At 44.4% G+C, this 127861-nt stretch overlaps 3 protein-coding genes across 3 annotated transcripts; all 3 read left to right on the top strand.

The window, feature by feature from the left end:
• Window positions 1–16083: 16083 nt before the first annotated feature.
• OXSR1 (oxidative stress responsive kinase 1) lies at window positions 16084–92142 on the top strand. Its single transcript, XM_080675663.1, has 18 exons — window positions 16084–16524; window positions 31943–32055; window positions 38540–38648; window positions 49041–49182; window positions 57065–57120; window positions 64716–64825; window positions 65598–65699; window positions 69000–69133; window positions 72488–72536; window positions 73173–73238; window positions 76473–76595; window positions 79421–79453; window positions 82138–82284; window positions 83651–83715; window positions 85996–86048; window positions 87833–87901; window positions 88714–88778; window positions 89439–92142. The coding sequence occupies exons 1-18, from the start codon at window positions 16455–16457 to the stop codon at window positions 89511–89513; spliced, it is 1581 nt and encodes a 526-aa protein (XP_080531789.1). The 5' UTR covers window positions 16084–16454; the 3' UTR covers window positions 89514–92142.
• Window positions 92143–97475: 5333 nt separating this feature from the next.
• Window positions 97476–105612, top strand: SLC22A13 (solute carrier family 22 member 13; the record flags this gene model as incomplete). The annotated part of the gene is made up of 10 exons (XM_080672672.1): window positions 97476–97853; window positions 100441–100544; window positions 102015–102169; window positions 102388–102556; window positions 102792–102912; window positions 102994–103088; window positions 103301–103515; window positions 103691–103799; window positions 104552–104767; window positions 105013–105612. The coding sequence occupies 10 exons, from the start codon at window positions 97476–97478 to the stop codon at window positions 105104–105106; spliced, it is 1656 nt and encodes a 551-aa protein (XP_080528798.1). The 3' UTR covers window positions 105107–105612.
• SLC22A14 (solute carrier family 22 member 14) lies at window positions 105593–120601 on the top strand. The gene is made up of 11 exons (XM_080672671.1): window positions 105593–105612; window positions 111244–111756; window positions 112429–112532; window positions 112740–112894; window positions 113178–113346; window positions 114153–114273; window positions 114541–114638; window positions 114915–115129; window positions 117553–117661; window positions 118259–118462; window positions 120227–120601. The coding sequence occupies exons 2-11, from the start codon at window positions 111244–111246 to the stop codon at window positions 120402–120404; spliced, it is 1866 nt and encodes a 621-aa protein (XP_080528797.1). The 5' UTR covers window positions 105593–105612; the 3' UTR covers window positions 120405–120601.
• The last annotated feature ends 7260 nt before the right edge of the window (window positions 120602–127861 follow it).

Genomic DNA, 127861 nt, shown 5'->3' with positions numbered 1-127861 from the left:
GTGCTTGGGTTCTTTCCACGCTTTGGCTATTGTAAATAATGCTGCGATGAACATGGAGGTGCAGATACCTCTTTGACGTAGTGTTTCCATTCCTTGGGATGTACACCCACACGAGGAACTGCTGGATCACGTGGTAGTTCTATTTGTAATTTTTTGAGGAGCCTCCATGCTGTTTTCCATAGTGGCTGTATCAGTTTACAAGCCCCCTAACAGTGCACAGGTTTGCCCTGTTTTCCACATCCTGGCCAGAATTTAGCTACCATCTTGTTTTTAAAAAAGAGTAATTTTTATTATAAAAATGATCATTGATAACATATTTATGCAATAGAAAAGTCTATGTGTTTTATTTTTTTTAAATATATTTTATTGATTTTTTACAGAGAGGAAGGAAGAGGGATAGAGAGTTAGAAACATCGATCAGCTGCCTCTTGCACACCCCTTACTGGGGATGTGCCCGCAACCAAGTTACGTGCCCTTGACCGGAATCGAACCTGGGACCTTTCAGTCCACAGGCCAACGCTCTATCCACTGAGCCAAACCGGTTTTGGCAAAGTCTATGTGTTTTAAACCACCATTTCTTTTTGTTATGTTTTTTGAGGGCCAGTGTTTTATTGGTCCAGGTCAAAAGCAGAATCTATACTAATAAAAGAGTAATATGCTAATTAGACCGGGTCGACTGGACATCTTCTGGACATCCAACTTTCTTCGGGACAGTTAGGGGGCGACCAGGCCAGCAAGGGGGCAGTTAGGGGGCAGCCAGGCCAGCAATCAGAGGCAGTTAGGGGCAATCAGGCAGGCAGGCAGGCAGGCAGGCAGGTGAGTAGTTAGGAGCCAGCGGTCCTGCATTGCAAGAGGGATGTGGCCTAAACTGGCGGTCGGATCCCCGGAGGGGTCCCGGATTGGAGAGGGTGCAGGCCAGGCTGAGGGGAACCCCCCACCCCCGTGCACGAATTTCGTTGCACCGGGCCTCTAGTATAAACATAAACTAAGCAGAGCTCTGCCCTCAAGGAACTTAAAGCCCAGTTGGAAAATAAAGGAACAAACGCAGAAATCCGAATACCTCAGGAATCAGACAACACAGCCCTCCACAGCAGGTGCGCTGGCTTGCACCAAAGGCAGGGTGTCCTATACTGTAAGTCCTGTAGACAGGCCCCTGTGGGCCAGAGGTCCTGAATGGCCTCTGAAGGCAGGTAGCCTGGAGGTGGGCTCTGAACTGTGGCAGAATTGGTAGAGTAGGGACTACGAGACAAAGAAGGAGACTCAAGCAGTAAAGGGATAAGTTAGACCGATAGGGAAAGCGAGGGGCACATCTGAGGGCTGGGAGACTGGCAGGACGGGACCCTCCAGGAAAGCAGGCTGCCAGCGGGTCCGGGTGTCTGGGCACGGAAGGACTGGTAAAACCAGGCTGCGGAGAAGGTTAGTTTAGTGAGGATGTGCAGATAGGTTAGGGAAGTCGATAAGCACCGTGATAATTTCTGCTTCAGGCAACTGCATAAACAAGACGGAGAAATGAAGTGACTGCTGGCTGGCTGGAGGAACTCTGGGATCCCGAAATTTCTCCTTTTCTCAGATCCGACTTCACCAGGCCCATTGCAGGCCCACCCCCGCCTCCCCACCTAAACACTCACGCATCAGTTCAACCTGCAGTTACCTCCCGCTGGGGTCCTGAAGTTGGGCCAAGTCCAAGAACCCAGGAGGTGAGTGTTATGTGGTCTTCGCTATGTTAGGCTCTTCTGATGGAGCATCCGGCTGTGAAAGAAAGTGTTTTCAGAATATCAGCCTCATTCACCTCAAGAGTTACCTTCTTCCAGAGCAGCACTGTGCAGCAGAAATGTGAGCCACATAGGTATTTATTCAATTTTATTGTTTTAATCCTCATCTGAGGATATTATTCCATTGATTTTTTTAGAGAGAGTGGAAAGGAGGGGGACACGCAGGGATGGAGCCTGCAACCGAGGTACATGCCCTTGACTGAAATTGAACCCGGGACCCTTCAGTCTGATGACCGACACTCTATCCACTGTGTCAAACTGGCCTCTCGATTCCAATAATTACAGGCTGTTGTTGTTCCTTGTGATTAAGGCCCTAGGGCCATACATATTTTTAAAGTTTGTAGTAGCCATGTTGAAAAAGTAAAAACACGGGACTCTTTCCCCCTCCCCACGTGGGAGTCTGTGCTGTGAGATTCTTTCCCCTTCCCCACGTGGGATTCTGTACTTGCTCTTCAATAAATCCCCCCTTTGCTATTCCAAAAAAAAAAAAAAAGAAAAAAGAAAAGAAAAGAAAAGAAAAGAAAGAAGTAAGAAACAGGTGAAATTATTTTTAGTATATTTTATTTATCCCAATGTATCTAAAGTGCAATTTCAACATGTAATCTATATAAAAACAATTGATGAGATTTTAGGTTTTTTCATATTACGTCTTCAAAATTCAGAGTGTGTTTTACACTTACAGCACATCTCAATTTAGGCTCGTATTCAATAGCTACAGGTGCCTAGTGGCTCCTGCGTGGGGCTATGAAAGTACAGGAGCTTGTTACTCAAAGTGTGGTCCCTGGACCAGTAGGATTGACCTCACCTGCTGGAATAAAGACTCGCAGGCCCCACTTCAGACCTAATTAATCAGATTCTGCACTCTAATAGGATTCCCAGGTGATTCATAGATACAGAAAGGTTGAATAGCTCTGCCCCATACATTTGGTAAGACAGATATAGGGTATGGCTATGACTTGGAGCTATTGGGGGCTCTGTTCCAGACCACCAGGATAAAGTGACTATTTCAATAAAGCAAGTCATAATCTTTTTGAGCATCTTCCCTCAACACCTGTGAAGCACAATGAAGAGAAGTTCAATAAAACGAGGAGGTATGCCTGTACATGGGGTTTTGGCTACCAAACATCAACATTTCTCCTCCTTATCCATGTTCCATGCCAGGATTTCCCTCAGCCCTGCTCCAGACTCAGATCTAAATAAGCAGCACCTGCCTTGATGCTGAACACTATGATTGGTTCAGGCATGACATGTGACCCAATCTCAGTTAAGGAGACCCTTGAAATCTGTTGATAGATTCCATTGTGCTTAAATGAGAAAGGCTGTTTAAGGTCAGGACCCACCTTGGAGTATTATGGGAAAGCCTGTCAGTATGTGAAACTTGTGACTGGAGGAAAACACAGATTCTGATGACCTCATTTGAGTCCCTGCTTCAAGCCTTCAGCTTGACTTTCCAGACATGTGAACCAGTAAGTTCCCTTTTGTTTAAACTAGTTTGGGTTGTGCCCTGTGGGCATGGCTCAGTGGTAGATTGTAGACCAATGAACCTGGAGGTTGTGGTTTGATTTCAGGTCAGATCAGAGCACCTGATTGGGAGCTCCACCCCTAATAGGGGGCATGCAGAAGGCAGCCAGTCAGTGATTCTCCCTCATCATTGATGTTTCTATCTCGTCTCCCTCTCTGAAAAACAACAACTACAACAACAAAAAACAAAGCTATTTTCAGTTGTAAGCGAGTGGACCGCCATACTACTCCTGTATCCAAAGTCACTGCCTCACTGTATCTCCTTCAGCGTTCTCCCTATGCTCCCCAGGAGAACACAGTAGATCAGTTAGCACAGACTTCCTTTACAGATGAATGTACACATGACCAGCCATAAGTGGTTAACTGTCAGTAGTGAAGGCACAGTCTCCAGTGGGCAGCGCTCTGCTGTTCTATTTAAGGTACAGATCTAACTTGACTAGTGGGCAATGGCTAATAGGATGGCCAACTGGTTAAGAATTTGGAAAGAGCCCTGGCCAGTTTGGCTCAGTGGGTGGAGCGTTAGCCTGCGGACTGGGGGATCTTGGGTTCGATTCCAGCGGGGGGGGGCGGGCGGGGGCATGTACCTGAGTTGTGGGCTAGATCCCCCCCCAGTAGGGGGCGTGCCAGAGGTGGCTGATCGATGATTCTGTCTCATCATTGATGTTTCTGTCTCTCTCTCCCTTTCTCTCTGAAGTCAATGGAAATGTATTTTAGAAAAAAATAAGAATTTGGAAAGAAAAGGATTAGATGATTAGTGACAAGGAGGTCTAGCGGAATGATGGCCTTCTTGCAATACATAGAGTATAAACATGTTCTTGTCCCACATAATACTCATCCAAGGGCATCTGTTGTAGATGAGATGCTCAACAATCAGGAGACCAGGTGACCCAACCTGTGGACATCGAATGGTCTCTTCCTCAGGTACTCTGGTGCTTGGTCAATAGACCCATGATGACAGGTAAGGAACTTATGTGTGGGCTCAACAACATAGAGTTGCCCTCATCAAGTGGATCTGGCTACTGCCACCATTTTCTTTGTGGGAGGAGGTTTAACTACAAAATAAAAATTCTTGATAGATATAAGTCAATTCGGGTTGTCTATTTCTTCTTAAATAGCTTTGATAATTTGTGTTTCAAGAAATCTGTCCATTTCATCTAAGTTGTTAAATTTATTGGCATTAAGTTGTTCATAATGTTCTCATATTATCCTTTCAATATCTGTAAAAACTGTAAGTCACCTCTCTCACTCCTGATATTGGTAATTTATGTCTTCTCTCCTTTTTTTTTTTTTTTTTTTTTTTTTCTATGTGGGATGGTTGATCTTGAGCCTACAGGGAGCAAGCTGGCTCCAGACTTCTCCAAGTCCACATTTCTTTGCTTCCAATTTTTACGTGTCCAAAGACAGGGAACCACAGACACGTCTTTGTAGGAGGGTTCTCCTTTTTTCATAATGGGTCAAACTGTAGAGATTTTTCTCAAAGAATCAGTTCTTGGTTTCATTGAGTTTCTCTATTGTTTTTTGTTTACTATTTTATTGATTTTCACTCTGGTAATTATTATTTCTTCTGTTTATGTAGAGTTCAAATTACGTTTGTTCTATTTCTTTTTTTTTAATTTATATTTTTATTGATTTCAGAGAGGAAGGGAGAGGGAAAGAGAGATAGAAATATCAATAATGAAAAAGAATAATTGATTGGCTGCCTCCTGCATGTCCCACACTGGGGATTGAGCCTGAAACCCGAGCATGTGCTCTGACCAGGAATCGAACCATGACCTCCTGGTTCATAGGTCGATGCTCAATCACTGGGCTATGCCGGCTGGGCCTTTTTTTCTATTTCTTAAGATGGAAGCTGAGGTTATTGACTTGCGACTGTTCTAAAGGGCTGGCTGTAACTGGACGCATTATATGCCCGCCCTATAGTTTAACACACAAGAAAGGCTGGGGCAGGGATGCACGTTTACTCACCCAACACTCAGAGATGCAAAGACAATGTAGCTTGTTTTCTATAACCTAATCTTTCCCATGAGCCCCCACTCTGTTGAGTGGGACGGGGAGATTTAGGCTTGCCAGTAAACAATATATTAGATTCTTTTGGTTCAAACAGCATCTTTGGGGTAACTTGGTCTCTCTTAAGTAAATGCTACTTCTCAGATCTCTTCCCCTTTCATATTTTCTTTTTTTAATTTTTTTCTTTATTGATTAAGGTATTACATATGTGTCCTTATCCCCCCATTGACCCCCATCCCATTCCTGTCCATGCCCCCCCACACCCCTACCCCCCCAGTGTCTGCGTCCATTGGTTAGGCCCATATGCATGCATACAAATCCTTTGGTTGATCTCTCCCCCTTACCCCCACCCTCCCCTTCCTTTCCTCTGAGGTTTGAACATCTGCTCAATGCTTTTCTGTCTCTGGATCCGTTTTTGTTCATCAGTTTATGTTGTTCATTATATTCCATAAATGAGTGAGATCATGTGATATTTATCTTTCTCTGACTTATTTCGCTTAGCATAATGCTCTCCAGCACCATCCAAGCTATTGCAAATGGTAGGAGTTCCTTCCTTTTTACAGCAGCATAGTATTCCATTGTGTAGCTGTACCACAGTTTTTTAATCCATTCATCTGCTGATGGGCACTTAGGCTGTTTCCAAATCTTAGCTATGGTGAACTGTGCTGCTATGAACATAGGGATGCATATATCCTTTCTGATTCGTGTTTCTAGTTTCTTGGGATATATTCCTAGAAGTGGGATCACTGGGTCAAATGGGAGTTCCATTTTTAGTCTTTTGAGGAAATTCCATACTGTTCTCCACAATGGCTGCACCAGTCTGCATTCCCACCAGCAGTGCACAAGGGTTCCTTTTTCTCTGCATCCTCACCAGCACTTGTCATTTGTTGATCTGTTGATAATAGCCATTCTGACAGGTGTGAGATGGTACCTCACTGTCGTTTTGATTTGCATCTCTCAGAGGATTAGGGACTTTGAGCATGTTTTCATATGTCTCTTGGCCTTCCTTATGTCCTCTTTCGAAAAGTATCTATTTAGGTCCGTTGCCCATTTTTTGATTGGGTTATCTTTCTTTTGTTAAGTTGTATGAGTTCCCTGTAAATGTTGGAGATTAAACCCTTATCGGAGATAACATTGGCAAATATGTTCTCCCATGCAGTGGGCTTTCTTGTTGTTTTGTTGATGGTTTCTTTTGCTGTGCAGAAGCTCTTTATTTTGATGTAGTCCCACTTGTTTCTCTTTAGTTTCCATTGCCCTAGGAGCTGTATCGGTGAAGAAATTGCTTCGGCATATGTCTGAGATTTTGCTGCCTGTGGATTCCTCTAATATTTTTATGGTTTCCCATCTGACGTTTAAGTCCTTTATCCATTTTGAGTTTATTTTTGTGTATGGTGTAAGTTGGTGGTCTAGTTTCATTTTTTTGCATGTGTCTGTCCAATTTTCCCAACACCATTTATTGAAGAGACTGTCTTGACTCCATTGTATGCTCTTGCCTTCTTTGTCAATTATTTTTTTTAATATATTTTATTGATTTTTTATAGAGGGGAAGGGAAAGGGATAGAGAGTTAGAAACATTGATGAGAGAGAAACATCGATCAGCTGCCTCCTGCACACCTCCTACTGGGATGTGCCCACAACCAAGGTACATGCCCTCAACCAGAATCAAACCTGGGAACTTTCAGTCTGTAGGCCGATGCTCTATCCACTGAGCCAAACCAGTTAGGGCCTTTGTCAAATATTAATTGAGCATAGTGGTTTGGGTCGATTTCTGAGTTCTTTATTCTATTCCATTGGTCTATATCCCCTTTCATCTTTTCAAGATGGTGTCTGGGAGTGAGGCACCCAGGAGAGGAGAGGCTCACATATGACTTTGTGGTAGAAGGGAAGGACCCCTGTGAGCAGGTCCTTGAAATGCCTGGCCTGATTTCTGAGTTCTTATAATTACCTGTTGAGAAGCAAGGCCCTCATTTGGCCTTTGGAGTGTAATACCAGCACCCAGAGCTGAAGTCTATCGTCCTAACCATTTGCCACCAAGTCCTACTTCTGCAGCCTTTTCATTCCAGCTCTCTGTACAAGCCTTGTCAATACCGCCTCATGCCTTCATGGGGCACGTGGAAGCTTTCATTCTCCTGCAGACCAAGTATAGGCTGTTAGGGAATGGACGTGGAATCCTGGTGTTCATGGGCCTACTCTGCCCTCCATCATTTCTACATTATTGTTCCTACAGTAACAATAACGTAGAAATGATGTAAAGCCAAGTGCAAGTCTTCTCCGAGCGACTTTCAACCTCCCCCAGGTCATCCCCGGGGAAGCAGTCAACAAGCTCTGACGTCCTTTGGTTCTTCATAGCTTCCATATCTGTCTTGGATTTTCTATAGCTTTCCCCCGCCAAGATTTGGATGGGTTGGGAAGATGGATAAGAAAGATGGATAGGCACTCCAAATTTGTTTCCTTCCTACCTGCCTCCTTCCAAATTTGCTATCCTTTGGGCCTCGTTAACACATTGTGCACACCATATGCATGCATGTTAACAGGTGAGATTACCCTCCTGCACACTCAGAAAACAAAGGTTTTGTCCCCAGCTGCAACATAATCTGTACAGCTTTACTTTCTGAAGGCCGACTCAGTGCTTGTGCAATAGGCAGTTAGTTCCTCGTTTCCTGCTTTCAGGCTGTGTCCCAGGCCTAGTGGATGCATGAGGAGACCCATTATAGGACTCTTCTTTAGTAGCTACCACAAAGATGCCACATCTTTCAAATTATTTTCCTCTCTGGGATTTGAGTGGGTTAAATTCTTGGGCAGGCCATTCTGTAGGATTCTTTTATGTGATTCTATGAAAGGAGTTAATGTGGACTTTATTGTCCTCGTGTCCAACGAGATGCTCTGTGGGAGGATGGCATGGGAAGATGAGGGGTGTTGTGGGTTAGCATTTACCCAAAGACAAAGTTACTTCCAGAAGACTGAGCCAGAAGCATGTGATAATAGTAGAATAACACCTTCTCTGTCTGCTGGGTGGGGTGGCCACAGCGTAGACTGCTGTCAGGTCACAGAGAGCCCTCCCTCCGCTATACACCAGGGAAGTAACACCAATTCTGGAGCCCGGCCCCTGTGGAAAATAGTCTCCCCTTAGACAGACTGCTCACAGCTGTGCACGTGGAGAATCGTTCACAAATGTCTGTGCACTACATTTCATAGGGCATTTGATTGTCCTCATTTCTTGGTTCTGAAATGTCCAACTCAGCGCCCAGGCAGTCAAGGGCCTCTCTGATTTTGGTAGACCTGAAACCCAAATTCACTTGATCACGTTGGGTGCTAATGGCAAACAAGGCTTCACAATCCGCTGAGAATCAAAGAGAACGCCTTCATTTCCTTAATCAGCTTTTGCAGTAAGAAATTCGGCAGTGCTGCGAGCAGCAGTGAGTCAGCAGTGGTCTGATGTGAACCGCATCATGCAGGTGGTGGCTGAAACCTGCTTTTCCTGAATAAAAAGACCTGAGTCAGACACATGGCAAGCACTGCTGCTTAACCTCCATTCCCATAATGCTTTAGGAATGCTCTGTTCCACCAACTAATAAATAACAGCCGTCACTTACTGAACACTTACCACAAGCCAGGTACTGTGCTAAGCATTTCCAGGAATTTCTGGAGGCAAGTTTCTCCCTCTCCCTCTCTCTCTCTCTCTTTAAATTGATTTGAGACAAAGGGAGGGAGAGTAATAATGTGAGAGAGAAACATTGATTGGTTGCCTCCCACATGAACCCGAGCAGGGATCAAACCCGTGACCTGGGTATGTGCCCCGACTGGGAATCGAACCTGCTACCTTTTGGTGCATGGGACGACACTCCAACCAACTGAGCCACCTGGCCAGGGCATCTTTTTTTTTTTTTTTTTTTTTTGAGGCAAGTTTCTTAACCTTTCTGAGTTTGTTTCCTCATCTGTAAAACTGGCATAAAAACCTCACAAGCCCACTTTACTGACTACATGAGGATTTTTTTTTGTGTGTGTGTGTGTGTGTGTTAATCCTCACCGGAAGATAGTTTTTCAATGGAATTTTTGGGGAGAGTGGAAGGGAGGGGGGTGGGAGAGAGAGAGAGGAAAGAGAGAGATATATTGATGAGAGACACATGGATTGGCTGCCTCCTACACGCACCCCAACTGGGGCCGGGGAACGAGTCTGAAACCCAGGTATATGCCCTTGACCAGGAATCGAACCCCGAGACCCTTGAGTAAGTGGTCCGACACTCTGACCACTGAGCACCACCGGCCAAGTGCTACATGAGGTATTTATATTAGCACATTGCCTGGCCCACTATAGGCACTTATATCTGCTGTGAAGATTTTATTGGGCTTTTAATCTGAATTTACATTATGAAACTAGGTATTAAATTTCATGCTGTCCCAATTGATTCAGTTCAGAGTGAGTTAAGAGAGTGAGGGATACCAAGTTATCAGAAGATAAAGATGAATATTTAGTTCCTGAGCGTACTAGTGACATAGCTGTTGTCTTTGAGTGTTTTTATGAATTACACCCATGCTTCAGAGACTCTGATACTCCTAAGGTTGAGAATTAAATGGTGTATACATTTTTGCAAATTTTCCTAAAAAGTAGAGAAATGCAGCGCCTCATAAATTTTTGACCATCATCATGCTGGCAAGGTTTATGGTGGGCAGAAAAATACCAACCCCCAAACTCCACAAAAATCCTTTACTCCCTTTCTAGTGATAGGGTATACCCCCGGCCTCACGGTGACCCACGGCCTGATTTGAAATGCAGAATATTCACAGACAGAGAAGACGGTGGGTACACAGCAGCACAGGCTACAGGCCCAGAAATGAGGCGGTAAGTGTACATGACTTCCCTCAGGGCTGGAACAATCTCAGAAAAAGCATTCAAAGGAGGGGGAGGGGCGGGTGACCCATCAGCTGGGCCCGGCAGAGCCAGTAAGACCTGGCTGGACAGGTGGAGCAGAAGAGACGAGGCATTCCTGGAAGGAGGAAGGGCCTGAACAGGGGAGGCACAGTGAAAGCAGGTGGAAGAGAGGGTTGAAGTCCCCTCAGTTTGAAAGAAGGGAAGTAAAAACCTCATTTATTGCCTGAGATAGCAGAAACCAAAATCTAAATTATCAAATACACTTTAACAGAGCACATAAACATATATGAATAGTTGAGCACTTAAGTACCCATCACCAGGTTAAAAACTGGAATATTCCCTGAATCTTGTAAGTCTTCCTATGTCCTAACCTAGTTGCATCCCTCTCCTTTCCCCTAGAGCTAACTGCCAAACTAAATTTCTGTGTTTCCTTGCTCTTCTTACGTTTTTAAAACAGAAAGTTCAATTGTGACTACTTCTGACCTTTTTGTGAATGTGATCATACTGTATGCATTCTGTTACTTTGGTTCGATTAGCGTTGTTTTGAGGTTGAGCTGAGTTATTTTATCTAATTGCAGTAAATACATTTCCCCTGTTGTTTAGTTTCCATGGTATGAATATTTTTACATCGTGTTTGGGTGATTTCCTTTGTTTAGCTATCACTGCACATGCTGATATAGGCATTCTTGTATCTATTACTTGGAATATATGAAGAAGAGTTTGTTTAGGGTATATATGAAGGAGTGGGAGTGCCGGGCTATAGGGGAAGCACAGGTCCTGTTTTCTAGGTAATCCCAACATGTTTTCCAAAGAGGTTGCATCAGTTGACATTCCAACTAGCAGAGGACCACAGTTTTTGTTGTTCTTCATCTTGGCCAACACTTAGTATTCTCTGGCTTTTGCATTTTGCTCTATCTGGTGAGAGTAAAATGGTATTGCATTTTAGTTTGAATTTGCATTTCCTTGATTATTAATGCAGCTGGAGTTTATGTTTATGGGCCCCCCCAATTTTTTTAATATATTTTATTGATTTTTTACAGAGAGGAAGGGAGAGGGATAGAGAGCTAGAAACACTGATGAGAGAGAAACATCAATCAGCTGCCCCTGTACCATGAAAAGGTACATGCCCCTGACCAGAATCGAACCCAGGACCCTTCAGTCCGCAGGCCGACACTCTATCCACTGAGCCAAACCGGCTAGGGCCCCAAAATATTTTAATATATTTTATTTTTTACAGAGAGGAAGGGAGAGGGAGAGGGATAGTTAGAAACATCGATGAGAAAGAAACATTGATCAGCTGCCTCATGCACACCTCCTTCTGGGGATGTGCCCGCAACCAAGGTACATGCCCTTGACCGGAATCGAAGGACCTTTCAGTCTGCAGGCTGACGCTCTATCCACTGAGCCAAACCGGTTAGGACCCCCAAGGGCCCCCAAAATATTTTTATGGAATTGATCTTATTGAATTGCTTTAAGGAATTCACATTGTTAGTGTTATACAGTATTGAAATACTTTCTCCTTATATTTCAAACAATACACATAAAGCAAATCTGTACTACAATTTCATGGGTCTCCCAGACCTGTTTTACAAATTTATATATATGTATGTTATAGACAAACTAGAGGCCCGGTGCATGAAAGTTGTGCACGGGGTAGGGTCCGTAGGTGATCAGGGCCGATCGGGGCCCTCCTTTGTTCCGCGCCACCCCCTGGTGGTCAGCACACATCATAGTGAGTGATCAAACTTCTGGCCGAACTCCTGAGAGGGACACTTTGCATATTAACCTTTTATATATATAGATATTTGTGTCTCCCACAAATTCAAGTATTGAAATTCTAACCCTCATCCCCCAGTGTGATATTGGTAGAGGGGGCCATGGGAGGTAATTAGGTCATAAGGGTGGAGCCCTCATGAATGGGATTAGTGCTCTTACCTGCAGAAACACAGAGCCTACTCCAGCCCTCTGCCATATGAGAATACAATGAGAAAACAATTGTCTACAAACCAGATCTGCCAGCAGCTAGATATTTAGACTTCCCAGACTCCAGAACTGTGAGAGAAAAAAATGCTCGTGGTTTAAGCAACCCAGTCTATGGTAATTTGTTATGATAGCCAAAATAATGCAGAAAATCTAATTTATCTACAACTGGCTTGTTTACCTTAATTGCTTGCTCATTTAGCTTGAGCTCATCAAGTTGGCCTGGTGCCAGTCTGGGTGAACCTGAAGCTACTCTCTGGTTCAAAACAGCTTGATGCTGAGACTCTATTTTCTGCACTTTCCTACAATAACCTGTGCACCCACCTGTTTCTTATAGGCTCTGAGCATCTGTCACTTTGGACTTTCATTTCCTGGGCCTCAGATATCAGCTTTTCACCAAGCCCCCAGATCCTAACTTGTTCACATCTCCTCTACTTTCACACTCCATCTATTTAATCATCTGTGCCTGGCACAGGGCAGGCAGCACACCTACGTGAGGCATGGGTGTTGTCCCGCTCATAACAAGAGAAGAGATTACACTCCATGTGGCCTGTGATAAGGGATAGATGAGGGGAACAGATTCTAGCAGACTATAGTGGTTCTGGCACTGACACGGAACTGCTGAGAAAATCAGCTTATGACAGAGACATAAAATTTTGCTTTTCTTTATATTCAGGTTTCTCATAGGGTGCACATTAATTTCTAGACTTCAAAACTTCCATTGAGCCGAAACCGGTTTGGCTCAGTGGATAGAGCGTCGGCCTGGGGACTGAAGGGTCCCAGGTTCGATTCCGGTCAAGGGCATGTATCTTGGTTGCGGGCACATCCCCAGTAGGGGGTATGCAGGAGGCAGCTGATCGATGTTTCTCTCTCATCGATGTTTCTAACTCTCTATCCCTCTCCCTTCCTCTCTGTAAAAAATCAATAAAATATATTTAAAAACAAACAAACAAAAAAAAACTTCCATTGACAGAGCCTATAAGACTTGAATGATTACAGCTGTAATTACCACGTCAAGGCATCACTAGGCTTGAAATCAGTCCATTTCCCCACCGCCCCCCCCCCCCCCAACCCTGCCAGGTGCCAAAAGCAAAGCACAACACAGAGAAGTTGTTTAAAGGCAACAAAGAAAGGGAAGCATGACTGTAGTTTCTCCTGGTTTACACATTGTAGTAGATGCTGTCTATGCTGCTCATATCCTTTGGGCCTCCTATTCGGAAGTTTGCTTTCAGAGAGTTCTGGTAGTGAGGAGGGCTGCCTGTGGCTCTGGCCTAAGTGCCTTCTCTGACTTTGGGAGTGTGCTTTCCCCAGCTGGGAGCTGGGCAGAGGTGCAGGAGCATTAACACGAGTTGGTGGGCAAGTGCCTCAGCTTCCTTGCCTGTTAGTGGGGCAATTCTGATGTGTGTTCGGTTTCTCAGACAGTTCACAGCAGCACGGAGCCCACACGGTAAGCCCTCACTAATGTGCCCTTTAAGGACATCCCTTCCTCTCCTGTCTCACTCCTTCAGAGTGCCTCTTGGAGTCATCTCTTAAATCAACCATTGGTATCGCAATCCTGGTTCAGAGCCTGATTTTGGGAGGAACCCGAACTAAGACAAGGACTCCTTTGAAAATGTTCGGGAAAAACAAGGTTCCTCTCCCAAGGAAAATAAACCTACTTTAAAAAAACTTAGATAAGATTTGGTGGTGTTTGTTTTTTTAAATTCTCACCCGAGGATATTTTTTCATTGCTTTTAGATAGAGTGGAAGCGGGGGGGGGGGGGGGATTGGAGGGTGGAGAGGGGAGAGAGAGCGAGAGAGCGAGAGCGAGAGCGAGAGCGAGAGAGAGAGAGAGAGAGAGAGAGAGGTCAATGTGAGAGAGACCCATAGATTGGTTGCCTTCCACACGTGCCCCTACTGCGCCTGCAACCAAAGTATGTGCCCTTTGACCGGGTATCAAACCTGTGACCCTTTGGTGCATGGGCTGATGCTCTAACCACTGGGCAACTGGTCAGGGCAGGATTTGGGGGTATTTTATTATTAGGGCCAGGGTTCCAGAATCACCCTAACTTCTCTTTCCCCCCTTTCCCAAAAGATTACTGAGGGAGCCATATACAAGGATCAGCAGCCTAACAAGAATGAGATTACTAATAATTTTGAAGTGTCTAAAACCCCTTTGCACCCTGTTTAAAATTCTCTTTGTGTGGCTGGCTCCTTCTGTTTTTCTCCAAACTTTAAATAGCCAAATCTTTTAAACTTAAATTTCTTCTAATGCCACTTCTTCAAAATAGACTCGTCCAGGCCGTGGTATTTTGTGGAAGAGCCACACTTCTGGTGGGTGGGGGGGCACATTGCCGTCTCCGTTGTTGCATGCATGTGGCTCGCGAGCCGCAGCTTGCCGACCGCTGCCCAAACACATGACCGTAGAAAAGGTGTCAGTAGCAATGGCTGACACCTCTTTCTACAGCAAGGTTTCTGCTATGCTTTCAGACTTGGCAACTTGGGCGCCTTCGCTGTGACTGGAACCTTCTATCCTCTCCATTTCCACCTGTTGAAAGCATGTCATTTTTGCAGGGTCTGGTACAAACGCCACCACCTCCATAACACGTTCTCCAATGAAACCAGCCAATCAGAAACCGGCTACCAGCTCCCTTCCCACAGTTCCTAGCGATGGCTTCGGTTTCCGGTCAGCGACCTGCCGGCCACCGTAGAGCGCAGCCCCAGGGCCTTGGGAAGGTCTTCCTTAAAGACTACAGTTGGTCTGAAAGATGTTCAGCTAAGAACAGTTTTGCCCCTAGCCCAAATCATGTTGATACCTTTTAAAAATAGGTTTTTATTGACTTCAGAGAGGGGGAGAGAGAAACATCAATGATGAGAAATCATTGATGGGCTGCGTCCAGCACGCCCCACACGGGATCCAGCCCGCAACCCGGACATGTGTCCTGGCCAGAATCGAACCCTGACCTCCTGGTTCATAGGTCCACGCACAACCACTGAGCCACGCCAGCTCGGCAGTTACCTTCTTATTCATGTTACCAAGCGCGTTTAATTTTCACCTTGTTAATTTCCCCAATGGGCGGTCAACCTGAGAAAAAAAGTTCCGTGAGGTCACACCAAAGGCAAAGCCCTTGGAAAACGGGCCAAATCTCACTTGTTTCATGGCCCAGGATGCGTAAGCGGGCGGGGGGGGGGAAGACCCCCAACTTTCAGGAGCCCCCAAGTCAGATGCTCTTTTGAATTCCAAACCCAAAGTTGAGAATGGAGAGAACTCGCTCCCGGCCCAATAAGGTGGCCGAGAGAACTGCGACGGGTTAACGCGGAGAGGACTTCCTCCTGGAAAAAAGTGTCGTCATGGGACAAGCTTCCAGTTCCACTCCGTACGTGGCCCAGGCCTTTATCCCAGTTGGCGGTTTTCCAGAGCCCAAGGCTACCCCACCCTGCTGCTCCCTCGGGCTTCTCCACACCCAGCGGAGCCGTTTGCACGTCTCGAGGGTGTGACGGTTACGCCGTGACGTCGCTCGGAGACTGGCCGCGAGCTGAGTACGTACTAGCGATCTCGAGGGACTGGAGCCCCGGCGCAGGGAATCGCGCCGAGAGCATGGGGGCGGGACTAACATATGACTGATGTCCATACACGTCTATCACCTTTCTGATTCCTTCTCAAACAAACCAATGAATGCAACAACGGAGACGGCAACGTGCCCCCCGCCGCCAGAAGTGGCCCCGCCCCTCCCCTTGGACACCTTTGGTCGCCATGCTTAGTGTGGCTACCTCGTCTGTGCTACTTTAGGGCCTTCTCCGGCTCTCCGATGTCCTCGCTGTACTCCTCCCTAAGCATCCCTTCCTTTTCACTGTCAACTTCCATCTTCTCAGGCTTCTTGCTTGCTCGCTGCTAATTCAGCCACACTTGATATGGCGGAAGGGGGCGTGGCAGAGGCGGGGCGTGACCGGCGCGGTGACGTCAGCGCGCTGCGTGTCGGCAGGTGAAGGGAAAGTTTGGCCCGTGCGTGGGGCCGGGGTGGAGGGCGGGACAGAGGGGCCGGGCCCAGGCGAAGCTCCAGTTGCTGCTGCAGCGGAGGCCCAGGCCGGGACTTGGACCGGACCGGGGCGTGCCGGACGCAGAGGAGCAGGAGGCGATATCCGCCGGAGCTTCGAGCCCCAGCCGCTCCGCTGCGGGGTGACCCCGCACCCAGGCGCCCTTCGGACCTGGTTCTCGAGGAGATTGGTGGGGTCGCGGCGGCAGCGGTTGGGGGTGGGGAGAGGCGAGGCGAGGAAAGGAGAGAGGTCAGCGAGTTTGAGGGAGGATCGAGAGCTGAGCTGCCGTCATGTCCGAGGAGTCGAGCGCCCTGCCCTGGTCCATCAACAGGGACGATTACGAGCTGCAGGAGGTGATCGGTGAGAGCTGGCGCCACTGAGTGGGGAGGCATCGCTCTGGGCAGCGGGTGACACGCGGGATCGTGGTGACACGCGGGATCGTGGAGACCCGCGGGGTCCTGGGGACTAGCGGGAGCTCGGGAGCGCAGGACTCACAGATATGAATGGGCACGCGTGGGGCCCCTGGGTTTGTAGGGCGCGTGGGTGAGGCTCCGGGTGTGTGCAGCGCGGGAGGGGATATTGAGTGACGCGCCTGTGGGGCGGGGTTGGGTGGGTTTGAGGGGCTCAGGGAAGACTTACGTAGTGATAGATGTTTGAACCTGAGCGACAGATGTCTCTTGGAGAGAAAGAAAAGTGCAGGCTTTTCAAGGCTGTACAAAGAAATGGGATATTGGAGTCGAGACACAGCCACCTCTTTGGGGGATTGTGGGATAGGGTGCTTTAGTTCATTCCCGCATGGGAGGAAATGTCCACGAAATGCCAGGCGTTGCTGGGGTGGAGCTGGGTGGGGGATCCTCTCTCGCTGAAGCTGCAGGTACCGTTCTGAGCAACGTGGACACAACTTCCTACTGCTTGGGACTGACTTTCTATTCCGGGAGGTAGACATGAAATAAGTAGACAAATGAAAACAATTACAGGTTTTGGCAAGTGCTAGGAAATAAGATGTTCTGATAAGGAATACCCCGGAGACCTCCTTAGGGTGATTGCAAGGAAAAAAAAAATCTTTTCTGAGGCATTGAAGCTGAGCACTGAAGGATGAGACGGAAGCTGAAGAGCCTAGGGAAGGTTTTCCCTCCTGAGGGAGGAGAAAACGCAAAGGTTCTGAGGAGGGGACCAGCTTGATGTGTTTGAGGAGCTGAAGGGCAGAAAGAAAGGTAAGGGAGAGGCGGGATCTTAGGGACCTTCTCAGCCTTGGTAAGGATTTTGGAATTTTAAGTGTTATTTGGAGAGCTTCAGGCAGGGCCATGACATCCAGTGGGTCTGGCTGTTGTGTGTGGAGTGGATTTGAAAGGGGTCCAGGAATACCAGTTGGCAGAGCACAAAACTTGCAGGGAGATTGTAATTCGCCGAGAGGCACGTGTGATGGGGGGGAGGAGAGGGACTGGGGATGATGAGGGAAGTATTTGTCGGAAAACAATAATCCAGTGACTTTAGAAATCGAAAAGGGGTGGGTGTCCTTAAGCAGAAACTCAGTCCAGCCAACCCGAGCAGACCCCTGTTACTGAAGGAAGGAGGTTGTCTCCTTTGCTAGATCAGCACCCTGTCCTAAAATTAGTTTTATAACAGAGACTGGCTGAACACTCACTAGCTGTCACGGGGGTGTGAGTGTTTATTGTAGTGTATCTGCGTTTTAGAGAAACGTCGTCATATTTCTTTTTTTCACTTGCCTCTTGTTTCAGAACAAATCTGGGCTAAGTTTTGTCTGAAAGACATCCCGTTTTTCCCCTTCAGCCCCTTCATGGGCCTGTGTTCTCGTTACGTGCCGTGTCTTGACGTGTACTGGTTGGTTCTAAGGACAGCTAGCTTGCTAGGTCTCTGTCTTGAGAGATTGCACTGGGCCCCTCAGAGTTTCATACGGAAGAAATGGACTAAGGGGGAGATTCCAAAGTAGTGTCTGAAAACTAAGAAAAGCATCCCTATGATCGTTTTAGAAGAGGAGTTTTTGCTTTCCTTTTGGGTGTACATCTTTTTAGGGTGAAGAGGATGCTTGTGGTCATTCTTCATGCCTTTGCTATTAAGGTGGCATCAGAGTAGAAATTGGGAGACCAATAGGGTGTCGGTGAGTGGAGAAAGGGGAGTCTCAGTTCTCTGCGATAGGGTTACTCTTGATCTCATTCTCAGAGTGGTCCGTGGATAAAAGGTTAAGAATGCCATTGTTAAGATTTGACCACCTTATTTTTTAAAATAACTTTACTGAGGTATAATTTAGTACCATAAAATTCAGCCATTTTTAAGTATAAAATTCAGTGATTTTTAGTAAATTTACTGTGTTGTGTACCAATCAGCATAATCCAGTTGTAGAATATTTTCATCACCTCATTGAGATCCCTTGCCGGTTACAGTTAATCCCTGTTCCCACTCCTAGCCCCAGGCAACCACAAATCTACTTTCTGTCTCTATAGATTGGCCTTTTTTGGACATTTCATATAAATGGGATCATATAACATGTGGTCTTTTGTGTTTGGCTTCTTTCATTTAGCATAGTATTTTTCATTTTTAAAAGCAATTTTATGGAGGTATAAGTTCTATCTATACCATAAAATCCACCAGTTTTAACTGTATTGTTCTATAGGTTTTTAGTAAATTTACAGAGTTGTTCAGTCATCACTACAATCCAATTTTAGAACATTTTCATCATTCCAAAAAGATGCCTCATGTCCATTTGTAGTCACTCCCTGTCCCCCCCCCACCCCCCTGCCTGCTTCAGGCAACCACAAATCTACTTTCTGTCTCTCCATATTTGCCTTTTCTGGATTTCCATATAAAAATAATCATATAATATGTGATTCTTTGTATTTGGTTTTTTTAATTTGACATAATGTTTTTTTGAGGTTCATTCATGTTGTAGCCTGTAGTATATATTATGTCCCTCCCCACCCCCCCACCCCCTTACCACTTGCTGGACATTGGGCTTCTGTTTTTTGGCTGTGAGCATTCACATCAGATCTTCATGTGAACATATTTCATTCTTCTTGAGTGGAATTGCTAGATCAGAAGGTAAAGTGACTGTACCATTTTACATTCCCATTAGTGATGTATGAAGGTTCATATTTCTCTATACCCTTGCCAGCATTTGTTTGTCATTTTGATTGTAGCCATTCTAATGGGTGTGAAGTGGAATCTCATTGTGTTTTTTTGCATTTCCCTGATGACTAATGATGTTGAGCATCTTTTCATGTGCTTGTTTATTAGCTTTCCATATACCTTCTTTGCTGAAATATCTATTCAAATCTTTTGTCTTTTCGGGTTGTGCTTTGGGTTATGTTCTTACTAGAGGCCCGGTGCATGAAATTCGTGCACGGGTTGGGGGGTGTCCCTCAGCCCAGCTTGTACCCTCTCCAATCTGGGACCCCTCAAGGGATGTCCGACTGCCCACCGGGATAGGGCCTAAACGGGCAGTCAGACAGCCCTCTCACAATCCAGGACTGCTGGCTCCCAATGCTCGCCTGCCTGCCTTCCTGATTGCCCCTAACCGCTTCTGCCTGCCAGCCTGATCACCCCCTAACCACTCCCCTGCCAGCCTGATTGATGCCTAACTGCTCCCCTGCCAGCCTGTTTTCCCCTAACTGCCCTCCCCTGCAGGCCTGGTCACCGCTAACTGCCCTCCCCTGCAGGCCTGGTCACCCGTAACTATCCTTCCCTGCAGGCCTCGTCCCCCCCAACTGCTCTCCCCTGCAGGCCTGGGTCCCTCCCAACTACCTTTCCCTGCAGGCCTGGTCGCCCCCAACTTCCCTCCTCTTCCGGCTTGGTCACCCCTAACTTCCCTCCCCTGCAGGCTTGATCGCCCCCAACTGCCCTCCCTTGCAGGCCTGGTACCTCCTAACTGCCCTCCCCTGCTGGCCATCTTGTGGTGGCCATCTTGTGTCCACATGGGAGCAGGATCTTTGACCACATGGGGACAGCCATCTTGTGTGTTGGAGTGATGGTCAATCTGCATATTACTCTTTTATTAGATAAGATAGAGGCCTGGTGCACGGTGGGGGGGGGCCAGCTGGTTTGCCCTGAAGGGTGTCCCGGATCAGGGTGGGGGTTCCTTTGGGGCGTGGGGCGGCCTGGGCGAGGGGCCTGTGTTGGTTTGCAGGCCGGCCACGCCCCCTAACGACCCAAGCAGAGGCCCTGGTATCTGGGGTTTATTTATCTTCTACAATTGAAACTTTGTAGCCTGGAGTGGAGCCAAGCCTTCTACTTGCTTCGTGGTGGCAGCCATTTCTGTTGGGATTTATGTATCTTCTATCATTGAAACTTTGTAGCCTTAAGTGGAGGCCTGGGCCGGCCAGGGTATGCGGAAAGCTTTGCTTCCTCCATTGTCAGGGAAACCCAAGCCTCCCTCCTGCTCTCTGTGGCCTTAGCCATCTTGGTTGGGTTTATTTGCATATTCGCTCCTGATTGGCTGGTGGGTGTGGCTTGTGGGCGTAGCTTGTGGGTGTAGCGGAGTGATGGTTAATTTGCATATTACTCTTTTATTAGATAGGATTGAGCTATAGGGGTTTGTCTGTGTATTCATTCTGGATTTGAGTACTTCGTAACCTGATACATGATTTAAAATATTTTCTCCCAGTCTGTAGCTTGTTTTTTCAGTTTCTTAATGGTGTCTTTTAAAATACAAAAGTTGCCCAGCCAGTGTTGTTCAGTGGATGAGAGGATGGATGAACCTGGAGGTCATGGTTCAATTCCTGGTTAGGTCACATGCCTGGGTTTCAGGTTCGGTACCCAATCGATGTTTCTCTCTTACATCGATGTTTTTCTCTCTCTCTCCAATCAATAAAAACATTTAAAAAATACAAAAGTTTTGAATTTTGATACAAGTTTAATTTATCACTTCTTTCTTTTCTTGATTGTGCTTTTTTGGTGTTGTAGCTAAGAAATCTTTACTAATCCAAAATCAAAACATAAAAAAAAAAAAAAATAACAAAAAAAAAGCAGAAACCCGATGTTCATCAAGTGGTGTCTGAAAAAAGAAAGGGAATATAATATATGCAACTGATTACAACATGAATGAACCTCAAAAAAACATTATGCCAAATAAACCAAACACAAAGAATCACATATTATATGATTGAGGCCTCTGATACATTTGGGTTAATTTTTCTGAATGGTGTGAGGTAAGGTGAATCATTTTGTTTTACAGATGAAAACACTGAGACATAGACAGGCAAAATGACTTGTGTGGAGTCATAGAGCGAATCGGTGGCTCAAGCAGTACTGGTGTCCAGCTATCCTTTTCCTATGTCAGGGTCCTTGTTCCTGCATCTGTATTTGATTAGTTTTTGGATATAAACTGGAAGGTGATGGTCAGAGTTTGACAGATTAAAGGAATATCCTTACGATGAAAACATCTGGCAGGAGCAGATATTTTGTTGATAACCCTTTCGGATGTAGTAGGATTTGTTCTCTTTTGTGTATACTATTTTTATAATGTTCTCCCTCTCATTAGTAAGTTCCTGCCACTCCACTCCTCATACACTCTCACCTATCTTCCCAACAGAGAGGGGAAAAAAGGTTTTCCTCCAACTACAGCCTAGTACTGGTACAGTAGCAAGGCTCAAAAAAGCAGTGTATTCTTATTCTAATGTTTCTTCTGTACTGAACTGTTTGGAATTCAGGATTTTGTAATAAGCTGTGATCTTCAAAATAAATTCTTCGATTTCTTCAGATTGCACTCAAGTTATTTTCGGGAAACAAATGTTTGGAGTCCAGAAAAGATAAAGCTTGGGGAGGGGGAGGTTAATTTGAATTTTTTGTTTTCAAGGGATTGTATTATAAGGAAGTTAGAGCAGGTAGGGTTCCTAGGCCTGGCTGGTGATCAGGGCCAATCGGGGGCCTTCTGGCTGCCGGCCAGGGCCTCCCTTCATTCCACACCACCCCCTGGTGGTCAGCGCACATCATAGCGAGCAATAGAGCTCCCGGTTGAACTCCCATGGGGACACTTTGCATATTAGCCTTTTATATATATATATAGACGATATAATGATGTCTTTCTTACCAAAAGCACATTATATTTATTTGAACTGTAATTTTTTTTTTCATGTGTGCTGCTTAGTACTATAATATTTGTGGGGTTAATATTTCCTAATATTTCTGTTTTGTTCTCCCTTTTCTGGCAAAATTCTATAGAGAAAAGAAAATTTCTTAATTCACACAAAATAAAAACATACAGATTCAGAAGTCAAAGGACTTCCTTTTAAAGAATTTTATTATCTTAAACGTTTTTTGATAAGATTTGAATTTCTTTAAGTATACTTTACTTGTAACAAATATTAGTATTGTTCTCACTATAAATCATTCATCTTTTCAGTTTTTGAGCTCCTTTCTAACCCCTATTATTGTGTTAGAATTCTGACCAGGTGCTCAGTAGCCACACATTTTGATGTCTAACGTGGTGATTTTCAAATGCAGATTTCAGGATCCCACTCTAGCCCCCTGCATGCGTGTGAAAGCCATTTGCTCTGTCTACAGTGATGCTTAAGCAGTGGTTAGTGTATTTTCTTCCCATGATTGGAAGACTTAATTGATGGCAACATTTTTTAATAAGGCCAGCTTTGGGCCCACAACCTCATAGGCTTGTATCAAACAGGGATTGCACTTGGCTGCATGTAATGGAAAATAAATAATAGTAGCTTAATAAAATACTTCCCCCCCATTATATAACAAGAAAACTGGATTGGCAGCCTAGGTGCCATCCGACACCCAGGCTCCCAGTTTTCACTCCACTACACTTAGCACATGACTCTCATTCTCGAGATAATTGTCCCACCTGTATAGCCTCGTGCCTGTGTTCGGCTGGAAGAATATGGCAAAAGGACAAAGGCACGTGACAACTTAGTTGGCACCCTTTCCTAGGACTTTCTTTCCTAGAAGCTTTACTCAGTGGCTTCCGTTTCTTTTATTGGCCAAAACTGTGTCATTGGGCCATTTGCAAGGGGGGCTGGGAAATGAAGCTTTTCAGCTGGGCACATTATTACTTCAAACAAATTTAGGTGAAAGTTTTGTTGTTTAAAAATAAGGGGAGCCCTAACCGGTTTGGCTCAGTGGATAGACCGTCGGCCTGTGGACTGGAGGGTCCCGGGTTCGATTCCGGTCAAGGGCATGTACCTTGATTGCGGGCACATCCCCAGTAGGGGGTGTGCAGGAGGCAGCTGATCAATGTTTCTCTCTCATCGATGTTTCTAACTCTCTCTCCCTCTCCCTTCCTCTCTGTAAAAATTAATAAAATTATTTAAAAAAAATAAGGGGAAATTGTTTGGTGGATAGGCAACTAAAAACGTGGGCCTCAGTTTTTTGAAAAAATTGAAATAGTTAAATAAGACATTTCAAGTCAATAATTTAACCTGACACATAGTATTCAGTTAATAAATGTTAGCTTTAACCTAAAGGGGCAGCTGCCTACCAGTTAAGAGCATGGTGCTGAAACATCATGTAGTTCTGGTTTCTAGGCCCTACCCTGCCTCTTACTCATTTATGACCCAAGCCTTACACTTGCTTACATTGCTCTGTAAGATCAATAATACCTAACTCGTGAGATTATTGTGAGGATTAGACGTAAAACCAGCACAGGTGAAGAGGGTGCTCAGCATAGTCCTTGGCACAATGAGCGAGTGTTCAGTAAACGTTAATACTCAGGGTAATCCTGAGGAAATGCCCATAGCACTGGGCTGCTTTTGTGTTTGTTCTGTCCCAAGCAGGGAATTACTTTTTTCTTGGAAACATATGCCACTACTTGATTGATTCATTTGTTCAACAAATATTGAACGTATGTGTCAGGCACTGTTCTGGATGCTAGAGAGAAGCAGTAAAACAGAGAGAAATCCCTGCTTTTTTTGGAGTTTATAATCTAGTGGCGAAGGACAAAAATAAAGCAGGGAAAGGGGTGGGGGGCTGCCAGGGATAGAGGTGGGTTTTAAATAGATCAGGATAACTTGGGCTGCTAGGTGGAGAAGGGTGTTGTAAGGGTTTAAGGGTGGAAGGAGAGGTTATCCAGGGGAGAGACGCAGTCGTAGAGGGGGTGAGAAGCCGTCAGATGCTGGATATGACATATTTCAAAATTAGAGATGTGTGGTTGGATGAGATGTGAGAAGATTTGAAGATTTTTGGCTGGAGCAGCTGGAAGGATGAGTTACCATCTATTGAGATAGGAGATCACCGGAGTGAACAGGAGAGAAAGGGATGATTCATTGCAAAACCATCCGGCTGATTGAATACTTACTCAAAGCATATGGCAGTGTGTCTTTATTTCCATCTCTGTATGGAGAGAATAGCATGCCTTTTATGATGACTGTTCCTACAGCTGTTTCTCCAGTTCTAGGAGCTTTAATTTTCAACATGACTCTGACAAGAGGCCTTATTTAGAAAAGGGTTTACAAAATTGTAAATTCCCGGATGTTCCATGGTTCAGGTGACAATGCTTTAGTCATCTTTCATAACGAACAGTCTAAGCTAGCTCTTTAGTAAATATAAAACCTTACTTAAAAAAAAAATACTTAAGTCCTAGCCCAGTGGTCGGCAAACTCATTAGTCAACAGAGCCAAATATCAACAGTACAAAGATTGAAATTTCTTTTGAGAGCCGAAAACCAACTACTGCACATGGGCCACTAAGTTTCAATCGCACTGTACGTGCGCGCCCGCACGTGGTATTTTGTGGAAGAGCCACACTCAAGGGGCCAAAGAGCCGCATGTGGCTTGCAAGCCGCAGTTTGCCGACCACTGCCCTAGCCGGTTTGACTCAGTGGATAGAGCGTCGGCCTGGGGACTGAAGGGTCCCGGGTTTGATTCTGGTCAAGGGCACATGCCCGGGTTGTGGGCTCGATTCCCAGTGGGGGACGTGCAGGAGGCAGCCGATCAGTGATTCTCTCTCATTGTGGATGTTTCTATCTCTCCCTCCCTTTCCCTTCCTCTCTGAAATCAATAAAAATATATTTTAAAAAATACTTAAAAACAGAATCTTTAGAATGTGTATCTGCTATAGTGATGGCTGGTTAAAATTTTGGGAGAAAATATCTTCAAATGATTTGGTTCATTTGATAGGAATAATATCCTTTTTTTTACTTTCTCATTTTAAAAAAAATATATTTTTATTGATTCCAGAGAGGAGGGGAGAGGGAGAGATAGAAACATCAATGATGAAAGAGAATCATTGATCGGCTGCCTTCCGCACACACCGCTACTGGGGATCGAGACTCCACCCCCGGCACGTGCCTTTGACTGGAATCGAACCCAGGACCCTTCAGTCCACAGGCTGACGCTCTATCCACTGAGCCAAACCGGCTAGGGCTTTAATTTCTCTTTTAAATACCTGGGTGTACTAAAGTGGAGAGAGACTCTGAGAGATTTTTAGTCCCCATCATGCTTTTGGGCATCTCCTTTTCTGTCTAAAGAGATGAAGTTACCCAGTTTGAAGGATTTCGGGAGAAAGGTCATTCATATTTTTGTGCATTAATCCATTATGTTGTACAATGTATGCTAATCCTGTAGTTAACTAACTATAGAGGACGGAAGAGTGTAAGAAGTGGGGATGTAGGGAAATGGTGCATTGAGATGCACAACAGTGTAAAACAGTGAAAGCTTGAATTAGGATGTTTTATTAGAAATTGTTTTATACTTGCCATTATATAATCTTCACATCAGGCTGATGCTTATTAGAAGGCATTGGTGCAGTAGCTTTCACACCTTGACTAAACCATTTTTAAGAGATAGATTTTCTTTTACTATGTGCCGTGCATACTGATGTGTTCTATTTGGTTCTATTTACTCTAAGAAAAATGATGGTGGAAACCAGTAAATTGATTTGTAGTTTGAAAAATTCCACATGAAGGGACCTGCTTTAAAGAAGAGATGAAATGTTTTCAAAATTTCTATCTCTAATCCTGTTTGGTGCAGCCACTGTGGAAAGCAGTGTGGAGTTATTAAAAAAAATTAAAAATGGAACTGCCTATGACCCAGCGATTCCACTTCTGGGAATGTATCCGAAGAAGCCTAAAACATTAATTCGAAAGAATATATGCATCCCTATGTTCATTGCAACGTTATTTACAATAGCCAAGATCTGGAAGCAGCCCAAGTGCCCATCAGCAGATGAGTGGATAAAAAAGCTGTGGCACATTTACATAATACGGACACCAGTATATTCACGTAGTTGTGCACACATCATCACTCTAATTCCAGAACATGTTCATAGCTCCAGAAAGAAACTCCACACCCATTAGCACTCCTCATTCCGCTTTTCCTCTGACCCTGGCAACCACCAACCTATTCTTCATGTCTGTTAGGTTTACTATTTCAAGAGTGTTACATAAATGGCGTTATAAAATATGTAACTTTTTGAGATTGGCTTTTTTTCCCCACTCAACATAATGCCCTTGACATTCCTTCAAGTAATTGTGCATTTCAGTGGTTTATTTTCATTGCTGAGTAGTATTTCTCCGTATGGATTTACCTGCATTTGTTTAACCATTCATCTGTTGAAGGTTTTTGGGTAGTTTACAGCTTTTGGCTATAAATAAAGCTGCTATGAACATTCATAAATAAGTTTCTGTGTCAACATATGTTTTTATTTCTCTGGGATAAATACCCAACATACAAATGCTGAGTTATACAAGGCCATTGTTAGTTTTAAAAGAAATGGTGAAAGAGTTTACCAGAGTGTCTGTACCAGTTTTTCTGTTTCATCAGCAGTGTCTGAGTGACCCAGTTTCACCATATCCTCACCAGCATTTGTTGTTCTCATTAATTTTTTTTCCAGCCATTCTGATAGGTTATCTCATGTCCATTGAATTGCTTTTGCACCTTTGGCAAAATCAGTGGGACATATTGATGTGAATCTGTTCCGGGTTTTCTATTCTGCTGTGTGTGTGTGTGTGTATATTGTGTGTGTGTGTGTTGTGTGTGTCTATTGTGGTGTGTGTGTGTTGTGTGTGTCTACTGTCTGTGTGTGTGTGTGTATTGTGTGTTGTGTGTGTGTGTGTATGTGTGTGTAGGTGTGTGTAGTCCTCTGCCAATACTGCATGGTCTTGATTACTATTAAATATGAGTCTTGAAATTGGGTAGTATAAACTTTGTTCACATTTTTCACCATTGTGTTGGCTATTCTAGAGTCTTCCTTTTTATATACATATTAGAATAAGCTTTTCTATGTGTACAAAATACATTGCTAGGATTTTGATAGAATAGCATTAAACCTATATGCAGTTAATATGGGAGTATTGACATACTTATTGTGTTGAGTTTTTTAAATTCATGAACACTGTATGTCTCCTCAATTATTTAGTCCTTCTTTACACTATTTAATTGGAATTTTGTAATACCAGGCATATTTTTCTGTTCAGTTTTTTTGGACTTGTACCTAAATATTCAGTTTTTGGGGATTAATTGTTAATGTTATTATATTTTAAAATTTTGGTTTCCACTTGTTTGTTGTTAGTTTATAGAAGTGGAATTGGTTTTTGTGTGTTGATCTTATGTCTTGCAACCTTACTAAACTCTCTTTTTAGTTCTAAGTGCTTTTCTTGTAGATTCCTTGGAATTTTCTTTATAGATAATCATGTCATGTACAAATAGGGATAGTTTTATTTCTTCTTTTCTGGCTGTCTTATTTTTATTTCTTGATTTATTGTGGTGGCTAGGACTTCCATTACTATCTTTCCTAATAATAGAGAAACATGTAAATTGACTGTACCTCTGCTATGCCCACAGCCAATGAGAGTGAGTATGCAAATTAACCCAATAAAGATGGCAGTTAATTTGCATACATACCTGGGTCCTGGGAACCTCCTCGGCACCCAGGTCACTCCCAGCCGCCATCCCACGGAGGCTTTAAGCTTGGGGGATGGGGGTACCCGCTTCCCAAGCCTACAGCCTGGGGCGGAGGCTGTAGGCTTGGCAAGTGGCCGAGCCTGGAATCAGAGCGAAGGGGAAAAAATCAATGGAAACATATCCTCAGGTGAGGATAAAAAGAAAAATAAAGAAATGTCATACCTTATGAAAGGCACATCTTGAAAATGCCTAAAGAAAGTTGTCATTTTTTCATGGTGAAGGACTGGAGTCCATGTTTATGAAAATATCTTGGTGGCTGCGGTGACTGGCAGTGGCTGCAGTAGCGGGGTGATGGGGCTGGCACCTTCCCCTGATCAGCCCGGTCGCCTCCGGCAAAGGGAGGACAGACTGCTCCAACAGGGAGCGGGCCTAAGCAATCAGTAGGATATCCCCTGAGGGCTCCCAGTATGTGAGAGGGGGCAGGCTAGGCTGAGGGAACCCTCCCCCGTGCACGAATTTCGTGCACCAGGCCCCTAGTGATAAATAAGAGTGATGAGAATGGACATCCTTGCCTTTCCCCTAGTCTTTTAGGGAGAGCATTTAATTTTTCATCATTAAGTATGTTGTTAGCTGTAAAGTTTTTTTGTTGTTGTTGTTGTTTGGTAGATGTTCTTTATGAAGTTGACGAAGTTTTCCTCTATTCTTAGTTTGCTGAGAGTTTTTTATCATGGCTAATGTTGGATTTTTTAAAATAATGTTTTTCTGCCCTAGCCAGTTTGGCTCAGTGGATAGAGCGTCAGCCTGGGGACCGAAAGGTTCCAGGTTCTATTCCGGTCAAGGGCACATGCCCAGGTTGTGGGCTCGATCCCCAGTGGGCGACTTGCAGGAGGTAGCCAATCCATTTTTCTCTCTCATCGTGGATGTTTCTATCTCTCTCTCCCTCTGCCTCTCTGAAATCAATAAAAATATATTTAAAAAAATGTTTTTCTGTGTCAATTAATAGGGTCATATGATTTTTCTTCCTGAACTTGTTGGTATAGTGTATTACATTGATTTTGATTTAAAAAAATATTATACCAGCCTTGCGTACCTGGAATATGTACCACTTGGTTGTGGCACATTACCTATCGCTGAATTTGATTTGCTAATATTTTTGAAGAATTTTGCAGCTAAGTACACGAGAGATACTGGTTTGTGTATTCTTGTGATGGCTTTGATTGGTCTTGGTCTTGGTAATTCTGGCTTCATAAAATAAATTGGGAAGTATCTTTGTTCCACATCTGGGAAACATTGTGTAAAATGGCTATTAATTCTTCTTTCAGTTTTTGGTAAGATTCTCCATTGAAACCATCTGTGGCGATTTTTTTTTTTCATCCTCACCTGAGGATATATTCATTGATTGTTGTTTTTTCAGAGAGATAGAGGATAGGGCGAGGGGGGAGAGGGAGGGAGGATGGAATCGGAGGGGCGGGGTGGGGGGTGAGGGAGAGAGATGGGGGGGGGAGAGGGAGAGAGACAGAGAGAGAGAGAGAGAGAGAGAGAGAGAGAGAGAGAGACATTCATCGGTTGCTTCAGGTATGCCCCAAGTGGAGATGGACCTAGCAACCTAGCCTGTGCCCTGACTGGGAATTGAACCCGAAACATTTTGGTGTTTGGGATGTCACTCCAACCCACGGAGCCCACCCAGCCAGGGTGTGGGGTGTGTTTCTTTTTTGGGTGTGTGTTTTTAGAACTTTTACATTACAAATTTGATTTTTAAAAATAGTTACAGGATTAGTCAAGTTACCTACTTCATCTTGGCTGAGTTTGGTTAGTTGTTTTCAAAGACTTAGTCCATTTTGTTCTAAATTGTAGAATTATGAGTTAAAGTAGTTTGTAGTGTTCTTTTGTCATTTTAAAATTGAAATAAAAGTTACATAAAATTTACCATTTTAAAGGGTATAAGTCAATGGATTTTAGCATATTCATAGTGTTCTGTAACTATCACCACTGTCTAATTCAGAGTATTTTCTTTCCTTTTTTAAAAACTTTATTTATTTATATATTTTTATTGATTTTAGAGAGAAAGGGAGAGGGAGAGAGAGAAACATCAATGATCAGAGAGAATCATTGATCGGCTGCCTCCTGCCTGCCCCACATTGGGGATTGAGCCCGCAAGTGTCCTGACCGGGAATCGAACCCTGATCTCCTGGTTCATAGGCCGACACTCAACCACTGAGCCACGGCAGCCAGGCCAAAGTATTTTCATCACATCAGAAAGAAATCCTGTACCACCAAGCAGTAACTTCCCATTCTGCTCTTCTCCCACCACTGGCAACAATTAATTTATATTCTGTCTCTATAGATTTGCCTGTTCTGGACATTTCATATAAATGGCGTCATACAATATGGGGTTTTTGTAATTTTTTATTTTTCATAGCATGTTTTCAAGGTTATCCATGTAGTTCCATGTGTCAGTACTTGCTCCTTGGCTCATAGCTCTTATCATCCTGACCTCTGCTTTTAGGGTACTATATCCTTTTCTAACCCTGCTGCTTCCCTTTCATAAAGACCTCTTAATCTTCTCATCCTTAATTTCCATGTGAGGTCACATTCACAGGTTTCAAAGACTAGGACGTGTACATCTTGGGGGAGGGGCATTATTCTACCTACCACATGGACTTTAGATCTTTTATTATTATCTAATCCACACTGCTCCCTGAGGTCCTGTTTGCATTTTTTCTTCTGTTAAGATGTTTAATTTCAGAATATTGTATCTTTTTTGTTTGTTTTAATTTATCTTTATTGTTGAAAGTATTACAGATGTCCCCCCTTTTTCCCCATTGACCCCCTTCTAGGCGGCACCTGCCCCTCGCCCCAGTGTTGAAGCATTTTTACAATAGCTGCTTTAAAATTCTCCAACATATGCTTCATTTTGGTGTTGGCATCAGTGTGAATATCTTTTCTCCTATAAGTGTGTGTGGTTTTTTCTTGGTATGACATGTTACTTTTATTTTTTATTGTATTCCGTACATTTAGGACACTAACGTTAGGAGACTCTTGGTTCCCTTTAATCTTGTTTTAGTAGGCAGCTGTCTGTTTAGGTTTAACTGTGGGCCCCGGCCTGCTTCTGTGAGGTGTGTGATTCCTGTGATCATTTAGTTTCAGCTCTTGTAGAGCTAGTCTCTTCTGCTTCTTTCTGCCGGGACCGCAGGAACTCCTGTTTGATCTCTGCACGGGTTACTTGGGCTGACTGGTGGGTGTGGGTCCCCAGTTCTGCTACTGCTGAGGGCAGATTGGCTGGATGTTGCCCCGGGTGTGGGACGGGGACCTAGCACCCCTGTGGTGGATCTGGCTTACTGCTGTCTGGCTCTGGGTGGACCCTGCTGCTGCTGGCTGATGCTGCGGTAGGCTGGGTCCTCACTGTCCTGGTAGGGATCGGGGATCTGTCTCCCTCTGGGTCTCTGCCTGGCTTCCCTTTCACAGTCACTGGTCAGGAAGCAGGATCTTCTCGTGTGTTTGTCTGTCTGTCTGTCCCTATTGGTGGTTTCAGGTTACAGGCTGTCCTGGAGCCCATTCATGGCTATTTGGGCGATAAAAGGAAAACCCAGCTTTTCCTCACACTCTGAGGTCCTTCGTCAGTTCACCTTCTTTCTACATTTCATAGTCACTTTATGATTGTTGAATTATTTCCAGGGCATTTAGTTGTATTGAGAGGCAAGGATCAGAGAAATGCGGGCCTATACCATCAAATTCTAGAACTGGAACCCTAGCAATTTTTTATTTTAATTTTTGGTATTTATTGGCAATTCTATGGAATAGTTGAGGCTTTTGGTTTTATAGACACCCAGCTTTATAGAGTGTTTTTTTGCATCTATTGAGTGTAGGAACAAGATAAGGGTTAACTTCTCATTTAAATTGTGTGGGAATTAGAAATGTCCTGTTTTTATCTACCCATCTATTCATTTACTCTTTTATGTATTTATCTTTAGGGAGTGGAGCAACAGCTGTGGTCCAAGCAGCATATTGTGCCCCTAAAAAGGAGAAAGTGGCAATCAAACGGATAAACCTTGAGAAATGTCAAACTAGCATGGACGAGCTCCTGGTATGCATGTCTCATATTTCTTAAGTGGAGAGGTGTATTCTTGTACATTCATGTTGGAGTGGGAAATAACTTGAAGTTTTTTTACTCCTTTTTTAAAAGTTTGTGATTTTTTTCATTAATAGTGATGTTCATTGTAAAAATTCAGGTAAGTAGAGAGAGAATATATAGTTACTAGAGGCCTGGTGCACGAATTCATGCACCAGTGGGGTCCCTCGGCCTGGCCTGTGGTATCGGGCCAAAACCAACTTTCCGACATCCCCGGAGGGGTCCCAGATTGCGAGAGGGTGCAGGCCAGGCTGAGGGACCCCACCCGTGCACAATCGGGGCTGGGGAGGGATGTGGGAGGTTGGCCAGCCGGGGAGGGACCTCGGGAGGGCTTCAGGGCATGTCCGGCCCTCTTGCTCAGTCCTGATCAGCAGGACCCCAGTAGCAAGCTAACCTATGGGTCGAAGCGTCTGCCCTCTGGTGGTCAGTGCACATCATAGCGAGCGTTTGAGTGGCCTTAGCATATCATTAGTATATTACACTTTGATTGGTTGAACGGACGACCGGACACTTAGCATATTAGGCTTTTATTATATAGGATAATCCTCTCATTCTGAAATTAACACTGCTATATAATCTTTCAGACTGCACATTTAAACATCTTTGTATATTTATGATAATGTGAATCATATACTTGTTCCTTTTTATTGAAAAATTTATCACAGAATTTTGTGTGTCTATAAATATGAATTAATATAATTTTCAGTATGTGTGTAGTATCCCATTGAGTAAGTAGACCACACTTTACCCTGTTCTCTGGTATTGGACCATTACCTTGCTTCCTCTTTTTTATTGTTATAAAGGATGCTTGCTTATTTCTCTCTTTCCTAAAAATAGTATCATGCAGTTGTGATTCCTGGGTCAAATGGAATATCCATTGATGGGAGATGAGAGATAGAATGACCCAGGCAACACTGGCTTCCGCAAAGGTTAGGCAAATGGAGAAGAAAGGGAGTCCCAAGGATCCATAGCCTTAAGAGATGTTCTCTGGCATTGAGAGCTAGTCACACAGGGATTCTTTTTTACTTTTATGCACCATGACACCCAGAGTAGTTTTAAGTATGTAGTAAATGTAGTAGTTTTAAGTATTTCAGCAAGGGAAATAAGATAGCTTTTCAAATCATTCCTTTTTAAATTTTTTATTTCTTTGGCTTAAAATGGACTTCATGAGGTTTCTCCTGAAGATCAAGTGACATAGTACTTGAAAACTCTATAAACTGCCATACAATTATGAACTAATATTGTTACTTTATTAAGTAATTTCTCTGAGATCATACACAGCTAGTGATAGAGCAGGATTAGGACTAGGATGATCTTACAGTCCAGAAGTTTTTTTCTAGTGTCCCAGATTAGATTTAACTTCTGGTGTAGTCGGTACTGAGTATTAGGGAATAATTGAAATAAAAGGAAGAGAGGGAATAGAATGATATGTTAAACTTTTAGAAGATGAGACAAATGTGTTTCTTCAGGTGTTGGTAATGCATGACAGAAGCTGAGGAGCTCGGTTGCTGGCATGATCTTGAGCTGTCTTTGGTGGGAGAACACACACTTGGAAGGAGATGCTAATTGAAACCCTATTTGATGAACTTGGGTTTACATATGCCAGCAGTACCTTACAGCATCATTTGGACATTTGAACAACAGTGCATAAAAGAAGTCTAAATTGTAAACTAATTCTGTTAAAGAAAAACAGTATTTTTAATTTATATATTAAGCCTGGAATTTGAGAAGCCCAAAATGAATTTCTACCATTTGCCAGTTAATTTATATAATTCGTAAAGATAATGTAAAGATGAATGAAAGTTTTATTCATTACTTCATGATTACAGAAACTGAGGCTCAAAGTTTAAATAATTTGACTAAGTTCACATGAAAGTAATAGCAAACATCTTTCCAGTGGCAGGCACTTACATGTACTTTAACCTCATAAACACCTCTGTGAGATAGGTAGTTGCTCCATTTTATTGCAAGGCAATAAATCATATGATAATGACAGAGTCTGGATTAAAAATCAGGTCTTTCTGACTAAAGTCTATTTTCTACTTCATATAATACAAAATGATTATAATCTTAGTTCAAAATTAGAAAGAGCATCTCTTTTCAAATATAATTTGACATTCTTAAAAGTAATATTTGTATTATTACAACAGGGCCTTACTTTTAGAGGAAAGGAAATTTGATATCGCTTAATTAAAGGAAAAAACATCAATTAGATCTCCATAAGTTTTGTCCACATATTCCAGTAAGCTTTATGTTACAAATATCCTATTTATATATGTGGCAAATAAGTAAAGATTGGAGGAAGTGACTTTTAGTAAAGCACTTTTAAGATAATTGGCTTTTGTGGGGGAGGGGCACAAAGGTAAGCTCCCACTAAACCCTGAAGACACACGAGAAGTATAAATAATGCCAGATTTATTTGTGGCATTCATGGTGTCAGAGCCAGAGGCCTGAGTGCCAAGGGCTCCATTTCTGAGAGATATGCAGCCCTTCAGTTTACCTTTAAAAAAACCTAGTAGATCCGCACAGTAAACTTGAGATGTGGTGATTTTACAGTAAACTTCATTATAATGCAGAAGGCGCTCTGGGCTCTCCAGCAAGTGCTGAGTACAGGGGTGCAGTGTGTGTGACAGTTATTACTGAGGAGGCAGTATATTGCTCCTTTCTCTTGTCAAAATGTTTTCTTGTCTGACAACCTTTGCTAAGTGTGATGGGAAAATCAGCTGCCAGATCTTACATTTATTTTCTCCAGAGATTTTATCACAGGCTTTTCTCTAACTTTCTATTTTGAGATAGTTTTAAATTTACAGAAGAGTTGCAAAAGTGGTACAGAAGTTTCCATGTTATTTACTCAACAACTCCTCTAATAGTAGAATAACCACAGTCCAGTTATGAAAACTGAGGAATTAGCTTTTTATCGTATTTCAGACCACCATCATCTCACCCAGATCATGGCAACAGCCTTAAACAGGGGCTTTGCCTCTGGTCCTGCTTTTTTCTTGCTTATTTTTTACATTGTAGCCAGAGTGAGTGTTATGAAAAAAAGAAATAGAGTTTAACCTTTGATTCCTTTCCATTGCTCTAAGGATGAAACTTAAAATCTTGAATCCTATCTAATAAAAGAGTAATATGCAAATTGACCATACCTCTGCTACACCCACAAACCACGCCCACCAGCCAATCAGGAGCAACTATGCAAATTAACCCACCCAAGATGGCTGCGGCCACCGAGAGAGCAGGAGGCTTGGGTTTCCCAGCAATGGAGGAAGCCAAGCTTTCCGCCTCCACTCAAGGGTACAAAGTTTCAATTATAGAAGATAAATAAATCCCAACAAAAATGGTGGCAGCCACGGAGCTGGAGAGAGCAGGAGGCTTGAGTTGCCACCGGCAATGGAGGAAGCCAAGCTTCGGCAGCCCTGGCCTGCCTTGGCCTCCGCTCCAGGCTGCAAAGTTTCAGTTGTAGAAGATAAATAAATCCCAGATACCAGGGCCTCCTCTTGGGTTGCCGGGGGCATGGCTGGCCTTCAAACCACCACAGGCCCCTTGTCCAGGCCTCCCCATGCCCCAAGGGAACCCCCACCCTGATCCAGGACACCCTTCAGGGCAAACCAGCTGGCCCCCACCCATGCACCAGGCCTCTATCCTATCTAATAAAAGAGTAATATGCAAATTGACCACCACTCCAACACACAAGATGGCTGCCCCCATGTGGACACAAGATGGCCACCACAAGATGGCCAGCCAGGGAGGGCAGTTGGGAGGGACCAGGCCTGCAAGGGAGGGCAGTTGTGGGCAATCAGGCCAGCAGGGGAGGGCAGTTGGGAGGAACCAGGCCTGCAAGGGAGGGCAGTTGTGGGCAATCAGGCCAGCAGGGGAGGGCAGTTGAGAGGAACCAGGCCTGCAAGGGAGGTCAGTTGGGGGCGATCAAACCTATAGGGGAGGGCAGTTAGGGATGACCAGGCTGGCAGAGGAGGGAAGTTGGTGGCTACCGGGCCTGCAGGGAAGGGCAGTTGGGGGGGACCCAGGCCTGCAGGGGGGAGCAGTTGGGGGGGGACCAGGCCTGCAGGAGAGGGAAGTTGGGGGTGACCAGGCCTGCAGGGGAGGGCAGTTAGGGGCAAACAGGCTGGCAGGGGAGCAGTTAGGCATCAATCAGGCTGGCAGGGGAGTGGTTAGGGGGTGATCAGGCTGGCAGGCAGAAGTGGTTAGGGGCAATCAGGAAGGCAGGCAGGCGAGCAGTTGGGAGCCAGCAGTCCTGGATTGTGAGAGGTATGACATCCCTCAAGGGGTCCCAGATTGGAGAGGGTGCAGGCTGGGCTGACCCTACTCACCCCCCGTGCATGAATTTTGTTCACCGGGCCTCTAGTATAGTTATAAGATCCTTTTTTATATAGTCTCAGGTAATTAAACAATCAAAACTGGTAAAAACCTACTTATCTTTCTTATTTCAGTATCAGTGAAGCCAGACTTCTTACAGGAAGCCTTCCCTGATAATCACTCCTATTTTTCAATAATTTGCCTCTCAGATGAAGTCATGTGGTATCTTGTACTTCCCCTATCAAACTGATTATCGGTCTGTGTTGTAAATTAGTATTTGTCTTACCTCTTTACCAGATTGTAAGTTGCCTGAGGGCTCACCATAGAGATCAGGCACCTAATGTTGTGCCTGGCATACAGTTGGCACTTGGTAAATATCTGTTGAAAGATCGAAGTATTTACCCCAGACAAGTTTACTCATTGTCTCCTATAATCTTCCTTGCTTATTTCATCTTTTTGAAAATAATTATATGTATAATTTCACCTGTACTGCTGTAAAATCTCCACTTCCAGCAGAACGAAACCTCCTCTGTGAAGACTTCTTGCCTACCTTAACTGTTCCTGTGGGTTTTTGTGACATTTACTATTTTTACTACTCATTTGGCATATATGTGCTGTCCTATGTACTCCCTCTCATATGTACTTATCGCTTCGAATCCTGTATAACTATGTTAGCGGGCAGGTGCTTACTTTAGTTCCTTCTTTCTTTCCTTCATGTTTACTTAGCTTTTAGTACAGAAGATTGTGCTGGTGACTTTGGGGGTTGCGAAAATACATGCGACAGGTCCTTGCCACAAAGCAATTTACATTCAAGCAGAGAAGATGCGGAAAGAAAAACTGGCAGTTACTGAGCACTTCTTATCAATCAGGGATTATGGGCAACTTTTACACAATATATTTTACTAAACAAATACCAAGGTCATAGGGCAAATACATGAATCAGTAAAAAACTGTATCAAGTGCTGTAGGATTCATTCATTCAACAAATATTTATTGAGGTGTGCTGTGTGGCAGGCACAGTGCTAAGTGCCAGAAATAGAGACTTAGCTCTCGTTGAGTTTACAGTTTTATGAGGGATACAGAAGCATAAATGGGCAGTCGCAGTATAGTATGCCAAGTTCCACGTTGTTTAGGAATCCACTTTTAAGTACTTGCCTTCTAGGAGCTCTCTGTCTCGCAAGGAGGGACAGACAGCAAAGGCCTCAGGGTACTTATTCAGTATATGTGTGCCATGTGTGCCATGATGTAAGGATATGTACAGGGTGCTTAGAAGCCAAGAGAAGGGATACCTAACTCAACCTGGGGAGCTGGCAGGAAATGGTATTTCGACTGAGTTCAGAAGAAAGAATTGGCGTGTTCAGCTAGGCAGAAATAATGAGGGGCGTGTATTTGAGGCAGAGGGACCAATAGGGTTAAATGTCCATGGTTAGAAGAAGCATGGCTCACTTGAAGTTACTTGGCTGGATCTTAGGACAGGGTATGTTGGGGTGTAAGGTTGAGGGAGTAGGAATGATACTAGAGAGGTAAGCAGGGCCCTGATCACACAGGGCTTTGGAGGGCATGTTATCATACCAAATCTAATTTAAATTCATTAATGGAAATTGTGTAACCTTAGACTTTGGATTTAGTTTATGACCTTGCCCTGTTTCAGTATATTTCTCTTTAGAGTGAGAATTATTAATCATTTCACAAAAATGGGATGAAACAATATTTTGAAAGAAAACAACAACTCACAAACAAACACAAAAACCACCCTCTATTTATTAGTAATTATCCTTTCTGGCTGTAAAGCCAGATTTCCCAAGATGGTTTTCCAAGGGCACCTTGCAGTAAAAATATGTGCCCCTGGGGAGGCCTCTGTGGTCCTGTGCCAGGCCAGGGTGTGGTACAGAGCCCATGTTTCCAGTTTCACAGATTACTGATGTAGTGAGTGGAAGGAGAAGAGTCAGAATGGACTGAGGGTAACTAAGTGGTTTTGGTTTTAACTGTTCGCGAAGAGGTCAGGGCCATGGAGACCTCGGAAAGGTTGTGGCATAGTCTTGGCATTCCCAGTCTGTATTCACTAACTTGTAGTGTTGTTTTAGGCCTGCATATAATGAGTTATCATGTTTTCTCTTCTTTGTAGAAAGAAATTCAAGCCATGAGTCAGTGCCATCATCCTAATATTGTGTCTTACTACACGTCTTTTGTAGTAAAAGATGAGCTGTGGCTAGTCATGAAGCTGCTAAGTGGAGGTGAGTAAAATGCAATGAGGTGTTAATTTCCATAGGTTGGAAAGTTAAAAATGTTCTTCTTTTCTATTCCGGTTTGGTTTTCATGGATATTTGCATTTGAGGAGATACTGAGAATATAGGTTCTGTTAACAATGCTAGTGTATGAGCTGAGACAGGTCTCACACATTGCATTCAGTTGTCATGCCTCTTAAGTTTGTCTTAATCTAGGATGGTTCCCTCCTACTTCCTCTATTCCATGACATAAATTTGTTGAAGGATCTGGTCTGAAAGGTGTAATGGTAACTATTTGTAGAATGTCCCACATTCTGGATTTATCAAGTTGTTTCTGTATGGTGATGTTTAACTTGATTTACATTCCTCCATTCCTTGCAAATCGAAAGTTAGATCTAAAGCCTTGATTAGATTTAAGTTAAATATTTTTGACACATGTTTCGTAGGTGATGTGTACTTCATAGTGCATCATGTCAGGAAGGATTTGTTACCTAGTGTATCTTTTTTAAAAAATATATTTTTATTGATTTCAGGGAGGAGGGAAGAGGGAGCAGGAGAGAGAGATAGAAACATCAGTGATGAGAGAGAATCATTTGATTGTCTGCCTCCTGCACACCCCCTACTGGGGATTGAGCCCACAACCTGGGCATGTGCCCTGCCTGAGAATCAAACCATGACCTCCTGGTTCATAGGTCGACACTCAAACTACTAAGCCACCCTGGTCGGGCATCTGGTGTATCTTTAATGGTGGTGTTAATTTTGATTGCTTAAGATTATGATAACCAGGCTGCTCCATGGAAAGGTTAACTTTTTTTCCCTTTGTAGCTAGTAGGTGATTTGTGAGATAATACTTTGACACTATGAGTATTTAGTTCCTCGTAAGTCTTTTGTCTAATGATTTTAGCATCCGGTAACAATCCTGTTTGAATCCGTTCATTTATCAGGGACAGCAGAATGGTGGTTTTTCCTTTATTGCATCCTTTCTTTTACACTTATAAACTGTCATTCTTCTGTGTAAAAGAACCTTACCTTATTAACTGGGGTTCTTTGATTAATCTGTATTGTAATCTCTATATTAAAGAGTTAATTTAATAATCAACTCCAGTGGTGCCAAGTGAGAGGATCCTCCTACCCTCCATTGGTTAAGGCTGTCATTTAAAAAAATATTAATGAGGTACATAGGCTCAAGGGTATTTATATATTCAGTGTCTTTCAATAAATTATAGTCTATTCTTTCGATGCTCAGGTTGGCCAAAATTTTGTCAGTGGGAGTCCCCTCAGTCTTACTCTTGTGTCCTTTTGACATGAGTCCATCAATCTTTGATAACTTCCTTGTTTTTTGGTTCAAGATTTCCCAGGCTCAGGTTTCTATTGCTTTTCCCAGACCCAGAACCAGCCAACATCCTGAGGATCTCTGATCTTTGTTATAGGGGATGGCATTTAGAAAGCAACTTGGATGCTCGGGGTGCTCTTTGCTGCTACTCGGTCATTTCTTCTTGTTGAAAGACCTTGGAAATGTTTATTAAAAATAAGTCATGGTTTGACATTAGTGCTCCCAATTCAATTTTAATATTATAGACCTTCAAAACTTCCAAATTACACTTGAATCTCATTTCTGTTATACAAAATATCTTGGTCCCCAGCATTAATATGATTAATGATGTGCTTTATCCTGCAGTAAATACGCAGTCATTTCTGCTTTATCCTTAGAATAAAATGTAAGTATTATGATTGTAAACAGTGGACCCCTGGCATGTATAGATTGGCCATTTTGTTAGGTTACCTGAAGGCCCATGCCATGTAGTCAATTGGACATTTTGCTAAGGCATGGATTTAAATCCTGTGGTGGGAGTGGGAGGACTAGTGAGGGATGGAGCCACCTGACTTGCCCATCACTATCCTTCTTGGTTTTGTTTGCATAGGTATTTTGTATGGGAGCATGATTTTCCATTTTAGAATGGACACTTACAGCAAAGAGGGTCTATATTTGTTTGCAGTCTTAATATCATACCTCATTAATCACTTTACTTCCCCAGAGAGGTTATAAAGGAAAGAGCATAGGCTTTAGAATTAAATTTTAACTCTCCTACTTAGCAGTTAGATGTCATTGGGCAAACTATTTCAACTCTTTGAACCTGTTTACTTGTTTGTTAAATGGGGATAACTGTCTGCATTTCAGGGTATTGGGAAGAGTAAATGAGATGGTACAGCCTCCATCACCATGCTGACATATAGAAGGTGCACAAGATGAGTCATTCAGAATAACAATCCCTTGTTACTTGCTGCTTTTCAGTGTAGCCAGAATCACCTTTTTGTTTCAATCCCATTAGTGACACACTGGAGGAACTGGATTGCTTTGTTACAGGCCTTGTTCATATGATGGTTGGAAGCCTTGCTAACACCAACCACCTTTCAAGATGGTGGTCAAGCATGGTTCTTTCAGTATGGACAGATATGGGAATATTAGGTAATTCTGTATCTTTTGTTATTGCTCACTTATAGCATTATTAATTTACAAAATTGTATTATACAGAGTTTTTAATGTTTGCTAAAATGTCCTCTGATGAATAGGAATAAATTGTCTGCTTAATTTTCTCATCCCACACTTGTATGCCAGCCTATTCTTCCTATTCTTTCTGGTACATTCCTAAGCAGAATTTATATATATATATATATATTTTTTAAAGAATCCATGTTCTCTTAGTGAATAAATGACCTGAACACAGAAGGGGCAGGACATGTTTCTGGGTGGTATCTTTTATTATTTTTTATTTTTATTGATTTCAGAGAGGGAGAGGGAAACAGAGATAGAAACATCAATGATGGAAGAGAATCATCCATCGCTGCCTCCTGCATGCCCCCTAGTGGGGGTCAAATCTGCAACCCAGGCATGTGCACTGACCGGGAATTGACCCCTGACCTCCTGGTTAATAGGTTCACACTCAACCTGAGCCACATTGACTGTGTTCGGTGGTGTCTTTTAAATGTATGACTCTGTCCCTCCTGGTCCTAGGACAGTGCCCAATTTTTTTTTTTCCCTAGCACTTAGCAGATTTCCTGAAGGATAATTTTCAAACATTAATTCTTTTTTTTCAGGCATTAATTTTTATAACTACTTATAGTTTTATGAGTCAGTGTAATCTTACATCGAAACATTTTAAAAGAGTAAAAATTTTGCATCTTTTTAAAGGAAATGAAATCTTGCTTTTGTGGTTACACAGTGAATCACATTTAACCTTTAGAGATACATTGTGCAATATTAGAATACAGTAGGTAGAACTAAGCACAACTTTAATTTCTTTTTAATAGGAGGAAACTGTGTCAAGAAAGCTCAATTAAAATTCCATTCATCAAATACTTATTGATCACCATACATTGGTGAATCAAACTGTTGGTCCTTGCTCTTATGGATCTCATAGCTAGTAAGGAAAAGGTACAGTTAAATAATTGTAAGTGTGTAGAGTGCCATGAATAAGTATTAGGTGCCATGGGACTAAGTCAGGAGAACTTAACGTTATTGAGGGAGAATGGATGTTGTGGGGTTAACAAAGACTTCCCTCAGGAGGTGATATTCAGCTGAAACCAGTGGAGATGGTATCAGAGGAAGGATGGAGAAGGGATCTGGATAGAGGGAACACTCTACAGAGAATTGTCTGGAGGCAGGATGGAGGAATGTGATGTGTCTTATGAACTGATGGGGAATCACAGCTGCAGCAGGGAGAGTAACAGGAGACCTTTTAATAATTAAAAATATATATAACCAAAATTGACAGAAAATGTATAGGCTACCTTCTTTCACATCAACCTTTTCAGCCAAAATATTAAAAACAAATGCATATTTTTGATTTGGCAATATTGTACTGTTGTAGAATTTAATACTAGTAAGCTAATTAAATTGCAACTGTCACTCTCAAACCTATCAACCACTGGACATCATAGTTAAAATAAGTTTCAGTGTGTCAATATTATTATTTCATAATGCTTCCTTATAACTGTAATAACCTTAACTTTTGCTAATTAAAACTCTGATATTGAATATTCAGATTTATCAGTATAAGAAGTTATGTTTAGAAATTAGAAGTACTTTTGATCCACATAGCTATTTCTACAATTTATTAGCACCAAAGTGCAATATAAGATTTTTAGAATCAAAGCAATTAAGAAAACTTTTGAAAGGAAAGAGAAAAAGTACCTGTAGGCTTAGATGCTGCAACATGCTGAGGAAAAGAAGGGGAGACCTTTCAGGACCAAAATTTTTCAGTCAAGGGTGATGATCTTAGAGTGACACCAGAGGAATGGCGGTATAAGGGCACGTCTCTTCCTCTGCCCCTGACATTTCAACAAGTTAACCATCTATCATTCAACAAAGAAGTTCCTGCTCAACACAGATGCATAGCTGAGAGACCTGCACACTGAAACACCTACAGGTGGGCATGCGGGAATAAACGAGGAGATGAGAAAGGAGGAAAGCACAGACTCAGCCATGCAGCGGGGAGTTTGTGGCTCAGCTGGGAGCTCACAGCCCAGCCAGGAGAGGGGAGAAAGCCTATGGTAGCAGGCACTTCCTTCGGCCAGGAGGAACAGAGTGTGTGTGTGTGTGTGTGTGTGTGTGTGTGTGTGTGTGTGTGTGTGGCGGGGGCGGGCAGTCAAACCAGCAGGGCGAGCTGCTGTGAGCAGAGCGGCGAGGGCGAACAGTGACTAAGTTTGCAGATGTCTGACAGAGCTTGGTGTTCTGCTGTGCAGCTCCCCACTGCTGGGTCGGGCAGTGGTGTTTCAAACAAAGAAAGGGAACCAGAGAGCCGCTGCTTAAACTCGCCTCCCGTTGCCCTTGGAGTTGGCTCCAGGAGCATATTATCAGTAAACCAAGAGCTGTTGCAATAGAATCACTGTTTCTGATCCCCAGGAGGGGTTCTTGGGTTGGGACCTCACAGAGGTCAGGGGTCACCATTATGGTGAGGGCAAAACAAAACCCATCCCCAACCAGCACTGCAGTACTGTCCTAAGGAAGCCAAGGAGGCTCAAATCTGGGAGACTACAGAGGTAAAAATCTTGCGATTCAGCACCATCTACTGGAACATAGTAGAAGACCTCTTCAGAGATAAATGCAAAAACAAAGGAGGGCAGCAAATACCATGAAGAACCACTGTAACAACTATGACCAGAGAGAGTGAAAAATTCCCCAGAAAACAGGCTGGAACACATGGAATTATGTGATATAAATGATAAATTTCAAGATTGCAGTTCTGAAAATACTCAACGAGATGCAGTTCATTGCATTCAGAAAACAGATCAATGAACAAAATAAATATTTCTCCAAGAAAATTGAAACTTTCAAAAAGAATCAGAAATCCTGGAAATGAAGCATTCAATTAAGTAAATTAAGAGCGAACTGTTGAGCATAGAAAATAGAACAAACTAGTTAGAGGAAAGAACTAGTGATATTGAAGATAGGAATCAAGAAATGATGCAGAGGGAAGAAGGGAGAGACGTGAGAATAAAGAAAAATGAAAGAGCTCTACAAGACTCTATGACTCCATCAGGAAAAGTAATATCAGAATTAGGCATTGTGGAGGAGGAAGAGAGGGAGCATGGAATGGAGAGTCCATTAAAACAAATAGTGGCTGAGAATTTCCCAAATCTATGGAAAGAACTAGATCCTTGAATCCAAGAAGCAAACAGAACATCTAGTTACCTCAATCCAAAGAGGCCCTCTCCAAGGCACTTGGTAATGAATCTGTCAAAAATTAATGACAAAGAAAAAATTCTCAAAGTAGCCAGGAAAAAGAAGGAAGTGACCTACAAAGGCAAACCCATCAGAATTTCATCTGACTTCTCAGCAGAAACTACAAGCTAGAAGAAAGTGGAACCAAATATTCAAATGTCTGAAAGAGAGAAATTACCAGCCATGAATGATATATCTGCAAAATTATCCTTTAAATATGAAGGAGAAATAAAGACATTCCCAGACATACAGGAACTGAGGAATTTTATCATCAGAAAACTTTCATTGTAGGAAATACTCAAGGGAGTTATTCTACCTGAAACAAAGAACATTAAGGTCACAACACTAAGATCATAAAAAAACTTACAGCATAAACAGGGATAATTTGTGACAACAAAAACATACAGGGAAAGGAGGAAGGTCCAAACTGGCAAAGATGATGATCAGATGCATTCAAAAGGAAACTCAACACCAAACAAACAATCCAATCAAAAAGTGTGCAGAGGACCTGAAAATACACCTCTCCCAAGAAGACATACGAACAGCCCATGGATATAGGAAAAGATGCTCAACCTCACTGGCAAGTAAGGCAATGCAAATAAAAACTACAGTGAGCCCTAACTGGTTTGGCTCAGTGGATGGAGCATCGGCCTGCAGACTGAAGGGTCCCAGGTTCGATTCTGGTCAAGGGCATGTACCTTGGCTGCGGGCACATCCCCAGTGGGGGGTGTGCAGGAGGCAGCTGATCGATGTTTTTCTTTCATCGATATTTCTAACTCTCTATCCCTCTTGTCTTCCTCTCTGTAAAAATCAATAAAATATATTAAAAACAAAACTACAATGAGATACCACCTAATTCCTGTTAAGAGTGGCCATTAACAACAAGACAAACAATAACAAGTGTTGGAGAGATTGTGGAAAAACGGGAACCCTCATTGACAGCTGGTGGGAATGTAGACTGGTACAACTACTATGGAAAGCAGTCTGGTGATTCCTCAAAAAATTAAGAATAGAGCTACCATATAATACAGCAATCCCACTCCTGGGTATATACCCAAATAACTCGAAATCATGTATTTGCAACAATATGTACACCCCTAAGTTCATTGCATTATTCTCGGTGGCCAAGACTTGGAAACAACCAAAGTGTCCCACAATAGAGGACTGGATAAAGAAGATGTGGTACATATACACGATGGAATACTACTCAGCCATAAGAAAGGATGAAATAGCGCCATTGCAACAACAGGGATGGGCCTTGAGAACATTATGCTAAGTGAAATAAGTCAAGAAAAGCTAAGAACCATATGATTTCACTCATACGTGGGATATAAAACTGAAACGTATGAACATGTACAGCAGAATGGTGGTGCCAGAGGGAAGAGGGCCCTAATATAAGGTGACAGAAGAAGATATGACGTTGGGTGGTGGGCACATGGGGCAGTATACAGATCTTGTAACATAGAAACCCACACATGAAACCTATAGGTTCACATGTTGGCCAATGTCACCCCAATCAATTTAATTTTAAAAAATGGATGATGATCTTAGTGGATTGATCATTCCTCCACTTATAAAAACTATATTGTTGGATACTGAAATGGAAAAGACATTGTTATCCCAGGGGCTTCATATGAAGCCTTGTTCAGAATATCTGTTCTGGATGTAGACTGGGGATGTGCATTGCTTTAACTTCCCCATTGATCATTAGATGATGCAAAATTAATAAAAATCTTCTAAGATTCTGAAAAGGAGTTCCTATTTCAAACTTCTTAAACTTTTTATGTGCCCTAGGGTCTCTGTGGATCCATTTCCCTGACCCATCAGCCTGAAATTCTAGAAAGTCAGCAGTCGTGCCATATATATCTCGACATATTCTGTGGCACCCAGTTCCAGATATTGCATGGAATATGTTTTAATTGTTGAATGAATAAATTGTGTTAACTTTTAATTCCTAGTAGAAATTTCTTTCTTTGTATTACTTATTTTAGATAGTCTTTACATTACAAACATATAACTCAATTGGCATTTATACAGCTGTATGCTTACTAAGCATTTCTTATGTGGTCTGGATTTCTCAGAATAATGAGCTATGTGGCTTGTTAGTGTAGTCACTTTGTTTGGGGGATTAATGTGTGATTGGTTAAACTAAGCAGAACTGAAGTTATCCCTTAGTCCTCCCCCTTTGTGGATGTCTGGTGAAACCCAGCATTAAAGAGGGGAAGTGAGATAATGTTTGGAGACCTTTCCGAGTATCTGGAGCCTCCCTGGTTCTTTTCCTACAGAGAGTACTAGTAAACTGCTGTGTCCTGCTGGTGATGCAGACAGTGGCTGGCTTCCAGAGGGGGAAGGGCGGGTCTGGGAATCTTATTCTCTCTTATATGAACTTTCAACCAGTTTTCCCATTTTCAACCCTTTCCTTCAGTTCCCCCTCACTTCCCCTTTTGTGGTCCTTATATTCTGAGCCTTTCTGAAACTCCAGGTAGACATCGCTTTTTCCTCATTGGCATACCTTTGGTAGGCATTGAAGTTTCAGATCTCTCCACTCTGCGTAGTCAGCTACTTTTTTCTTTTTCTGTTTTCCTTCTTCCAAAAAACTATTGTCTCTCTTCCATTTTCATTCTTGTTCTCTTCTTTGTTCTGGGTTTATGCCCTTTTTATTTTTTAATTTTTTTTAACATGAAAACTTACTTTTTTAAAAATATATTTTTATTGATTTCAGAGAGGAAGGGAGAGAGAGATAGAAACATCAGTGATGAGAGAGAATCATTGATCGGCTGCCTCCTGCATGCCACCATCTGGGGATTGAGCCCACAACCCAGGCATGTGCTCTTGACTGGAATCGAACCCAGGACTCTTCAGTCCACAGGCTGATGCTCTATCCACTGAGCCAAACCAGCCAGGGCTTTATGCCCTCCCCCCCCTTTTTTAAATATATTTTATTGATTTTTTACAGAGAGGAAGGGAGAGGGAGAGAGAGTTAGAAACATCGATGAGAGAGAAACATTGATCAGGTGCCTCCTGCACACCTCCCACTGGGGATGTGCCCGCAACCAAGGTACATGCCCTTGACAGGAATCGAACCTGGGACCCTTCAGTCTGCAGGCCGACGCTCTATCCACTGAGCCACACCGGTTAGGGCGCTTTGTGCCCTTTTAAAAAAAATCAACTTTAGCCCTGCCAGTGTGGCTCAGGGGTTGAGTGTCAACCCATGAACCGAGGGGTCACTGGTTCCATTCCTGGTCAGAGCACAGCCTGGGTTGCGGTGTCAATCCCTGGGTTGCGGTGTACAGGAGACAACCAATTGATGTTTCTATCTCTCTATCCCTCTCTTACTCTCTCTAAAATCAATAAAAACATTTTTTAAAAATCAAGTTTATCAAGTTACTGGATTTCAAGTGGGAGTTAAAGTGAACATGGGTTCAACCTGCCCATGTTTTCATCTAGACTGCTTCCTTTCATCTATTTGGAAGTACATTTTTTCTTTTTAAGTGTGAAATATAAAGCACCCACCAGGGCAGGTTTTCAACAAAAGCGGTGTTTGTTTTAATTTTAGTCTTGATCATGAAGGTCTTGTGCCAGGAAGTGGGCACCCAGTCTTTTCAGTGCAGTTCATGTTCTGTTTCAGAGTTCTTGGTACAATTTCTAATATCAGAGATGGTTTTATTTTGGTTTTGTGATCTTCCTGAGCCATGTGCTGCCAGAAGTCTTACAAGTCTCTAGCAAACTGTTACAAATTATAATAGTTATGGTAGTCAGCATTCTATGATTTAATTACTATATGGACATCTTCCCCCTCCCCCTGATTTTTAGTAAGAGCGTTATTTCCCACCATGGGAAGAATGGGATTGATAATACGTCTGGGCTATTATTTAAAGAGAGCTACCATTTTTATTTTTTCATATTTTTCTTTACCTTTCCTATTGTGTTTCTTTTTTAAAATTTTTATTTCTATTATTTATTAACCTGAAACATAATTTTAACGCTTAAGTCAGTTTGAATACACATTTGACTTTTTCTTTCCAAGTATTCTGTAATTTGACTTGCATTTCAATTTTTTTTTTCTCTGTTCACATAATATTGTATACTCTAATCTGGTATTGGAACTTAAATTGGTTTGTGATACCTTATGTTAAAGTGTTAATTGAAGGGGGTGTGAGGGGTGCGGGAAGAGATTGGACAAAAAGCTTACACCTATGGATGAAGACAGTGGCGGGGGCTAAGGGCATGGGGTGGGGTGGGGAATCAGGTGGAGGGGAGCTATGGGGGAAAAAAAGAGGAACACCTGTAATAATCTGAACAATAAAGATTTATTAAAAAAAATAAAATAATAAAAAATATATATCTTAAAAAAAAATAAAAAAATAAAGTGTTAATTGATGGGCGTGGTTAACCTAAGTATTCTTCAGAGGTGGTTAAAAATTCTCTATTAATTCTCATAAATCTGAAGATGATGCTTGTTTAACACTACTGTTTGGATATTAGCAGGCTACTTTCTGTTTTAGATTAGAATTGAGAATAAATTATTAATCTTAAACTTCTGTATTTCTTTGTATTTGCTGTTTTTTCCTTTATTTCCCAAACAATTTATCAAAAGGTTTACATATAATTTGATTTCAAAATGTCTCCAAATCATTGAATTAGTTAAAATTTTATGGAAAACTGTCTTCTGTTTTCAGGTTCTGTCCTGGATATTATTAAGCACATTGTGGCGAAGGGGGAACACAAAAGTGGAGTGCTAGACGAACCTGCCATTGCTACAATACTCAAAGAAGTGTTGGAAGGGTTGGAATACCTGCATAAAAATGGGCAGATTCACAGGTACGTGAAGGGCAATTCCCTACCTTTGGGTAAGTGCAGCGGCAGTTGTGCTGTGTCATTTCATTGAGGCCATTTCCTATTCTTTTTCAGAGTTAATCATAATCTGGGTGTTAACATGGTTCTTTGCATTACTAGTTTTAATACATTGTGGTTAGGGTTTTAATTACACAGCTAGTATTTTAAAATACAAAAACAGGAAAAATTCCCAATTTTTTATCAGGAGGCAGTCACTGCAATCATTGATAACATCTTTGACTATTCCTTCTTAGTCTCTTTCATGTGTTAAAAAATATTTAAAATAAACCTGTATATATAATTTTGTCTCTTTTTTTGTTTGTTTCTTTTACATCTTGAATATTTTCTCAAATTATTAAAAGCTCTTTGTAAAATAATATTTTTAATTAAAACTTAAAAAAATAAAATAACACTTAAAAAGCTATGTAACACAGTTATACAATAATAGTAGGGGATTTTAATATGCCACTCAGATTAGTGGATAGGTCATCTAGACGACCATAGAAAATTAATAAGGAAATAATGACCTTAAATGTCACATTAGACGAGATGGACTTGATAGATATTTATGTAACATTTCATCCAACAAACACAAAATACACATTTTACAAGTGCATACAAACATTCTCCAAAATAGATCATTTATTAGGCAGCAAAACAAGCCTTCATAAATTCAAGAAAATTGAAATCATATCAAGCATCTTTTCCAACTACAATAGCATAAAACTAGAAATCAACTACAGGAAGAAAACTGGAAAAAACACAAATACGTGGAGATTAAATAACATGCTATTAAACTAACCAATGGATCAGAGAGGAAATTAAAACAGGAAATAAACTATCTTGAAACAAATGAAAAGGAAAACACCAACTTTTCAAAATTTGCAGCAAAAACAGTTTAAGAGGAAAATTCATAGCTATCCAGGCTTACCCCAAGAAACAAGAAAAACTCCAAATAGCTCTAACTCTACACCTAAAGGGACTAGAAAAAGAGGAAACAAACTCAAAGTGAACAGAAGGAAAGAAATAGAAATAGTTATGATCAGAGCGGAAATAAATAAAATAGAAATATAAAAAAGAAAACTCAATAAAACTAAAGTTGGTTTTTTGAAAACATAGATAAAATTAGCAAATCTTTAACCAAACTCATCAAGAAAAAAGAGTAAGAGCCCAAATAATTAAAATTATAAATGAAAGGAATGTTACAACTGACATCTCTGAAATAGAAAGAATCATGAAAGAGTAGTACAAACTACTCTTTCTTATATGCCAACACATTTGACAGTGTAGGAGAAATGGGTAAATTTCTAGAAGTATATAACCTTCCAAGATTGAATCATGAAGAAATAGAAAATCAGAACAGACCAGTTACTAGTCAGGAGATTTAATCAGTAAAAACCTCTCAGCAGAGAAAAGTCCAGGATCAGATGTCTTCCCTGGAGAAGTCTACCAAATTTTTTAAGAAAAACTAACAACAGTCCTTCTCAAACTCTTCCAAAAAATAGATGAGGAGGGAACACTTCCAAACTCATTTTAAGGGCTGGCATTTCGCTGATACCAAAGCTAGATAGGATACCACAAGAAAAAATTTACAGACCAATATCCCTGATGAATGTAGACGCAAAAATCCTCAACAGAATATTAGTAAACTGAATTGAACAATGCATTAGGATCATACCATGATCAAGTGAGATTTATTTCAGGGACGCAAAGATGGTACAACATTTGCAAATCAATCAATATGATATACTACATTCACAAAATGAATAACAAAAATCCTATGATTATCTCAATAGATTAAAAAAAAAGCATTTGACAAAATTCAACATCCTTACATGATAAAAACTCTCAACAAACTGGGTGTAGTGGTAATGTACTTAACATAATAAAGACCATATGTGACAAACCCACAGCTTATGTCATACCCAACAGTGAAAAGCTGAAAGCTTTTTCTCTAAGATCAGGAACAAGACAATACTGCCCACTCTGACCATTTTTACTTACTTATTTTTATTCACATTTTATAAACAAGTGTTACGTTCCTATAGCATCTCATCAACGTTACAATGAAATGATGTTGAATGAAAGGCATTAATACAGGACCTGCTGTAGTTGATAACATATTGTATTATTGCAATTTGCTAAGAGAATAGAATTTAAATGTTCTCACCAAAAAAAAAAGTAAATATGTAGGGTGATAGATGTGCTAAGTTACTTGATGGGGGTGGAATCCTTTCTCAATATATTCCTATATCAAACCATCACATTTTTGTTATACACTTAAAATATTTTACAGTTTTGTCATTTATACCTGAATTTTAAAAAGTCACCTACTAAATTCTAATCCCTCAACAAACAGGCAAGCAAAGGCCCAGAAAACTAATTGATTGAAGATCATCTACCAAGTTGTAAAACTGAGGTTTTAAGGAGTAATTAGAATATGGAGGGAAAAAGCAAGTTTTTTGTAGATAAGCAAGAAAGGTGCTAAGAGTTCTGAATTTCCAAAACCAATCTCAGAATTCTCCTCGTTTAGTAACATTGATTTAAAGTAGTTGTAATAATTAAATAAATATGTCAAAGTGAACTCACCACCCCCCCCCAAAAAAAGAAATGTTAAATATTTAGTTTAAGATGCCTAAATGTAGTGCGTTTGCCAGCTTTTGTTTTGATTTGTTTCTTCTCTTGCCCTTTTTCAAATTTTCCATAAACTATGCTGATTGATGAATCATAAAAATGTCATGGGAAGAAACTTGTGTTCTGTAATAATGAGACAGTCAAGCATGTCTGTGATATTTGTAACTTTGGTGCAATAGTGACATGGGAGAAATGGCAGTAAGCTGAGAAAAACAGAACTCACCTTCTTGCTATTTAAAGGTGGATGGAGAATTTAACTGTCGGGGCTGCTGGGTTGCTTGATATTCTTTGTGGCGAGTAACAACAGTTCTTTCATCAAGGACCATATTGACGCCAGATACTTAGTTACAAATCTTCTTGAAAGGTCAGTTGTCCTGCTGTGTGTAAATTGTCCAGTGAGCCCTTTCACTGCGTGGCATTCCTCTGCTCTCACTCCTGCAAGCTGTTCTACAGATTGCACTGGTGGTTTCAAAAGGGAACACGAATTGATTAGCTGGTGAATCGCTCAGGAAAGGTGAAAGTTCTGCTGAAAATGCATGACTGTCTCTTCATTTGTGAAAGACAAAAACTTAGAAAACATCATTTAAATAGGTAAAAGTTCAAACAGCACAAAATATATATGATAAAAAACAAGTCTTCTCAATATCAACTGTGACTAAATTATGTTGATACCATGTACTCTTGACAGGATGTGATGAAAATGGCACTTTGCTTCGGTGTTTTTTCTTCCAAGAACTTACAACACCAGTCTAATCACGAGGGAAACATACAAACCCATCAGAGGTCATCCTGTGGAAAACTAGACCCTTATTCCTCAAATTTGTGAAGGTCATCCAAAACGAGGAAAGTCTTGCCGGGTTGGCTTGGCTCAGTGGTTGAGCGTTGACCTATGAACCCGGAGGTCACGGTTCTATTCCCGGTCAGGGCACGTGCCTGGGTTGTGGGCTCAATCCCCTGTATGGGGCGTGCAGGAGGCAGCCGATCAATGATTCTCTCTCATTATTGATGTTTCTATCTCTCTCTTCCTCTCCCTTCCTCTCTGAAATCAATAATAAAAATATATTAAAAACAACAACAACAACAACAAGGGAAGTCAAACTGTCGCAGACAAGAGGCGCCTAAGGAGAAATGACAACTAAATGTAATATAGTATACTGGATGGGATCCTGGGACAGAAAAAGGGCATTAGGTAAAAACTAAAAAAATCTGAATAAATGGTAGGCTTTAGTTAATAGTAACACATCAATACTGGTTCATTAATTGTGGCAAAAGTGTCATACCAATGTAAGATGTTAATAATAAAGGAAATTGAGTATAAGGTGTATGAGAACTCCTCTGTACTATCTTCTCAATTTCTATGTAAATTTAAAACTGTTCTGAAAAAATAAAATAGTCTTCTTCTTTCCCTGTACCTCTAGAACAAGCATGTCAAACTCAAAGGCTAACACGGGCCAAATAAATGAGATTTAAGTTTATGTGGGCTGCAAAAAAACAAAAGCTTCAATTTTCATAAAAATGTAGGTTTATTTCGATAGAGACATGCTGAATACAAAGAGCTGAAATAAATGAGTAATCATTAACATAAAATAATAGAACATTTTAATAAAAATTAATATTTTTTCTTGGATATTAACTTACCAGACACTGAATAACTGCACAGATTAATAACTGTAATGCAAATAAATTTATTTTTCTTGTTCTCCAAAAGCGAAATATTCCCTGTTGTGCACACCAAACAAGTCAGTACAAGACTAATGACGTGGCAATCAGCTGCTAGTGTTAGTGGAGAGAAATGGTGCACCTGCGCGTAACGCGCATAAGGGAAATGAATGCAACATGATTATAGTAATCGGTCATTGGCGAACGTTGTAGTTCGTTATTAATAATTATGTATAACAGGATATTGTAAAAATTAAGTTATGAAATTTTTATTAAAACATTTCTTACATACCGTTCGTTATATTGGCTGGGCCACAAAAATATTCGTTGTGGGCCACATGCGGGCTGCAGGCCACGAGTTTGACATGCTTGGTCTTACCATTTTCTTGTGACTCCTTTGAGAGAGATTTTAGGCCAATATCAACATAATTTATATATCCTTCTTCTTTCTGCTTAAAAAACCAAAAACAAAACCCAGGCAAATGGCAACATACTACATATAATATTCTTCACTTAAGAATATATTTGGAGCTTGGCTGGTGTGGCTCAGTGGTTGAGCTGACCTATGAACCAGGAGGTCACAGTTTGATTCCTGGTCAGGGCACATGCCTGGGTTGCGGGCTCGATTCCTGGGGGCATGCAGGAGGCAGCCAATCAATGATTATCTCTAATCATTGATGTTTCTATCTCTGTCTGAAATCAGTCCTATATAATAAAAGCCTAATATGCAAATTGACCGAATGGCAGAATGACCAGCAGAACGACCAGTCGCTATGACACGCACTGACCACCAGGGGGCAGACGCTCAATGCAGGAGCTGCCCCCAGCCCACAGGCCCCAGGCCAGCCAAGGCAAGTGCCAGCAGGGGGCCCCCCAATCGCCCTGCTGGTTGCCCCACAGATAGGCTCTGATCGCTGGCCAGGTCTAGGGACCCTACCCATGCAAGAATTTCATGCACCAGGCCTCTAGTAAAAACATATTTTTAAAAAAGAATATATTTGGTGATTGCTTCATGTTAACACATATATTCATTAGTATTCATAGTATTTCATTATATAGCTTTACCACAGACTAACTGGTCTCCTATTGATGTGTAGTTAGGGTTATATCCTATTAGACTGCATTCTGTTGGTTTATAATGCTAACATTTGGAATAGAGTTAGGAATTGGGAGTTGGAATAATGGGGAGTGAGCAATCAAGTTTTATTTTGGTATTTAGTTAGATTGCTTGATTTAATACTGCACTTCTCTCCAGAAGCAATCAAATTTTATTTATAACTGTTTTGTTGAATTTATTCATTTATTTAATATCACACTTATCTCCATAAGAGGATTTGAGACAGGCTGTCTTCTGTTTGTTTACTTAAATCTATTTGATAAATATCTGGGTTACTATGTTCTAATCATAATATTAAATAAGTAAGTACAGGTGATACAGAAATGTATTATGATATAGTCCCATTTATGGCTCATGGTGAAATGAGAAAGACCCAGAAATACAGTCATGTTTCTATGATTTGTGTAATATTGTATTATTACAACCTGCTGTTAAAAACAGAGGAGGAAGTAACTAAAGTATACATTGGTGTTTTCCACTGAATTTTAGGTGCCATTCCAGATGAGCTCAGATAAAAAGGGAGTTGGAGGTTCATAGTTGACTCAGTTGAATGGTCTTTGTCACCAAGGGAAGGGAATGTCCTCAGTTTTCTCCTGTTCATAGTATCTAGAGTCAGAGACTTCAGGTTTGTAGAGCAAAGCAAGTTAGCCTCCACTGTAAGTCAGCCTCTGGGAAAATGTCCTGTAAATTGTTTGGCCTTACAAGCAGTACAAATAATAACATAATTTTCTTATGCTTTAGTATATATTCAGGAAAGGTATAGTATATACTCTGGTAGAGTGATGCTGTCTCAGATCTTCTTATGGAAGTAAGTGTGACATTAAATAAATCCAACAGAACAGGTAAATACCATTTGATTGCTTCTGGAGAGAAGTGCAGGATTGAACCAAGAACTCTAACTGAAAACCAAAAGGCATGTACAGGGTATAGTGCTGCGGCTGCACACAGTTGGGAAACTGTTGTTCACTGTTACCAAGGAATGGCTGTGTCCGAAGACGCGCAGGGAAAGGATGAAGAGGTGTGCTTTTCACTGGTTCCTCTTCTCCACGCAGTAGTCTTGCTTTTCTAGATCCAAGGGCTGGCTCTCTTTTATTTATTTAATTATGTTTAATTTTAATTACAAAATAAATAGATGAGTCTAGTCCCACAAGCTATTAAAACATCGTCCCCCTTAGCTCCAGTTCCACTCCTCTCCACAAAAGAGACCCACTCATTGCTCTTCGTTTGATGTATATAGAAAGGAGAGGGTGTGTGCGTGTGTATGTGCACGCCTGTGTATGTGCGTGCGTGTGTATATACATGCAAGTGGGCACGCAAGATACACTGTTCTGCTTGATTTGTTGACTTAGCAGTATGTATTAGAGGGAATTTCAAGTCGCAGTGTTGATTGACCTTGTTCCAGTTTGTGGATATAACAGAATTAATTTAACCTTTCTGCTGTTGCTGGCTTTCTTAGGCTGTTATCATTTGGAGTTATTATTACAAACTAGAGGCCCGAAAATCGTTCAAGAGTAGGCCTTCCTTCCCCTGGCTGCCAGCACCAGCTTCCCTCTGGCACCCGGACCTGGGCTTCCCTCACAGCCCCAGCTTCATCTGGAAGGTTGTCTGGAAGGACGTCCGGTCTAATTAGCATATTACGCTTTTATTATTATAGACAATGCTTCAGTGAACCCCCTTGTTCATTACCTGTATGTTGTGAGAGTTTCTCCAGGTTTTCAAGAAGTGGATTTACTACTTGCAGAATTTAATGATTTTAAATTTTGTGAGATACTACTAACATATTGTTGCATGAGAAAAAGAAAGTTGTATATTGAAGTGGATAGAATGATATCATTTATGTTGGAAGAAAAATCCAGATATGTTATAGGAACATATTCCATTAGTCAGAATGATAACAGTTGAAAATTTGGAGAGAATGCTAGATCTGAGAATAGTAGTGAAAGGACTTTGGCCTTTTCAGTGATGTTTAGATTTCTATTACAAGAATGTATTCATGTTTTGCTTGAGCTGCTATAGTTATCAATGAAATATAGAGATGTTTGAATAATTTATATCTGTCTTTATGCTATAATCATAGAATAATCCCTGTTTTCAACCACATACTGACCATTTAAAAATTTTGATCATATATTAGGTTTTAGAAAAAAAATCAATGTATTTCACAAAGTAGAATTGGGTGAGGATCACATCCTTTAGTCACTATTATTATCCCAATCAAACATTTAATCACCTCGGGTTTTAACACTGTATGTTATTCTAGCTTTCTGTTTTACAATGGTTGGATTCTAGTACAGGTGACTAAAATTTTTAAAATTTTACTATTGGCCTTAATACCCTTTAATGCAAAATAAAGCACTTCAATAGCTCTGTTGTATGAATATAGTGAACAATTTCTTAAAGTATGTGACTCCAAAGAATAGGTGTTATTTTAATATGTAACTTTTGTTTTTCTTAAAGAGATGTGAAAGCTGGAAATATTCTTCTTGGAGAAGATGGCTCAGTACAGATTGCAGGTAACGATTAGTATTTCTTTTATTTGGATTTAATGGTCAGTAGAACCACATTACCCATCTTTACATTTTCTTAGTCTATTTGCTCTTCTCTTCCCTGGATCATTTCTAGTCAAGCATTCTATATTGGCACATCCCTGCTGACTCTCAAGATATTCTTCACTTCTCAATATTCATTTTCAATCTTAGACATTTTTCTGACTATTACTCATCACCTTCTAGATATCCCCCATTAGGGTCTTTTTCTATGGTTTCTGATAGCATTCTGTACTGTTTTTTAAAGGAGAAGTAGTCAAGAAACCTCATTATGTTCAAGAATAAATATGCTATAGAAAGGTGATATAGAGCTGCTTCTATACTGGGGGACATGGGGTATTTGCCAATTAGGAAGAGTCATTTGATAGGTGGAAGTGCGCTTTTGGGAGACTCAGAGCTGAAGAGTTGGTGTCCAGGGTCTGCCAAAGGTGGCTATCCTGATGAAGTAACCCTTGCTTCAGGCCGAGACTCCAGAATGGTGGAACCACAGGCTTGTTGAGCAAGCAGATTATCTGAGAAAACCTCAGCTTAGTCCATGTACACTGTTACAGTCGGGTGTTTGGCAGGAGGAAGATAATCACTCAAAACTTAATTCTTTCTTCAGCATTAAAAGATAACTTAGGTACACATTTTCATGTCCTAAGGTAAGGGAGTATTTTAACCAAGCCACATAATGTCCTAATATAAAGGAAAAGATTGATAAATTTGACCCTTAAAATTAGCAACCTTTATTCATCAAAAGAGAAACCATCAGTGTATCACCATGAATAAGTAAAAAGCAAACCACAGAGTCCAGAGAAGATTTGCAGCATGAATACTGACAAAGGGCTCCAATTTAGAATATATAAAGGACTCATTAAGAAAAAAATCTGATGAGAAAATAGACATAAGGCTTCTCAAATGAAGACATTAAAACGTAAGTATGAAAGGTGTTCAGCCTCACTAGTAATCAGTTAAAAACCAAGTAGAATGGCATTGGGATACCATGTCATACTGACTCAGTTGGCTTACACATCTAATGATACCAGTTGTCAGCTTGAATGTAAAGCAAGGAAAAAATCTCATACTCTGATCACGAGAGAATAAATTAAGTTAAAGGTATTCATATCCTAAAACTTTGGCTTTTAGATGGCATGGCCTAGAGAAACTCATGCTTATGTGTGCCGTGGTGCTCATAAGCATTGAGAAAGTTTAAAACAATCCCCAGCCCTTCATTAATATACTGGATAAATAACTTGTGGTTAATTTGTACATTAGAATACTATCTAGTTGAAATTGAATAGAATTACAACTACATACAAAAACATTAATAAATTATAAAGATATAGGATGAAATAAGCCAGTCAAATTAGATTACAGGGGCCCGCAAAAGTAGGTTTACAGTTTGTATATGGAATGTGATTCCATTATATAAGTTGAACATCAGGGACAATTGTCTATATTGCTTAGAGAAGCAAAATGAGGTGAAAAAAAAATAAAGCAGAGGATTGTGATAAAATAATGAATAGAATTATTACCAGGAATCTGTCTTCCCACCTAGACAGAAATTGAACTGGCAGAATCTGATGTACAGCGGGGTTCTCGAATAACATTTTGTCCGTCATTTCATTATAATATAGACTAGAGGCCCAGTGCACGAAATTCGTGTGTGGGGGGGGGGGGTGTCCCTCAGCCCAGCCTGCACCCTCTCCAATCTGGGACCCCTCGAGGGATGTCTGACTGCCCATTTAGGCCCGATCCCACGGGCCTAAACAGGCAGTCGGACATCCCTCTCACAATCCAGGACTGCTGGCTCCCAACTGCTCGCCTGCCTGCCTTCCTGATTGCCCCTAACCACTTCTGCCTGCCAGCCTGATTACCCCCTAACCACTCCCCTGCCAGCCTGATTGATGCCTAACTGCTCCCCTGCCAGCCCGATTGCCCCTAACTGTCCTCCCCTGCCGGCCTGGTCACCCCTAACTGCCCTCCCCTGCCAGCCTCATCGCCTCTAACTGCTCTCCCCTGCTGGTCTGGTCACCCCCCCAACTGCCCTTCCCTGCAGGCCCGGTCACCCCCAACTTGCCTCCCCTGCAGGCCTGGTCACCCCCAACTTCCCTCCCCTGCAGGCCTGGTCCCTCCCAACTGCCCTCCCCTGCAGGCCATCTTGTGGCAGCCATCTTGTGTCCACATGGGGGCAGCCATCTTGTGTGTTGGAGGGACAGTCAATTTGCATATTACTCTTTTATTAGATAGGATGAGATGCTGTAGGAACTTAACTCTTTTTTATATCAATTAGCTTATGGTAAAATTGGCTTCATTATACATTGTTTTACTTACAGTCACAGAACCTGTTGATGATGTTAAGTGAGGACTTACTGTAACTGTTTTGAAATTCTGTGGACCATTAAAGGCTTGAAAATTCTAGGGAAGGTCTTAGATTGCAAATTGTGCTTAATTTGGTCAATTTCAGAGCCAAATTTCTCACCCATCAGCCACTGTACGCAGCTGTGCATGTTTTGGAATGGTTTGCACACAACTTGTGGGAATCATAGTGGGCAAAAATGATCTGTTCTCCAAATATCATGCATCTGTGTTCTGATCAGTGATTGCTGCTTCGGATCTCAAAGGTGCAGGCAAAAAGGCAAACAGCCATTATGGTTGTTACTCTCCCCCACCCGCCAGTGATTTCCAGGCAACTTAATAGCCAGCACCCTTTTTCCTTCCCTTCATTTTTCTCGTCTTTCCCCTTTTGGAGCCAGACATTAAAGATTAGGACATTAAAAAAACAACCTACATTTACAGGGAAAATTGGAAAGTGACTGCACATGCCAAGGGGAAAGTGCAGAAAAGATCTGAGAAGACCTTTTCAGTTTACATCTCAGGCTGATGCTTGACATAGACACAGCCTACAACAAACAGAACATTTACAAAAGACAGCAAACCCTGGAAATGGGGTAGAACCTGATCTCCACAGTTGCCATATTATTAGATTTAAATCTCCAGTTTTCAACAACAAAATTACAAGGCATTTAATGAAACTGCAGAGTGTGATCTATTCAAAGGAAATACATAAATCAACAGAAACTGTCAGTGAAAAAGACCTGAAGGCAGATCTGCTATACAAAGATTTTAAAACAGCCATCTTAAAGATTCTCAGAGAAGTAATGGATGCTATACAGAAACCAAAGAAAACAATGTCTGAACAAAATGGAACTATGAATAAAGAGAAAACCTAAAAGAAATAATGGAGCAAAAAGTACAGTGTCATGAAAAATTGTACTGTGTCATGAAAAATTCACTGGGAGATTCACTTGCAGGTTTGAGTTGGCAGAAGAAAGAATTGGTGATCTTGGAGATAGGGAAATGAAAATTAGCAATATGATGAATAGCAAGGAAAAGGGCTGAAGAAAAGTGAGCAGAGCTGAGGGAGTAGTTAGACACCAGTAAGCGGACCAACATACACATTGTGGGAAGTCCAGAAAGAGAAGAGAGAAAAAGGCAGAGAGAGTATTTAATGAAATAATGGCTGAAAACTCCCCAAATTTGATGAAAGACATGAATATAAACATCGAAGAAGCTCAATGACCACCAAGTATGAAAAACCCTAAGAGCCACTGTGAAAGCCAGAGACAAGAATCTTGAGAGCAGCAAGAAAAAAATGGCTTGTCACAAGGGATACGGAATGATGTCAGCAGATTTCTTAGGAGAAACTTTGGAGGCCGGGAAGCAGTAGGCCGATATATTCAAGTGCTAAAAGAATTGTCAACCAAGAATCCATTATCTGATAAAACTTCATCAAAAGTGAGGGAAAAATTAAGAATTCCCAGATAAATAAAAACTGAGGAATATGTTTCCACTTGGCCTGCCCTGCAAGAAATGCTCAAGGGAGACCTGCAAAGTGAAAGGAAAAGATGCTAGACAATAACTCCAAGCAGTATGAGGAATAAAGATCTCAATAAAGGTAAATACCTGGGCAAGTATAAAAACTGTTATTGTAAGTATTATTGCAGCAATGGTTTGTAGCTCTACTTCTTGTGTTTTCTACATGATTTAAGAAACTAATACACTATTGGAAACAGTTACTGGTCTAAAAGTTAGTATTACAGTAACATTAGTTTATAACTCTGTCTTGTCTACATAATTTAAGAGACTAATGCATTTAAAAGAATTGTTCATTTATGGTTTTGAACACACACTGTATCAAGATGTGCTTTTGTACAATAATAAAAAAGAGTGGGAACAGGGCTATAAAGGAGAAGAGTTTTTCTGTCTTGAAGGTAAGATGGTATAAATTCAAATTAGAGTGTTATAATTTTAGAATGCCAAGTCTAACCCCTGTGGTAGCCACACAAAAAATAGCTGTAGAATATAGACAAAAATCAACTAAACACAAAACACAAAAGTAATGTAGGAAATGAGGGAAAAATCTGTTAGACATAAAGAAAATAAATAATACAATGACAGAAGTGTCATCATATCAGTGATTGCTTTAAATGGTTTAGCTCTCCAGTCAAGACAGAGATTGGCAAAGTGGATAAAAACACATGATCCAGTTATATACAGTTTGTACAGGTTTTCTCACTGTCCTGATGTAGAGCATTTTTATGAAATCTTTCATAAGCCAAAATGGCTTAAAGCAAAGAATATCCCTTCCTTTCAAGAATGTTAACTTTAGCCACTTGCTCTCACCAAAAACCTCCATTGGTATAGTAACAGCTTTTTTTGTAAAAGTGAAAACCCTCTACAGGTTTCTTTTAGTTAGTGAAAACAGGTACTCAATGTAGTCTTTCGTATTATGCAAACTAGAAAGTGGGGGGATACCTGTATTGTTAAAATGTCAGTACTACCCAAAGTGATCTACAGATCCAGTGCAATCAAAATCCCAATGATTTCTCCTTTTTTTGTAGAAATAGAAAAACCCATCCTAAAATTCATATGGAATCTCAAGTAACCTCAAATAAGCAAAACAATCTTGGAAAAGAATGAACAAAGCTGGAAGAATGACATTTCCTGTTTTTAAGACTTACTGCAAACGACAGTAATAAAAGTAGTATGTTGTGTATGCCCTGGCCGGTATGACTCAGTGTTTGAGCCTTGACCTATGAGCTAGGAGGTCACAGTTGGAATCCTGGTTAGGGCACATGCCCAGGTTGCTGGCTCAATCTCCAGTAAGGGGAGTACAGGAGGCAACCAATCAAAGATTCTCTCTCATCATTGATGTTTCTATCTCTTTCTCCCTCTTCCTTCCTTTATGAAATCATTTTAAGACATATATATTTTAAAAAAAATAGTATGTTATGGGCATAAAGATAGTCGGAGACAGATGAAATAGGAAGGGAGTCCAGAAATAAACCCTCACATACAGAGTGTGGCAAAAAGAGGTTTACGGTTGGTTGTATGGAAAAATACAGTCATCTATAATAATAAAAGGGTAATATGCTAATCAGACCGGACTTCATTCCGGACATCCTTCTGGACGAAGCCCGGGTCCCAGGTGCCTGCCGGTGGCCAGAGCGAAGCCCGGGTCCCGGGTGCCTGGCGGCAGCTGGAGGGAAGCCTGGGTCCTGGGTGCCAGAGGAGAAGGAAGGCCTACTCTTGCATGATTTCGTGCATTGGGTCTCTAGTTAATAAATAATAGTGCAAGAATAAATTGTATTTCCCATACTCACAACTGTAAATCTACTTTTGCCCACCCTGTATATGGTTAAATTATTTTGACAAAAGCACCGAGTCTATTCAAGGACAAATGGTGATGAGAAAACTGCATATTCCCATGAAAAAGAATGAAGTTGGACCCTTATCTAACACCATATACAAAAATTAACTCAAAATGGATCTAAGATTGAAACGTAAGACCTAAACAATAAAATTCTAAGAAGAAAACATAGAAAAAAAGTTTTATGACATTGGATTTGGCAATGATTTCTTAGATATGATGCCAAAGGCATGGCTTAACAGAAGAAAAATAGACAAATTGGCCTTTATGAAAATTAAAAATTTTGTGCATAGACACTACCAAAAGAGTAAAAAGGCAACCCATTAAATGGGAGAAATGATTTGCAAGTCATATACCCAATAAGAGACTAATAATATCCAGAATTTACGGAGAACTCTTAAAACTTAACATCAAAAAGAACAAGGTGTTTAAAAATGGACTTGAATAGACATTTCTCCAAAGAAGATAAACGAGGGGCCAGTAAGCACATGAAAAGCTGCTCAGCATCACTAATCATCAGGGAAATGCAAATCAAAACCACGAGGAAATTCTACCTCATATCCACCAGGACTGACTATCAAAAGAAAATCCCCAAACCCAGAAAATAACAAGGATATGGAGAAATTGGAATCCTTGTTCACTGTTGGTGGAAATGTAAAATGGTACAGCTGCTGTGGAAACAGTATGGCAGTTCCCGAAACATTTAAAAATACTATATGATCCAGCAGTTCCACTTCTGAGTATATACCCCAAAGAACTGAAAGCAGGTATTTGTACACCCATTTTTATAGCAGCATTATTCATAGTGGCTAAATCATGGAAGCAAACCAAATATTCCATCAATGAAATAATCAATACACAAAATGTGGTATATACATACAATGGAATATTATTTGTTTTATAAAGGAAGGATATTCTGATATTCTACAACATGGATGAATCTTGAGGACATTATGCTAAGTGAAATAAGCCAGTTATAAACAGAGAAATGCTGTATTATTCCACTTATATGAGGTACTTAGAGTAGTCAGAATCATAGAGACAGAAAGTAGAATGCTGATTGCCAGGGCCGCGTGGAGAGGGCAGTGGGGAATTGTTGTTTAACTAGAGGCCCAATGCATGAAATTCGTGCAGGAGTAGGCCTTCCTTCCCCCGGCTGCCAGCACTGGCGTCCCTCTGGCACCTGGGACCTGGGCTTCCCTCCAGCTGCCGACAGGCATCAGGGACCTGGGTTTCCTTCCGACCCTGGCTTCGTCTGGAATGACGTCCGGTCTAATTAGCATATTACCCTTTCATTATAGATAGACGAGAGGCCCGATGCACGAAATTTGTGCAAGGGGCTCAGCCCTCGCAGCCGTGACGGTTTGCCTCGGCCCTCACAGCCCCTTCTTTGTCCAGAGGTCCTTTGGCTGTCTGGTTTAATTAGCATATTATGCTTTTATTATTATAGATGAGTATGCAGTTTCATTTTGGGAAGATAAAGTGAAAAGAATAGAGTGGAGCAAGGAGGAAAATCTAAGATTATGATGATGTGTCGAGGAGGAGAGGAATGGAATGAAGGACCTGTTAAGCTGTGTTTTAATTTGGTCCAGAAGTTCCGCAGAGGCTCAGCTTACTCTCTAGTTGGCCCATGTCTGCTGGGATGCATCCTTTTTGCTTCTTGTGTAGCAACCCGTGCCCTGACCTTTGTTTTTCTCTCCTTGAATAAAACTTGCTTTGTTCTCACACCACAAAAAAAGTTCAGCAAGAAGAACCGAAGATGTCATGCTGTTTGCATATAGAACTATAACTATATTATGTTATTTTCCTATTCATTTATGTTACATACTGTGCTTTTAATACCTTGCTATTATTTTCTCTGTTTCAGACTTTGGTGTTAGTGCTTTTTTAGCAACTGGTGGTGATATTACCCGAAATAAAGTGAGAAAGACCTTTGTTGGAACCCCTTGCTGGATGGCACCTGAAGTTATGGAACAGGTGTGTGTGTTTTAAAATGGTTTAGGGTTTTGTTATGAAATTGAAGAACACTGGGTAATGTTTGCTTCTGTTGGTACACTAGGTTAGGTTTGGGAAATACACATATCTGTTCCTTGGTTAAGACTTTTGTCCTCCCTTTAAAAAAACACAAGAAGAAACTAGACCTTTACGAAGGACATATGCAACTAGGATTTATACTAAAGACAACCTAAGGAATAATACTAGTATAATGAAGATTGGTTTAGTAATATTTTTCTTAATACAAATTAAATGACCTAATCTTCTTAAAAAAACATATTTATATTGATGTCAGAGAGGGAAAGAGAGATAGAAACATCAGTGATGAGAATCATCAATTGGCTGCCTCCTGCACACCCCCTAACCAGGAATTGAACCCTGACCTCCTGATTCATAGGTCAACACTGAGAATACTGACCAGGCATTATAACCAATTTTATATTTTTATCCCAGGTGTTTTTCATATTTTCATATGGAACTTATTAATCTTGCTTTTGTTTACTTACATAATATCTCTTTAAGTGAATGTACCATATTTAACGATTTCCCATTGTTGGTGAACATTCATTCAGTTTGCTTTTTTTTTTTTTTTTTCCTATTCCCAAGTATATTTAGCTTTTGCCTAATTTAGGTTATATGATTGGTTTAAAGCTTATGCACACTTCCATGTTTCTTGACACATGTTGGAAGCTACTTTTTTAAAGCGCTTTGAGGCTGGTAAAGGTAATCATGGACATCCTCCCATTTCCTACAGGTCCGAGGGTATGATTTCAAAGCTGATATCTGGAGTTTCGGGATCACAGCGATTGAACTGGCCACAGGGGCTGCTCCTTATCATAAGTATCCGCCAATGAAGGTGAGGCTTGTACCCCAAGTACTACCCCAGCTTCTGTACCAGTTCCATTTTCGAACCTTCCTGCATTGGACGTTTTCACTCATGGAATTCTGCCCTGCATTCCTTCTAACTCCCGTAGCAGTTAGACTCTCTAACAGGTATTTGGTGTTTAGTGTTGAATGACTGTACACTGCAGCGGTCCTCTTTATATGATGACTGTCCGTCTCCTGACGCTTGCTGGTTTGATGTTAGGGTCTGATGCCTCTCATTTTAGTGTGTGTTCCTTACAGTCACCTTTAATGGGGATGGACAGCCTTACTGGGGATGGTGATCGTTTCTACCTCATAAGGTTGTTGGAAGAGTTGTGAATTAAAGTAATTATAGCTGACATTCATTGAGCACTTCTTTTGCCAGGCACTGATTTAAGTGCTTTTATATCTTAAGTAAGATAATCCATGCAAAGTGTTCGTGTGCCATACATACGTATTATTTTTAATATTGAATAAAAGTTTGCTTAGGACACTAAGCAGCTTTTATTAAAAGGCCTATTATGATTTCCTGATGGTAGTAGTTACTGGAAATGTCGTTGTTAATCCTGTCCCCAACGTTAGTAACAGAATGAGCGTTCTGTGTTTAAGATGGTGCTACCAGTACTATTGGTAACCACTTTTATCTGAGAGACCCTTTAGTTGTAATATGCACGTGAATTCTGTTTTGTTTGCAGTTACTGTTTATAGTTCTCTTGTTTGTAGTTATTGTTTATAGTTCTTCTTGCCACTTTACAAGATGTTCTATGACTGTTTAAAATGGCAGAGCACCATTGTGAATTGTTATATTGATATTACTCACACCTGTATGACTTTGGTGTACTGTAGAACCTTTAAAAGATGTTATTCTGTCCTCTTTAAGGCTCTAACAGTGTGGAGAGGTACAAAACCAATAAAAAGATTATTATGAAAAACCTCTTTCTCTCCATATTCAAAACATATCCTAAATAAAAAAAGGGTAATATGCAAATTGATCGGAATGACTGGATGCTATGACATGCACTGACCACCAGGGGCAGTAGCTCAATGCAGGAGCTGCCCCTTGGTGGTCAGTGTGCTCCCACAGGGGGAGCGCTGCTCAGCCAGAAGCCGGCTCATGGCTGGCGAGCGCAGGGGCAGTGTCTCCACAGCAGTCGGACATCCCCTAGGGGCTTCTGGACTGTGAGAGGGCACAGGCCAGGCTGAGGGACCCCTCCCTGTACCCCTCTCCATGTGCACGAATTTTGTGCGCTGGGCCTCTAGTACATATATATTGACCTACATGTTTGATGGGTGCAATTTTGTTTCTGTGAAAGGTAAGTAACATTTAAGGTTATAATTTGCCTAAAGGTTGAAGATTCCTAGGAGAAAGTGGATATTCACAAAATATTAAGAAGAATTTTTTTTAAAATATATAACTGTAAGATGGGAGGCTGATTTTAAACCAAAAAAATAGCTTATTTTTATTTATTTTTAAACTAGAGGCCTGGTAGGGTCCCTAGGCCTGGCCAGCAATCAGGGTCTATCGGGCCTTCCTTCATTCCATGCAACGCACGTCATAGGGAACGATTGAACTCCCGGTCTCCTGGTTGAACTCCCAAGGGGACACTTTGCATATTAGTCTTTTATATATATACTAGAGGCCCGTTGCATGATATTCGTGCAAGAATAGGCCTTCCTTCCCCTGGCTTCACTCCCAGCCGCCTGGGAGCCAGCAAGTCCCAGCTCCCTGGCCACCCAGAGCCGGCAAGTCCCCACTCTTCTGCTGGCCCGGCAGCCAGCAAGTCCCCGCTCCCTGGCTGCCCGGGAGCCGGCACCTCCTCGCTCCCAGGCCGCCGGGAGCCGGCAAGTCCTCGCTTCTGTCTGAAGCACCACTACAGTAGCTCCCTCCGCGCCCCCCTTCCCCTCATAGCAGGCTTCATTCCATTTCGCTCCACGCCTGCATATGCAAATTAACCTCCATCTTTGTTGGGTTAATTTGCATACTCACTCTGATTGGCTGTGGGCATAGCGGAGTGATGGTTAATTTGCATGTTTCTCTTTTATTAGGCAAGATAGATATATTTTTATTGATTTCAGAGAGGAAGGGTGAGGGAGAGATAGAAACATCAATGATGAGAAAGAACCATTGATTGGCTGCCTCCTACATGCCCCCTATTGGGGATTCAGCCTGCAACCCGGCATGTGCCCTTGACTGGAATTGAACCTGGGACCCTCAGTCTGCAGGCTAACGCTCTATCCACTGAGCCAAACCAGCCAGGGCAGAAATGGCTTATTTTTAAAAAGGAGGTTGACTTGGGGTGATAAACACACAGTACATTATACAAATGATGTATTATTGAATTGTACACCTGAAACCTATATAATTTTATTAACCAATGTCACCCCAATAAATATAATAAAAAAGTAAAAAAAATTAATAAAATAAAAATATTGGTGGGGGGAGGATAAGGTTTGCTTTCCATTTATTATAATCAGTGACTCCTGCAATTATTGACAGACATCCACAAGTTAACCTATTTGCTCAAAATGAGAACTATCACCAACCTTAGTAATTCCATTTCTGAAAAGCAAGTAATAATTCTGCTTGTAGCCTCCTTTTATTTTTTAGTGTTGACTTTATGTGTAGAAAAATGGCTTGTGCTTTTATAAAAAAGTCAAACAGTATAGTAAAAAATCACCCAAAGTCCCATCACATAAAAAGGACTTCCATTACTTGCATCTCTGTGCATTAAGCTAGTATGTTGCCAGGAAAGTCCAAGAAGGAACAGACAGACAGGATAGTCAAGATTGTCAGTTGCTGCGGGGAAGGTAGGAACAAGGAGAACTAAAAAAAGGCTCCAGCTTTGTTACCTAGGACATCATTAGTGATTTCAATGATAGAACTATCTGAGGAGTTCTGGGAAGAGAAGGCCAGATTACAAGGCGTCAAGTTGAAAGAGAGCCATGAATAGGAAAAGTCAGCAAGTTCACACTCTGAATTTTGCTATGGTTTTAATTTTTTTAAAGGTAGTTTGGCAGTATAGGAGTGGGGACAGAAGACTTGAAGAAAGGAGTCTAATCAAAGGACATACAGTGTGCCTGGTAGGCACAGCATCTGGGAAGCCAGCTTCCTATAGGATATTGTTTATGTGGATAACTCTGGATTCTGAACAACTGGTCTAAATGTGAACTTTTAGGAAATAATATCTGTTCGTATGTTGGGGGTTGTCCATATTAAAATGTCGTGGCCACAGTATTTAATTTTACTCTACTGAGTCTTTAGAAGTTTTTATTATATTGAAAATTGTTACAGGTTTTGATGCTGACACTGCAGAATGATCCTCCTTCTTTGGAAACTGGTGTTCAAGATAAAGAAATGCTGAAAAAATATGGAAAATCGTTTAGAAAAATGATTTCATTGTGCCTTCAAAAGGATCCAGAAAAAAGGTAAATATCAGATAAGGCTTACTTTTCTCTTCATCTAATATGTTACTAGGAATCATATACATACATGCACAGAGAATTATTTGTGCATATGAAAGAGAGAAGAACATTTAGAGGATAGAATGAGAAGGTTCAGAGTGTGTGTATGTAACAGACACACACATACACATATACTAGGTGTACCGGTTAATAATGCGGATTTTTGTCAATAGATGGAGTTACACATGTGTTGATATATATGCGATTTGATATGTATGCTATTTTGTTGTATTGACAACAAGCTTCAAAACTTCATATGTCAAATTTGCTGAAGGTGTTAACATCATAGATATTTTTACACTTAAAAACGTAGAATTTTGTGCCAAAAAAAGAGCATTTGCAGGAAGTTATAATTTATTATTTTGAAGAAAAGTGCTGCTGAATACTTCGGGAAGCTTATGGTGAACATGCTCCATCTCAAGATACTTGTGAACACTGGCTTAATGCTTTAAAAGTGATTATTTCGATGTGAAAGACAAAGAATGTCCAGGTCAACCGAAAAAGTTTGAAGACCAACAATTACAAGCATTATTGGATGAAGATGTGTGTCAAACTCAAAAACAACTTGCAGAAAGATTAAATGTTGCTCAGCAAACAATTTCCGATCGTTTACAAGCAGTGGGAAAGATTTTAAAGGAAGGAAAATGGGTGCCACATCAACTGAACGAAAGACAAATGGAAAATCGAAAAGTCATCAGTAAAATGTTCCTTCAACGGCACGAAAGAAAGTCTTTTTTGCATCGAATTGTGACTGGCGATGAAAAGTGGATTTATTATGAGAATCCCAAAGGCACAAAATCATGGGTTGATCCAGGTCAACCATCAACATCGACTGCAGGCCAAATTGCTTCAGAAAGAAGACAATGCTCTGCATTTGGTGGGATCAGGAAGGTGTGGTGTATTATGAGCTTCTAAAACCAGGTGAAACCATTAATACTGATCGCTACCGACAACAAATAATCAATTTGAACCACGTTTTGATCGTGAAACGATCAGAATGTTCCAGAAGACACGGCAAAGTAATTTTGCTTCATGATGATGCACCATCACACACTTCAAAACCAGTTAAAGACACGTTAAAAGATCTTGCCTGGGAAGTATTAACCCACCCGCTGTATTCACCAGACCTTGCTCCTTCAGATTACTACTTGTTCCGATCGATGGCACATGCACTTTCTGAGCAGCATTTCAAAACATACGAAGAAGTGGAAAATTGGGTCTCTGAATGGTTTGCCTCAAAACAAGAAAAGTTCTATTGGGACGGTATCCACAAATTACCTGAAAGATGGGGCAATGTGTAGCTAGCGATGGACATTACTTTGAATAAAGCACTTTTGATGGTTCTCTTGAAATTATCGTGTTTTCTTTGATTACAAAATCAGCTATTATTAACCGGTACACCTAGCATGTATACACATCTACCTATGGACTTTACAGGAAGGATTAGAAAGAATGTGGGAGATACAATGTTCAAGGAAATAATAGCTGAGAATATCCTAGAATTGATATACCTCTATCCTCAGGTTAAAGACCATCTCCCAAAATCCCAAGCAGCATTCCCCTTTTCCACTTGGACACATGGTCATGAAACTACAGGACACAGAGGCAAATAGAAACTCTTATTTAAATGCACACTGAGGGAACAGATTACCTCCTGGGGAATGGCCAGTAGACCATTAGCCACTTCCCCAATAATAACAGTTGAGGCCAGAATATACTGGCATAATGCTGAGAGAAAATAACCCAGAATTCTCCAACTAATCAAATTAACATTCAAGAATTAAGCATAGAATTAAGATGTTTTCCGGACAAAGATTACGTTTTCCAGTCATGTTTTAGCACTTAAAGAACTCTTATAAGTTGTATTTAGAAAGAAGGAACCGATCCTAGGAAATAGTAATGAATTATAAGAAGCAATATTGTGCAAACAAACTATCGAACATATTGAAAACTTGACTGAATGAAAAATAGGAATGGTAATGACTGTGGTCAGTGTGCATTTATTCTGTCTGTTACTCTTTATAGAAATCGAAATAGGAATCGCCTGGAGAATTTGAACAACTAATTGATCCCTGGGTTTGCCCCACTGGTTCCCCTCTAATTGGTGTGGGGTGCAGCCTAGGCATCAGGATTTTTTTTTCAGCTCCCAGATATAATGCATGGCAACATTTAAGAACCACTGTTTGTAGGGAATTGACCCAGTGGTCCTGAACCTTAGAGAAGTGATTTGCTCAGGATTACATGGTAGGTGTGTGGTGTAATCAGGACCTGGCTCTTAAGTATAGTATTGCTTGTTCTTTATTCTCAGACATACTCAGTTAAAAATTTGTAAAGTTGGTAATGATGCCTTTACTCAAATGAAGGAAGTAAGACTCTGCACAGTTGAGTAAAATTGAGTTTAGATTAAATTTGGGGAATATATATTAAATGTAGAGTATTTTTTAAGGGAAATGGTGAAATCTATTTTTAATATAATAAGAGAGGAATATGCTAATTATCTGTTACGCCCTGAGGCGTAACGACTGGATCACGGATCTGCAGGATAACGGTTTCACCTGGTTTTAGAAGCAGGAGGGTGGGGCAGCGAACTACAAGCTGGCAGTGGGGAGCTACAGGACGGGGCAGGGCAGCAAGCTATGAGGAGGGGGTGGAGGGAGTTACAGGAGGGCGGGGCAGCGAGCGGAGAGCTATAGGAGGGTTGCAGCGACCTATTGGTGCACAGATTCCTGCGCAGGGCTACTAGTTTTTAATAATGTAGCTACCTAAGTTGAAGGCTAGCAGGCAGCCACATAGCAAGAAGCAGAAGACTTTGTGAGTTTAGATGTATTTTTTTTTCTTTTAAAAATACTTATTTTGATTCTTGACACTATTACAGATGTCCCCATTTCTTCCTGCTTTGCCCAGCTCCACCCAGCACCGCCTTGCCCCCTCACCCCCTGGCTATCACCACACTGCTGTCAGTGTCCAGATGTATTTTTATGCCTAGTTAAACATTTTCTATCCTACTTCTTGGGAAATAATATTAAATAGCAAATGTATTGGAAGCCACTGAGAAATCATGCTTCCAAAAAGAAATTTCACCTAGTGACTTTGTCAAAGAACCTACAATAATTATTATCAGGACATTTCTATATGAATTTTTATTCTACTCAATGTCTTATACCAAATTTAACCTACTTTTTTTTTTTTAAGCAGGTTAAGGAAAGTGGAGTACACTGATTTTTATCTTACTGCTTAAGAAATCATTTTCTCAGTTTTGAAGATAAAAACCCACATTATATTTGAATTAACTATAAACACTTTCTTTTCTGGTTTTAGACCAACAGCAGCAGAATTGTTGAGGAACAAATTTTTCCAAAAAGCAAAGGTAGGCATTTCTAACTTCTGATTTTTGTGTTCATTTTATCTTCCTCAGTTACCTAAAGTGCTCAGAAGCTGTACTATGTTAATATGATTGTGTTTAGAAGAATGGTAGTAGTAGATCAAATAATTGCAGAGGGTGCCATTTTTACAGTATTTGGTAATTAAGATACATGATTTAGAATAAGTAAATTTATTTTTCATATAAATTAATTTAAATGTCAATAGATTAAACTTATAACAGGAACAATGAATGTTAAATTTTGCCATTATAAATATAATCTATGAAAAATACGGAACTCTCATTTCAAGGTTTACTACTAAATTACTAAACATCTTATTTCCTAAAGATGTCTGATAAGTGGGATGTTACTATGTTGGAAGTATGGGGCCATGATCCCAAAGGACATATGGTATAAAGCAAACTTTTCATAGATAATGGTTCCTAACAATACACTAACGCTGTCTCAGTCTATAAACCCATGTTAGCAATACCCTAAAGGAGCTTCAGAATAAAAAAATGGAAGCGTTTCTTGAACTTCTTTATAAAACAGTTAATTTGTCACATTTTAATTTCTTTGTTAATAAAAACTTCGTCAATAAAAACTTGTTATAAGAAAAAATACTTATTTTTCCTCTCCAGAATAAAGAATTTCTTCAAGAAAAATTATTGCAGAGAGCACCAACCATTTCTGAAAGAGCTAGAAAGGTGGGTATTTAACTTGGTTTTCCTGGGAAATTGCTTTGAGTAGATTTACTTTTGTATTTTGAAAGTAATACTTTGTTGCCCTGGCTGGTGTGGCTCAGTTGGTTGAGCGTGGTTCCATGAACCAAAAGGTCACTGGTTCGATTCCTGGTCAGGGCACCTGCCCAGGTTGCAGGTTCAGTTCCTGGTTGGGGTGCATACAGGAGGCAATCGATCGGTTTTTCTCCGTCTCTCTCTAAAAAAAAAAAATCAATAAAAAGAAAAAAGTAAGACTTTGTTAACAGTCTGAGTATTACTCATTTTCTTTCAGCTCCTTCTTTAGCATTCTTTGGTACATTCATTAATCTACTGAATGCCTACACATTACTCTGCTATCTGCTATTGATGAATTAATTCTAAACTGTGTTAAATCACTATTTGCAGCTACCAGAGTGAGTTGTGAGGTTGGGCTCTTTCCTCACACCATACAAAAGTACTGAAGATACCACTTCATATCCACTGGAATGACTGTAATAAAAAAGACAGACAATAGCAAATATTGATATAGATGTGGAGAAATTGGAACCCTCACACATTAATGGAAATGTAAAATGGTACAGCTGCTTTAGAAAGTAGTCTGGCAGTTCTCCAAAAGGCTAAACAAAGCTGCCATATGACTCAACAGTTCCACTTCTTGGCATATCTAAGAGAATTGAAAACATGTACATACAAAAATATGTACACAAATGTTCATAGCAGCATTATTCATAATAGCTAAAAAGTGTAAACAACCTGAATGTCCATCTACTGATGAATGGATATGTAACATGTTTAAACATCTGTTTAATGCAAAAAAAAAAAAAAGAATGATGTACTAATAACATGCCATAACAAGCATGAGCCTTTAAAAAATGCTAATTGAAAGAAATCTGTTACAGAAGGCTACATATTGTGAGATTCCACTTATGTGAAATGCTCAGACTAGGCAAATTTATAGAGATCAAGTAGATTAGTGGTTGCCTAGGACTGGAGGGATTTTAAAGAAATAGGCAGTGACTGATAATGAGTATGGGTTTTGGGGGGTGGGGTGGGGAGGAAGTGATGAAAATAATCTAAATTTCATTGTGGAGATGGTTTTACAACTCTAAATAAAATGATTGAATTACTGGTATATACCTTAAATGGGTTAACTGTATGGTATATGAATTATCTATAATAATCTATAATAATAAAAGCATAATATGCTAATTCAGCCGTGGGCAAACTACGGCCCGCGGGCCGCATCCGGCCCGTTTGGCTGTTCTATCCGGCCCGCAGAGCCAAAAGAGTGGAGGGTTCTCTTGCTCTCCCCTCCGCTCCTTTACTTTGAATTTATATTAGTTCACACAAACACTCCATCCATGCTTTTGTTCCGGCCCTCCGGTCCAGTTTAAGAACCCATTGTGGCCCTCGAGTCAAAAAGTTTGCCCACCCCTGTGCTAATTAGACCAGAGAGCCTTCCAGATGACCTTCCAGATGTAGCCGGGGCTCTGAGGGAAGCCCGGGTCCTGGGTGCCAGAGCGAAGTTGGTGCCGGCAGCCGGGGGAAGGAAGGCCTACTCTTGCATGAATTTCGTGCATCGGGCCTCTAGTATCTCAATAAAGCTGTTACTGAAAAAAAGAGCATTTAGAGGATGGCATCACCACCAACAAAAAGCTCTTGGAAATTGAAAACATTATAGGAGAAATGAAAAAATTCAGTACAAAAGCTGGAGAGTCAAGTTTAGGCAGTTTCCCAGAAAATAGAGCTAAAAGGCCAAGAAATAGATAACAGGAGAGAAAAGACAAGAACAGTAAGAGGATCACTTAAAAAGATTCAACAGATGAGTAAAATGAATTCCAGAAAAAGGGAACTAAAACAAACAAAAAAACAACCCAGAAGAAAGGAAATTATTGAAGAAATAATTCTGGAAAATTTCTAATACTAGTGGTCATGAATTTCCAGATTGAAAGAGCCCAAGTACCCAGCACAATGAATGAAAATAGACCAACGCTGAGGCCCACGACCATGATAACTCAGAATACTGGAAGCAAAAAGCTTGTCGGAGAAGGAGGAACAATCACAGACAGGAGCAGGAGTCAGAATCAGGGGCAGGAGTCAGAATGCCCTCAGTAGCACCTCTGGGAACCAGATCACAATGGAGCAGTTATATTCAACATTATCAAAGAAAATAAGTTCTGACCCAGACTTCCTCTTAACAGGCAAACTATCAGTGAGATGCAGAGATGGAATAAAGATATGTTTAGAAATGCATGGCTTTAGTAAGTGAGCCAGGCTAATAATAGTGGAGAAAGTGCCTAAACCAAGAATAGGGAAGTCACGTGATTCAGAAAGCATGGTCCTCTGGATGATGGTCGAGTGAGGTCAGAAGTACCAGACCTGGTGTGAAACCTTCCTGGGGGAGCAGATCAGGAGGCTCTGGTTGGAGTCTTCCTCAAGAAGATGACACTGATGCAGAAGACCTGATGTGTATGAATGGGTTGGGAGAAGATTTACACAGCTGGGAGAGAATCGGGGGATAAATTTGACAAGTACATAGAGATCAGCAAATATTGGCTTCAGGGAAAACAAAAATGTTATGCAGGAAAGAAAGTAATTATAATGTACAGTAAGGTTCAGCCATATCAATTATGTTATCAGGTTATGTAAACACTGAATATTGATTTAACCAAAATAATATATCTTGAGAAAAGAGTAGAGGGTTGATAATAGGGTTAAATTCTCAACTTCCATAGTGGGAAGTCCAATAGATAATTTCTAAAATCAAAAAACTCCAGAGGTAATAATGAGACCATGTTACATAGAGAGAGATGAAAATACAATCCAAAAGAATAAGCTAAAATGAGCTGAAAATGGTTGCTTATGGTGAAAAGGATGAAAGATATGAGATTGTTGTTTTTCTTAACAAAACTTACACAGCTATAGTGCTCTTAAAACTGTACAGGTATAATTGTGATTTTTAAATAAAATTAAGACTTCACATAAGGACTTGGATGATGTTCGAGTTCAGAGTATAGAAGTATAGGGAAAGTAGTGGTTGTGAGTAAAGAAAGAATAGAGATTATGAACAGAGCAGAGCCAGTGAGGGCTGGAGGATACTTACAAGGGAGAATGATACCTGTTGTGTTGCAGTAGTATAAGGAGAGGAGAATATGATTGACTTTTCCATATAATAAATGTCAACATTATCATAACTTGTGTCTCTCTTCCAATGAGCAGGTTCGGAGAGTACCAGGTTCCAGTGGCCGTCTCCATAAGACAGAAGATGGCGGCTGGGAGTGGAGTGATGATGAATTTGATGAAGAAAGTGAGGAAGGGAAAGCAGCAATTTCACAACTCAGGGTAAGTTTGGTGAAGCTATATGCTTCAGCTAGAGTTCTATCTTTTGTCTGAAGCCTTTGAGATAATATTTGTTTTGTAATTCTGGTCACCCTACCCACCTAAAATATAAAAAATCCAAATGTTAGTGACAGAATTTTCTTGAACAACTTATCAACATCAGAAGCCCTATTGATTTTACATGGCGAAGTGAACTGGCAGGTCTGTTTGAATATGATAATATTTAGGGCACATCCAAAGGACCCAAGTCTAGAGATGAAAACTACAATGTCTAAGATGAACAGACACTGGGTGGGATTAATGGCTAATTATGCATTGCAAAGAAAAGATTAGTGACCTTGAAAGACTAATAATAATAGAAACATTGACCCTGAGGTCTGCTAACCTCCTACCTGAAAAGTAATAGTGCATCTCATCTCTTCTTATATCTAGTTGACATATCCTTGTTGATGATGATGTGTGTATATGCTAGTTTTTGCTAGAAGCAGTGAAGATAGGGGTCTTGTTTTCATTTGTTTTATCACTGTTGCCTAAATTTAATGCCTCAAGTTGATTTTAGGGCTCAACCTGAAGAATAGGAAACAAACACAAAATTAGATTTATAGACTATTGTGATATCTGAGGTAGAAAATAGATCGGATGGGAATAGCAGATTAGATACTGTACAAGAAAAGATTAATGAACTTGAAGGCTAGCAATAGAAACTACAAAATGAAACTGAGAAAAGAATTTATAAAAAATGAAGAGAATCAGTGAGCTAAAACAAACATTAAGCAGCATAATATACATGTTATTGGAGTCTCCAGTGTGTGTAGGAAATATTAATGTTTGGGGTCATTATAGCCTTGACTGGTCAGAACCTTTTGTGGGATGAGTAGTGGTCAGTGGTATATTTTTGCCTGCTTTTAAGAACGAAGGTTTCTTGGGGAAATGACTGATTACAGGGCTTACACAGATAATATACAAGATGAATATGGAATACCTTCTTTTGTCAGAAAGTAAATATTTTTTTTATTAAAAAAAAAATTATAGTAATACATGAGCCTGGTCGATGGATCCCCCAGTGGCCAAATCAGCAAGAATTTAACCATTAAAACCATAAGTGCAGTAGTAAATTATAAATAATTTATTGAGTCCACAACAGTAAATGGGGGAAAGGAATGGTTTTTTTCATTGTAGTGAACTGCCAGTGCTGACGGGTAAATGTTGAGGAGTGCTGTAGAAGGAAAGTTACCATTTTACAGCCACCATAAAGCAGTCATAAAGATTAGCTCAGGCAAGGATCGTCAACAGATGCTAAGTATAGGAGAATATTTTGATGAGCAAGATATTTACATGGTTTTAATTAAAGTGTCTCTTCACAGAGTGCCTTTTAGTTGCAAGATACAAAATAGTTCCTGCATACTGGAGAAATCAAAAATTGCCCTGGACAGATGATTAAAATTAACATCGCTAATGAGGGCCAGACGAGCATGTGCTTCCCTAAGATATGAAACCCTAGGAAGGACACAACACGGTGTGGAATTCCAGCTGGGAATTCATATAATTAGTCTAAATCAAGAGGAACCATAGACAAACCACAGATCAGTAGCATTCTAGTCAAATAAAGTGTTTGTGGGGGGTATTCTTCAAAAATATTTATGTGCCAGATAGAAGCAACTTAAAGAGACATGACTGCTCACTGCAATACATGATCCTAGAGTTCATCCTCTACTGGAAGGAAAACAGCCTACAAAGGATATTATGAGGTCTGTTGAAAAAAGTTGGATTATGGATGATAAATAAAAGTATTATTGTAAAATTTAACTTCAGTAGTGTTATGTAAGAGAATATCCCTATTAAGAAATACAGTGACTATTCAATGGTAAACAGCTATTTATTAATAACTATTATTATCTATTAATTTATAAATACATAATATACTAAATATATAACATATATTATGTGTATTATATATGTGTATATTTAAAAAGAGAGTGAGCATTGAAACAATAGAGCAGATGAGGAATAAATACTATTAATAGGTGAATCTGGGTAAAGGGTACACTGGTGTTCTTTGTATTGTTCTTTATGTAAGTTTGACATTTTTTACAAATATAAAGTTTTTTTTTTAACAAGGTTTGAGGTTGGCCATATACTTGCTGTGATACATTAGCTATTACCTAAACCTTGATTCTCCTTAATAAAATGGTGATCAGAATTTTAAAACAAACCCAAACATACCTTTTAAGTAGTCTAAGTCCATATTTGATAGAATGTAACATAAATTGGTATTTGTTTAGAAATAAAATTGTTTTTATTCCCCAATAGTATCCAGAATTACTACTAACTGTTTTGATTTATTAAGTAACTTTAGCTTAGATTTTCATATGGTAGATTATAATTGATTTTTCAATTTTGGCTCAAGAGCTTTCTTCATTAAAGCCCATAATCATAATTACCATGTGTTGAGAATTATTAAATATTAGCTTGAAGGTTGACATTTGGTCTGGTATATTACACACATAATATGTTCATAATTAGTAGAAAGTTGTGCTTTGAAAAATGTGACCTTCCTGCTGTCTGAGAACTCAGTCTCATTATGTTTGTTTATAAACTTGAAGTTGTGAGCTCTTCAGATACCATAAGTACAGGCCACCTGGACAGAGAATACAATAGTCACAACAGTTTTCTTTTTCCAGAGAACTTTCACTAGAGTTGCCGGTGAGTTAATGTGTGGATCAGAATGAAATGGAGTTCACTTGCGATTCAGCCTTCTGTGCAGTTTGGAACTGACTGAGTAACCCGAGTTTTGAGTTAACAAGCCTTCTTTTTTGTATTTCTTTTAGTCTCCTCGAGTGAAAGAATTATCAAGTTCTGAGGTAAGTAGTTGAGATGATTGAATTGTTCAAGTATATGGGCTTTTTTGGGTTTGGTTTTAATGTGAAGCACACCCTACATAATCCTATCTAATAAAGAGCTAATATGCTAATTAGACCAAACAGCAGAACAGCCTTCCGGACAAAGCCGGGGCCGCGAGGGCCGAGCCCCTTGCATGAATTTCGTGCATCGGGCCTCTAGTGTTTTATGTGTGTCCAATTGGGAATGAGAACCTAAACAAGACAAATTTGATCAGAGATAACAATTCTGAGCTTGAATGGACAACCTCTGCAGTAAATTGGTGCCTTTGCACTCACTGTAAACGTTGGCCTGAGGGCCCAGGCTCTTCCTTGCTTACTTGGCTATATGAATTACTTGTTGGGCTTGGGCTGCTTGAAGTGTAAAGTAGTCTTTTTGCATTAACCTGGCGAGGAATTTGTATATGCCACCCTGAGTTTTGGGATTTTTTCCTAGCCTCTTCTCTTGTTAAATAGATTCACTTGTCTGTGGTTACTGCCTCGTTGTAGTAGAGAATCCTAGAATCCTGTTCAGCGTGGCTACCTTATGCTCATTACCTGAAGAGAATAATCATTTCTTAGGTGCTTTCTGTCATACATTCTTCCATCTGGCAAAGTCTGCATCCTGAGCTCAATATTTGGTTTACTGGCAACACGTCTTGCTCTTAAACCAATTTGTTCTTGCCTATGCTTAAAAGTAACTATTTTTAGTGTATGTAGTATACAGTTTGGGTACCGGATATGTACAGGATTTGTGTACATAGTGGTGTGTTGTTCAAGACTGAAAATAAATACTGTACTTCAGCATATTAACAGGCCGTATCTGACAGTTTATGTTAGAACCACTGTTCATGAAGATTCCTGGCTTCTTGGTATATCACAGAATTGCATTTCCTGCCCCTGGAAGTTATGCATGGCCGGGGCAGTTACTTTGGCCAGTGAAATGTTCCCTGTGCTGCCTGCCTCTGCCACCATGACCTGCATCCCTGAATAAAGATGACACCTAACTTAGCCTCTGTTGGCAGAGGTAGACAGGAAGTGTGTGCAAGAAATAACTTCTGTTTTTGTAATTACTCAGAATTTAAGATTGTTATTCTCTTACTTAACCTACCTTGACTAATGATAGTTTCTCTGAAATAGAATGAGGGGGTATTTTAGAGATTATCCAGTTTTTCTTTTTAGTCTTCTCCTTGTTCCTTCTCCCATGCTCATACTTACATTCTCCTGCTCATTACTTTGTTGTTGATTTTTAAATTATGGTAAAATACCCATAACATAAAATTTACCATCTTAACCATTTTTAAGTGTACAGTTCAGTGGCATTAAGTACATTCACACTGTTATGCAACCATCACCACCATCCATCTCCAGAATTTTTTTCATCTTGCAAAACTGAAACTCTGTCCCCAACAGCTGTTCATTCTCTCCTCCCCCCAGCTCCTGGCAACCACCATTCTACTTTCTGTCTCTAAATTTGACTACTCTAGATACGTCATATAAGTGGAATCATACAGTATTTGTCTTTTTGTGATGGGCATAATGCTCTGAGTGTTCATATATTAACATGTATCAGAATTTTCTTCCTTCCTTTTTAAGGCTGAATAATATTCCATTGTATGTATATACGACATTTGTTTATCCATTCATCTGTTGGTGACACGTGGATTACTTCCATCTTTTGAGTATTGTTAACAAAATTCCTATGAAAATGGCTGCACAAATACCTGTTGAAGTCCCTGCTTTCGATTCTTTCGGGTCTGTACCCAGAAGGGAATTGTTGGATCCTGTGATCATTCTATTCTTAAGTTTTGAGGAACCACCATACCGTGTTCCCTAGTTGCTGCATTGTTTTACATTCCCACCTGCAATGCACAAGGTTCCAGTTTCTCCACATCCTCTCTACTCTGTTTCTGTCTTTATTTTTGGTAAACATATATGTACATGCTTCATTTTGAAAAGTGTTAATAATTATATTAACATTTTGAAAACTAATCTTGAAGTTCTGTTTTTCTATCAAAATTCAGAACCAACGAGTAGCTTTTGATTTCCTCTGTATGAAGCTAAATGAACACAAAATTTTACTTCCTGGTCTCCTTGATTTTGCTTATATATTATGAGCTGTTAGCCCTCTCTTCTTGTCCTTCTAATTTTTTTTTTCTCTTTTAACTCTAAATTTGATTTCTTTTCACTAACTTTTCTTCTCCAAGTTACATAATTAAAATGTAGAAATATTTCAAACATGCAAAATAATGTATATAATATCTATGTTAGTCATAAAGTTTCATATCCATTTTGAAAAGCATTTCAGCTATGTTAAGGAATTATTGGTTGTCTTTCTTTATAAGTAATGGACGTAGAAAAATGTAGCTTGTATCATTTTGTATTGCATACTTAAATCTGTATTTTGAATGTGCTATTTTGCTGGGCAAAGGGCGCAGAATCGATGTAGTAAAAAGTAACTAAGATACAGTGAACTGCTATAGTGAAGAAGAAGAAGAAGAAGAACGTGAACACTAATGTATGCTGCAGCATCACTGAACAAACTATGCATGCTGTGGAAGAAGCCAGACACAAAAGAAGGATTGTGTTTTGAGGTTCAGACAACCTTGCTCAATGGCGATGAATGAAACATTACTCCAGGATATCCATTCCATGTGCTTCTGTTACAGCTCTTTCCAACCACGGATCCCGTGGGCACTTTACTTCAAGTTCCAGAAGAGATTTCTGCTCGTCTACCTCAGCCAGCTGGGCAGACGCCTGCACAGCCAGCTCAAGTCTCTCTCCCACTCCCCGCAGAGCCAGCAAAAACAGCCCAGGTAAAGCAGGGGCACGCGTTAGTGGTTAGCCTCCGGGAAGATGTAAAAAGCAGAGAGGAATGTGGGACACCACCTAATATAATAACGTCAATATCTTGGTAGATTTTGAAACAAGTTTGAATTCTTTTCCCCCAGTTTTAAAATGTATGCAGATAAGAGAGTTTTATAAGGATCACACAGGTTTTTAAGCAAAAAAAAAAAGTTAATGGAAATATTTCAAACATCAAAATTTGGGGGTTAATGTTCTTGTCGGCTTTTTATGAGATCCTTATTATGTTTAACTTCAGAATGCAGCTGATAGTTATCTTGACACTAGGAAAATTGTCGCCTGTTCTCCTTCTGTTCACTTACGTTTGTGTCATTTATTAATACTGTCTACAATCCATGATTTCCCAGTATTACTCTTTTTAGGATATTTGTCAGTTTTATGAGGGTTGATTTCATTAAAATGAGGGCATGTAATCTGTAAATCCACATCATCCGGAGCACACAGACGTATGAAAGCAGCCGGGGGGTGAGGGCCCCACTGGACCCCCAGGCTGTGCAGCTCCTTTTTCAAGAAACCTCAAATGCTGTCTGTAACCTGGGGCTTATGCTCCATGGTTAGGGTAAGGGTTTCAGAGTCTGTTCACTCATTATATATTAGAGGTTTCTCTTTTTTGTTTCTAACGTTTTAGGTGGAGAGAAATAAAAATGGAAGTTGTGATTTTTTTCTCTGGTCTGCCTTTGGAGACCACGAGCACTTCCAGTTCATCACGATGCTAACTTCCTGTAACCTCCTCATCACCCAGGCTTTCCATTTCCGCCCATCGTGTGGGAAAAGATACAGGTGTCTTAAGAAAACTGATGCAAAGATTGGATTAACTTTATAAACAGCTTAAATAGGGTGTGTAAGCAAGAGATGGCTGTCAGGTTTCAGAAAGGATTAGTTTAGCCATTAAGAGACCTAAAACCTCCAGGGTGGGGGGTGGGGGGGGCTTCTGAGGGGCAGCCAGTTTAGACCCTACCTGTGTGTTGCCATATGATACCTGGCAGATTTTTTAAAGGGAAGAACCCAGCTTGATGCTTTTCACCCTTGTGGAGAGAAGCAGATCTGAAAGTACAGAGTTTGAAGTGGCTGTGTACCCTTTCATGTGGGTTTGAGAATTACCTTTCTCATTGTGCTGGCTCAGGCTGCCATGCAGCCCTCGTTGCCGCCTTGGAGTGCATGTCCTCCCACAGCCGGGAGCGTCCTAGGGACCAGGATGGCCTCGCCTGGAGACGGAGAAACTTGCTGCCGAGTGGACGGTTCCTCTGCACATGAGCAGTAGTCACCTCCCTGCTGATAGTCCAGGCAGTGACTTCTGTACCTTTCAATGCTTTTTAGGCTCAGCCTTCAGGAGCAGGTTCACAAGAAACCAAGATCCCCATCAGCCTAGTACTAAGATTAAGGTCAGTCGACGTTTTTGTTTTGTTTTGTCTTCTGAATACTCTGAGCACGCCCTTTTCTCTTCGAAAGTTACTCCTTGTTCCAATAGTCTGTGCCCGAGAGTAACCCGGTAGGCGTGCGTGTCCTCCCAGCATCGGGTGCACTTGCTTGCAGGTGTGTTGTTTCACTCTGAAATAATAGGAGCGGTGTGAGGACCTGGATGTTGACAGTGAACTGGTACGTTCTCTTAGCTGTTTCCCCACTAACTGTGCATTTGCAATGTAGGTAGCTTAGATTAGGAATATGACCTTTAGTTGAGGAACAGTGTTTCGGGGAGTAGCACTAAGTGGGCTTATCTGAAAATTAGTCTTGTAATTGTGACCATATAAATGTCATGGACTCTGAGGTCAACTAACCCAAGAGTGGAGTGCTCTCTGATGGCGATGGAGCAAATAAAGGCCTTCTTCTTAAAAATGAAGGGGAAACTTGTACGGGTGCAGTTTTGTCTGTTTCTCTCTTTCACAGCAAGTGCTCTAAATTGATGCTTCTTGGTGGGGCTGTGACAGGTTGCTCGCAGGAAGTGCCATGGTGGCGATCTGTTCATTTTAACCCTCTCTCCCTTTGCAGGTAGTTGGATTAGGATTCCAGAACATTCTTATCAGAATAGCTGTGAACGTTGTATTGCTATAAAGTCTCTTTCTACTCACAAATGCACTTTTAAAAATGTCTTTATTTTTATTTATTGATGGGGGGTGGGAGGAGAAAGAGAGAGAGGTTTTTTGTTCCACTTATTTATGCATTCATTAGTTGATTCCTGTATGTACCCCGACTGGAGATTGAACCTGCAACCTGGTGTATCAGGATGACACTAACTGAGCTACCTGGCCGGAGCTGAAAACAATTTAGTTTTAGAAGCATCGCATGAGATGGCTCAGGCCTTCTTAAACTATACCAGCACAACACTTTTAAAAGACTTTCACTAAATGGTATTGACTCATTCCTCCTTCCACATCTGAATTCCTAGTCATCCTCTTGGTATGACCATATTTAGAGATAGACGTAGCAAGAGCTGTTTGGAGAATGTTTTGATTTTACCACTTGGAGCAATGAAATTATGCCATAAATGTGAGGAAAGCAGATCTGGTTACCTTTTCTTTACAAAAGTCTACGCAGTGTACCCTGTCTCATCTCAAATAGTTCTGAATTTATAGAGTGTCTTAGTAATCTCATTCTACTTTAATTGTACTTAGAGAATACCACTTGTCTCTTTGAAAATTTGTTATGCTGCCTTATAGCAGTCAGTAGACAGTACAAAATGCCTATTTGACATGTGCTTCAGGAAGGTGAAGATACTTGTAAGTGATGCAGTTAGCTTTCTGATGCAGTTATGTTGTGGTCCTGTTTATGGAGGAGGAGGCCAGATTCTTTTTCTCTCTGATGAAGACTTTGAGGTTAAATGACAGAGTTTTAGATCAGAGCATATTATTGTCTTTAAAGGTGTTGGTGCTTGACATGTCAGTTAAATCACTAGTGATGCTAAATGTTTGATCTACTTTGAATCAGCTTTCAGAAAGAATAGATTGAACAATTACGCAGCCAACAGACTATATATATAGCACTCTTAGCTACTGAGGAGGAATATGGAGAAAAGAGAAAATGAAATGCCTCAAGAAATAATCAAGTCTGGGTTGGAAGTTGATTTGGATTATGTACTAACATAGCTAAAAACAAATTTCAGGCAGTATACATGTAGAGAGTAAGTCTGGATGCAGGGTGCGGAGAAAGCGGTGCAAGGGATGAAACCATGTGGGGGCAGGTTGTGTTGGAGATGAGTAGCTGTATTTTAAGCACAATTTCAGGAAACCCCTCAAGTATTTGTCAAATAGCCCTAAGCCCTCGGCATTGTTTAGATAAAATGGTTTTGGGTCCTAAGTGATCGGACATATCTGCCATTGACGTAATGTTCTAATTTCTCCACCTTTAACCAGAACGTCCAGGGAGCCTGGTTAATTCAGTGCACAGGATATGTGGTGTGTGTAACTTTTCCTTGCCAGTCACATATTAGAATCTGGAGTCGTATGTTAACTCTTTGCCGATAGGGGCCTAGTTTTCCCATCTCCTTGGACTGCCCCAATCCTACCCCCATTAAAACTTACTTCTGATTTTTTTTTCTCCTCTCATTAATACTAATCATATGATCTTTGGGAATAAGACAATCTTGAGGCACAGCTTTCCTAATATATGTAGACAGAGTCTGTGTGCGTAAATTCAGAAATTGATTTTATACATTGTTTTTTTCATAGGAATTCCAAAAAAGAACTAAATGATATTCGATTCGAATTTACTCCTGGGAGAGGTGAGTCATCCAAAAACGGGAAATAACATAACTGCTGCTTTGTTTAGTGAGAGGTGTTGTGAAGTTTTGTCCTTGAAATATGTTTTGCTCTGTTAAAGGATGATAAAAACATTCCTGATTTAAAAGGGTTTGGGCATATGAATAAAATAATGCACTTTGTTTCTGCCAACCTCATTTAGAAAATCTAGTGCAGGTGACCCCTGAATAGCATGGGTTTGAACTGCGCGGGTTGCTTATGCACAGATTTTTTCCATGAATACTGTCAATGCATTTTGTCTTCCTTATAATTTTCTTAATAACATTTTCTTTTCTCTACTTTATTATAAGTCTGCAGCATATAATACATGTTACATACAAAATATGTATTACTTCTCTGTTTATGTTATTGGTAAGGCTTCCAGTCAACAGTAGGCTATTAGTAGTTAAGTTGTGGGGGTAGTCCAGAATTTCCCACTGCACTGGTGGTCAGAGCCCCTACCCTACCCCCATGTTGTCCAGTGGTCATCTGTATAATACGAACAGTGATTAGTATAGTTCTAATTTACTGTTACTGTTGGCCAGACTTGTGCTCTGATAATGTACATTATCTCATTAAATTCTCAAAACAACTCCCTCCATAAAGATTACTACCCACATTGTATGAATGATGAAATCAAGAGACAGGTGAAGTAACTTGGCTGGGAAGAGGCGTAGCTGGAATTCAAACCCAGATCAGTCAGAGGCAAAGTTCTTGCTCTTATCACTGGACATGGTTATCCTCCTGACAATAAAGAAGAAAGAAACGAGGCTTCCAGATTCATCTCTCCCAAGGCTAAAATTGAGCCTGTCGTGCAGAGTTTCTGGCCATGAACTTCACCCTGGAACATGGCTTATTGCCTTTGTTACTCAGGGTTCAGATTTGGGGAGTGGCCAGCAGCAAACAGATACCTGTCCTTTGTGTCACGTTTAATCTTCTTGCTGCCTCATATCATCAGCAACTAACTCTCGACGAGAGTAGATGCAGATGCCCAGAGGGGTAGTCGCTCTACTTTTTAAGAACCAGGCAGAGTCACATACTCCAGAACTAATTCAAATTGCTGGTCGTCTGCACAGGTGTGTGCACATTCCTCCCAATGTCCTCCCATCCCCTCTGAGGGGCTCAGGGTCAGCCTCTGGGAGAGAGCATCACTGACTCAGCTGAGGGTGAGAGTAATTGGGGATACTCTCTCTTCATCTTTTTAGTTTCTCATTGCAATTGCTCAGATTATAGCACCCAAAATAATTAGCTATGAAGAAAAGCCCATCATCATCATCATAAAAGATTTCAGCAAAAACGTGGGAGTGTGATCCCCAAAACAAGATATTGCATTTTATTTTTTTCAAGATTTAGTTGAGCGAGAAAAAAATCACTGTTTTATCAGCCCGGGGGATGTTGCAGGTTCGCCATCGTGTCTCAGAGCTCAGGAGGCACAGGCCAGGGCTGCCCTTGGGCCAGGAGTTTCCTCAGCAGCATCCCTATCAGGCGCTCTCCCACTGAAATGCCACCATCATTGAGAAAATTACCTTTACCTCGAGCTCACATTTGCCATCTGGTTGTATTGGTTTTGCCCGCTAGCTAGACCTGTGAGAATTCCTCGGTTGAGATAATCTCAGGGCTAAACCTGCATGTGGGGGAGGAAAACCTCCACCTGCCTTCTTGGTTCTGTAGATTGAGCAGCTGAAGTCTGGCAGTGCCGACGCCTGCTCGGAGAGTTAGCAGTGACATGCAGCACAAGAAACGGAGCACCTCTGCTTTGTCCTTGCAGATACAGCGGAGGGCGTCTCTCAGGAGCTCATCTCTGCTGGCCTGGTGGATGGAAGGGATTTGGTCATAGGTAAGTCCACGCCGCTCTGCCCTGTCCCCCGTCTCTGTCTGTGTACTTAGGACCAAGAAAACCAGGCTTTGATTCCATTGAGCATATCCGTGGTTCTTGGAATGGTTCTTGGCTTGGCTGAAATAACAGGTATTGGGGACAGATCCTTACAAAAAAGAAAGTTTCACTCCTGAGTTTGCTTTGTGACCTTTGGTGATAGTGAAAAGCCCACCCAGGTCGCTGGGAGACTGGTAGAAGTGATGACAGAAATGACAAGTTAAAGTAAGCTTGGCCATGTCTAATGCATTTTGGCGGATGAGCACTACCCTTGTGGAGCTAAGAGGTAAGCAGGAATCTTTAGAGTTAGTCCTAGGAAAAGCAGGCAGTAAGGAAACGCACCGTCAGGCCCTAGGTACAGATTACTGACGGGAAAGACCAATGTGTAGGGCAAAGGTTTTCTGTAAAGGGCCAGACAGTAATAGTTCAGGCTTTGTGGGTCACGTACAGTCTCTCTTTTTTAAACATTCTTAGCTCACAGGCGGAACAGAAACAGGCCACGGGCATAGTTTGAATAGGCAGATCATTCCTATTTAACCTGAATGTCTTCCCTAAGTTAATACAGCATCTTAAAGAGAGTTCACTTAACAATGATTTGAGATTTATTTGTGCTGCTTGGAGTTGAGTTTAAAAGATACTTTCCTTTGGGGAGTGATGAACCTTTCTGCTTCCATTTTAATTGTACATAGAAGATTAAAAACTACCATTTAAGTTCTTAAAATATGGTTGAAATGGGTAGATTAAGCTCATTACTTTTTCTGTTTGTTTGATTACAGTGGCAGCTAATTTGCAGAAAATTGTGGAAGAACCTCAGTCGAATCGATCTGTCACTTTCAAACTGGTATTCGTCTCCTCATTAAACCACCTTCCTTTTTACACACCAGTAGCCCCTGCAGACCAGCTTCCACATTCTCTGGGTGATGAGAATTGTACTTCTGTTTATTTATTTAAATATGTTTTTATTGATTTTAGAGAGAGGAAGGGAAAGGGAAAGAGAGGAGAGAGAGAAACATCGATGTGAGAGAGAAACATCAATCAGCTGCCTCCTGCACACCCCCCGACCGGGGATGGTGCCCTCAACCTGGGCATGTGCCCTGACTGGGAATTGAACTGGCGACCTTTCAATGCACAGGATAATGCTCAACCAACTGAGCCACACTGGCCAGGGCTGGGTGATGAGAATTTTAAAACATCGTGGATTGTGTTCATTTAGCCACCCCCAAAGGCCCTGGGCTGAAGTCTCCCTTTGAGTGGCCCCCTCTTTCTCTGCCCTCCCAGGAAACCTCCTACCCCAGGCCCTTGACTGTGCTCAGGAGAGATTGGGAGCTAATTTGACTCCAGCCCCATCCTTTCTGGAAGAGATACCTTCATCTGCCTTCTGTTTGTATCCCAGGGACCGATCCCCTACTGCCTGCATTCCCACAATCCCCATATCAGTTTTAATTGCTACCTGTAATTTGTTTATAAATAGCCACAGCTTCTCATTCTGTTTGGTTCTTAGGCATCTGGTGTCGAAGGCTCGGATATTCCCGACGATGGTAAACTAATAGGATTTGCCCAGCTCAGCATCAGCTAAATCACAGCCCTGGACGAGGAGGCCTCAGAAGATTCCACACATGCATATCTCTGTTACTTCTGTTGGCCTAAACCCACTACTGCCAAAGAACCCAGCCACAAACTTCCCGACTAGGAGTTTTAGAGGTCTTTCTTTGTGTTCGTCCCGCCATCATCCCCCCTTTTCCCACAGGGAAAGAAAAGTTGGGTCACTAGTGGCCAGCCTCCCTTTACAGAGTTCCGTTAGTAAACTTCCATGTCCCCTGTCTTCCTCCATCTGCGAAGTGGCCGCGTGCCTCAGCCCAGGAGGAGATCTTTCAGCTCATCTTGCCTTACTCCGCTGATGGCGCTGGGTGGAAAGTAGCCGCTGTATTGGGCTTCCTCGTGCTGCCTCTCTTCCCACCCCTGACAGGACGTGGGCACCGTGGATGTCGCTTTACCCACTGACGTAGCAATTACAAGTTGATTGTTCAGCTGGAGCCCAGAGGATTTAATTTAGGGACTTTATTTTAATCTGATGTGAATTCTAGCAACCTTTGTTAGGAAAAAGCACAGCCTCAGATGGAGGCAGCCTAAACTGTCTTCTAGTTTTGTTCGTGATGTTTCTAAGCGTTTTGCTGAAGCTGCTCTCAGGCACCCTCTTCATTATTCCCTCCAGAAAGGGTCGCTAGCCTTAACTTCAGCTGGTGCAAAACATCTGACTGTCGTCGAACTTCAGCCATCGGATCCTTCAAAGTGGAACTTTGAACTGTTTTTAGAGAAAATATCAAGTATTGGCTTGTTAAAGTGAATTTTCCCAGCAGTGGTTTTTGGGCAGAAAAAAAAGAAATCATAACTCATATCATTGTGGAAGTTATTTATTTTCAGAATTTAAAAAATTAAATTGAAGAGAAACTGCTCCTCAATCCTCCCATGAAAATCAGTTTGCCTGGCCTCCCGGTCCTGAGGAAACGCAAGGCTGAGATTTCTGCAGCAATAACGGAGACCACACGGCGGGAGGGCCTGCCCCGCCTGCCCCCTCGCCTGCACTGACCCTTAGGGGGTCCCCACCGCGGTGCACTGAACCCGGCCCAAGGCAGAGAGTGAAACCACATGTGCCGTGACTTAGGACTTCTGACTAGACAGTATTCATTTGATTTTCTACAGAAATAATGTAAATTATTCTTTAGGTTTTAAAAAAGAGCACTCATAATGCAATTTGTGAATAATCAATGGGGTTGATTTTTTTCCCTACTGTTTCACAGTCAGCCTTTGTCTAACTGCAAAAAGCCCTAACACGTTTTGTATATGAAAGGGAGCCTCAATCTGGCCTTACTTAACACCACACACAAGAGGGGCTTTGGCCCCAGGAAGAGGGGAGAGCTGCCTCTTAGGGATGGCTCCAGCCGGCCAGCATTGTTGGCCTGTGAATAGCAAGATTGCTTCACCTGGCTTTCTCTTGGAGCGTCTCAAGGCTCTCCCTACGGATGACTTGTCACAGTTCTTGTTTCATCCAGAGCTTGTAGTTTTAGTCACAGGCTTTCTTAGCCTACCCTGGATGCAAAGGCATGTTGGGAAAGGGGCGGATGTTGGGGAGTAGGCGAGAGGATGGGTTTGAGACGGGGGTTGGGAAGAACGTAGATTACAGATCAGACACCAAAGTCCATGGTCCAAGCAGGATTGTTAATGGGAGGGAGCCTGGGTGAGCCTGGAGAGAGGAAAGAAGGTTGATCAGCTTGCTGGGAAAATACTTACTTTTTTTCTTTTTTTAAAATGTATTTATTTTTTTTAGAGGCAGGTAGAAGGAATAAAGATAGGGAGGTAGGAATAAGTTTGAAAAAGAGGTAGTGTCCTCTTTGGCGCAAGACTAGTAGCTTACCTAGAGTCCGTGTTTTGGTGTCCAATAAGCCCATCATAATCCACTTATTTATGCGTCCAAAGGGTGTGGCATCACGGTTGTAGTTTTCTGTTTGTAGGCGATTAAAGCCCGGGCCGGGGGTAAGTAAGCGGCAGCCCATCCTCCTGCTCAGGGTCTCCAGCCAGCCGTTCCCTTTGGACGGCAGTGGGACAAGCACGCAATAGAAGTGGGCTGGGGCCTTCTCTTTCCTTCCAGTTCGTTGTGTGCCCTGCTGGGAATTAGGAGTCGCCAAGGGCAGGAGAGTGGTATTTCCTCTGCATACTGTATGGTGGACTCCCTTTGCCGCCTTGCGCAGTGATGCTGAGAAAGTAAGTGAACAGAAACTTCCCAGGTGGGACAGCACGTGACCTAGGGAGAGACGTGGCTCCTTTCCCGGAGCGGTGGGTGGTTCAGGGTGCACCCCTTTCCCGAGGTCCCCAGGATTCCCTGGTCCCTGTGGTAGGGACTGACTTTAGCACAAGGTAACCTGTGCCAATGCTGTTTGTGAAATGTATGGTGTTTCTAAATGACTGTTGGATTTGTTTGGGTTTTTTGCTTAAGTTTTGAACCAAATCCTAGAGCCAGCTGATACTGTTTAATAATCTGGAGCATAGAATAATAGTGTATCAATAAATGGAGGTTCCTCCTTACGACGTGTGCTAGATTATGGAAGATGTAAAATATTTGACTCACCCCCCCCCTTTTTTGACTTTGTATTTTGCTGCATGTTTCCTTCATTTTTAATCAATAAAGAGTAAATTGTGGTGGAATCTTTACTTTAGTGGCGGTGAGTGGGGGGGGGATGGGGAGTGGGCCAGCGAGTCTCTACTATAATTTTTCTTCCAAATGCAGAAAAGCGAAAGTGCACATAAACGTTAAGCAATGTGTGTGACCTACAAAATCTTTGTAAACATGGGAAAACTGAAATCCCAAATGGGAGAGAGAGAGAGAGGATCCACTCAAAGAAATTTGGCAGAATGGGATAGAGAACTCCGTATACTGATCTTTTCTGACGGATTCTACTTGTAGATGTGGGCAGGGGAAAGATGCTTGATTCAAGCTCGTGGGAGTTCCTTTTGGAAAGTTCAGAGCAGGGCTGAACTTGTCTCCATTTGGCTTTGATACCTTAGTATTGCAATGGTGGGGTTTCATAGAAGATTCTAGGCCCCTCTATTCCTCTACCCCCTGGATAAGTAATCTCCCTGAGCATAATCCCTGCCCAGGAAGGTAGCCTTTGACCAATGATAGGACTGCTTGTGGGTCTTGGTAATCCAGAGCTCAAGTCTGGAATTGGCAGTATTCGATCTGATTGAGTTTGCTTTTAAGATAAGCAGGTCATAAGAGTGGACTCTGACTATTGTGGGGAGCAGAGAGGAGGTGTTGGTTATTCAAAAGTGCCCATGGTGTATGTGGGGACGGGCACAGCAAGAGCAGCACCCCTCCACTCGCCTATTCTCTCTAACATGGTCAGATCTTGTCAAGAGAGAGTAGTGATGATCAGTGCAGCCGTTTACAGATCCTTTCTTTTGGCCACCTCATCTACCCCTTTATTTTTTAGCGAAGTTTTAGTTTCATAGCAAAATTGAACAGGAAGTATAGAGTTCCCATATACTCCCTGAATCCATATATGCACAAACGTCCCCGCTATCAACATCCTGCACCCAGAGTAGTACATTTATTGCAGTCGATGAACCTATATTGTAAGTTACTATCACTCAAAATCCAGATTCACTCTTTCTGTTGTGCATTCAGTGGGTTTGGACAAATGTATAGACATGTGTCCATCGTTACAGTATTGTACAGAATAGTTTCACTGCCCTGAAATCCTCTGTGTTCTGCCTGTTCATTCCTCTCTCCCCTCTAGTCCCTGGCAACTGGTGATCTTTTTACTGTTCCCATACTTTTGCCTTTTCCAGCATGTCATATAGTTAGGATCAGACAGTACTTAGCCTTTTCAGAATGACTTCCTTCACCTAGTCATATGCATTTAAGGTTTCTCCATGTCTTTCCATGGCTTGTTAGCCCATTTATTTTTAGCACTAAATAATGTTCCATGTCTGGATGTGTCACAGTTTATTAATCCATTCACCTACTGGTTGCTTCTAAGTCTGGGCAGTTATGGATAAAACTACAGTGAACATTCATTTTGTGTGGATATAAATTTTCAACTCCTTTGAATAAATATCAAGGAGCCCAGTTGTGGACTGTATGGTAAGAAAGAGTATGTTTAGTTTTGTGAGAAGTCACCAGCTGTCTTCCAAAGTGGCTATACCATTTTATATTCTCACCAGTGAATATAGTTTTTGTCCTCATACATGTGTGTAATGGTATCTCACTTTTTAATTTGCAATTCCCTAATGACAATCTTGAACATCTTTTTATTTGCTTATTTGCTATCTGAATATGTTCTTTTTATTTTTTTTAATATATTTTATTGATATTTTGCAGAGAGGAAGAGAGAGGGATAGAGAGCCAGAAACATCGATGAGAGAGAAACATCGATCAGCTGCCTCCTGCACACCTCCCACTGGGGATGTGCCCGCAACCAATGTACATGCCCTTGACCGGAATCAAACCCGGGACCCTTGAGTCCGCAGGCCGATGCTCTATCCACTGAGCCAAAACGGTTTTGGCTGAATATGTTCTTTTATATATATATTATTGATTTAAGAGAGCAAGAAGAGGGAGAGAGAGAAACATCAATGATGAGAGAGAATCATCGATCAGCTGCCTCTTGCACACCCCCAACTGAGGATCAGGCCCACATTGGGGACTGGTCCCACAACCCGGGCATGTGCCCCTAACTGGAATCGATCATGGGATCCTTCAGTCCAATGGCTGACGCTCTATCCACCCAGCCAAACCAGCTAGGGCTGAATATATTCTTTATATTCAGGTGAGGTGTCTGTTAAGGTTTTAAGCCCATTTTTATCCAGGTTGTTCATTTGCTTATTGTTCACTTTTAAGAGTTCTTTGTCTATTTTGGATAATGGATCTTTATCAGATATCTCTTTTGCAAATACTGTTTTCCAGTCTGTGGCATGTCTTCTCATTCTCCTAACTGGTTTTTGCAGAGCTGAAGGTTTTAATTTAAATGAAGTCCAGCTTATCAATCATTTCTTTCATGGATTATGCTTTTGATGTGGTATCTAAGAGGCCATTACCATACCCAATGTTGTATAGATTTTTGCCTATGTCATCTTCTAAGAGTTGTATAGTTTTGCAGTTTGCATTATGGTCTATGATCCATTTTGAGTTGATTTTGGTGAGGAGTATAGGCCTATGTCTAGATTTTTTATTTTTATTTTTGCCTTTGGATGTCCAGTTGTTTCACCACCATTTATTGAAAAGATTACCTTTATTTTGCCTTTGCTCTTTTGTCAAAGATCAGTTAAATCTGTGAGTCTATTTCTAAGATCTGTATTATGTTCCATTGATCTATTTGTCTATTCTTTTGCTGATACCATACTGTCTTGAGTATTGTAACTTTATAGTAAGTCTTGATGTCAAGAATTGAGAGTCCTCTGACTTAGTTCTTTTTCAATACTGTGTTGGCTAGTCTGGCTCTTTGGCCTCTCTCCATAAACTTTAGAATCAGCTTGTCAATTTTCACAAAATAACTTGCTGGGATTTTTATTGGGATTGTGTTTAATTACTACATCAAGTTGAGAAGAACTGACATCTTGACAATATTGAGTCTTCCTATCCATGAACATAGACTATCTCTCCCTTTAGTTTTTTGTTGTTTTTCTTCATCAGAGTTTTGTAGTTTTCCTCATACAGATCTTGTACATGGTTTGTTAGCTTTATACCAGTACTAGAAGCCCAGTGCACAAATTCGTGCATGGGTGGGGTCTGGCTGCCCCGCCTCTATAGGGGCCGATCGGGTCAGGCCGGCTGGAGGGGAGGGGCCACAGGAGGTTGGCTGGCTGGCCCCACCCCCGATCCAGCTGGGGCCAGCGGGGGGAGGGGCGCCCCCCAATTGGGCCCGTTGGCCGGCCACAGTGCACGTCATAGCGACCAGTCGTTCTGGACATTCTGGTCATTCCGGCATTCCAGTCGCTTGGCTTTTATATATATAGATTTCATTTTTGGGTATTAATGTAAATGGCACTGTTTTTCATTTCAAACTCCACTTGTTTATTGTTGGTAGGTAGGAAAGTGGTAGCTTTTCTGTATTAACCTTATATCCTGCAACCTTACTATAATCACGTATTAGTTCTAGAAGTGTTATGTTGATTCTTTTGGGTTTTTCATATGAATAATCACGTCATCGGCAAATAAAGACATTTTTTTCCCTTCCCAATATGTATATCTTTTGTTTCCTTTTCTTGTACTATTGAATTATCTAGGGTGTTCAGTATAATGTTGAAAAGCCCAGGTGAGGGGAGATGTCCCTGCCATGTTGCTGAAAAGGTTCAAGTTTCTCATCATTAAGCATGATGTTAGTTGTGGGCTTTTTGTAGATGTTCCTTATCAAGTTGAGGAGGTTACCTCTAGGCTTAGTTTGCTGAGCGTTTTTATCATGAATAGTGTTAGATTTTGTTAAATGCTTTTTCTGCATTGCTGATGTGATCATGTTCTTCCTAAGCCTGCTGATGAGAAGGATGACATTTCATTTTCATATGTTGAACCAGCGTTGCATACCTGGGATAAATCTCACTGGGCCAAAGGAAAATATTCTTTCACACATTGTTGGAATCAGGTAACTGATATTTTGCTGAGGATTTTTAGCATCTCTGTTCATGAGAGACATTGCCTGGTGGGGAGTTTGGGATGGGCGGTAGAGAGGAAAGGGCTCTCCTTATACTGCGTCTTGTACCCTTACTCTGCTTTCCACGGTCTGGCCTGCCTTGACCTGCTCTACAAGCTGACTGGTTAACAGACATCCTGAGGCTGTGCCAGACAGGTGGCCAGATAGGTGCAGGCATACTGTATCCAGGACTTCCCTGTACAACCTGGCTTCCTCGTATTCCTTTCACCCACATTCCTCTACCTATCTCTTAAAATCGTTCAAAACTGAAAACATACAAAGGCTTTCTGATGCATACACAAGCAAAGATGTGAATGTGTGTGCATACGTACACATGTATTTTTTTCCTAATGTCCTCTTGAATCCATCATTCCCCAGCTCCCATGACTGAACTAGACTCCTTCCAAGACCTGGGTCTTCATCCGGTAAGACTTCTCCCCGGGGGTAAAAGATGGGGGCCTTTATCTTTGGGAGATTCCTGTTTGAAGTCCTGCCTTTGTTAGTCCCACAGCTGGGGCCTGTGATAGAGAGACTTTGTCCTGTGTTCTTGTCACTGAGATTGCCTAGGATCCTGTGACTACTCTGGGCATTTGCATTTGTTTTTAATCTTGGCATTGTGTTTGTGATTGATTCCTTGATTAGAGATCAAAATGTAGCTCTTGGCTCCTCCGGAATTGCTGTCTATTCTTGAATTGTCTTCATTGCTGAAAACGAAAAGCTTTTATGCCCTTGGTGGGTCTCCGGACCTCCGTGCTGCCTTGGGATTGACTGGTGTTACACACCACCAGCACCAGGACCCACAGGAGAAAGGAGATGATCATGAGTCAAGAGGCTAGGTTGGTCCATGGACAGATGTAATAAATCTACAGGCTGGGTCCTTGCAGCTCTCCTGGCTTACCCTGCTCGGCTAGCGTGGGCTGGTTGCTGAAGGGATTTCTGTGTCCCTTTGGGTATCGCAGCTACTCTCAGAATTTGGATTCTGTTGTGATGAGAGGGGTTTGAACTGGGTTGTTCAGGATGGGGCTGTTGGCGGGGGGGTGGGGGGTGGGGTGGGGGTGCTGTGTACTATATAATGTTTGGGTAAAGCTCTGTCCTGTGTGCTGGGCCTGGGAGGTTTCCTTGGTTCTTGTGATGCCAGTGTCTAATAAAACATCTTCTGATTCTGCAGGCCCGAGTGGACTATTTTTTTCATCCTCCTCTATCCTTGACAGGAAGCTGCGGTGTGAAGGTGCAGCTGAGCGCGGCTGGGTTAAACATTAATGCCGTTGTTATCACAGCCAAGAGGAGCAAGAACCCTGGGCCAAGGTGCATAGCTCTCTGCAGGCCTCAGACTGAGGACGTGCTGACCAATAGCCATGGCTCAGTTTTCCGAGGTCTTGGCTGAAATAGGCGACTTCGGTCGCTTTCAGGTGCAGCTGCTGCTGCTGCTGAGTGTCCCCAACCTCCTGAGCGCCTTCTATTTTTTTGGCCAGGTCTTCACAGTCTTGGAGGAGACCCACTACTGCTCAGTGCCCTGGGTCAAGAACCTTACCTTCAACCTGAGCGCTGCCGAGCAGCTGAACCTGAGCGTGCCCCTGGATGCTGCGGGCAATCCCGAGCCCTGCCGCATGTTCCGGCCGCCCCCCAACGGTGCCAGCCTGGAGGACATCCTCAGCCGCCGCTCCAATGAGACACAGCCTTGCGAGGCGGGCTGGGAGTATCCTGAAGACAGACCCCTGTCCCTAAAGAATGAGGTAGGCTGCCTTCGGGGCTGTCTGTCCACCTGTTTGGGGTCTGTCACTTCCTCTGCCTTAGGCTTTGCCCTCAGTCACTGGTGCTGCTGCTTTTATCTTGCCCCTGTGCCTGAATGATTAACCATTGATATGCCTGTTTTTCTCTTTGTCCTCTGCCTCTAGGCCCATCTCCCTCTCCATCCATTTCCTCTGTCTGGTCTCCCTGCCTGTCCATCCCTCCGTCCATTTTTGCCTGTCCTTTTGTCTGTCCTGCCTGTCTGCCCAGTTGCCTGCCTTGCTTCCTGTTCCCTCCTGTTTTTCTGTCTGAATCCCTTTCCCTCCCTTGTTCTCAGTCTGCGCCTGCGTGTGCCCCTGCGTACCCATCTTCCTGTGTTTTCCCAACGCCACTCTCTTCCCCTGTCCGCTCATCTGCCTTCCTGCGCACTTGCCCTGGCTTCCTACCTTTTAGCTTCTCCCTCCCGGTCTCCTCCTGCTGACCTCTAGGATGCGGGAGGACGCCCCTGACTCTAGGACTTGTCCTGTTGAGTACGGATCATTTGTTCTTGCTCAATTCATTCTCCCAGAGGGACCCAGAAAGAGAACAGAAAGATCCCCACTCCAGCCACCTCTGATTAAGAAGACCCCTCGGAAAGCATCTTGGCCCATGCCGTTGCTTCCTAGATGGCGGGATGGGTCTCAGAGTGGGGGTGGGACTTTGCCAGGGTGGCATCATGGACTGGCCATGGGCCTGGGACCCACGCGGCTCCTGCTGCCAGTGCCCTGCAGGAGCAGGATTGGGGGGGGGGGGTGGCATGCCTGAGATCATCAGCGCAGCTCTCACCTTCATGGTGTCAAACCTGAGCCGTCGTGGAGGACGCAATCTGGAATCCAGATAGTAACCATTTATTTTTCCCCAATGGGTAAAAAATATTTCTTTCTTAAAGCTCTCAGAGGACATATTAAAAACTCTCACTTTTTAATATGGGACCCTAAAGCTGCCCCAGAACCCTGGCGCCTGAGGATGTGTTCTTCGGTCTTCGTCTGGCCGCCCCGCTCATCCCACCCACAGGGGGAAGACAGCCCAGGCACTCCCCAGCTCTGGATCTCGTCCAGCTAGCCCAGCCCACCCCTCACTGGCCTCCCATCTCCCCAGCATCACCCCATCCCAGGTCCCGGCCTTCACCGCCTCAGATGCTGTGGGGTGTGCCTGCCTCCCCACGTGCTCATGAACTCTGCCAGGCGGCCACACAGCACCATCCTAAACGCAGGCAAACATCCAGATGGCTTAAAGCCACCACTCGCCGTTGTTCCCAGCCTGTGCAGGACTGTCCTTGGAGTTTTAGTCAGCCAAAGATCCCTGAGTATGAACTGTGGGCAACAGCAAGACGGGGAGGCACCCTGCTCCCTTCTGCGATTGCCGCTGATGCTCAGGGGAAGACCTGGGCTCCTCACGCGGGGAGAAAGGGTGGCTGGGCTCGGAGGCTGGAAGTTGCTTCCTCCTAATGAGGGATTGGGCACCTTCTGAAGGGGTTGCTGTGTGAGCTGGGCCCCAAGGCACCAGAAAGGTGAAAGAGAAGACATTTGTGTGTGCAGTCAAGCTGTGTGCAGGGGGCACAGAACTCCCCGAGGGGCCCACCGATCAGTGGGGTGAGGGGTGATCACATGGACTTCCTGAGCGGGCACATTCAGTAGACATGTGTTCAGAGTTACATGGACATGCATGTTATTCCTCGGGGTTTCCAGTCTGTCTGTCTGTCAGGTTCTCTCTGTGTGTCTCCGGGTGCATTGCCCCACCTCCTTCCCCACCATGTGTGCATGTACCGGCTCACCTCCATCCTCCATCCTAACCTCCTCCCCCGCTTAGTATTCTGACTGCCTGTGAATGAGGACAGCTTCCGGGGTGGGGGGGGGGGTGGGATTTTGCTTCTGCATGTGAGGACTCGGGAGGCCCAGGTGGGTCACAGGGGTTTCCTGGCTGTGAGGAAGAGGCCCCCTTTGTTGGGGAGCAGCAATTAGTGCTTCTGTAAGAGGACCCCAAACTCTGCATCCTTAGCATGTTGGTAATTTTTCTTGGCACCTCTAGATACCAAAAAATACATAACCCTGCAAACAACTTAAACATTTATGTTCTAACAATTTAATAACTGTTTTTAAAAAATAAGACACAAGTTAAAAGGACACGTTTTTATTTCATTCTTACTTACTAATAGGATGCCTGGGCCTATTGGGAATGGCACAACTTCTCAATCCTTGAACACCACCGCCCTCATGTTCAGATCCACATAGACTTTCTCAGGGTGCTTGCTTTTTCTCATAGCAATGGCCAAAAACACAACTTGCCATAGATATGACGCCACTGAAAGGAACGTAGTGTGATCTCATGTTGAAACAACCATCCTGAGCTCGTAGTTTATGTGATGTCAGACAGATGTTGAGTATTTCCCTTCACTAGTTTAAATATCATGCTACACTCAGGTTCCCTGGGGTACCCTGACACACAGTTTGGGAACTGAGGGCACCTGCCGTGAGCTGTCCCTAGTGGGCGGCCTAGATGGTAAAGACTTGTCCCAGCTGCCCCTGGACTCCTATCTGCCTGTGTCTGCCTCAGTTCAACCTGGTTTGTGACAAGAAGCACCTGAAGGAGACCTCACAGTCAGTGTACATGGCCGGGCTCCTCATTGGCGCTCTCATCTTTGGGCCCCTCTGTGACTGGTAAGAACCTCCATGAGCCCATCCCTTCCCTACCCATCCCTTCCCTAGCCCATCCCTTCCCTACACATCCCTTCTCTACCCATCCCTTCCCTACCCATCCCTTTCTTAGCCCATCCCTTCCCTAGCCCATCCTTCCCTAGCCCATCCCTTCCCTAGCCCATCCCTTCCCTAGCCCATCCTTCCCTAGCCCATCCCTTCCCTAGCCCATCCTTCCCTAGCCCATCCCTTCCCTAGCCCATCCCTTCCCTAGCCCATCCCTTCCCTAGCCCACCCCTTCCCTAGCCCATCCCTTCCCTAGCCCATCCCTTCCCTAGCCCATCCTTCCCTAGCCCATCCCTTCCCTAGCCCATCCCTTCCCTAGCCCATACCTTCCCTAGGCATCCCTTCCCTAGCCCACCCCTTCCCTAGCCCATCCCTTCCCTAGCCCACCCCTTCTCTAGCTCACCCCTTCCCTAGCCCATCCCTCCCCTAGCCCATCCCTTATCTAACCCATCCCTTCCCTAGCCCATCCCTTCCCTAGCCCATCCCTTCTCTAGCCCATCCCTTCCCTACCCACCCCTTCCCTAGCCCACCCCTTCCCTAGCCCATCCCTTCCCTAGCCCATCCCTTCCCTAGCCCATCCCTTCTCTAGCTCACCCCTTCTCTAGCCCATCCTTCCCTAGCCCATCCCTTCCCTAGCCCATCCCTTCCCTATCCATCCCTTCCCTAGCCCATCCCTTCCCTAGCCCATCCCTTCCCTATCCATCCCTTCCCTATCCATCCCTTCTCTAGCCCATCCCTTCCCTAGCCCATCCCTTCCCTATCCATCCCTTCCCTAGCCCATCCCTTCCCTATCCATCCCTTCCCTATCCATCCCTTCCCTAACCCATCCCTTCCCTAGCCCATCCCTTCCCTAGCTCACCCCTTCCCTAGCCTACCCCTTCCCTAGCCCATCCCTTCCCTAGCCCATCCCTTCTCTAGCTCACCCCTTCCCTAGCCCAACCCTTCCCTAGCCCATCCCTTCCCTAGCCCATCCCTTCCCTATCCATCCCTTCCCTATCCATCCCTTCCCTAGCCCATCCCTTCCCTAGCCCATCCCTTCCCTAGCTCACCCCTTCCCTAGCCCACCCCTTCCCTAGCCCATCCCTTCCCTAGCCCATCCCTTCTCTAGCTCACCCCTTCCCTAGCCCAACCCTTCCCTAGCCCATCCCTTCCCTAGCCCATCCCTTCCCTAGCCCATCCCTTCCCTAGCCCATCCCTTCCCTAGTTCATCCTTTCCCTAGCTCACCCCTTCCCTAGTTCATCCTTTCTCTAGCCCATCCCTTCCCTAGCCCACCCCTTCCCTAGCGAACTTTAGGCACCAGCACAAGGGCCTCAGGGTGGGACCGTGTGTCCACACACAGAGAGCCCGTGGCTGGGCTGGGTCTCCCTCTCTCCCCTCCCCTCAGAGATTCCCTCCCAGACCTGTCCCCTGTCCCCTCTGTACCGTAGGATTGGTCGCAAAGCCAGCATCCTGATCCAGCTGCTGCTCTTCGCCATCATCGGCCTGGCCACAGCGTTTGTGCCCACCTTTGAGCTCTACATGGTCATGCGCTTTGCTGTGGCTACTGCCGTCGCTGGCTATGCCTTGACAAATGTCGCCCTACGTGAGTATCTGGCCTGCAGCCTTAGCCACAGGGTGAGGCCCTGGGGACTGGCCTCATTCCCAGACTGCCTCAGGGGCCTTGCCAGGGACCACCCCTACAAGGGTCACCCCTGTGCTTCCTGGGCTGGGACTGAGGCCCCTACCCGGACAGGGTGGCCTCTGGGGAGATGGGGAGTGTGAGGGCAGCGCCTGGCCCAGTCTCAGCGTCTCTGTTCACAGTTGCAGAGTGGGTGGGGCCCTCACGGAGGACTCAGGCCGTGGTCCTGGCCCAGTGCGGCTTCTCCGTGGGGCAGATGGCCCTGGCAGGGCTCGCCTATGGCGTCCGTAACTGGCGGCTCTTTCAGATCGCTGGCGCCGCGCCCGTCTTGCTGCTCTTCTTCTACTTCTGGTGAGGAGGTGCTTCCCAGAGCCAGCACGCTAGGTCAGCCGTGCTCCCACGGGGTTAGAGTGTAGACGCACGTTCCTCCCATGGGACACTCAGGGACACATCTGGGATGGGGGGGGCGGGCCTGCCCGGGGTATGGGGTTCAGTGTGCATTGAACAGCCAGGGAGGCTCTGGGGTACGGGGAGGGGGGGCCCTAGGACTTCGTGCCCCACACTCACACCTGTTCCTGACCTGCAGGGCTCTGCCAGAATCTGCCCGCTGGCTCCTGGCCCGGGGGAGGGTCGAGGAGGCTAAACGAGTCATCCAGAAGGCGGCCTCCGTCAATCAGCGGAAACTCTCCCCAGAGCTGCTGAGCCAGGTACTCGTGGCAGGGCCCCTCCTGCCCCTGATCTGACCCACAGACCATCCTGCTGGCCCTCACCCGGCATCTTCCTCCCAGCTGGCCCCAGAGAAGACAGGCCCCTCGGGGAATGCCCTGGATCTGTTCAGACACCCCCAGCTCCGGAAGGTGACCCTGATTCTCTTCTGCGTCTGGTGAGGGCGCTGGGACCCATGCCCCTCCCTGGTGTGTGTCACAGGGATGTGGGACAGTGGCTCTCTGGCTGGGATGGGCTGTGCGGGAATGACTGGGCCTCTCCCTGACTGTGCCCCTCTCCTGCGGGACTTCTGGCCAAGTCAGGCCCCCGCTCTGAGTGTGATAGTGGCTCATCACCCAGAAGTGACAGGGACCCTTGGATACTTTGTAGGTTTGTGGACAGTCTGGGGTACTTTGGCCTGAGCCTCCAAGTGGGGGACTTTGGCCTGGACATCTACCTGACGCAGCTGATCTTCGGAGCCGTGGAGGTGCCCGCCCGCTACTCCAGCATCTTCATGATGCAGTGGTTCGGCCGTAGGTGGAGCCAGATGGGGACTCTGGTTCTGGGTGGCCTCATGTGTATCAGCATCATCTTCGTCCCCGCAGGTGCCTGGACTGGCTCTCCTCCCCTAGCCCCACCCACCCTCACTCACCTGTGGCCAGAGGCCCATGGCTTCTCTTTCTGGAACGAGGGCTTCCCCGGGGTTAAGTGTTTGGGTAGACGGGGCGGGGAGCAGGGCCCAGGGGATGGGCTGTCTGGCTGACCAGCCTCCGTCACCAGACCTGCCTGTCGTGGGCACCGTGCTGGCCATCGTGGGGAAGTTCGCCACAGCGGCCGGATTTACCATCTCCTACGTCTACTCTGCTGAGCTCTTCCCCACCATCATCAGGTACGGGCTGCTGGCCCCGTTCCCCTCCTCTGCTCCCGAGACCCTGATGTTGGCCATCCTTCCTCCGCCCTCGCCCGCCATCCACAAATAGCTTTTGGGGTGGCTCTGGGCAGCCGTGCTGGGTGGGGGTCAGGGTATCTATAAATATAGTCCAGGCTGGTGGAGGACAGGGAAAGAAGTAAGCCATGCCCCGGCCACGTCAGGGCTGCGCCATGGGTTACATCGAAGAATGAATGGCTCCGAAGAAGGAACCGTCAGGTGGGGGGAGGGGTACTCAGGAGGGGCAGCTTTCGCCCTGAAACAGGATAGATGGGCAGCGTAGCGCTGACTAAGAGGCCTGGAGGTGGCAGCAGCCTTGGACTCTCATTAGGAGGAAGACTAGGCAGGCGTCCTCAAACTACGGCCCGCGGGCCACATGCGGCCCGCCGAGGACATTTATCCGGCCCGCCGGGTGCCGCTGCCTGTCCTGCTTAGCAGCCGACTCGTCCCGGGCCCGCAGTGCGCATAGGAATTTGTTCATAGTTGTTTTTTTTTAAACTATAGTCCGGCCCTCCAACGGTCTGAGGGACAGTGAACTGGCCCCCTGTTTAAAAAGTTTGAGGACCCCTGGACTAGAGGGCTGGATGAGCCTGGAGGCCCTGCAGGCCTGGGGGACCAAACAGGGGTCTGGGCTCTCCCAAGGAAGTGTGCTGAGCCGGCGCTGCGGCCTGGCATTGAGGCCGGGTCCGCAGCTGGCACTGGCCTCCCCGCAGGCAGACGGGCATGGGGCTGGTGGCCATCTTCTCGAGGATCGCGGGCATCCTCACGCCCCTGGTGATGCTGCTGGGCGACTACCACGAGGCCCTCCCGATGGTCATCTACGGCAGCCTCCCCATCGGGGCGGGCTTACTCTGTGCGCTGCTGCCCGAGACACGCGGCCAGGCCATGAAGGATACCATCCAGGACCTGGACCAGGGCCCCCAGCCACGGTGAGCAGCCTGCTTTCTCTGCAGCCCGGGACCCTGGCTTCCCCTCAGTGCCCTATCTCAAAAGCCCACGCCTCTGCCTCACCATCCGTCCATGGTCACTTACAGACCAATGAGGGGGTTTTAGGAACCACAGACATCTGACTGGCCTTGGGGTTGGATCCCCCCTACTCAGGGGAGGGGAGGGGAGGGACACTGCTACGGAGCCACTTCCGGGTCAGCCAGTGATGGCCTTTCGCTCCCTCTAGGACTAAGAAGTTCGCGCCCGCAGCAAATGAAACGAGGGCCTCAGGAAGAACTCCCAGCCCAGGGGAGGCCTCTGTGAGCAGCACGTACTTCTGATCTCATTCCCTGGGCACCGCGGGACCTGCAAGCAAGGCTGGCTTTGCGGATGGAGGCAACACACCAGGACCCGCCTCCAGCACCAGCACCCACTGCCACGCCCACTCGCAGAGGCACCTGGGACGGGGCCTCTCTCCTTCCATCACCTTTCTTATCCCTTGAGCCCCACAACACCCTCTTCTGGGTCAGGGTCTTGGTTGTGACTTGCCCTCCGATAGTCTTGTGGGGGGTACAGCTCGCCTGACCCCCTCCATCTCTATGGCACCTCGAGGTGGTGGTAGGTGCTGGGCCAGTTTTCCTCTTTGTAAACCCAGCATGGAAGCGTCCAGCAGTCCTCTCGGATACCTGGGTACCTGTCACTCATAGTTCTCAGCGATGAAGCAACGGACCGTTCTGTGTTGCTTCCTACTTGGTACCTCATGGCGTCAGTCCCAAGCCAAAGCCTTCCCTTGGGGACACCGAGCAGTCTTTCTTGGCACAGTGGCACTCAGGCTGAAAATGCCACGGTGAGGAAAAACCCCCGAGAGGAAGCCAGGAAAGGGCCGATTCAAAGCAAAAGGCGGTTCTCAGCCCGAAGATGCGGACCCCTGCATCCCTTTCAGGCACAGCGATCTTTCCTGAAAGAGACTTAAATGGACCCTCTATTGACACAAGCAAGATGCAAAATTCATCTATTGCCTCTAGACAGGTCTTCGGAGACTCGTTTCTTTAGGGATTGTGGGCCCCTGGGGAGAAAGGTTTCTTCCCCTGGGTGAATCACAGAGTGCCCTGTGGCTTCCTCTGGTCCATGGGCAGATGCTCGTCTGTGGGTGCTTGCTGGTGTGAGGTCAGCAGCTGAGAACCCAGAGAAGACATGCAGCCTGATGTGGACTCAACCCCAAGGAGATGTGGGCCGCCTGGGCTGGGCTGGGCTGGGCTGGGCTGGGCTGGGCTGGGCTGTTCTCTCTCGGTTGGTGAGCCCAGAACAGCCCAGATTTGGGGTCGTGCTAGCAGTGGGCCCACTACTCACGCTCTGGCCAGCTTTGTGGAGGCTAGTGCAGAGGTCCCATCTCAGGCTTGGTGCGGGAGCCCTCCCACGCTGGGCCTCGGGCTTCCCATTTTCAAATGAGTGATTTTATAGGTCCCTTAACACTAATCGACAAGGACTCGGCTGCCCTGGCTGGGTGTGAAAGGCAGAGGGCTTCACAGTCTGCCCCCAGGGCCCAAGGAGATAGGAAAGGAGGGCCACCCTTCACCCTCAGGACACTGCCAGGCCCTGGGCTGGCCCTGACTCAACCACCCTGGACGTTGCCTCACTCACTGCCCACTCACTCACTCATCTGTCAGGGAGGGGTTAGCGTCTCGGTTTCCTTGGCTTCTGCCCAGGAGGAGCCCCCTGGCCACCAGGCTCAGTGCCCGCCCTCCTCAGAGAGACCCCTGAGATTGACCTCTGTGCTGTGCATCTTGTGTTTCCTGTGTCACTGTCAAAGGCTAAGGGCACCTGCACTTCCCCCGCCACCTCCTCTACTTTGACACCATCCCCACTGAGTCCAACCCACTGACCTGGCCTTAAGTCCACCCAGTGCCATACATGGGTGGCTTTCAACAGTAATTTATTTTCTCATAGTTCTGGAGGCTGGAAGTCCAGGATCAGGGCGTCAGCAGGTTCAGGTTCTGATGAGGGCCCTCTTCTTGGCTTGCAGCCAGCCACCTTCTCGCGGTGCTCTCACATGGTCTGTCCTCTGTGTGTGGACGGAGGGCGAGAGATCTCCCTCCTTCCTAGAAAGCCACTCATTTCAGCAGGAAGGCCCCCCTTCATGACCTCCTCTAACCCAAATTACCTCCCCGAGGCCCATCTTTACCTATCACTGGGGTTTAGGGCTTCAACATAGAAATGTGAGAGACTGGGGGAGGACACATTGTCTATAACACCACCCACTGGGCCCTGTGGTCTGTAGACCTTGTTCTGCCTCCCCACCTCTGTCCTCAGATTTGAGGATGTAAGCCATCATTTTCGTTTCTATTGAGAGATAGACATCATTTCTCTCTGTTGCCAACGTCCTGTACTTTATCCCTCTCACCCTTTAGTTGCACCCCAATTTGCAAAACCATAGCAGCGAAAGAACCCGAACATCTGCCTTTTCTCTCCCTGCACCCCAGACTGCTGGGCACTGCTGATGAGGGTCACATGCCCGCCAGGTCTTTTTGGTGAATGAGCGGTCATCAGCCTCACCTGGGCCTTTCCCTATGCCCAGCTTTCCCACCAGCTTTTTCTAGTCAGCTTGTTTTCCAACTCTCACCAGTGGCTTTTCTTTTCATATATATATATATATATACACACACACACTAGAGGCCCGATGCACGAAATTCATGCAAGAGTAGGCCTTCCTTCCCCCGCTGCCGGCACTGGTTTCCCTCTGGCACAGGGATCCGGGCTTCCCTCACAGCCCCGGCTACGTCTGGGAGGTCATTGGAAAGAATGTCTGGAAGGACATCCAGTCTAATTAGGATATTACACTTTTTTTATTGTCTAAAGTTTTACATGTGTCTCCTTTCCCTCCAGCCATTCCCACCCCGGGCATGCCCCCACCGCCCCAGTGTCTGTGTCCATTGGTTATGTTAATCTGCATGAATACAAGTCCTTTGGTTGCTCTCTAACCCCTTCTCCCCTACCATTTGTCTCTGGATCTATTCTTGTTCATCAAATTATGTTGATCATTACACTTTTATTATATATATATATATATATATATATATATATATATATATATATATTTTTTTTTTTTATTTTATACACACACACACACACACACTAGAGGCCTGATGCATGAAATTCGTGCATTGGTAGGGTCCCTATGCCTGGCCAGCGATCTGTGGAGAGACCTGCGGGGCGATCGAGTGGTGGGGGCCCCCGCTGACACCCGCCTTGGCCGCCTGGTGCTGCCCGCTCGCCACCTGGCCCTGCACCCTGACTGTCCTGCCTCCTCTGCCTGTTGCCTCCCTCTGCAGGGCGACTGGCAGGGCAATTGGGTGCCCCACTGGCACCCGCCTTGGCGGGCCTGGGGCCTGTGGGCTGGGGGGCAGCTCCTGCATTGAGCATCTGCCCCCTGGTGGTCAGTGCACTTCATAGTGACTGGTCATTCCACCTGTTGTCCCTCAGGTTTGGTTGATTTGCATATTAGGCTTTTATTATATAGAATATATATATATGTTTTTATTGATTTTAGAGAGGAAAGGGAGAGATAGAAACATCAATGATGAGAAACATTGATCAGCTGTCTCCTGCACGCCCCCTACTGGGGATTGAGCCTGCAACCTGGGCATGTGCCCTGACCTGGAATTGAACTGTGATCTCCTGGTTCATAGGTCGATGCTCACCCACTGAGCCACGCAGGCCGGGCTCACCAATGGCTTTTTCTAACCTCCCATCTGCATGCCTTCATTCTGCCTCCTAACAGCCTCTCCTCCTTCCAGAGAAGGAGAAGCCATCCTAAGGCAGCTCCCAGCCTTCTCACCACCCAATCTTCCACCCCTGCTAGCTCCCCTCCCTCCTGCAGCAGTGGAAGAACTGCCCTGCACAGAGCTGCTAGGGGGCCAGGCCCGAGGCTCAGGGCTCACCGCTGCCCTCGATAGATCTGGGAGCAGCTGAAGGGGGATCCTGTCCTGCCTCTGCCTCTCCTCCCACCCCCACCGTAGGCCTGGGGACTGAGGACGGGTGAGTTGTGTCTGGACAGATGGAAGAACTTCCCTCAGCGGAGGTGGGACCTTTAAGGGGAGGGCAGGGGCTCCAGGAGCCGGGAACAGTCTGCACAAAGGCCTGGAGCTGCCTCACGTGGAGACTTTCCCACCTGCCTTGCCCCAGCCTCTCCCTGGGGTCTGTGGCCAGTTATGCCCCTGGAGTAGAATGCCGCTCCTCGCCATGCCTACCCAACCCCGCCCCATTGTGACACTACTTCCTGGCCACCAATGGAACCCAGAGGTTCTGCTGCCAACCGCCTGGCTAGGCCTGGAGTATGCTCAGGTGGGTCCTGGCTTTGGTTTGTGGTTCTGTCTCCAGGGAGGAGGCACAGCGAAGGTGGGGAGGGTGGCAGTTTTGATGACACCGGGCAAGTGTGGGGCCGTATTCTCAGCACAGATGTGGACAGGAGCCTGCCAGGACCGTCGGACTGTGGGAGTCTGTGGAAGGAGCAGGCTGCCCTCACAGGCAGTGTGGGTTCAGTGTGGCATCTGGCCATTTCCTGCCTCAGATGGAGCATGGCTCCTGGCTATATGTTTATTTTCCAGGCCTCAGTTTCCTCTTTTTCTGTTGTTGCTCCTCACCCAAGGATATTTTTTCCATTGATTGTTTTTTTTTTAGAGAGAGTGGGAGGGAAGGAGGGAGGAGCGGGGGGAGAGAGAGAGAGAACATTGATGTGAGAGAGACACATAGATTGGTTGCTTTCTGCCTGCACCCTGAATGGGGCTGGGGATCAAACCTAAAACCCAGGTAGGTGCCCTTGACCGGAAATCGAACCTGAGACCCTTCAGTGTTTGGGCCGATGCGCTAACCGCTGAGAACACCAGCCAGGGCTCACGTTCCTCTTTTGTACGTTGAGAACCAATTACCTGGGGCCTGTCCACCTGGCAGGGCACCTGTGGAGTCCGTAGAGGGGGCAAGTGCTCCAGGGCCTTGCTGATGGTCAGAGCCCTACAGGCATTCAGGTGATGCTGGGGGACACTGAAGGGAACCCCGAGGGCAAGGCGGGGGCAGCTGGCTCTTGAAAGCCAGATCTCTGTGGGCAAAGCCAAGTCCCCTCCCTGGGAAGTCTCCATCCACCTCTGCCCCCCTCCAACCTTACACATATAGGCACCTTATTAGTCTCCTAAGGCTGCTGTAACAAATGACCACAAATGCAGTGGCTCAAAACAACACACACTTATTACATCGCAGCTCTGGAAGTCGGAAGTCCAGAATGGGCCTCACTGGGCTCCAGTCAAGACGTCAGGGGCGTGTTTGTTCTCCTGCCTTTTCCAGCTGCTAGAGCTGCCTGCATTCCTTGGCTGCACTTTTACATTCCCAGCGGCACTGTGCAAGGGTTCCAATTTCTCCACTTCCTCAACAACACTTGTTGTTTTCTGGGTTTAAAATAAAAAAAGCGTTAGCCACCCTCCTGGGTATCTTGGCACATATTTCTTAAAATATGTTTTTATTGATTTCAGAGAGGAAGGGGAGGGAGATAGAAACATCAATGGTGAGAAAGAATCATTCATCGGCTGCCTCCGGCACTCCTCAAACCCACAGCCTGAGCATGTGCCCCAACTGGGAATCGAACCGTGACCGCCTGGTTCATAGGTTGACTCTCAACCACTAAGCCACGCTGACTGGGCTCATCCCACTGTTTTGGTGCCTCACCGCATCAGCCCCATCTCTGTGGCCTGAGTTCCTGGCCACTCCTGATCCAGATTTGGGGTGTTTTTGGTGGTGGTGTTGTTTTTTTGAAACAGTGTTCCCTGGAGAACTCTACTTTTGCAAGACTGGTAGTGCCTTGGTGTGTGTGTAAAGTAAGTTTCAGCAGCAGGGAAATTGTCGGAGAACTTACAGGGCATTGTCTAAAACAGTGGTTCTCAACCTCTCTAATGCCGCGACCCTCTAATACAGTTCTTCATGTTGTGTTGACCCCCAACCATAAAATTATTTTCGTTGCTAGTTCATAACTGTAATTTTGCTACTGTTATGAATCATAATGTCAATATCTGTGTTTTCCGATGGTCTTAGGCGACCCTGCTAGCGGTTCTCAACCCGTGGGAACCTAAGACCATCGGAAAACACAGATATTTACGTTACGATTCATAACAGTAACAAAATTATAGTTCTGAAGTAGCAACGAAAATAATTTTATGGTTGGGGGTCACCACAACATGAGGAACTGTATTAGAGGGTCGCGGCATCAGGAAGGTTGAGAACCACTGGTCTAAAACATTAAAGAAATAGGAATGGGCGGGCCAATGGGGGACAAATTAACTAAGAAACTCCAGAAGCAAAGTGGGGAGCTCCAGAGAACATCAAGGTTGGAATCCAAATTGTTCCAAGACAGAGAAGCCATTTTCTAGTCAGTGGCTCCACGCCAGCCCCTGACCTCTGGTTGGTAGACACTGAGCTGCATCCTTTCTCTGAACAGATGGCAGGTGACGACAATCCAGTGGAACTCCAATCCCAGCCTTCTTACAGGAACTTACAACAGCATGAGGCGGCGGAACACCCCCGTTCCTGGTCTGTGGAGTTGTTGTTACGCAGGCTGAGGAACATAGAAACCAACCAGTGTGACAAGTTTGCCAATATCATGGAAGCGTTGGGGAAGTTTGGCCCATTCCAGCGAAGGCTGGTGGCCCTGGCCTTCATCCCCAACCTCCTGGCGGTTGTGTTCATGTATGCCGACCTCTTCGTGGCCGCAGAGCAGAAGGCCTATTGCAACACCAGCTGGATCCTGGCCGTGGGCCCTAACCTGTCAGTGGCTGAGCAGCTGAATCTGACCCTGCCCCGGTACAGCAATGGCAGCTTCGTGACGTGCCGCATGTTCCTGCCTGTGACCTGGGATCTGGATTCCATCATCAAGTTTGGCCTCAACTACACACAGTCGTGCAGCCAGGGGTGGATCTATCCTGAGAGCAAGACGCGATCAGTAATCAATGAGGTGTGGCTTGTCCTGAGTTGCCTGTAGCATGGGCCCCGAGATGTGCCCTCCCCCTCCCCAAACAAGTGGAGAAACTGAGGCTCAGGGAGGGTTAGCACTTGGCCCAAGGTCACCCTGCAGGGGAAGGGCTGGAGCAGAAACTTAGGATTCTTGCTGCCCAGCCCTAGCCTCGCCCGTCTTAGCCAGAAAGCCAGAGTGGATTTGGGGGCAGGGGCAGAGGGCAGATGGCAGGGTCTGCCACCTCTCCAAGGAGCTGCTTCTGCAGTTGTGGCTCCGCCCTCTGAACTCACAGAAGGTCGGGAACTGAAGAAAAAAGCAGTCTAAGATGCAACCTGGGCCCTTCACACCACAGACCTGCCAATCTGAACCTCTGGGCTGGAGCCCAGCATCTGTATTTGGGGAAGGGTCTTTAGTGATGTTGGCCTTTATACAGGGACCTCTCCATCTACCCCATATCTTGGCTCTGCCCCTGGTCCCTCTCTTCAGGCCTACCTCCCAGAGTCTGCCAGATGCAGGATGGAAGGCAGGGGTGACAGAGCTGAGGCCTGCTGCCTGTCCCTGTCCCAGGCCCCTTCTGTCTAAACACCCACCCTGGGAGGAGGCACTGTCTCGGGAACCAGACGGCTGACCCTGGGGGGAGGCCTGTGGCCAATGCCTGCATGTAATCCCCAGTTTGATCTGGTGTGTGGTGAGGAATTTTCCCCGGAAGCCGTGCAGTCCATGTTCCTGACGGGCCTCCTGACAGGGGCGCTCATCTTCGGGTTCATAAGTGACAAGTGAGTCTCCCAGAGTTTCTTCTGGTCCCCGGGGTGCCCCTGCCTCCTCCTCGTGGGCATGCAGAGCTGAGGAGTCTCAGGCTGAGGGAGGCGAGGGTGGGGACACTCTGGAGGCCCATGGATGGCTCAGGACCTGGCCCGAGTGTTGGGCTGGGTCCAGACTCTGAGGTCCATGCGCTTGGCACAGCCTTCCTTCAATGCCCACAGGGTTGGCCGCTACCCCTCCATACTGCTGTCGAACGTGGGGATAATCATCTTCGGCTTTGGGACAGCCTTCGTCAACAGCTTTCACCAGTACCTGTTCTTCCGCTTTGGGGTGTCCCAGTCCCTGGTGGGCCACAGCATCAGCAGCATGGCTTTAAGTGAGGCCAGGCTGCATGGGATGGGGGTGCATGGAGGGGAGTGTGCACCGGGATGGCGGGTTTGGGGAGGCTGGGGGTGGGGGGGGGGGAGCTTCGAGCCTGCAGGACAGAGTTGCCATCCAATGGCACGTGGAGTGGAGGAAACAGCCTCCGCCTCAGGCTGCCTGGAGGTGCAGAGAATGTGTGCCCAGTCTGAACTGTCCCAAGTAGGGCTGGGCATCTCAGAAGGCTGGCTGCGGGACCCTGAGCTGACCAGGATTTTGTCCTTTTGGCCTCTGCACAGCTGTTGAGTGGCTAGTGGGCGAGCACCGGGCCCACGCCATCATCCTGAGCCAATGCTTTTATTCTCTGGGGCTCATGTTCCTGAGTGGGCTTGCCTACAGCCTTCCCCACTGGCGGCTGCTGTTTCTGTTGGGCACAGCCCCTGTGTTATTCCTCGTCTCCTTTATCTGGTAAGCCAAGGGGCATGGGGCATGCGCAGGGCTGGGTCCGATGGACTGGAGATGGAGGGTTGGGAAGGATCCTTGAAGGGATGGAGTGAATGGACTGTTCCCTGGGAGGAATGTGGGGATGAGATGAGAGAGAGCCAGGGGCAGAGCCTCTGGAACCCCAGCATTTACCCCTCTCAGAAGAGACCCTTAAAGGGATGTCAGAGCTGGTCAGAAAACCAAAAGGCAATGTGTCAAAAGGCAAGATTCAAGGACAAGGAATGGTCAGGTTGAAGGCAAACAAACAAACCAAAGAAGTCTAGTAAAGTTGGTCTTGATGACCTTGAGTTGACTTCCCTGGAGCGACAGGGAGTTGAGGAATGAGGAGGGCCTGAAACACGGAGCTACTTTAAGGGACAACTTTTTCACAGTGTTGGGCTGAAATCCCAGCTATGTGAATGGCCTCTAATAGAGGGTGTGGGCATGGAAGACAGTGCCCTCCGTGTGCCTGGGCAGGTGAGGATGACCCTTGAGATAGAAAGTAGTTGAGCTCTTCAAGGTGGCTGAGGGGAAAGACACTGCTGGGCAGGGGCAGTAATGGCCAGGGTGACACCGAGCAGCTGCGGGACCTGTGTGTGGCTTAGGCAGGGGAAGGGATGACTTCTAAGGAGGGACAGAGGACATCTTGCGGTTGATGGTCACCTTCAAGGCCTCCATCATCTGAATGACCTCATGCTGGAACAGGATGGCCACCACTGAGGCAGGGATGGGGCCCACTTGGGTGTCTGGGGCATCTTGGAGTGATGGATAAAGGAGGGTGTGCCATGCAGGATTCTCCCAGAGTCCCCTCGGTGGCTGTTGGTGAAAGGGAAGGTGGAGGAGGCCAAGCACGTACTGCGCTATGCAGCTGACAAGAACAAGAGGACCATTCCTTTAAGTCTGTTGGACAAGGTAAGAGGCCTCAGGCCCAGAGTAGGGCAGGGCTGGGGTTTGTGGAAGGGCCTCTTCCCGCCTCATCCTTTCAGGTGGGACCTTGGCCCAGAGGGTGTCTCCAGCCCACTGCTTGAAGGGGACAGTGACAGCAAAATCAAATCTCGTCAGGGGAAGACCAGAGACCAGGCTGGCACTGTGGGGGCAGGTGGGCCTTGTGGGTCTTGTAGGGGTGGGAGCAAGCTGGGGTCTCCGCCCTGCCTCTGGCTGGTCCTGTTTGTCCTGTAGCTACAGGTGCCTGGAAAGAAGGTGACTAATGCCTCAATCCTGGACTTCTATAGCAACAGCCAACTGCGCAAGGTGACCTTGGCGATGGGCTGTGTGTGGTGAGTCCCCAAGGCTGGCCCGCAGGGACCGCAAACAGAAGTGCATGCCAGGAGCTCTGGTGAAGGAATGGGGTCTGGCCTGGCTGCAAGGGAGCAAGGCCTAAGGACCGGGCGTGGCCCATAGGTTCCAGAACTGTGTTTATTTCTCCCTTCCATTCCCACCCTGCCCCCCTCCTTCGCTTCTGTCTTCACTTTGCCCCGTCTGCATGAGGGTATCTGTGTGTGTGTCTCTCTCTCTTGTTCTCTCTGAGTAGTTCTCTTCCGGTCTCGTTCCAGGTTTACTGTTGGTCACAGCTATTCTACGCTGACCTTGAAGATGAGGAATTTTGGGGTGAAGCAGCAGATGAGCGAGATAATTCCTGGCATGATGGGGATGCCTGCCCGGCTGTGCTGCATCTTTCTTTTCGAGCAGTTTGGGAGGAAGTGGACTATGGCGGGGGCTCTCTTCCAAGGCAGCTTCATGAACTTGCTTATCCCTTTCATCCCCTCAGGTACAGCCTCCCTCCCTCTCCCCATGCCTCCTGTCAAATCCCTCCCTCATGCCTCCTGCCCTGTCTCTCCAACAAGACACCCTGGGAGTCAGCCTCCTACACCTACAACCCACCTTCTCTGCAGGGGCCCAGGTACCTTCAGAGCAGGCACTAATCGCTAGAGCACTGCCCTCTCTGGGCGGTGGGGTCCCCAAGACCAGGCACTCCCAGCTCTCAGAGGCCTGGGAGAGGGTGAGCTGTCTGGAGGAATCATCCCTGTGTGGGCAGGAGAGTGGGCAGCCTTCTTCCATCTGATTTCAATCCACATTAGATCGGGTGGTTAAATGTGAACAGATGCATCCCTCGGTGTGCACAGATGCATCAATGCACCGAAAGGTTGCTGGTTCAATTCCCGGTCAGTCAGTATGCCTGGGTTGTGGGCTCCATCCCCCATAGGGGGTGTGCAGGAGGCAGCTGATTGATGTTTTGTTCTCACATTATTGTTTCTCTCTCTCTCAAAATCTATTGTAAAAAATCTTAAAAGGACATGTGAACAGCTCTGGCCACTTTGGCTCAGTGGACAGAGTGTCAGCCTGCAGGCTGAAGGGTCATGGGTTCAATTCTGGTCAAGGGCACATACCTTGGTTGCAGGCTCGATCCCTGGCCCCAGTGAGGGCATGTATGGGAGGCAACCAATTGATGTGTCTCTCTCACATCGATAATTCTCTCTCTGTGTCTCTCTCCCTCCCTTCCACTCTCTCTAAGAATCAGTGGGAAAATATCCTCAGGTGAGGATTAACAAACAAACAAAGAAAAAAAAATGTGAACAGATGCAGCAAAAATAATCTTTCCACTGCTACCCAAGGCCTTGCTCTCATCTGTCGCCTCTGATTGGAAAACGCCTGTTAGCTGTAACTTTACAGGAAAGCAGAACCTGCCTGCTGAACCCAGGGGCACAGCGTCCCGGTGTCCCGTAGGCTCAGAACAAAAGAAGTGGGGGTTTGGGGAGCTGGCAATATTTTCAAAATTTCCAAGAGCCCTAGGGCGAATGAGTATCCCCCTCCCCACCCCCAGGTCAATCCACAGGGCTAGAGAGTGACAGGGCTGATGATGTGGACATGAAGATGTCCGTTCTCACCCAATCAGCATTGCTGCCCACATGGACCCCTCAGCTGCTGGGGCCTGGACTAGGGCCACTGTGTCCAGGGTCTACCTCAAGGGGGCTCCCTCTCTTTCTCTGGGGGTTGGAATTGTGAGCCATTTGACTGATTGGGACCTTTCTTCTCTGAGATGTTGGTAGTGTGGACTGGCTAAAACAAAATGGTGAGACAAATTTATTTTTCAATTTCTATTGCTTGGTGTTTGTTTGTTTGTTTTTTAATTTTTAAAAAATATATTTTATTGATTTTTTACAGAGAGGAAGGGAGAGCGAGAGAGAGATAGAAACATTGATGAGAGAGAAACATCAATCAGCTGCTTCCTGCACACCCCCTACTGGGGATGTGCCCACAACCAAGGTACCCGCAACCATGCCCTTGATCAGAATTGAACCTGGGACCCTTGAGTCTGTAGGCCGACACTCTATCCACTGAGCCAAACCAGTTAGGCCGCAGTGGTCGGCAAACTCATTCGTCAACAGAGCCAAATAGCAACAGTACAACGATTGAAATTTCTTTTGAGAGCCACATTTTTTAAACTTAAACTACTTCTAACGTCAATTCTTCAAAATAGACTCGCCCAGGCCGTGGTATTTTGTGGAAGAGCCACACTCAAGGGGCCAAAGAGCTGCATGTGGCTCGCGAGACGCAGTTTGCCGACCACGGGGCTAGGGCATTGGTTTGTCTTTTTAAGTGAATCAATAATGAGTCAAGCAGAAATGTTTCAAACTCTCCAACGAGTGAGAGAAAGTAGGACTAGAATCCCCACTAGATATGTCGGCTCTCATCCCAGGGCCAAGAAAAGCTGGGCTCCGAGTGGGGATGGGGCTGGCAGGACCAGGACCCAGCAGACACCAACGAGGAGGGGCTGTGAGCCCTCAGCTCCAATCAGCTTCACCTGCCTGAGGCATGGCGTTTCCTGGTTCCTTTCTCCCTCCACAGATGCACCTATGGATGGGGGTGCCTCTGGAGGAGGTTGTGGAAGACAGGAGACCGCCTGGAGGCACAGATGTGGGGGCTGAGTCCAGCAAAGTAGATGGTGGTCCTAGAGGCCACAGGGGTCCCAATGGGACCTCCCATCCTACTGACAACTCTCCCCCTGCTGGCGGGGCCTCGGCAGACTGTCCCTCCTCTGACCAAATGCCTGAGTCAGCTGGCCAGGTGGTGGGGATGGACTGTTGAGATGCCTTCTGAGAGGGATCAGGGAGAGCTGATGGGCAGGCCTCCCCAAATTGGCCTGATGGGAAGATGGCCCCAAACTCAGGTGGTCACATTGTCTGGCTACAGAGTTGAAAACCACGATGATGTTGTTGATCCTGATCGGACAACTCAGCCTGGCCGCCTCGATCTCCATGTTCTTTGCCTACAGCGCCGAGCTCCTGCCTACCATCCTCAGGTATGAGCCTGGTGGGAACAGGCCATGGGGGTGAGAAGGCAGGACAAAAACCAGATGGACAGCAGCGGCTAAGCTTGGGCATTCATCCCGTGACAGGCAGTGTGCTGAGAAGCTTACATGGATTATTCCATCTAGCCCTCACAAAAACAGCTCCCAAATACCGTCATTAGCCTACCTAAGACAACAGAATCCAAGAGGCAAAGGCACTGGCTCAAGGTCAGACAGAGCGAGTGGCAGAACTAGTGCTGGCCCCAGGCGGTCTGGCCCAGTGTCTGCCTTGCACTGACCGTCCGGGCCACTCTGAGTCTCAGGCCCTTCAGTGCGGGAGAGCTCGCTGCCGGCCCAGTGTCCTTCTACCCGCGCACTCTCCGCACACCCGTTCAGGGGGGCGTGCGTCTTACTTCTCCCACTCCTGACCCCATGAAGTAGGCCCAGAGAAATGACTACCTGCTTTGATCAGTGGAGAACTGCATTCTCCAAGGTGGCACTGTGTGTGAGGACAGGGTGGGGACTGGAGGGTGTGGATTTGGGGGGGCTGCTGCTTCCAGCCTTTGGGCCTCTGAGGCCCCTTAGACAAGCTCTGATCTTTCCTTCCAGGACAACGGGTCTGGGGCTGCTGACTCTGGCCTGGGCGTCTGGAAACATGGTGTCCCTGGCACTCATCACCTGGAGTCCCCCCTCCATAACCAATTATATTGGCTGCGTCTCAACCATTTTGTCCCTGTCCCTCTTCTATATTCTTCCAGAGACGAAGAATCAGCCCCATGCCGATATTCTGGAGCACTTTTCCTCGCACAGAAGGTAGGTGTGTGAGGGCTCTAGTCAGCGCAGGGCCTGGTTCTCAAGCTCTGAAAGTACGTCAAGTGCTGTCTATTCCTGCCCCTTTGCCCAAAGGGCCTGTGACGTAAGAGCCACTGTGTCCATCGCCTCCTTCCGGCTCTCCTGATGCTGCCACCCAACTCTCCCCAGCCCAGCCTCTGCTCTCCCGTCCAGCCTGGGCCAGGTCCTCCCCTCTCTGTACCTCCTGGAAGCCTGCCTGGCCTTGAGCATTGCCTTATAGATGCCCTGGGCTCCCTGCCCTCCCCGGGCAAAGGGCACTGGCCGAGATCAGCTCTCTTGGCCTCAGCAGCTCAGGACCCTGTTTAAGAATTAGGCTCTACCCCAGCCGTGGGCAAACTACGGCCCGCGGGCCGGACCCGGCTGTTCTATCCGGTTCTCTTGCTCTCCCCTCCGCTCCTTTACTTTGAATTTATATTAGTTCACACAAACACTCCACCCATGCTTTTGTTCTGGCCCTCCGGTCCAGTTTAAGAACCCATTGTGGCCCTCGAGTCAAAAAGTTTGCCCACCCCTGCTCTACCCCATCCCCTTCGTGGGCACGCTGGTCTCCTAAGTGCCCGCTGGAGAAGACTTGTGATTGGCAGAACCATCATTTCTGGGATTTGGGCCAACAGAGTGCATCACTCTCTCCCCGAACCTGAGGGGACCTGAGCAACAGTGAGGGCCCTCTGCTCATACTGCAGGGGTCGCTGCCTCTCTCCTTCTCCTGCCTTCCTCCCCACCATCCTCCTCAGACTCTCACTGGCACCACCAGGGTTGGGCTGTCCGTGGTAAGAGCAAGCTACAGTTCATGGGGAGACAGATACGCACACAGTTATCACTAATGGGCTCTGACAGAGCCCCACTAGAGAGGAGCATTCATTTGGGGAGATGGGGCAGGCTCACCGAGGAAGTGACATGTGAGTTGGGTTTTGCAGGATGAATAGGAGTTTGCCCCATTGTAAACAAGGGGAGTGTAATGCAGCAGAGCGACAGCACGGTAGTTAAGAACACAGGCTTTGGAGCCGGAAGGCCTGCATTGCTGTCTCTGCTACCACTTCCTAGATGTGCACAGGGAAGTGGTAGCAGAGATGAGTGCCATGTAACCTAATACCTCTGAGATTCTTCATGTACCTTGAGTTTCTTCATTTGCAACATGTAATGATAACATAGGAAGTGGTAGCAGAGATGAGTGCCATGTAACCTAATACCTCTGAGATTCTTCATGTACCTTGAGTTTCTTCATTTGCAACATGTAATGATAACATAGTAATAACAATAGCTAACAGGCATTGAACATGTATTACGTGTCAGGTCCTGTCCTCTACATGCCTTTTCACACTTTATCCTAACCACCACTACGTGCACGGTAGGTCCCGTCACTATCCCCCATTTTACAGATGAGGAAACTGAGGCACAGGCAGGGTAAAACATGTAGCCCAGCCTTCCTCTCTCTCAGGGTTTTTGGGAGGCTTAAACCCACATAAAGCTTGGCACTGTGGTGAAGATGGTGGGTAGGACCCCAAAGGCGCAGGAGATGGAAGGGTCAGTCAGGAGATGGAAGTGGCCCGATGCTAGAGGCTAGAGGCGAGGGTCCATCGCAGGCTCACGACCTGCAGGTGTGGGAAAGCCCCACCTCTCAGGAAGGCAGAGCCGGTCATGGGGAGGGGGAGCTGCCCCAGAGTTGCTGCTTTTTTCAGCTCCAAAACGTGCGGCTCATGATTTGTTCTCCAATGGCTTGTTCAGGACCTTTAGCAGCGACTTGAGCAAAGATGACTTGTTGACTGAGACTAAATTATATGGCGAAGTGAATGAGGAAGTGGCAAAGAACACCCTTCTCAATGCCATGATGGAACCGGACCCAGGCTTGTTCAGCCCACCTTTGAAGACCAAAGGAGAGACCACAAGCGGTCAGGATGCCTGAGGGCCAGGCCCTCGGACGAGATGGAGTTGAGTGGCTGAGTATGGGGCCATGAATTTCAAGCCGCAAATTCTGGGCCAAGTTCAGCTTCGGGGACAGGGTCAGCCCTACTCCGAGGTTAGCCCTCAAGACCCAAAAATAGCTCCTCTGGGGGGAGCTAAGGCGTGATTAATTCTAATAAAGGTACCATGTTAGACTTGAGATGGCTCGGCCCTACTGGTTTTGGAGAACCTGGTGACCCAGGCCCAGAGAATGGTGGGTCGGAAAGGCTCATCCAGAGTCTGTACTGTCTTTAGTTACTCCTTGGGGACGGCAAGGAGCTCCCTGGATGGGCTGTGGGGTGGGCCGTGTCTGTGAGGGCCAGGAGTGGGCAAGGGCAAGTCTGCACCTCCACCTTGCCACGTCCTCTAGCCCAGGCATCTGCTAGTGTGAGTGCGCCTCCCGCTCCAGTGCAGGCCGAGGACACATTTCAGTCCCACTGGGTGCACCTGTCAAGACGGGGCTGGGAGGTGAAGGAACAATGAGAACTCCCATCTGCACTATCACATTGAACTTTACTTCCCTCCCTCCCTTCCTCCCTCCCTCCTTTCCTCCTTTCCTTCCTCCCTCCCTCCTTTCCTCCTTTCCTTCCTCCCTCCTTCCCTCCCTCCTTCCCTCCTTCCCTCCTTCCCTCCCTCCCTCCCTCCCTCCCTCCCTTCCTCCTCCCTCCCTCCCTCCCTCCCTCCCTCCCTCCCTCCTTTCCTCCTTTCCTTCCTCCCTCCTTCCCTCCCTCCCTCCCTCCCTCCCTCCCTCCCTCCCTCCCTCCCTCCCTCCCTCCCTCCTTCCTTCCTTCCTTCCTTCCTTCCTTCCTTCCTTCCTTCCTTCCTTCCTTCCTTCCTTGTAGAGCCAGATCCAAAGTCAGATAGTCTGACTCCAGAGTCTGCTCTTTTTTAAAAGAAATATATTTTTATTGATTTCAGAGAGGAAGGGAGAGAGAAAGATAGAAACATTGTGATGAGAAAGAATCATGGATCAGCTGTCTCCTGCACGCCCCCCCACTGGGGTTTGAGCCCACAACCTAGGCATGTGCCCTGTCCAGGAATGGAACCGTGACCTCCTGGTTCATAGGTCAACACTCAACCACTGAGCAGCACTGTCAATTTTTCTTTTGACGCTCCCAAATAAGCATGGCCTTGGGGATTACCCATCTCAGCCTCCTTTTAGGGGGTACCTTTCCTGATGGCACCTGCTTGGCTGACCTCTGACCTCCACCACCCTGGGAATAAGTCCCAGGCCCTAGCTCACAGTCCCCACTGCCCTGAGGGTGAGTCTGCCTTCCCAGTGTGGGGACTCCCTAGGCAGAGCCCAGGAATCCTTACCCATTAGACAGATGGAAACCTTTGGGTCAGGTCTCTCCCTGGAAGGGGTAGAGGGGGGTGGTTCCTGAGGGCAAGACCTGGCTCCTCCCCTCCTCTCTCTGCCAGTTTATTGGAAGATCAACTCGCAAGGGAGGAGCTAATAACTCCCTGGAGCTTCTGAGAGCACAGAGAAGGGAGCGGACCAGGAGGCCTTGGGTCTTCTGGGCGGGGCTGGGGTGCCGAGGAGCCAGGCCAGTGTGGCTTCTGGCACCCAGTCCCAAGCTTGCTGCTTTGAGCGTGGGCTCCCAAACGTTGGAACAGCAAGAAGCTGGTGCCCTCGCCTTCTCTTCCAGCATCATTTTCTGGCCCCTCCGCTGTTTCCCAGGATTGCCCAAAGGATCTCCTCAAGTGTCACGACAGGATGGTTTCAAGGCCCCCCCTTTCTTTTTCTGGGGGACTTCTCTGTGAGCTGTGAGGGCAAAATATTAGCCACGTTAAACACCTCACCTCGAATTACTTTGCTGGAAGGATTCAGCCAGCGCTGTAGGGACAGGAGCAGGAGATGGGTTAGGACGGAAAACTGATGGAGCAGTGTTGGTGGCTGCAGGACGAGGCTGCTGGCAAGACCTAGCACACCCCTGTGTGACTTAGATTTTCTGCAAGTGGCCAGGATTGCCAATCAGTTCCAGATAGGACCTACCTAGTTTATCCAATCAACAGCTAAGATTACCTGGAGTTTGACATCATATATATTTTTTAATTTATTTACTTATTTTGTTTTTGGTTTATATACAACAGAAATTTATTTCTCATAGTTCTGGAGGCTAGTAGTCCAAGATCAGGGTGCCAACACAGTGGGGTGGGACCCCTCTTTCTGATTCATAGCCAGCGCCTTCTTGCTGTGTCTTCACGTTACAGAAGGTGCAACATTATATATTTTAACAGGCTAGCCAGGGGTCCTCAAACTACGGCCCACGGGCCACATGCGGCCCGCCGAGGACATTTATCCGGCCCGCCGGGTGCCGCTGCCTGTCCTGCTTAGCAGCCGACTCGTCCCCGGCCCGCAGTGCGCATAGGAATTTGTTCATAGTTTTTTTTTTAAACTATAGTCCGGCCCTCCAATGGTCTGAGGGGCAGTGAACTGGCCCCCTGTTTAAAAAGTTTGGGGACCCCTGGCTAGACCCATGCTGTTCCATACAATAGCCCCTAGTCAGATACAGCCACTGGGGGCTTGAAAGGTGGAGAGTTGGAATTGTGATATGCTATGAGTATAGCAAACACTGGATTTCAGCGACAGTACAAAAACAAAACAGGAAATATCAGTATTTTTTTTATATTATCTCTCTCTATATATAAAAGGCTAATATGCAGTGTCCCTTTGGGAGTTTGACCGGGAGACCGGGAGTTCAATCGTTTGTTATGATATTCGCTGACCACCAGGGGGCAGCACAGAACATGGTGGGCGACCGGAAGCATGGCAGGACACTGAGGGAACAAGGGAAGGAGGAGGCAGGAAGGCGGTGAGGCGGGAAACCTGATCAGCCCTAATCTCTGGCCAGGCCTAGGGATCCTATCCATGCACAAATTTCGTGCACCGGACCTCTAATATGTAAGAATGATAACCTTTGGGATATATTGAGTTAATAAAATATTAACATTGATTGCATCTGTTTTTTTTAAAAAAACGTTTAAAAATGGGACCGACAGAAAATTTAAAACTACCCATGTGACTTGCATTTGTGGCCCATGTTCTATTTCTATTAGATAGCACTAGTCTAGAACCTTCCTTTTATTGGTCTCACACATGATTCAAATCACACTGGTTTGTTGGTGTTCATAGTGAAAGTGAAATGTCAAAATTGCATGAAGTTTCACTTGTTGACAAAGTATCCTCTAGGCCCTGGTCAGGTAGCTCAGTTGGTTAGAATGTCATCCCCATACACCAAGGTTGTGGCTTTGATCTCTGGTCAGGGAACATACAAGATGCAACCAAGGAACACATAAATAAGTGGAACAACAAACTGATGCTTCTTTCTCGCTCCCTTCCCCTCTCTCTTTAGAGTAAATTAAAAAGAATTTCTCTTCAGTCTCTAATAAAAACATTTAAGAATGTGCACTTACCTCTGAGTACATCCCAAAGGTGGTGAAAAGGATGTTTCCATCCTCCTGCTTCCTATATAGTGCGTTGTATTTTTATTTCCTCTTTGACCCCTGATTACTTAGGAGACTGGTTTAAAAGTCCTTAGCACCTGAGATCCCCCATTATTACTGCTTTGTTGGCTGTTTTTTTTTTTTTTCTTTTAGTACAAAAATTAAAAGCTCATCAATACAGAGTTAATTAAAATGCAGAAGTCACCTTCTAACCACCAACTTCTAAATCCCTCCCACAAATAGTTGTTAATAACTTAGAATACGACTTTCCAGAACTTTCTTTGGTGTATACGGGGCTACTGGATTTAATTATCTGCCTCAAACGCTCATGTACTGGGGGGAAGACAGGCGCCAAGGGAGGAATGCTATAAAACCAGAAAAACAGCCTGGCTGGTATGGCTCAGTTGATTGGAGCATCATACCATACACCAGAAGGTAGTGGGTTCGATTCCTGATCAGACCACATGCCGAAGTTGTGGGTTTGATCTCCAATCTCCAGTCAGAGGCAACAGCCCGCTCAATGTTTCTCTCACATCTATGCTTCTCTCTCTCCCTGTCTCTCTCCTCCCTCCCTTCCTCTCTCTGAGATCAGTAAAAGTAATAACAATAAATAAAAGCAGAAAAATGGAAGATATCCACAACAATATTTCATTTTCCTAAAATCAAATTAGCTTCTGAGGTGAGTACAAAGACATACACAGCAGAAGTATTCACACTTGGTAAAAATAAGCACTTCCCCCCCCCCCCTCCCCACAGAATTCTTTGGAATCTGTTTTGCTTAAACATCAAAGTCCATCAAACTTTTCTTCAGGTTGAAAACAAAATCAGCTTTAAAAAATCTTAACCTCAGTTGCATGAGTTATTTATTTAACTGGAGACAGGACTCACCCCTCACCCTCCAACTTGGACAAACAACTGTGATGTTGGCCCTGGGGCTATAGTTCAAACATCTATATTTTCAACTCGTAACAGCAAAGATAGAATGGAAAGAAGATTTACTTATTTCTAACATATTCCAAGATGAAATCTTTTATAAAATGTCAGACAGATATGTATAATAAATTAGTGAGCCTAAATTATAATTGGTTTGTCTACTTCATTTCCTAATTTCTGATTATTTTTGCTTTAGTGATTTTTATCTTTGTCTTAGAAGTGTAAGGGATAGGAATGAAAGCTACCAATATACTTCTAACTTTTCTCTCTCTTTTTAAAAAATACGTTTTTATTGATTTTAGAGGGAGGAAGGGAGAAGGATAGAGAGATAGAAACATCACAGATCAGCTGTCCCCCACCCCCTCTGTATTCCCCCTACTGGAGATCAAGCATACAACCTGGGCATGTGCCCTGACTGGGAATCAAACCCACAACTTCTTGGTTCATGGGTTGACACTCAACCATTGAGCCACACTAGCTGGGTGTAACTTTTCTCTCTTAAAACTGCTCATTTAGAAAACTATACATAAGTCTGATGTCCACCCAAGTGTCACTCGGAGCCTGCACAGTAAAATGTGGGGTCGACACACCATTGACTATGGTAGCGCAATTAGATACATCCAACTAGATCAGGTTTCCCAAATGGTTGGACTTCGTGACACTCTCAGAATCTCAACAATTTTTTCCCACGGTACTCCTAGGACAACAGAAATGCTAACAGTTCTGTTTATTAAGTAGTTAGGTCCAAACAGCTTAACCCTAACAAGTTGGTGGCTGCTTGACGAAAATAATACATGTAAGTTGGAGGAGAAAATATTTCATTTTTTAAAATATATTTTATTGATTTTTTTACAGAGAGGAAGGGAGAAGGATAGAGAGTTAGAAACATCGATGAGAGAGAAACATCGACCAGCTGCCTCCTGCACACCTCCCACTGGGGATGTGCCCGCAACCAAAGTATATGCCCTTGACTGGAATCGAACCTGGGACCCTTGAGTCTGCAGGCCGACACTCTATCCACTGAGCCAAACCGGTTAGGGCGAAAATATTTCATTTTTAATCAAAATTACTTCCCAAGGGGGACGTGTGTGCCTGTGGGGCGCTATGCAATGTCTCAGATATTGGGATCCGATTGGATACGCCGTCCTTATTTTCTGTTTCACCCTGATTTCCCTGCAGTACTGGTTCCTCACCACAACTGCTGAAAGCACGCTTGGCAAAGATAGGATGGTGCAGCCTAGGAGGAATGCAGCACAATCTAGAAACCAGTAGAACATGGGGGAGGTAACATTGTGCCAATTCTAACCCCAACGTGGTGCCTGCCAGAGGTTGAGTATCACCGTGTCTTCTTCGAAGAGTAAAAATATCCCGCAGCTTCTCAGGCACGGGGTTTGGGAAACACAGAATGAGATATACGTATAACATCAGACACAAACCCTAAACACAGTGCTGCATAAGAAAGATCTTACAAACTATGGCCGATGGGGCACCCCCGAGTCTGCTCTTGCAAGGTTCCCATGACCTGCCTCCTCACTGCTGAACCGGGGTCGGGCCTCCATGCAGCGCTTGACCCCGTTGAGCGTCAGCTCCCAGGAAGGTTCTTCCGCGGGCTTCCACCAGGCCCCTCACCCATGGTCTCTTCCTGCGCCTTGACTTGTCTTTGCAGGTCCCTCCGGGGGTCTCCAGCTGTCCCACTCTGCATCCTTTCTACACAATCTAGGTCACTCCCATCGGGACCTGCTGCTTATTCCAAACCATTGTCTTCAGCCACATATCCAACGGCTTGTTCACTGCCTCTACTCAGACATCACAGGCACCACAAACCCTCCATGCCCTGACTAAGCTCACCTTCTTCCCCCCAGCCTGCTTCTCCACCCATGTTTCCTAACTCAGAGAAGAGAGCCGCCCTCATCTAGGCGAGGCCTGTGGCCGATTGCATTGGTGGCCTCCCCCCCCCCGCCCCTGCCCCGTGTCACACCTTTGCCATGGTCTCATTCCCATCACTTGCCCGTGGGGGCCACAGGGCCTTGGCTGGTGACAGAGAGGCAGAAGTGCAGATGCCATTTCCAAGCCTCACATGTTTGCCCTCGCCCTCTTATGCTCTGCTGCTTTAGGAGAGGGGCATGCTGGGAGTACTCTGCAGGTCCCAGGAAGAGAACCACGAGAGACACGTGCAGCAGAGCCACCCCAAGTGGCCGTAGTCTAGGTCAGCTCACCCTCTGCTGACTCGCTGACGTGTGAGGAAAATAAAAAAGATTGTTGTTCTAGCCACCAGGTTTGAGGGTGTTTTTATGCATCAACAGTTAACCAACCAGGTCAACTAGACCAGAAAGCTGGGCATTACCTTTGACTTCTCCCTTTCTCAGTCCACAGAGTCCCGGAGCTCCCTAAATATCTCTTGAGTCCATCTACTTCTCTCCATCCTTTAGCACCTCTGCCCCGGGTCAGGCCTCCTGCAACCACATTGGAACCAATTTTCCCTTCCTCCCCTTTGCCCCCATTCTCCCAGTAGTATCTTTAGCGCTCTTCCTAGTAGGCAAATGGGATCACGTGACTCCTCTTCTGTGGATGGGCTTTGCCCTTTGAGAGGCTGGGTAAGAGAGAGAGCCTTGCTGGAGACTAAAAAACATTGATATAAGAAATGTCCAAGCCAACAGTTTCCCAGAATCCCCAGAATCCCTCTCCTACCGGGTGCCCCTTTTCAGGACATCAACAAGGAAGACAATAGGAGAGGCACTGACCATTTGGAATTAAGATATCTGTCCTCATTCCTTGCTAATGCTCAGACCTTATGTAAGTAAGTGGGCTCTCAGGCGCCCAGTCTTCTCTGTGGCCTCAGTGAAAGGGCTATTATATCAAGAGAAAGGATGAGTCACCAGGATGGCAGAGGTGCCACAGCCCAAGAGGAAGGTACCCTGAGCAAGACAAGGCGGCCCTGGGAGGCCTTGAGAAAGAGCCTCCATGAGACATTTGTATGTTGCCACCAGCCTCCTCAACAAGGCTGCCCAGCAAACTGTCTTGTTTAGTAGTTAAATGTGG

This window comes from Plecotus auritus, assembly GCF_963455305.1.
Source record: "Plecotus auritus genome assembly, chromosome: 6".
Classification (NCBI taxonomy): domain Eukaryota; kingdom Metazoa; phylum Chordata; class Mammalia; order Chiroptera; family Vespertilionidae; genus Plecotus; species Plecotus auritus.
The sequence above is the reverse complement of the archived record's forward strand: the minus strand, read 5'-3'. Positions and strand labels throughout refer to the sequence as shown.

What these genes read in the sequence shown, in the direction of transcription:
- OXSR1 (XM_080675663.1), top strand. Translation starts at nt 16,455, where the DNA reads ATGTCCGAGGAGTCGAGCGCCCTGCCCTGGTCCATCAACAGGGACGAT. An exon ending in CACCTGAAGTTATGGAACAG is followed by an intron (nt 64,826 to 65,597) that starts GTGTGTGTGTTT and finishes CATTTCCTACAG; the next exon opens with GTCCGAGGGTATGATTTCAA. An exon ending in CGAATTTACTCCTGGGAGAG is followed by an intron (nt 86,049 to 87,832) that starts GTGAGTCATCCA and finishes TTGTCCTTGCAG; the next exon opens with ATACAGCGGAGGGCGTCTCT.
- SLC22A14 (XM_080672671.1), top strand. Translation starts at nt 111,244, where the DNA reads ATGGCAGGTGACGACAATCCAGTGGAACTCCAATCCCAGCCTTCTTAC. An exon ending in CATCAGCAGCATGGCTTTAA is followed by an intron (nt 112,895 to 113,177) that starts GTGAGGCCAGGC and finishes GCCTCTGCACAG; the next exon opens with CTGTTGAGTGGCTAGTGGGC. An exon ending in TTGGCGATGGGCTGTGTGTG is followed by an intron (nt 114,639 to 114,914) that starts GTGAGTCCCCAA and finishes GTCTCGTTCCAG; the next exon opens with GTTTACTGTTGGTCACAGCT.